The following is a 144,179-nucleotide window of genomic DNA, read 5'->3' as shown; positions in this document are numbered from 1 at the left end:
TTTTGTGTATGCATAGTTTAGGACCAAATGAGAATCCTAATGGAAACAACAAATGGGACCATTGTATGGAACTAATGACTGATAGGAAGCACAACAACAGAAGTCAGCTGTTTATAATTAAGAAGGGTCATGTGTTTAGCTTCACTCAAGAACTGACTTCCAGTTGATTGGTAGGCAGAGAAGTTCTTCCTTTCAGTTCATAGGTCAACAATATTGATCATCACTGAGCTATTCTTACTAGCAAAGTGAGGTGCTTTGCAATATATTTTCTGAATATGAAAATGATTTACATCCAGAGGCACCTAGGTGGCTCAGTGATTGAGCATCTGCCTTTGGTTCAGGTTGTGATCAGGGTCCTGGGATTGAGTCCCACATCAGACTCCCCAGAGGGAACCTGCTTCTCCTTCTCTCTCTGCCTATGTCTCTGCCTCTTTCTGTGTATCTCTCATTAATAAATAAATAAAATCATAAAAAATAATTTACATCCATATATTACATAGTTTATTTTTAATGAAAGCTGATTATCTTCTCAAAAAGGCTCAAAGCTCTAATTTCAGATATTTGTTTTCAATACTTTTTTGGTGCATTGTTATGTCTACTAATCTTGATTTGAAAACCATCTGTGTTTTATTATTTTCACAAATAACCTAACTTTTTACATTTTAATTACCCAAATTATTTCTTTCATTAGTTTCCCTAAATCAAAACAGATATCTATATGAATGGGAGATACCCGTTCTGGATATAGAATTTTCGTTGCTTACAAGGTTTTTATGATTTTGTTCCTACAATATTGACAATTATTTGCTCTATAATGCTGCATATTACCTTTCAGTTTGTATCTACCTATAAACTATTTTAAAATAACAGTTGCTTTAGAGATGCCTGGGTGGCTGTCAGTGAAGTGTCTGATTCATTTCAGCTCAGGGTATGATCTCAGGTCATAAAATGGAGTCCCTTTGTGCTCAGCATGGAGTCTGCTTAAGATTCTCCCCTCCCTCTGACCCCATCGCCCCCCCACACACACACTTGCACCCTCTCTCTCTCAAGTAAATAATCAAAAAATAAAATATATACCTTTTCTAAGAGTTTCAGTTGATACAACAAGGAAGCAAACAATCTTAAATGATGTCTTAATATTTTTCTAATATTAATAAAGGCAGAGTGAAATGGTCACTCTCAAACACAACTAGTCCTAAATGTAAATAGTTAATGCTTCCTGGAGAAAATTTACCAATAGAAAAAATTAACCAAAGCTTTAAAATTGTTCAGAGCATTTAATTCAGCAATTCCCCAACCTAAGGAAACAATTAAGTATGTTCATAGAACATAATAATAATATAACAATAATAGGGTACATTATTATGTAATAATCATAACAATAATAGGGTACAACAATATGATGGAATAATGGTTTGCAAGACAAAGTATGTAAAAATAAAGTGCACCATTTTTAATAAGGGATTATAAGTAACTCTTGCTTTTATTCCAAAATTGAAGAATCCTTCAGTATTTTTCAATTTGTTTTTCTACAGTTGATATGTAATATTTTTGCAACCAAGTTCAAGGATGATTTAATTTTGTGCATCATACTACTTTAATATAAAAAAATAAAATAAAATAACAAAGAAAAAGTGATGTTGACTATAAATAGTCTGTATGAAAATATAAATATTATACTATCAAGTGAAAAATCAGTGTTTAAACTCATAAATGGTAAATGATTCAAATTTTGTTTCATGAATTATAAGAATATGCATACATATGAATTCATTGAGAAAAATATAACAAAATACAAATAGAAGTTGTCCATTGATTTAGGACATATCACCAAAAAAATGTTACTCCATCACATCTGTTTACATTTTTATATGTGTATAATAAACATGTTTGATGGAATCAGCCTTATTCAATCAACCGAGACATGAAAATGGAGCCTAACTGCAGGTCATTTAGGTTATGTTCTGGAAAATCACATAAATACATACAATAAATCAATGAATTGATTTCACATAAGTTTTTAGTACTGTGGCCTTCTACAATATTGGTTGGGAAAAATTTATAGAATGCTTAAACCTAGGAGAGATTCATATATTTAAAATTTCCCTAAGGTGATTCCAGTGATTACTCAGGCACCAGAACCATTATTCTATACCATTCATTGAAGAATAAATTATTTCACAATTTTTTGAAGAATAAAATTAATCATTCTATTTTGAAACTCATTATGGCTCTGTGGACAGCATAATTCAGAAAGTTGGATTTCCAGTATTCTTATCATACTGAATTAATTCTAATACTTACTCCCAAGTAAGTAAAGATGCTAAAATATTTTATGGAATTATTGGATACCACCCAATTTATATGTGCAGATTTTTTTGCTACAGAGAATATTGTTTAACTTCAACATTGCAGTTTTTATTAAAATGATTTATTTGAAGCTATTAATTTTGAGAGGAATTTGCTAATGTCATTGTGAGTTTATGAAGAGACTATATCATGACTAGAGAGTAGTACATTTGCCCTGTGATGGGATTCACTATGTTATTACAAACGTTAAATAATTACAATGAACAGATGCCTACACTGCAATTTTATGAAAAATATTTCCCTGAATGATTTGCTGTATAGCATGGATCACATCCTTGTTCCTTAGACTATAAATCAATGGGTTCAACATTGGGCTTAAAAATGTATAAAAGACAGCAATTATTTTAGACTCCTCTATAGACTTCTCAGATGGACTCCTTAAGTACATGCAGAAGAGGGTGCCATAAAACAAGGTGACTGTTGTCAAGTGGGAAGCACAAGTAGAAAAGGCTTTGTGCCTGCCTTCAGCAGAACGGATCCTCAAGATGGCTACAATAATGAAAAGGTAGGATAGCACAATGATGAAGAGAGAGCTTGACAGAGTCAAGCCGGCTACTACAAGCATCGCCATCTTTTTGACATGGGTGTCAGAGCAGGCCAACAGGATAAGAGGAGGATCTGCACAGTAGAAGTGGTTGATTTCAAGGGAGTCACAGAAGGACAAGTGAAAAGTCAACAGTGTCTGGGAGAGTCCATTAAGGTAACCACAAGTATAAGAGATCACCACTAGGGAGATGCAAATGTTCTTGGACATTCTGGTACTGTAATGTAGAGGGCTACAGATGGCTACATAGCGATCCAATGCCATTGAAGCAAGGATGTAAAACTCAGTGATCACCAGGGCAATGAAGAGAAGACACTGCGTGAAGCATCCAGCATAGGAGATGGTCTTCTGGTCTGAGAGGAAATTGTACAGCATGTTTGGAGTGATATTGGAGGAATAGCAAATGTCTACAAAGGAGAGGTGGCTAAGGAAGAAGTACATGGGAGTTTGCAGGTGGGAATTGGTCCCAATCAGCACAATCATGCACAGATTCCCTGCCAGCGTGACTAGATAGATCACCAGAAACACCCCAAACAGGATCTTCTCTAGTACTGGGTCGTCTGTGAGTCCCAAGAGAATGAATCCCGTCACTGTAGTGTGGTTCGAGGAAGACATTTTCTTATTCCTTGAAAACTGAGAGTAGCAGAGAAGGTGAGGGATCCTGTCTAATCCAGATTCTGCATTTATTCCATCCATTTTTATCATTTACTCATGGATATACTCAGCTACTGAGACATTTCCCTATTCAAAAATCACATCAAAATATCTACATAAATATTTTTATTCTGTATCTCTTCATTATCTCTTATTTATATTGCAAACACACATACACACATATTTTCTCATATTTGTGTGTATACCTATATATTCATACATATGCATATTGTACATTAAGTAATAATATTACATATTTAATTTATATACATATTTATACATTTATACCTGTGTTCTTGAGGAACTACATATTTGATATTTTTTCACACCTTAAAAGAAGCCAAAGGAAAGAAATTCAGATATGAAAAGCCACAGACAATTGGCATCATCCAAGTGGACAAAAAAGTAATTTGGATATTTAGGGTCCCACTAACTAGGGTATGTTATTGTTTCAGATATATCATACAAGATAAATCTTCAGTACACTATTTTACTTGAAAACCATAGTAATCTGGCTTAATTTCATTCAGAAACATTTAGGGCAGCCCGCGTGGCTCAGCAGTTTAGCGCCGCCTTCAGCCCAGGGCGTGGTTTTGGAGACCCTGAATCGAGTCCCACGTTGGGCTCCCTGCGTGGAGCCTGCTTCTCCCTCTACCTGTGTCTCTGCCTCTCTTTCTCTGTGTCTCTCATGAATAAACAAATAAAATCTTTAAAAAAATAAACACTTATTTAGTGAAACTTACGTCTTGGCATTTAGGCTAAGAGGTCAGAAAAAAGAATTCTTTCTGCTCTGTAGATTCAAACATTTATTTATTCATTTACACTGAAAAGGCTGATTTTTTTTCTGTTCTACGTTCTGTGGTTACAGCAGTGAACAAACTATCCAACTCATGGAGCAGTAAGAGGCAGAACAGATTTAAACACATAGGGAAAGAAATATATTACTATGTCAGTTAGAAACAAGTGCTATGAAGAAAAATGAAGAGGAGATGCATTTAGATACAATATTTTCCACATCATTGGGATACTAATGTCCACAGAAAAGCCTATAATATATTTTTGGTGAACAAATGTAGAAAGTGACCTACCTGTAAAGAGTTGGTTTACCGTGTTTTGTAAAAGCAAGGTGGGAAGATATATAATGTATTTCTTAGATATATTCCATAGAGTATTTAAGAAATAATTCCAAAAAAAAAAAAAAAAACCAATTAAAAAAAGTCTTTGCTCCTCTGGGGCATAACCGTAATTTGATGGTCTGGGAACTGGATTCTCCTTTGAGGCAGGTATTCCCGTCTAACCTGTACATATATTACTTAGTCCTGTATGTGAAATCTTTAGCATGATTAAAAAATGTAGCTGTCAGTTTTAATACTATGAAAGATAAAATAAGGGAGATAAGTTTTGGGTTTTTTTAATGTAGTAAAGTGGGAATTCTAATTAGAAAGACTATTTTTCCATGTAAACACTGAGGTGGCATGATGTAATGAGAGTGCAGAAGAGGAAGATACAGTAGGTGAGAGATTTGAGGAGCACAAAGACCAGGCAAACCATAGATTAGGAGAAATATTCACATCAAGTAATTCTATTTTATTTTATTTTATTTTATTTTATTTTATTTTATTTTATTTTATTTTATTTTATTTATACATGCTTTTTTTTTAATTGGAGTACGATTGCCAAATATTTCTGACAAAGGATCTACTTTCAGAATTTGTGCACATCTTCCACAACTCAAGGATGAAAATATAACCAGCCCAATTAAAAAAAAAAATCTGAAGTGAACAGACATTTCATAAAAGATATATGAGCAGCCAATAATGACAGGAAAAGAATGTCAACATCTACGATTGTCAAATAAATGCAAATTATGAATACAGGTAGGTATCACTTCACACAACCTCAATGGCAGGAATTTAAAAGACCGGCGGTGACTTCCTGGGAAGATGATGCAGTAGGAGAGTCCTTGGCTCTCCTCAACCCATGGACACACCTAGATCATGGCCTTATCAGTGTGAATAACCCAGAAAATGACCCAAAGACTGGTAGAATCAACTCTCCACAGCTAAATGTAGAAAACAGGTCCCATCAGAGAGTCTAGGAAGGGTGGAAAATACAGTCCAGAGCTAAGTGGACCTGTTAAACCGGCCGTAGGATAGAGGAACATGGCAGACATGGAGAGGGGGGAGGAGCAGCCCACCATACCAGCCACCTCAGATACACGGGATCCACATGGGGAATATGAATCCCCATAACATTTGGCTTCAAAAATCTGAGGGGTCTCTCTTCATGACTTCTTACAGTCAGGGGCACTTACTCCTGGAACTTTAAAAATCAGTGGGTTCAGCTCTGGGAGGGTTGGAAGAAAAGAAGAAACTGAGTCCCCACCTTTAAAGAGACAGTAAAACAAACAGCTCTGCTGAGATACAGCATAGAAGCAGCAATATGAAAACTGCCTGGGTTATAAGGGAAGATTTATTTACTAATCTCAGAGCATTTGCTAGAGGAACAGGGATATTTGGGAGACTTCTCCACAAACAAAAGAGCTGGCAGGCATCACTTGTTCCCTAACACACCCAGCCTAGATACGTGAACACCTATGGGGACCAGTGCAGCAAGAACCTTCTCCATTAGCTTGCTAACAATGCCCCTACTCCCATACTCTGCTGCAGGTGAGCATCGGCATTCTGGCCTGGGCAGGAAGTTTCCCAGGTGCCTTCAGGTCCCCTCATGTAGTGGACTGGCTCAGACTTTGCTAGCCCCAACTACCCTACCCTCACATTCTCCTGTGAACTTCCCCACTCCAATATGCCTTTGGCCAGAGTCCATCCAAGGTGGTGCCACAAGCCTAGCAGTGTGCAAAAGGCCTGACAGGGGCCATCACCACTCCAAAATGACTCCTGCCCCTGGGAGAGGGCAAGATAATGATATATACCAGTCTGACTGCAGCTCCAGCAATGATCTGGGGATAGATATTGGGTCTAACCACAGGCTCTGCCCACCAATGAAAGCTTCTCAGAGGACAACACAGATAAAGTGCTACCCAAGTACATAAAGCAACTTGTAACAGACATAAAGGAAGTAATTGATAGTAACACAATAATAGTAGTACAATACAATTACCCCACTTACATTAATGAGTAGGTCGTCCAAACAGAAAATCAACAAGGAAATAATGGCTTTGAATTACACACTAAGACAGATGGATTTAACAGATATACTCAGATGTTTCCATCCAAAAACAGCAGAATACACAATCTTTTCAAGTGCACGTGGAACATTTTCCAGAATAGATCATATGTCAGGCCACAAAATAAGCTTCAATAAATTCAAAGAGATTGAAGTCATACCATGCATCTTGTCTGACCACATCTCTATGAAACTAGAAATCATCCACAAGAAAAAATCTGGAAAGAATACATACACATGAGGTGAAATAACATGCTACTAAACAGTGAATGAGTCAACCAAGAAATCAGAAGGGAAATCAAAAAATATATGGAGATAAATGAAAATGAAAACACAACAGTCCAAAATCTCTGAGATGCAGCAAATACTACTCTGAAGGAATTTTATAACAAAACAGGCCTATATAAAGAAGCAAGAGAAATCTCAAATAAACAACCTAAACTTACACCTAAAGGAGCTAGAAAAAGAAGAACAAATAAAACTCAAAACAAGTAGTAGGAAGGAAATAGTAAAGATCAAAGCAGAAATAAATGATATAGAAACTAAAAAAAAAAAAAAAGTAGATCTTCATTGAAAAGATAAACAAAATTGATAAGCCTTTTTAGCCAGACTCATTAAAAGAGAGAGACAGTGATAATTCAAATAAACAAAATCAGAAATAAAAGAGGAGAAACAGGGACTCCTGGGTAGCTCAGCAGTTGAACTAAGCAGTTGACCATCCAGTTCAATAACTTGTAGAATAGTTTGACCTCTGCCTTTTTCTACTTTTATTTCTACTTCTAACTACTAATAAACACAAATCCTTTAATTTTATATCCTGGGATCTGAATCATACTGGAAATATCCAGGTTTTTTGTTTGTTTTCTTGCTTATAAAAGAGATAATTGTTCATCATAGAAAACTGATACAAAGATATGCAAAGAACAAGGTTTACTTGTCCTTACTCCCAGTATAACAGTTATCATAATGTGTGTACCAATGCATGCTTTTTTCATAAAAATTATACAAAATCATTTGTCTTGTCCTTAACTAGTAACTTATTCATTTTAGTGCCTGTAGAACATTCTAATTTAAAAATCAGTCACGTGAGATTCAAACTCTCCTTTATGGCCACAGCCAACACTCTCTTGCAAAGGCTCTGGTTACAGCCAGCTCCTGCTCTGTCAGGAGCATTGGCTTGTGCCTGTTACAGAATGCAGACAGTAATGGCAACTGAGATTCATGCAAAGCAGAACACATTCAAATGCAGCACACGTTTCAATTAAAACAATCCCATGCCAAGTGAGGGCAACCTGCATCCCATAGACCACTCCTTTCTTTTTTCTCAGTTTAGCTGGAAGTCTGCTTCTCTCCATCTCCCTCTGCCCCTCACCTTCCTACCTCCCTGCCATGCTCTCTCTCAAATGGGTAAATAAAATCTTAAAAAAGAAAAAATAAATAAAATAAAATAAAATAAAATAAAATCTTAAAAAAAATAAATGCTCCTGAAATCATAATGTTAAATTGATTTCCAGAAAACTTATCATTTTCTTGACACCCATAATGTAGAACATGCTAATCTTTTTGAACTCAAATATAAATACACAAAAGTATCTTATTTCAAATATTTTTGTTTGAAATTATCACTATTTATTGGTGACTGATTTTTGCCTTAGGTTTACTTATAGTCATTTAGGACAAAGATCCCTTGAACTACAAACTATGTAAGGCTAACCTGATAAATACTGGAAGGATAAACCACTGGTATAATGGTAAGTTGGATGGAGTTCTGATAGTAGTATTTGCCAGTTTTATTCTTGTAAATACTGCCACCCTGGCCATATTGCAAACCTGAATATTTAAGAATTGGCTCTCTGGAGTCAGCTCCAACTCATCATAAAGAAAACCTATCTAAACAAAACTGATAAGTTTTCCAATTCTCCATGCTATTTGAATGGTAGAGTGCCTATAAAAAAAGGTAAACATCAGTTCCAGTACCTTAACGTATTGTTGCATTTTAGGTACAAAGTTGGAAAGTTGGCAACTGGAGCACTTATTTCATATTATTTTTACTCATTAATTTTAGAATTTTTATCAATTTTCTATAAATAGCCTTCAGTATTTATGTAGACTATGACAGTGTTTCAGTACTTTGAATCATATCTTGTTTACCACTTTTATCTGGGACAAATACTTTCCAAAATATAATATGCTCCTTAATTTTAGGTAGTTTTATCATCATATTCAAGTAACTCTTCCATTATGAATTCCTCTACTCCAAATGACCTCAGAAATATTTCCTTCTGATTATTTAAAAGCTTAATATTTATTTTAATTAAAATCAACATAGGTTTTTTTTCCTTTCAGCAGCATTTTATTTTTTTGTTTTTTAAGATTTTATTTATTTATTCATAGGGACAGAGAGAGAGAGAGAGAGAGGCAGAGACACAGGCAGAGGGAGAAGCAGGCACCATACAGAGAGCCTGATGGGGGACTCGATCTCGGGACTCCAGGATCGCACCCTGGGCCAAAGGCAGGCACTAAACCACTGAGCCACCCAGGGATCCCCCCTCCTTTCAGCATTTTAAATGACACACAATTGAGGATTATTGTGGGCACCTCAGTCTTTTGGAGGACAGTTGCTGACAAAGGACAATTTAGTTGGGAATAAAAGTCTGTATTTAGATATCTTTGCTGAAAAATAATCTTGCGTTATGGACACTGGTTTGGTGCAAAAATAAATGTGCAAAAATGTTAACAAATATGCCAAAGTTAAATGTTTTGTTCCTCATTTATAAGCTACACGATTTCTTTGCCTTTCTGGAAAAAAATTTTAACCTACCCATAGCCTTTCATCCAGAAACAGACCTCTCGATGGCCATGATTCCATCAGATGTGGGGACCAAGTTATAAAAATACTAAGACTAAAATATTTTTCAAATAATTTATAAGGAATATGTATTGTAAATATAACCATATTTGATTTTCATATGTACATGTCCCTCTGCTATTCAGATTGAGCTACAATATGCATAATTTCTGGGTTAAAAATTTTAGATAGTTAGAAGCATTTGATTTGCATTATTCTACTATAAATTTAAAGGATAGTAATGATGGGATTTATCAGAAATTAACAATTTCAAAAAGTCTATATTAATTATGTGAATTTGGTTTAAAACATATGTATAAACTGGTCAAAGGAGTAGAATTGGCCAGAAATAGATTCACTTAGTGTACAATAAAAGTGATGTCACAAAACAAGGAAAAACAAAGGGTAGTTTAACACCTAGTAGGAAAAACATGGTTTAAAAATGTAAGGAAAAGAGTTACAAACAATATTATAAAGTATAACAGAATTTTATCCAGAGTAATTCAAGATACTGCTATAAAATATGGTAATAAAAATATAATATAGATATCTCTTTATTTAATTTAAGGTGGAGAAAAGCCACAAAACCAAAAAATGAATAAATTTTTTCTAAATAAAAATGTAAATATTCTTCATGTGAGGAATCATCAGAAATAAAATAAAAGGAAACTGATGTATTCCCTTTACTTGCTAAATATATATTTCAAATACTCCTCTGTTAAAATAAAACAGATTCCTTTCCTAAGAATTTCTATTGAGATAGAAAGAAGGAAATACCCTTAATGGATATTTCCTAATATTAATAACAATGCAGTGGGATGTTTACTCTCAAACATGACTAGTAATAAATATAAATGGTATATGCTTTTATAGAGAAAAATTTATCTGTAAAAAACTTAGAGCTTTAAAAATGTTCAAAATATTTAATTCAACAATTACACGTCTAAGACTAATCCTAAAAAACAATCAGAGGATATGTACATAAAGATATCAGTCAGTCTAAAAAAAAAAAATCAGTCAGTCTTAAAAATAATCGGATTCATAGATATGATGGAATTATGGTTTGCAAGATAAACCAAATGGAAGAAAATACACTAAAATGTTGAAAGCAGCTATCTTTAGATAAAAGATCATAGGTAAATTTTGCTTTTATTCCATAGATATTTCAGTACTTTTTATTATTTATTTATTTTAGAGAAAGAAAGGAAGAGAGAGCACAAGCAGGAGGGGCAGAGGAAGAGGAAGAGAGACAGAGAATCTCAATCAGACTTCTGCAAAGCCTAACACTGGGCTCAATCTCATGACCCTGAGATCATGACCTGAGTTGAAAACAAGACCTGGACACTTAACTGACTGTGCCACTCAGATGCTCCAGATATTTCAGTATTTTCCAATTTGCTTTTATATGATCAACATGTTATTTACATAATTAAATTCAAGGATAATTTAATTATTATAAAGTATTAAAATTAATTAAAAATGTGTTCACCAAAATTAGTCTATATGAAACACAAACATTACATTATAACGTGAAAATCAACATTCATATTTGCATTTGGCATATGATTCCAATTTTGTTTTATGAATCATCATAATACACATGCATATAAAATCACTGAGAAGGGGATCCCTGGGCGGTTCAGCGGTTTCGCGCCTGCCCTGGCCCAGGGTGCGATCCTGGAGTCCCGGGATCGAGTCCCACATTGGGCTTCTGGCATGGAGCCTGCTTCTCTCTCTGCCTCTCTCTATGTCCATCATAAATAAATCTTAAAAAAAAAAATCACTGAGAAGAAATATGGAAAAACATAGACATAAATTATCCATTGGTTAAGATATCACAGATGCAAGCTATTTCTTAACATCTGTCTGTATTTTCCAGTTATTCATAATGAACATATGTGCTTTTTATAATCTAGAAAATATATTCAAAAAACACAGTCTAAATATATCTACCATATATCAAAATTGTCTGCTTTACATAAAACAGTAAGATAATTCTACTTTGCACACAAATTATCATGTTTACCTAAAATGTCAGAAGAATTCAACAGTTCATGTTACACCCTCTTCACAATCACCAACATTTCATGTGGAGCAGTAACCTCATCCCCTCATTATCCCCAACACAGTCCACCCCCAGCGCTAAGTTTAACCACAGTAAGTTGGAAAGAGAATTTGGATCCAAGGGATTTACCTTTTTGCTACTTAGTGGCTGAATAACTATAGAAAGTCATTTAATCTCTCTGTGTTTAAGACTCCAAATGTTATAAATGAAGATAATAAATTTCTCACAAATTTAAGTATGAGAATTAAAGTAAATATTGATGGGATGCCTCAATGGCTCAGTCAGTTAAGTGTCAAACTCTGGATTTCAGCTCAGGTCATGATCTCAGGTTTGTGGGATTAAGTCCCACATTGGGCTCCATGCTGGGCGTGGAACCTGAAGATTCTCTCTCTACCTCTGTCCTTCCCACTGTTCAAGCTCTCCTTCAATAAATAAATAAATAAATAAATAAATAAATAAATAAGATTTAAAAGTGACTATTAATTATACTTGAGTGACACAGGGCTTTTTGTGCATGTTTATTTGTGTTGTATCCTATCTCTAAAGAATTTCTGAAGTGGCCTTCACTATTTATTCAATCTAAATAAATAGATTAAAAAGAAAGACTACAAATAGGTCAACCATTTGGTTTAAAAGACTTGCCAAGATTGAGTTTAAAGATTGGTTCCTGGAAGCCACAGTAGTTGTCAGAACTATAAAATAAAAGGAAGCATATGATTATTGAGACAAAATACAAAGTGCTTTCACAATGAATCTCAAATACATTTTTCAATTAAGAATCTAAAACTGGATATCAGCACCTTTTGATTGCCAGATATGGGAATGCAACTCCTTGCTGAAAACAAGAAAGTTTATTATAACTTAAAGGAATGACCCACAAACTATATGATGATGATCTTAAAAAGAAATTGGAACAGGGCCTCTATTAGAGGTAGGACTTCTCTGTTATTTATTTCTAATCACCATGTTATTACAGACAACTAGTCATTTCAAATTAACAGAGACCCAAATTTCAATTGTATGAAAGAGATTTCCCTTAATCATTTGCTGCATAGCATGGATCACATCCTTGTTCCTTAGACTATAAATCAATGGGTTCAACATTGGGCTTAAAAATGTATAAAAGACAGCAATTATTTTGGACTCCTCTACAGACTTCTCAGATGGACTCCTTAAGTACATGCAGAAGAGGGTGCCATAAAATAAGGTGACTATTGTCAAGTGGGAAGCACAAGTAGAAAAGGCTTTGTGCCTGCCTTCAGCAGAACGGATCCTCAAGATGGCTACAATAATGAAAAGGTAGGATAGCACAATGATGAAGAGAGAGCTTGACAGAGTCAAGCCGGCTACTACAAGCATCGCCATCTTTTTGACATGGGTGTCAGAGCAGGCCAACAGGATAAGAGGAGGATCTGCACAGTAGAAGTGGTTGATTTCAAGGGAGTCACAGAAGGACAAGTGAAAAGTCAACAGTGTCTGGGAGAGTCCATTAAGGTAACCACAAGTATAAGAGATCACCACTAGGGAGATGCAAATGTTCTTGGACATTCTGGTACTGTAATGTAGAGGGCTACAGATGGCTACATAGCGATCCAATGCCATTGAAGCAAGGATGTAAAACTCAGTGATCACCAGGGCAATGAAGAGAAGACACTGCGTGAAGCATCCAGCATAGGAGATGGTCTTCTGGTCTGAGAGGAAATTGTACAGCATGTTTGGAGTGATATTGGAGGAATAGCAAATGTCTACAAAGGAGAGGTGGCTAAGGAAGAAGTACATGGGAGTTTGCAGGTGGGAATTGGTCCCAATCAGCACAATCATGCACAGATTCCCTGCCAGCGTGACTAGATAGATCACCAGAAACACCCCAAACAGGATCTTCTCTAGTACTGGGTCGTCTGTGAGTCCCAAGAGAATGAATCCCGTCACTGTAGTGTGGTTCGAGGAAGACATTTTCTTATTCCTTGAAAACTGAGAGTAGCAGAGAAGGTGAGGGATCCTGTCTAATCCAGATTCTGCATTTATTCCATCCATTTTTATCATTTACTCATTCATATATTACTAGGAAATCTCTCATCTCTTTTAACAAACTCATCATAACAACTACATAAATATTTTTGTCCTGTATCTCTGTAATCTCTTTCTCTTTATCTCTCTCTCACTCTTGCTCTTGTTCTCACTTGTGTGTGTGTGTGTGTGTGTGTGTGTGTGTGTGTAGAATCACATTTATTCTTGCCTTCTTGGAGGACTCCATATTTGGGTTTTGTTTTGTTTTTTTTCAAATTTTGTACAAAGAAAAGTATAGGAGCTTAAAGCAGATAGGAAAAGCAGCAGGTCATTGGTATAATTCAAATGGAAAAATAAAAGAAGTTGGATTTTGAGGGTCCCTCCAGATCTGGTATCTTTCAGATACAAAATAACAGAAATATTTAGTACAAAATTTTCACCTGATATCCATAGTGGTATATCTTAATTTTATTCAGAAACCATTGAATTAGTAAATTTACCTCTTGCTATGTGATTAAGTACTGAAGAATCATTCTCTCTGCTTAGTGAATTTACTCACTCATTCACATATACATATACATGTACAAGTACACTGAGAACATTTTTTTCTGTTCTAAGTTCTGGGTTTACAGCATTGAACAAATTCCCCATCCTCATGAATCATATATTGTAGGGGAAGGAACAGATATTACCACATAGACAAAGCTATAGAATGTGATGTCAGTTAGAAGCCAGTACTATGAAGAAAAATGAAGGTAGGATGCTTTTAGATAAACATTCGGAGAAGATTCTTTGAAGAAAGTACAATTTCAACAGTAAATAAAGAAACCAAGTAGGAGAAGATTATGGAGTTTTTTGTTTCCATTTTTTTAGCAACTAACACATATATGAACATATTTGTTTTGGAAAGCATAGATGATGTTTTAATGTGGCCTTAGCTTCCAGTTGGAGCCACCATCTCTCAATACTTTATGAAAATAAGGTATGACTGGAAGACAATGCACCCCAAGAACTATACCTAAGCTATTTTTATTTAGTTTTCACGTATTTCTTCAGAAGGGTCTGCATATAATTGATTTTTTTAGAGAAGCTATAAAATATTAACATATCAATAGAAAAATCAAGTACATTTGATGAAATTAATTTTGTCTACATTGATGGGATATTCATCTTCATACAAAAGAACAAATATATTCTTAGTGAATAAATGTAGAAAATGACCTACCTGTAAAAGTTGACTACTGTATTTTGTCAAAACAAGGTGGAAACATTTATAATGTATTTCTCCAGCACATTCTCTAGAGTATTTTAGAAATAATTCTGAATAACTCATCAAAATAGTCTTTGTTCCTCAAGGGCACAACCTTAATTTGATGCTTTGAGACCCTAGCTTCTCCTTTGAGGCCAAAAATCCACCTAATATCTATGTACCCCACTTGGTATTGAGTGCATGAGATCTTTAGCAACAATAGTGAAATTATCCATCATCTTTAATACCATGGCAGAAGGAAAATAAGAGTATATAAGTTTTGTATTTATACTGTATGTTGGCAAATCGAACTCAAATAACAAAATATACAAAAAAAAGTTTTGGGTTTTTTTTTTTTTTTTGTATAGTAAAATGAGAAAATTCTCATCAGAAGGCTTCAGTGTTTTTCTGTAGATACTGAGGTTAGGTCATCCGCTGAGAGTGAGGGGAAGAAAGGTGAAGTCAGTGAAAGATTTGAGGAGCAGAAAGAATGTACAAAGCAGAAGACCAATGAAAGGAAGTAGAAGTAGAAGTCAGGGATGAGGACCCTTTAACAGTTGACACCATGGATTTATATTGGAACCAATCTGCCCCACTGAGTTAATTTCATCAACATGCTAAAAATCAAAGATGAGTCTGAGAGCCAGGATCATTCATAAAATTGATGATTCATAAAACTGGTGATTTAGAAGGATGATCAAAAGTAGACTAAAGAATATTTGAACATTGGCACTGCATTTGTTAGAGAATGAAAGAATCTAGAGATGCTTTCACTAGTCTGTATCTTCTAGGAAGCAGATATTTCCAAGTCAAAGTGTAGGCTATTCAAGAAAAGAGAGACGTCTGATTCTGTTAGATGTCTAAATGGTGGTGTTAACCTTAAAAATAGATATTGCCAGTTATTTTGACAGCAAAAACAAAAATGAGTTTTGGGGGGAATAAAAGAGAATTACAATCCAGGACAAATTGTGGCAAAATTTTAGACAAATTGAAGGAACAAAGGAGAACTGCACTTTTTAAGGAGAAAAGGAGTATGTTGGGAAGGGTATTAGTACTAAAAGTCCATTGGAGGAAACGGAGTTCAGTGTGATGGCTTTTCATTGATGGAGCTGTTGCTGGGATGGGGATTGAGGGAGCTGTGGATGAAGACAGCCTCTATTCCTCAGGCTGTAGTAGTAGAGTAGTATCCATGTGCAAGGTCAAGTCTATGTAAGATCACACCTGACTCTTCCTGTTGGGTCTGCAACTGACTAGAGTATTAGAATGTGAGAGCTCTCCCTATGGAAACCTTCCAGCTCCGTTGTAGTGAAGTTTCCCATTAATAATTTTCATAGTGGGTTATGCTGTGAGAAATTAGACATGGAGTAAAAGCTGCATATCAACATCAAATTTAGATTGTTATCAACTCACCACATTTGAGATTTGAATGTGACCATATTATTTTCAGAATGAAGTGGAAAGATTTCTCTCAATTTCTCTCTCATTCTTATCCTGATTCTTTGCACAGATCACATAATAAAATTTAAAGAATGAAACCTACTGTTTATTCCCATGAAATAAGTTTCTTGTAGGATTATAAAGCTCATTGTAGGATGGTAGAGCCCTTACTTCCTGACCCTTTACTGTGGAGATTCCTTGTTTTACATAAAAAGAGTTGGGCAGCCTGGGTGGCTCAGGGGTTTAGCGCTGCCTTCAGCCCAGGGTGTGATCCTGGAGACCAGGATTGAGTCCCATGTCAGGTTCCCTGCATGGAGCCTGCTTCTCCCTCTGCCTGTGTCTCTGCCTCTGTGTGTGTGTGTGTGTGTGTGTGTGTGTGTGTCTCATGAATAAATAAATAAATAAAATCTTTAGAAAAAAAAAGGGTTGAAGATTTAAAGACACTTCTTTAAACATAATGCTAGCTTCTCATTTGAAGAAAACTTGTCCCAAAGTACCTGAACATGTATGTATTTAAGTATTTCCTAATATACTATAATATATGCATTGGAATAAGCATAGGATTTACAAAAAGACTTTTCCAATAGGACTAGCTCAATAGTAACCAAATAGGCAAAACGCAGTGAATTAGTTCTTTGAGCTCTGGAAGAGCAGTGTCTGGACTTTTCAGTATGGGATAGCTTCATCAGAAGTCCACACATAAGAAGTCAATATTCATAAGAACAAAAAAGTCTATATTCTTTTGTTTATATAGCAATGGATAAAGATTAGACTTTACCTAGATATATGATACTAATTCAAAGAAGAATTTTATGCGTTCTTATTTTCCCAGAAAGTCTTCAGAGGACTCTGCTTAAATTATACTTGAAGACCTGAATTCCTTAGTTAATATCACCCTGCTTCAATTGCAATAACCAATTGATCTGTCTGCTAAAAAGACACAGATACACAAATGTCACGATAGGTAGTAGAAAATATCATCCTGACATTGTTACTTACATTTTTGTGATTATTCAATTGGCTGTCTTTTTAAAAGTTACAGCAGGTCAAGGACACCTAGGTGGCTCAGTCTGTTGAGTGATCAACTCTTGGTTTTGGCCTGGGTCATGATCTTGTGACCTGACATCAAGCTCTGTGTGGGTCTCTGTGGGGAGTCTCCTTAAGATTCTCTACCTCTGCCCCTCCCCTCACTCTCTTTCTTTCTCTGGGATACATAAGTAAATCTTTTTTCAAAAAAATTTACAGCAAGTCCTACATTTTACTGGAAGTTCTAATCTATATCATAAAGTTATGCAGATATGACAGGAAAAAATAAAATTATGCTATTCACAGATCATAGGACAGTTTACATACGATCTCCTTTGGAAGGTCATATTACACATAATCATTTATATTATTATGCAAAAACCTATTGTAACCAAACTAACATGAATTACAGATAGAGATTATATCCGATGGAATTGTCATACACAAAAAAACTTTATTTGCAGCAAATAAGGAGATCGTGAAAAATAACTTCCAAAGACTCCCTGAACGGGGGTGACCTGGTTCTTTCCATTTAGGGCTTAGAGTGAATATTCAAAAAGAGGAACTTGAGATACCTGAGTGGCTCATTGGCTTAGATCAGGATTATCAATTTAAAAAAAAAAAAAAAAAAACAGAGGAACTTGCATTGCAGGTAAAGGCAGCCATACACTTGTGCTGGGAGGTTTAAAAAACATGCCTAGACACCATTGAATGTTATATTAGAAGCATGAGCTCTTCCTAGGGCAGAGACTTTAATATAATGAAGCAGAAGAAACTGCCTGACAAAGGGAAGGGCCATGTCCCTGCTCTAAGAGCAGGTATAACCAGGATGGAGTCTTGGGCTTGATATTTCAGCTAAGAAATTCAGAGCCTTGCTTATTCATGGACTGGAAGTGAAACCCCTATAGAAAGGTAAAGATGGATGAGAATGAAGATGAACATACTTGTCTTTCAGGAAAACTTGACTTTTTTTTTTTCTTTTTTTTTAAGGCTCCATGCACCGGGAGCCCGACGTGGGATTCGATTCCGGGTCTCCAGGATCTCGCCCTGGGCCAAAGGCAGGCACCAAACCGCTGCGCCACCCAGGGATCCCGAAAGCTTTACTTTAAACTGAAATTTTTCTTTTCCTCGTTCTTGAAGCCGGCCCTTCCCCTTCACTTGCTTTTCTGTAGAATCCTTTTTTTTTTTTTTAATTGGAGTTCAATTTGCCAACATATAGCATAACACCCAGGGCTCATCCCGTCAAGTGCCCCCCTCAGTGCCCGTCACCCAGTCACCCCCACCCCTCGCCCACCTCCCTTTCCACCACCCCTTGTTCGTTTTCCAGAGTTAGGAGTCTCTCATGTTCTGTCTCCCTTTCTGATATTACCCACTCATTTTTTCTCCTTTCCCCTTTATTCCCTTTCACTATTTTTTTATATTCCCCAAATGAATGAGACCATATAATGTTTGTCCTTCTCCGATTGACTTATTTCACTCAGCATAATACCCTCCAGTTCCATCCACGTCAAAGCAAATGGTGGGTATTTGTCGTTTCTAATGGCTGAGTAATATTCCATTGTATACATAAACCACATCTTCTTTATCCATTTATCTTTCGATGGACACCGAGGCTCCTTCCACAGTTTGGCTATTGTGGCCATTGCTGATAGAAACATCGGGGTGCAGGTGTCCCGACGTTTCATTGCATCTGAATCTTTGGGGTAAATCCCCAACAGTGCAATTGCTGGGTCGTAGGGCAGGTCTATTTTTAACTCTTTGAGGAACCTCCACACAGTTTTCCAGAGTGGCTGCACCAGTTCACATTCCCACCAACAGTGCAAGACGGTTTCCCTTTCTCCGCATCCTCTCCAACATTCGTTGTTTCCTGCCTTGTTAACTTTCCCCATTCTCACTGGTGTGAGGTGGTATCTCATTGTGGTTTTGATTTGTATTTCCCTGATGGCAAGTGATGCGGAGCATTTTCTCATGTGCATGTTGGCCATGTCCATGTCTTCTTCTGTGAGATTTCTCTTCATGTCTTTTGCTCATTTCATGATTGGATTGTTTGATTCTTGGGTATTGAGTTTAATAAGTTTTTTATAGATCTTGGATACTAGCCCTTTATCTGATACGTCATTTGCAGATATCTTCTCCCATTCTGTAGGTTGTCTTTTAGTTTTGTTGACTGTATCTTTTGCTGTGCAAAAGCTTCTTATCTTGATGAAGTCTCAATAGTTCATTTTTGCTTTGGTTTCTCTTGCCTTCATGGCAAGATATCTTCATGGATATATCTTGCAAGAAGTTACTGTGGCTGAGTTCAGAAAGGGTGTTGCCTGTGTTCTCCTCTAGGATTTTGATGGAATCTTGTCTCACATTTAGATCTTTCATCCATTTTGAGTTTATCTTTGTATATGGTGAAAGAGAGTGGTCTAGTTTCATTCTTTTGCATGTGGATGTCCAATTTTCCCAGCACCAATTATTGAAGACACTGTCTTTTTTCCAATGGATAGTCTTTCCTCCTTTATCGAATATTAGTTGACCATAGAGTTGAAGGTCCACTTCTGGGTTCTCTATTCTGTTCCATTGATCTATGTGTCTGTTTTTGTGCCAGTACCACACTGTCTTGATGACCACAGCTTTGTAGTACAACCTGAAATCTGGCATTGTGATGCCCCCGGCTATGGTTTTCTTTTTTAATATTCCCTGGCTATTTGGGGTCTTTTCTGATTCCACACAAATCTTAAGATGATTTGTTCCAACTCTCTGAAGAAAGTCCATGGTACTTTGATAGGGATTGCGTTGAATGTGTAAATTGCCCTGGGTAACATTGACATTTTCACAATATTAATTCTTCCAATCCATGAGCATGAAATATTTTTCCATCTCTTTGTGTTTTCCTCAATTTCTTTCAGAAGTGTTCTGTAGTTTTTAGGGTATAGATCCTTTACCTCTTTGGTTAGGTTTATTCCTAGGTACCTTATGCTTTTGGTTGCAATTGTAAATGAGATTGACTCCTTAATTTCTCTTTCTTCAGTCTCATTGTTAGTGTATAGAAATGCCACTGACCTCTGGGCATTGATTTTGTATCCTGCTACACTGCCAAATTGCTGTATGAGTTCTAGCAATCTTGGGGTGGAGTCTTTTGGGTTTTCTATGTACAGTATCATGTCATCTGCAAAAAGGGAGAGTTTGACTTCTTCTTTGCCAATTTGAATGCCTTTTATTTCTTCTTGTTGCCTGATTGCTGAGGCTAGGACTTCTAGTACTATGTTGAATAGCAGTGGTGAGAGTAGGAACTCGGTATGAATGTTGACACCTCGCTGACTTCAATGTACACTGAGTAACAACACCCACACGGCCTGTATTTTCCTATAAAACTCCTCAGCCTTTTACAGCCCCCTGCCCCCCACCCTACCCTTAACCCCCTGCTAGCTTGCAGTGTTGGGAGGCATTACCCTGCTGCAGCCTCCTTTGCTTGGCAAAATAATAAACTATCCTCCTTCTTTATCCCCAAAATGCTTTCTAGTTACATATTTTGGTTCCAGAACACAGAAGTTTTTGACAACAGAACCAAATGAATTCCCCGAGAAAACAAGCTTTAAATTTTCTACTGGTTTTAACCTCATTAACCCTATGGGGCATGTTTTCAGTTCTGCCAAAATAGCTCAAGAATGTACTTTAGGTCACTCTTGACCATTGACACAGCACTGGGAATTTTACCATTATTTATTTTGTCTGATGTAGTTAGGCTATTTCCTGGCTAGGTAGACATTATTAGTTTCTGCATTCCCTTTGCTTCCTTAAAATCCTTAACTATTGAGGTTTTTGCATTTCTTGGTAATTTTTTTAAGATTTTTATTTGTTTATTCATGAGAGACACACAGAGAGAGGCAGAGACATAGGCAGAGACAGAGGGAGAAGCAGGTTCTATGCAGGGAGTCCAATGGGGGGCTAGATCCCAGGACTCCAGGATCACACCCTAGGCTGAAGGCAGGCACTCAACAGCTGAGCCACCTTGGTGTCCCACATTTCTTTGTAATTCTATTACTTCCTTGGATGCCCTTGCAGAAGTCTGCTCCAGTTAGTAGACCCTTAGGGCACAGATCATGGAAAATAGCTGGGGACCTAAAATGGCTTCTCCTAAAATGACTATGTCTCATCTTTCATTTTCTGGAAGCTACTAACTCTTTCTGCTTACACTGCCATAACTGAAATTTTTTTTAAAAATAAGTATTATCGGGATCCCTGGGTGGCTCAGTGGTTTAACCCCTGCCTTTGGCCCAGGGCATGATCCTGGAGTCCTGGGATCAAATCCCACATCAGTCTCCTTACATGGAGTCTGCTTCTCCCTCTGCCTGTATCTATGCCTCCCTCTCTTTCTGTGTCTCTCGTGAATAAGTAAATAAAATCTTTTTAAAATTTAAGTATTATCTTAAGTATAATATTAAGTATAACATCAAATTCATACACTACTTAGAAATGAATATAATAAAACTATCCAAGAGATTGGATCTGAAAACCACAAAACATTGCAGAGAGAAATTAAAGACCTAAATAGTGAAGAGATTGAGATATATCACTTGTGGATTGGAATATTTGATATTGTTAAGTTGTCAATTCTTCCTGAATTGATCAATAATTTTAATGCCAGTCCACTCAACATTTCAGCAGGCTTATCTTTTCAAAAATTGAAAACTGATTCTAAAATACATAGATAAATATTTTTAAAAAGACTTGAATTAGCCAAAGAAAGCCATTTTGAGAGTGAAGAAAAATTATTAAATGATCTAGCCTACCTAATTTTAAGAGTTAATAGGAAGTGATAGTACTGAAAACAATGTATAGATCTGAGGATAACAAATAGATTAATTGTACAGAATAGAGAATCCAGAAGTATACTCACCCATATTGACTCAGTGGATCTTTAAACAAAGTTACAGAGTTATAGCGAAGGGGAATGCCACTGGAAAAATTAATCTCTAGAAAAATTTAACTTCAAGCTGTGTATCACATCTGTCATGAGCATGCTATGAAGGCACACACACGATTTGTGTCTTTCCACAATGTCAGGTTTATTTAATCATAAAGCAAAGTTAAGTAACAATTATAAAGCAGGTTCAGAGACCAAATTCAATAACATTTCCCCATGGTTACACTTGGCTTCTTACACAGCACACAGAACAGACAAACCACACAACATACAAGATAACAGAAGAGTGTAGGAATTTGGCTAGAACCAAACGTGAGATCAGTCTGTGAGTCTTAGTGTGGTCCGGGTCAGCTCTGGGCACTTCCTGACTATTCTGTTCAAGCAAGGGAGGATTTCAGATCTGTTTGGAGATCAGTTGGGCAGAACCTTCTGTAGTGGCTGCCTTTTTTAAGTGCTCAGACATAGAGAGGTCACGTCTGAAGATTCTGACAGTTAGCTGCCCAAATCCACTCTTTTTTAAAAGAATTTAATCAGCTTCAGGTCCCCACAGACCTCCTCTGGTTCTGCTCATTATCAGTTCTTGGGGTGTCAGCTGATGCTGGTCCAGGCTGTGTCATCTAGCTGCAGTACCTTTAGTTGCTTGCATCATTGTTTGACATAGGCCCCTGCTTTACAAAGGCTCCTGCTTCACATGAGAGTTTCCATTTTGCTCACTACAACATCATACCCCAAAATTCCAATACTAACATGTATGGATCACAGGACTAAATGTAAACACTAAATCTACAAGTCCTCTAGGGGCAAAAATAAAAGAATGTCTTCATGATTTTAAAAAATTGACCAAAAATTGACCAAAAGTTTCTCAGGGTGTACAGAAAAATCATTCATTGTGAAACAAATATAAACTTTATGTGAACAAATTTCTTTTTTTGTGTGTATGTGCGATCACAGGTATTAGTTTTTAATACTATTAACTGAACCACTTTCACCCCTAGTATGAAAGAGAAGTCCTTACATGACAATGTATCTGTAAAAATTATGTGACCAAATTTCAAAACATGCACTCTTCAAAAATAATGTTAAAATAATGAAAAGGTGAGTCACAGACTAGAAAAAATATTCATATAGAGTAATTCTGACAAAGACTTGCATTCAGAATACATAAAGATCTTCCATAACTTACTGATCAAAATGAAACAACAAAATGTAAGAGACACTTCATAAAAGAAGATACAAGAATGGCCAAAAACCACGTGAAAATCATTTCAATATCCGTAATTGTCAAAGAAATGTAAATTATAACTACCACAGGATAACACTTCATACCCAACCTCCACAGCAAGAACTTAGCCGATTGTGACAAAAGGAAACAACCAGAATTCTCATAATATACCACTTGATGGAATGTAAAATAGTTTTTAACGACTTTAGAAGTTTTATAAGTTTATAAAATTTTACAAATTTTATAAGAAATAACCAGTTTATATTTCTTATAAAATTTCCTAGAAAGTTATACCTTCTTACAAAACTATGACCCAGCAATTCTACTCTTAAGCATTTATCCAAGACAAAAGAAGACACATGTCCTTCAAGAAACTCAAATATATACAGGCAGATGCATAGATTGTGGTATGTCCATATTACGGAAATAAAAATGAACATACTAGTCGTACACATAAATGAATCTCAGAAACATTATGGGGGGAGGTATTAACTTCCTTAATGGTAGAGTAGTGACCTCCTCAAAACTGCTCCTCCAAGAACACTGGCAAAAGGTATCTAAGTCAACTTTTTCAGAAGTTTTAAGCAAAACTTAAATTAAGCAAAGCTTACAGCAATCCTGAGAGTGTTTATTCCATAAAAATGGCAGGGAATTCTGCTAAGAATGGTGAGCTTCGTGGCACATTCTACTTGCTCTATTCCCACATCCTCTCCTTAGTTACATAGTAATCTTGAAAACTGGAATTGAGATTACCTGGCTATGCACATTGGTCAGACTGCATTGAGCTTTACATTTAAAATTTCTGCACTTTATAAGGAGTAAATTTACCTTCCTAAATATGACTTAATGGTAAATTTTGCTTTCTTCAGAGTAAAACATATCAAATGATTTACTGTTATTTCTACGGTACTATGTTATAAGGGCTCTTTTATACTATAGATTATATACTATAGATTAACATGCAGAGCAAAAAGTTTAAGCACTGAGAGCTAAAGTTTCCCTCAAACCTGGTCTTTACTAGAAATTTTTTAAACAATGACATCAAGAGTAGAACCCAGAAAGCTCTCCGATTTATCTATTCATTCTTCTCTTGTCTTTATTTCTCTATTGTCACTGAAGCCTGGGAGGAAAAGGGGTGTGTGGGGATGAAAAGGAGAGAAGGAGGAGAAGTAGCCAAATGAAGAACTCTTAGTAGTGAATAAGGGTCGTCAAGGCAACTACTTCTGGGATTTCTCTACACAATAGAGGCCCAAAGAGTTTTTACACAGCCTGCTGGGACCATTTACTTCTCAAAATCCTGTCATCACAAATCCCATATTCTTAGAGAATCAAGTACATTGAATGATTAGTATAATAAAGAAAGATGATATTTATGTGTTGGGCAATCTAACAAAACCAGAAAGGAAAACACACATGAAACCCTCAAATCTAGGAACTATGGAAAAACCAAATGAGCAAGAGCTGCATTTTACAAGTGTTAGCCTAAAAGTCATACTTCTGTACTACCTTGTGGCTAGTAGTTGTTTTTTTTTTTTTTTCTTGATCCTGTACCCTAGAAGGAGAGCCTGGCTGCAAGTCTAATCCAAATATTTGTGTCTAACTATCATAAACATACTAAGAAGCCTCTGACTTCTGGTATCTATCTTTAAATATATTAGAATAAGTAGGCATGACAGGCTAGGAAAGCCAAAATGTAGCGACTTTAGTACTGTTATTGAGGGGACCCTGATCATTTCATTATGAGAAAAAGAAGCTCAAATCACTTTCAATATAACAATACTGTTCAGCATTGCAGTGCAGTGTGCTTTTAAAAACACTGCACACATTTGTATTTTTCTATAAGCAGAATTCTACATGCTGTGATAGGCAGGGTTGAAAATATGTAGGAATCCACAAATTGTATCATGTGAAAAAATCTAACCCATCTACTTATAAAGTTAGCACTGGTTTTAACATTCCTGTTGAGTTGTAAACAGCATAAAGTGCTAGTGTCTAAACTAAGAGTCCATAAGTGAGCAGTGAGTAGGCAAGGAATTTAATTTTACTAAGCAAATGTATAGTGGACTGCAGTAGCTATTATGAAGCAAGATTTCTTCTGGTATTTCATGACTCCACCCTCACCACCGACATACACCCAAATACACAAATACATACATACCCCACAACCATATACATGATGAATACCTGAGACTTTTTAGGTAATGCTGTCCTTTCTAAAGAGATGCAGACTTGCCTCTAATGCAATTGTCCCAAAAGTATGTAAAATTGAGGCTGCCAGGTGAAAAGTCTATGAAACAGAATGAGTGAATTTATAATATGAGAGAGGAAATGAAAGACAGAGAAAGAGAAAGAAAAAGAGACTGTGAAAGACTTCATGGCACTAAGAACTCCAAGCCTACGATGGTTTGAATTAACTTGTGTTCCTTCACTGGATATTCTATTGCTATATTGAAATCACATTTACTTTATGCAATATGAAAGATGCAGGATACTGAAATATCATGTTTATTAAAATGTTTAATTTCAAAGAAGGCAAGACAAATAAAACATTATCCAACAAAGCATCCAACCAGCTACCAAAGAACTTCCTTTCTAACATTAACTTTCTGAAATAATGATTCTTGACAACTTTTAGTTCCAGGTGCCAGAGGCAATATTTTGTCTTCCATCACCCTATGCCTTCAATTGGAATGATTTCTTTCTTAATTTTAAAACTTTTAGTAATGGCCTGCTTATAAAGGCATGAAGATGTCCAGGTTGACATAAAGAGGTTTCTTTTCTTAAGGATGTCTTAATCTATGTATTTTTTTAATATTTATTTATTTATTTGAGAGCAAGAGCAAATAGAAGGAGGGGCAGAGGGAGAGAGAAGCCTGATGTAGGTCTCAATTTCATGACCCTGAGATCATAACCTGAGCCAAAACCAAGAGTTGGTAGGTTAGCCAACTGAACTACCCAGGTGCCCCTAGTTTATGTATATTACACTGTATTTTTATAATTAGCTTCTCTAACAAACAACTTGATTAAATCTGCAATATTTATAGAATCACTGGAATAGGCATGTTTAAATATGTACCTTGGAAAGAAAGATGGAGGATCAGGGCAATCATAAAGGAGGTAATATTTATGCTGTCTTGAAATATGAAGAGCTCTCCAGGAAAAAGAATGATAAGAAGAAACCATTGAATAAGACAGAAAAATGTGTTTTTGATATGCAGCATCTGAAATGAAGAATAAAGGAAGATAAAATGATAAGATTTGGATTCAATTTCTTATCAAAAACTCTAAGCTATAATGAAAGCAAAATGAGTTTTTAGTCTCTTTTAAATGGCTACTTTTCTATTATTATGACAGTCTTTCCATGAAATATACTAGCGTCACACTTAGTATACTTTACCCAGTTCCAACCAGTTTAAAGCACTACCTGCTTACATGTCAATGGTCACTGTAAAGAAAATCCAGTCCTACTGGGGAGATATTCCATCAAGAAAATACCAGTCAAACCAACTTAAAGCTTTAAACATGTCCCAGTGAAATTGCAGCCAGCAGTAAAATAGATATGTACGGTTATTTGCTAAGGTATAAGGGAAAACCTACTTATCTTGCCCTGGCTCTTTAAGCTTAAACTTCTTACTCATTTAAAAATCAAACACATGATACTTTATCTACAGGAATTATAAAGAATACCTCTTTTCTAAGCTCAGAAACCTCCTTTCTATGGAGCCTTGGTGTTCTTGTTCTGTGATACCCCCTATATTTACCTTGTGGTTTGTTCCCATTATTCCCTCACATCAAGATTACTTGTCCAGATTAGAAATGTATGACTCTGAGGGGGCCTGGGTGGCTCAGTCAGTTAAGCATCCAACCCTTCGTTTCAGCTCAGGTTGTATTCACAGGGTCAGGTGATTGAGCCCTGCATCAGCTCCATGCTCAGTGTTGAGTCCCCTGAGATCCTCTCTCCCTGTCCCTTTGCCCCTCCCATTCATGTGCTTGCACTCATGGTGTCTCTCGCTCACTCTCTAAAAATAAATAATTCTTTAAAAAAAAAAGAAATATTTTATTCCAGCATCTCTGTCAGGATTAAGTTCTGATTTTTTTTCTGGTTCACTGGGGCTAAGAAGCAGTCTCTAAGCCTTTTGGGTCCTCAGGACAAGTTCTGACTCAGCCTACTCTTAATCACCTGTTCTCTGGCAGTTATATACACCACTATTCAATCATGAAACCATCAAATGGGGAAAAAAATGGAATCATTCCTCCTGCTCCAGTCTCTCTATCTCACCTACTTTTATACTTTTTATGCCTCTGAACAGGGAGTTGAAATGTGATATCTGATTATTTTCAAGCATATAGGTTCTGTGGAATTTATACAGAGTGACCATATTCTCTAGGATGCAGAGACCTTTAGTCTAATTCCACTATCAAAAACAACAACAAAACTCATGACATGAAAAAAACGGAGTCAGGGTGAATGAAGGTTGATTTGGTCATTTTTATGTTCCCTCAGAGTCCTAAAATCCCATACTTTGTTGATTCTAAGTACAGAGGTAAAAATAAGTTGTTTTAAAAATTTTACCTAAGGAAGCTTTGACCTCCTTGTTTCTCAGACTATAGATGAGAGGATTTAACATAGGGATGACCACTGTATAGAACACAGATACCACTTTGTCTTGGTCCATTGAGTAGCTGGAGCTGGGGCGCAGATACATAAACAGAATTGTACCAAAGAAGATGGTAACCACCATCAAGTGGGAAGCACAGGTGGAAAAGGCTTTGTGCCTCCCTTCAGCAGAATGGATCCTCAAAATGGCAATGAGTATGTACAGATAAGAAATGAGAATAATCAAGAGGCAGCTCAGTTCATTAAAACTGGCAAAAGCAAAAATGACAACTTCATTGATATGTGTATCAGAACAAGAGAGTTTCAGGAGGGGTGGAGTGTCGCAGAAAAAGTGGTTGATGACATTTGAACGGCAGAAAGACAGCCGAAAGGTGAAGCCAGTGTGAATGGCAGCATTCAGAAAGCCTGCAAGATACGTGGCCAACACCAGAAGGACATTAATATGGGGAGACATAATAACTGCATAAAGAAGAGGCTTGCAGATGGCCACATAACGGTCGTAAGCCATCACGGCCAACAGGAAGCCCTCAATGCCGGCAAAGGAACCAAAAAAGAAGAATTGAGTGGCACATCCATTAAATGAAATGACTGGGTTCTCCACCCAGAAATTCACTAGCATATTAGGGGCAATGACAGAAGAATAACAGAAATCAACAAGGGATAAATTACTGAGGAAAAAATACATTGGAGTATGGAGACGTGAGTCAATCTTGATTAATAGGATCATGCCAAGATTTCCAAATACAGTGATCATATAGACGACCAGAAACACCATAAAAAGAAGGCACAGTAGTTCTGGATGATCCCCGAATCCCACAAGAATAAATTCAGTCACTGTTGTATGGTTGCTCATATCTTTGTCTCAGAATAGATGATTCATTTGCTAGGATAAGAAAGAAACCAAGGAAATAAATTGTATAAAGAAAAAAAATACCAGGAAGATAAAATAGTTCATTCTCTGCTGTAAGTAAGATTAACTCTAAAATGCCCTGAGGATATGTGTATTAAACCTCTTTATTTTCCTATTGCAGTGAAAAAAAATTCATTAAGTAAACAGAGTAACCTATTTTATTTAAAACTAATGTGTGTGTGTATGTGGTACGTGTGTGAAGTCTTTGATGGTTGATCCTATTTACCCATAGTCTATCTTAACTCTCAACTTTTTTCTCCTCCTCCCTTGGTCTTACTGCCTTCACCTCCTATGATCCAATTCCTTGCATTCATCTTGGCAATAAAACATACAATACAGTTGAATACCTTTGCCTGTATACAGTTCTACTTTTCCTATTTTCTCTCAAGTCCACTCTGATCAGGTTTCCACCCCAGCACTCCATGGAAACATCTCTTAACTAAAGCATCATGGATCTTTACATTGTCAATTTCTGTGGTCAATTCTCATTCCTCATCCTTTTGACCTATCAATAACATTTGACAGAATTGACTTCTTACTACTCCTTGAAAGACTTTCTTATCTGATCTTCCAGAACTCCAGACTCCAAGTTTTCCTCCTACCATTGGGTTACTCCTTCAAGTCTCTGCTTACTCCTTCTTTTCTCTATGACTCTTAAGGTTGAAGTACCTCAGTCCTTGGTCTACCTCTTTTTCCTATTTATACTCTACTCTGGTGACTATTCAATTCTGTAAATTTAATTATCATCTATATACTTAAAACTCCTTAATTTATATCTCTAGCCCTGACATATTTTCCAAATTTCAGACTTATAATTTAACTGCTTACTCACAATCTCCACAATACTATCAAATAGCAACTCAGAATGACCCAATACCCTCCCCTAATTTGTACCAAACATAGCATTCCTTATCTCATGTTAATGACAACTCTATACTTTCATTTGCTTAGATGACATTAAATAAACAAATATTTAAGAAATTAATCTCTTCTCTTTCTTATATACTATATAACCAGTTAATCAGAAATTATGTTGGTTCTACCTTCAAAATATCCATATCAACTACTTCCTATCGTCTCTATTCCTACCAAGACCCAAGACGACGTTACCTTTCACCTAGATTACTGTAACAGTCTTTCACTGATCTATCTTTAAAGTCAGCTAAATTCCTACCCTATAAAAAAACTATTTTAAAATTTTTAAAGCTTTACTTTACACATACATATACAAACATACTTACATTATATATGGAATTCTTGCTACAAAAAAATTAATTAAATTTCCCTACTTTGCACATACACACACACACATATATACATGGATAAACATGTATATATACATTCATATATATAAGTGTCTGTATAAAATTCTCATTTGTTATTAGTCATCTTAAATCTCTGTTGCCTAAAAACAAAATCCAAATTAGTTTAGTTGGTAACATTAAATTTAGTATTTCAGACATATCCTAATTGAGATGTTTAATTACTTGATGCTTTTTGGGTCCTCTTGGAATCTTTCTATGTCTGAACACTTTAAGATCAACTAAATAATCTTACCTTTGTTCTTAAGAAATATTCGCGAATAGTGGTTATTAGTTTAGTTTTGCTTTACTGCTTTTTGGAGGAATACAAGTTTCCTGTCTTACAATGTGAAATTTATAGCTATGATGAAGATGGAAGTGGCATAAGAGATCCAGCTATGACAGCATTAAGACAGGATTAATTCAACAGAGTAGAAAATGCTGCTTCTGAACCTGAAGCAGTCAGCTTTATTCAGTGTGTGATGACTCTCTTGAGACTGCAAAACACTAAAAATCTAAAACTTGAAATGTGCTAATCCAGAATTAAAGCATGCACTTATTTTCCACTGAAATAATTGAACTACTTTCTCCCCAGTGAACCACTTATACACTGGAGGGTAACTTTGGCATTTAGAGAAGTACAAAAATTATTTCATGGAGTCTCAAGACCATGAAATAATGAGACTCCACTGAGCATAACATTGAATTAAATGGTACAGGATTGATGCCTCAAACTTCAGAATTCCACTTACAATGTGATCCCTATTCATTTCTACTAGAATATAGCTCTCAATGTATTAATTAATTAATTAATTTAACACATATTTAGTGGACTTGTATTATGGAGCATACAAGTATTCTTGATACTGGTAGAGTAGCCAAAAAAATTGATCTTATTCATTCCTTCATGCAGCTTGCATTCTGAAGTTAGGCTTGGATGGCTCTTGTAGAATGGTAGGAAAAAGTAAAGCCCAAAACTGATTTGTGAACTACCAGGCTTTTCTGATCAGTTACTTCTTCCCAAACACCCTCCTGATTGCAATTCATTTCCTTCTTTCATTTGCTCACATTGGTCCATATATATGTTGTTCCCTTATTATTCCTTGAAGAAACCAGGGAGAATCTTACCTCGGAGCCTTTATATTTATTGTAAGTATACCTGGAATGCTCTTCCACAGATAGTCAGATGGTATTATCTTTATTTAAGCCTTTCTCAAATGTTATTCCCATAGAAAGCTCTTCTCTGATGCCACTGTTCCCTATTCTATCTCCTGCTTTATTATTCTTCAAAACACCACTCATACCCAGGTCAAACACACACACATACACACACACACACACACACACACACACACACTTTACAATTCTATGCACTCATGCATGAACATTTGGAATAGACAATATAGTCTTCCTCATGTGAATATAAGTTAGAGAAGATCAAAAACTTATTTTCTTTACCTGCTAAATCTCCAGTACATGTTACATACTAGTTTTTCTCTTAACAGTTTACCAGTTTTATTGAGGTATTTGTATGCCCAAACTCAACAAATTATATACATTAGATGCATGCAGAGCTTTGCATATCTATAAATAATCATTGGATGGATTCTGAGTAAAGATATAAAGGGTATCTATTTTCTTATTCTAAGTATAAACTAAGAATATATAACAGAAGACACAATTTGTAGCTTAACATAGAAAAGGATATTTTAAGCTCAATGACACATAGGTGTGATGCTAAGATACAGATCCTCCTTATAGTACAAAAGGTGTGATCATTCTATAGATGTTTGAGTATGATAATTAAGTTGGAAAAGCTAATTTTATAATCCTTTCATGTGTTCAGAGTCCCTAGATGCCAGATTGTCAATTCAATGTATGAATCTGGAACTCAAGTGAGAGGTCAGGGGCAGACATGTGAATTTTGGAATCATTGCAGACTTCTTAGATCATGTAAGAAGTGGGTACAGATGGAGAACCAATGTATCACAAACTAATATAGAGGATTAAGTCTTTGGCTCCAAGATTTGGAGGTTAGCATGTGAAAGAGGAAAAGCTATCATAGTTACCTGGGAAGAAGTGGTAGTGGAAAAAGGAAAATCAGAAGATTGAAGTCATACAGAAACCTAAAAATATGTGGGTTCGGGGGTAAGTTGAAGGAATTATTGGTGGTAAATCCTCTTGATATACCAAGTACAAGTATGATAGAAGAACAATCTTTAGAGGCAATAATGTTAAGCACTCATGTGTCCATGACAAGATTGGGTTCAATGGAGAAGTGGCACAGAAATACAATTGGAACATGTAATGGGATCTGAGGAAGTAGGGACAAAGACCAGAGGTAGTTCTTTTGAAAAGATTCATTGTAAAGAGAGCAGAGACATAAGCTGGTGACTGACGGAACTTTCAGCCAAAGAAATTATTAAGAAGGTGATACTAGATGATGTTTATAAACAAATGAGAACACACCAGTAGTTTGAGAAACCAGTGCTTGGGTAGAGTACAGATACAATTTCTGAAGTGAAATTTATGGAAACCTCCAAAGATGTTTAGATGTAAACCTTGGTGGGGAGGGTGAGGTGGTCTTACTTGGAGCATGAGAAGCATTGATGTTCTCCCTCAGGGTCTGCAGTGGATAGTGGGATGGGAAGCAATAAGGAGTAGATATTTACCTGATTCCAAATAATGCTTCCTTTGACATGCCATCTCATTGAAGAAGGCCATTTCCCCATTGCTCCTACATTGACAATTCCCTGCCCCACCGCAGTGAATAACAGATAGATAATTTACTTTCAGTAAATGTTTATTAAAAACTACCCCTGGGAAGGGTAAATGTTAAAAGTTAAAGTACATTCACTACCCTCATAATATTCCAGTTAATTTACAAAATCAGTAAAATAATACCTCATTATTGCTGTGGTACCCATATTAGAAACCCTGATAAGATTCTTTCTTGTATCTTGTTTGGTATTCTTGACATCTGTGTGAGTAGAGTAGTGTTATTATTTATGACAGATGCTGTTCATACCACCCAGATTTGTTTTGTGGGGTCAAAGCATTTATTTTCTCAGCTTCCAAGTGCAATGGCAACTGACACTTCACAGCTGAGTTCCACTCTGGGAATTGGCCCTGATGAAAGGAATTACCATGTCCAATGGGTGAGCCATTTTCAAAACTGGTCATTATGAAAGTATAAACACTTGGTCTTTTTTTTTTTTTTCACAATCTGGGGAATCTCTGAAGGATCATCTTGGCCACAGAGCTCCAAGTGGAATCGCATGACTACTCTATTGTAACTTCATCGCTGTTCAACTTCTATCTACTCAGCTCTGCTTCCCTCATTCCTTTCCAGCCTTCTAGATATTGTTCCTGGGAATGTTCTCCACTACAATTCCTGGCATGTATACAAATATCTGTCTGAGTCTATTTACCCAGATCCAAGATGATAGATAGATGATAGGTAGATAGATAGATAAATGATAGATAGATGATAGATAGATAGATAGATAGATAGATAGATAGATGATAGATAGATAATATAAAATAGATAATAGAATATCAGATCAAGAAAAGATAAATATTGAAATTGGAACTTAAACCCAGTCAGTCATATCTAAATATTTTGATACTTTACTAACCACTAACCTCCCCTACTATGTTTTTTCATCATATAAGCCCATGGATAAACATTTAAGACACCAGAATATTTAGAGGGATGCCCCATTTTAACCAATTTGCTTTAATAAACACACACACACACACAAACACACAAAGAGCTAAAGCAACCAGATAGTAAAATTAATATGAAAACATTTTTTCTGCATAACAGGATGATATGTAACATGGTTTTACAGTATGTGTTTCTGTAAAATCTTCTTTAAGGCCCCTTTCACATCCTTATTTTTCAAACTGTAGATGAGGGGATTTAGCATAGGGATTACTACTGTATAAAAGACAGAGACAATCTTGTCCTGTTCCATTGAATAGCTAGATGTGGGGCGCAAGTACATGAAGAGAATTGTCCCAAAGAATATGGTGACAGCCATGAGGTGGGAGGCACAGGTGGAGAAGACTTTGTGTCTGCTTTCTAAAGAAGGCATCCTCAAGATGGCAATGAGGATACACAGGTAGGAAATGAGAACAATCATAACACAACTGATGACATTAAAACTGGAGAAAGCCATGATCACAATGCCATTGATGCGAGTGTCAGAGCAAGAGAGTTTGAGCAGGGGTGGAGTGTCACAGTAGAAATGGTTGATCCTATTAGAGCCACAAAAGGACAATCTGAAAGTCATTCCTGTGTGTATGGCTGCATTCCCAAAGCCTGCTAAGAAAGAGGTAGCTATTAGTAAGAAGCAAATTTTCTCAGACATGAGAACTGAGTATCGCAGAGGGTTCCAAATGGCTGCATAGCGGTCATATGCCATCATGGCCAACAGAAAGCATTCAGTCCCCAAGAAGGAGCCAAAGAAGTAGAACTGAGCAGCACATCCATTAAAAGAAATGGCTTTGTTCTTGGCCACGAGGTTCACCAGCATCTTAGGAGTGACAGAAGAAGAGTAAGATGCATCAACAAAAGACAGGCTACTGAGAAAGAAGTACATGGGGGTGTGGAGATAGGGGTCAATCTTAATTAACACAATCATCCCCAAATTACCCACCATGGTTGCCATATAGATAAACAGAAACAATCCAAAGAGGACAATTTGTAGATCTGAGTTGTCTGAGAGTCCTAAGAGGATAAATTCTGTCATTTCTGTTTGATTTCTGCCTTGGACTTCTTTCATGTATCTGATCATTTCAGCTGCAATAAGAAAGAGAATGGAACTGACATTTGGTCAGGTGAATACATGACAGAGCCATAAATATCTTTTCCTGAACATATATACATAAAAATTCCAGATGTGTTTTGGACATGATGTCAAGTCAAAAGACATCAAAAGACTATGCTAAGTTCTAGGTGTACTACTGCCTACTAACTAATGACCTTGAGAGGAGTGACTTAATATATCCATTAACTAAGAGTACTTCTAGCATTAACCATTTATTGGATAATTATAGTAACTTATCTCTCTTCATTATTTATGATAAATATATTAATTGATATATTAATATATACTCTCTGGCAAACTTCTGGAGAAAGATGGCAAATGAATTCAGTCCACTGCTTATTCTTGAGCAGTATCATAGAATGAGTTAAAAATAGTGAAAGTTAGTAAAATTAGTCAAAAGTATCAAACAGGGATCCCTGGGTGGCGCAGCGGTTTGGCGCCTGCCTTTGGCCCAGGGCGCGATCCTGGAGACCCCGGGATCGAATCCCACATCAGGCTCCCGGTGCATGGAGCCTGCTTCTCCCTCTGCCTGTGTCTCTGCCTCTCTCTCTCTCTCTCTCTCTCTCTCTCTCACTATCATATATAAATAATAAAAAAAAATTTTTAAAAAATTTTTAAAAAAAAGTATCAAACAACAAGAAAAGAGTTGTATCTTCTGGAGATGGGGGAACTTTAAAACTCAATATTCCAAGGAAAAAAAAAAACAGAGGAACATCACATGCAACTAGAATGGTTGCAAACCTGCTGGAATTTCCCAGTATCAGCATCTACAGGGGGCAGAAATCTGTTAAATATTGAGAACTTTGAATAATTCCCTCCAATATTTAGAGAATTTGATTTCAAGAATGAGGTGAAAGGAACAGAATAAGCCACAGCAGGGAGAACTTCTACCTAGCACTCAGATTTACAAGATCACACCAGACCTGAAAACAGCAGCAGCAACATATGGAATATTCCAGTCACAATACTGAATTGGGGGAACAACACATTGCCAGGTCATCTAAATGGAAATAAGATTCATCCCATGTAAAATATAAAAAAGCCAAATACAGGATAAAAGAAAGGAAGGAAGGAAAGAAGGAAAGGAGAGAAAGGAAAGGAAAGGAAAGGAAAGGAAAGGAAAGGAAAGGAAAGGAAAGGAAAGGAAAGGAAAGGAAAGGAAAGGAAAGGAAAGGAAAGGAAAGGAAAGGAAAGGAAAGGAAGGAAAGGAGGAAGGAAGGAGAGGGAGATGGAGCAAGAGAGGAAAGGAAAAATTAAAACCCAGTCTTGAGCTTTCAAGTAAATTTTAGGTAACAGCTTCAGTGGAATTCTTCCCCACTTGAAATCAAATCCTCTATCCCCTCTATGACCTCAGGTTATTGAACAATAAATAAGACTGACTTGGGCTAGCTGTCCAGTCATAGCTCAAAGTGTTAAATCTTGTATCATTCTCAGAAGGAAGTTATTTTATATTATCTAGAATTAAAATACAGGACCAAAGTAACTTAATATCTGTGCTAACACTGGAGATCATGGATCTCTTGAGCACAGTTGGAGACAGATGTACAGCCCCGGTCCTCTTCCTTGGAATAACCTTGTTATTTGAATTTCAAAGAACAGCATCTCCAGAAGGAAATAAAAAGAAGGAATGGATCTTTTTCTCTCATCTTCAATCAGAAACCTTCCCTGAGAAGATTATTCTATCAGCAATAGTGAAAAACAAATAAATAAAATGCAGTACACGTTGTGTAAGTGTGTGTATGTGTGTACTAGAGATACAAAGAAAGGTAACGATGAATTAAGTACTAAAATATGTTGAGGATCCTCTATGCTCTGCAGGCACTGTGTTAAGTATTTTTCCTGCAATATTTTATTTAAATTTTATGAGACAGACAGTATTATAATCTTCATTTTGCACATGACAAATATGAGGAACAAAAGATCTGTGACTCTTCCAGAGTTATAGAATTAACCTAATGGAATCTAATTTATACCCAGCTAATGCATTTCTCATTCTCTTTGCATTTGAGATTGAGAATGGACCCCTTGATAACAAATGTGAGCACTAATACACAGAATAATTGATATTGTAATTACCAGGGTTTCATCAATATGCTAGAATACATTTAGTTACATAAAGAAAAAAATCTATAGATCTCCTGGACAGAAAATATCATTGCAGTTGCTGAAAATTGTCTTTCTTAGAATTTCCATTCATTAATTTGCATTATTAGCAAAATACCATTTGTTTTACATCTGGTGCTATGAATAACATGCTACCATCTCCCCTCTACCCTGGAAAATGGACTCTCACTATAATCCCTTTGCTAAGATTTTGCAGTCATTAGTCCAGAGATTCTTAACAAAGGTTTTCAACTCCTAGGCATTTATGAAAACAATAGCAAGATTTCCTGAGAATTTCTGGCATTTAAATAGGCCTTCAAATCATATTATTTACTGCTGCTTATATTTCTCTTAATGGCTTACAAATCTTATAACAAGAAAAACGGACAATTTAACATACCTTCTTAGTCTCTCAGTGCTCTTAGAGCTTTGAGTATATGGTTATTTGAAGAAAGGTACAGCGTTGTGGATTTTTCTTCAGGTCGTTAAATTACTTGGGCAGAACCCTTTATATATTTTCCTGACCTTTCTTGACTGCTTGACTTCTATTTGGTCCTTTTGCTTGTTTTTGTATAATGCTTAAAATCACCCAAAACAAAACACACATCAAACTTTCTTCTCAGGGAAGGCATTCATCAATTCTCCTAGGTCAAGTAGTAGACATAGTTAGAATGGATTTAAGGCATCACCCATTACAGAGATAAGACAACTGAAACCCTTTATACCTTCCATATCAAAAGAGAGTTACTTTGCATTCTTTCTTACTTTTCCTTGAAAGTAAGAATCCTAATTTGTTATATGAAGGTAAAACAGATTTTAAAATATGCAGTATATCACTGCAGTGCAGCTTCTAATGTTTGCAATTATTTCCAATTGTAGAGTCTCTGGATCAGACTGTGGAGTAAGCATTCTGAATTATTTTAAATAGGATATTTTTCTTATTCTTTAGTGTCTGGGGATTGTATCCCTCATGTCATCTCATTTTAATCTACTTGTTTTTCCCCCCAAAGCTAAGGAAATCTCATGTCCTCTTCACATTTCTCTCCTTTGCCCTAGGGACACCTGGGCCCCGTGGAAAATGAATTTCCAGTTCCACATTTCTAGCCCCGACTAAATATCCCTCTTCTGTCTCTCCCAAATAGCTGGTGCTCTGGTTCCCTTGAGAGCATTGAAAGAATCCACAAAATAGCAGGTTGTCTCTATATCCACCTTCTGAAAAGACTTTTTATACATGTAAGAAGCTATGTTGCTTGAATCATGGTAAAAGGCTGATAGAAGGAAATACACAGAGGTAGCTATGGAGCAAGAAATCTCAAAGAGCTTCAGAATAAGAAGAAACTCATTTCTAATCTTAGCCTGAGTGTCATTCAAGGAGGTACTAGATGCTGCTCTATATCCCTGCCACCAGGATGGGGACCATCAGAAATTAGAATGTGATCACATCAGAAATGTGATCTCCATGGAGAACTGAGCACTTACACTGGATACTGGAATGTGAAGTTAGTGCCATAAAAGATAACCTACTGACAGGTTGCAATGAGCTTTTCATGAAGAACCATGATAACCCTAAAGCCCAGAAAGAAGGCAACAAGCATTAATGATCAACTGATAGAGACTATACCAACTTGTAAAGATGACCTCCTCTTTAGAAAAGCTTATATATTAATATGAATTGTGACCCAGCTAGTGATCTCCTCAGTCATAATTAGAAGAGAATAGGGCTAAACAATAATAACAACTAATATTAACTGAGCATATACCATCTCTGAGTGTCCTCCTAAACACATGCATTTTTGGATTCCTATTAAGCATCTCTATCACAGATAAGTAAACTAGGGCCTTGAGAAGTTACTTTTCCAAATAGTTAATGCATACCAAAACTGGGACTCGAACACAGTTTTTTCTTGCTCCAGAATGAGCATTGTTGACCATTTTGTGTTACCGCAGCCCAAAAGTAGCAAAGAGTTTGTGAAAAATATCCTTCTGTGTTAAATATAAATAACACATAAACCACAATAATGACTAATGACTTATTTGACATCCCCTGGATAAGATTGATTAATCAGGAGTAATGTTTATGGTATTTGTGATGGCTAATTTTAAATCCCAATTTGACTGAGCTAAGGGATGACCAAATAGCTTATAAAACATTATCTCTGGATGTGTCTGTGAGAGTGTCTAAAGAAGAGATTAGCATGTGAATCAGTAGAGTGAGTAAGGAAGACCTCCCTAACCAGTGTGGGTGGGCATCATCCAATTCCTTAGGGGCCTGAATTTTTGCTCTCTTTGCTTGAGCTGAGACATCCATCTTCTCCTGCCTGAAACATCAGTGTTCCTGGATTTCAGGCTTTCAGACTCAGACTAGAACCTTTACCCTACTCCACACTGCCACCTCATTTTCAGGCTTTTTGACTGAATGACATCACTGGCTTTCCTGGTTCTTCAGCTTGTAGATAGCTGCTCTTGGGACTTCTGAGCCTTCATATCCACATGAACCTATTCTCCTCTCATCTAGATCTACATATTCATCTCCTATTGGACCTGCTTCTCTGGAGAACCCTGCTTAATTCAGACATCTTGGTGGTGTTGATTGCTAAGAAAAGAGTGCATCAGAAGTATTAGGAGTGGAAAGGTGGAAGAGTTGGATGTCTAACTTAGTAAACTATACCAACCTTAATTGAGAATTATTATTTGGGATCCCTGGGTGGCGCAGCGGTTTGGCACCTGCCTTTGGCCCGGGCCCGATCCTGGAGACCCGGGATCGACTCCCATGTCAGGCTCCCTGCATGGAGCCTGCTTCTCCCTCTGCCTATGTCTCTTCCTCTCTCTCTGTCTCTCTGTGTGACTATCATGAATAAATAAAATCTTAAAAAAAAAAGAGAGAATTATTATTTAATATCAGAGGCCTAGATTTCAAAAAGGTCTCAATGGAGGTAGTGTTTTTCCTCTGGGGACATTACAAAAATTGATTGTTGTCACAGTGAAGAGGGTAAACTATAGAATCTAGTGGGTAAGGGGGCAAGGATGCTAAAAACCCGCAAAGTGCAGTACAATCCTAACAACAAAGCACTCTCCATGTTCCATGATATTCAAGTATATTTCAAGTATAAAATAAAGAATAAATGAATGAATGAATGCTAAATATTTTATTGTAAATGATTTTCTTTTCATTTCTCCTCTTTAAGTTATGTGTGTAGGTAAATTAAATTATCTCCGAATGCCATTTCAGGAACATAAAGGGGGCAATATAAAATACTTGCTATAAAAATATGTCATTTCAAAAAAAAATGTCATTTCGTTTCTGAAAAAATACCTATCCACTGTCCCAGGGGATGGTTACATACCACTCACTAGCCACCAAGAGTTTCATCCAAATAGATTCTACATCAACTGGCAAAACCAAGGGAAATTCTCTTGTTAAGCTTTGGGGCTCATTTCATTTTAACTAAAGATTTATTTGGACAGTATAAGATGCAGCCACATTCTGACACACTGTACATAAAAATATTACTTCTACTACGACTAGTACTACTACTACTATACTATCAATTTTAAAAATAGAAAATTTAGTAAATTAGTAAAATGTAAAATCAATCTGATAACTTCCTATAAACAAACAAATCTCCGATTAGAAAATGTATATGGAAGAGAAGATCCCCACTTTTGATTGCCAAACATAAAAGCTTTATGTATAAAGCAAGTAAGAAATGTTCAAAACTTCGGTGAAGAAAGGGAGTAACAGAAAGATACAGAATAGACTTGAACGGGTATAAGACATATACATTATCTGATAGCAAGACTTGATGGCATAAACCTGGCAATTCTTCCTAAGTTAACTTATAAATTTAATTTACTCCCAATAATAATATCCTCAGATTTGTTTCCCAAATAAGTAGACTCTACAGTTTATGTAGAAGATAAAAAATTCTGAGGTGCCTGGGTGGCTCAGTCAGTCAAGGGTCTGCCTTCAGATCAGGTCATAAGCCCCGGAGTCCTGGGATCAAGCCCCATGTTGGGCTCCCTGCTAAGCATGTTGGCCTCTGCCTCTGATGCTCCCCCTGCTTGTTCTCTCTGTCTCTCTCAAGTAAATAAATAAAATCATTTAAAATAAATAAAATTCTAATATAAGCATGAAAACCCTGGGAGAAAAAAACAAAAAAGAACAAATAGAGTTGGGGACTAGATTTGCTAGTGTAAAATATATAAGGGAGCTTATAATTGAAAACTGTATTATTGATGAATAAATTGTATAGAATGGTGAAGGAACAAGGGAATAGAATAGAAAAATACAAAAATAGACAATATAAAATGAAATGAACGTTCAATTCAAAACAGTGGGGAAAGGATAATTTTTTTGAATAAATGTTGAGACAAATGGATATCCCCAAGGTTATTTATTGCTGCATTTTTTTCTTCTTTTTTTTTTTTGCATTTTTTTCTTCTAATAGTAAAAGATCAGAATCAATTCAAATGTCTATCAATAGGATACTTGATAGGCAAAGGCACCTCCACACAATGGATTATTATGCAGTTGGAGAAAAGTTTGACTTGACAATAAATATTATAAATAAGTGAGTATGTCAATATTATTAGGAATTAACTATTCACCATAAAATAAGATTTAAGAATACAGATTTTTTTAAAAGTTAGGGGGATCCCTGGGTGGCTCAGCGGTTTAGCGCGTGCCTTTGGCCCAGGGCACAATCCCGGAGTCCCAGGATCGAGTCCCATGTCGGGCTCCCAGCAGGGAGCCTGCTTCTCCCTCTGCCTGTGTCTCTGCCTCTCTCTCCTCTCTCTGTGACTATCATGAATAAATAAATAAAATCTTAAAAAAATAAATTTAACTTAAAAAATAAAAACGTTAGATATAAAATATAAGTAAGTAAGTAAGTAAATAAATAAATAATAAAGTCCACTACCTGCTGCCTACAAGAACTCACTTCAGGTTTAAGGGCTAAAAAGTGAATGAATGGGCTGAAAAGTGAAAGAATGGGAAAAGATATTACAAAAGCATTTTTTAAAATTAGCTTTTTTGGTGTTATTTTTGCATCTCTTCTTTTAGGATGAAAATTTGTCTCAAGTCAAATAGCATTCCCAAATTAAGCAGCTTTTTAAAAAATACCATGTAGGTAGTGAGAATCTTACAACTCCTCATTTCCCTTTTTCTTCATGCGATGGGAAGCTAAAACAATTCATAGGTCATCTCTCATATGCATCTCATGTACTTGTATGCACCCCTTATGCCAGACTCTCTCAGATTCAAGTCTGGTTTGAAGATGGCTAATCCATATAATATGGAAGGTATCACCCTCTGTGAAAGGACTTTCAGGCATCAACAAACAGATCTTTCTACATTACCATCAAAATCACACCCAGCAGGGAGCTTTTAGAGGCTGGAAAAACAGTGCATGTGGTTCTTCTTCTTCTCAATCACCACCACTCTCTGGAGTGGCAGAAAAGAATTCCCTCGTGTTTCCCTCTTTTATCATTAAGGTTCAAGGAGGAGAGAGTGAAATTCCTTAGGGGTGACAGTTCCTCAGCTCTTCCAGTCTCCCATGAGTGCAGAAATCACTTCATCTCTTTTCCTCTGAGGATAACCTGTGACTCTGAAACTTGATAAAAACTTCCTGCACACAGGAGCAAAGGTGGGTGATCAAGGAGCTCAGGCACAGCTACCTGAGTGAGTCACCATCTTCGGATTCTACTCAGAATGTTTGTTCAATATAACTCATCAAGTGAAGAGGAGACAATCAACCTCTCACCAACAGGTAGAAAACCAAGTCCGGGCACAGGTCAGCCTTGGGACAGACAGAGAGAGATGATCCATTAAGAGTAGATCCTGCTCCCTGCTCCTTTGAGCAATGGCTTTGCTTGCCTTCAGGTCCATGCCATTTTCAAATTTCAAAAGAAGACATGGACTATGGATTTGGCTTTTACACGCCTCATGATTAGTAGGAACTCAGAATACGTCAGAATTGGAAAGTTACGTTGAGTTTGAACTCTTCACCTTATTCATTTCATAGATAAGGAAGCTGCATCTAATGCAGCAATTCATCAAGCTCAACAACTACTTAGTGGCAAAAACAGGACAATAACCAGGATTCCAGATTTTACTCCAGAATTCTTTTCAAATAAACATGCAAAAATAGCTGATGCATAGAAATCTAGACTACATTTGGTGTGTATTTGCTTCCATAAGACAATACTTTTGCTGGTCTTTTTAAATAAACATGCAAAAGTAGCTGATGCATGGAAATCTAAAATACATTTGGTCTATATTTGCTTCCATAAGACAATACTTTTGCTGGTTTTTTTAATATTAGGGTTTATTAACTATGGAATATACTTACTTATTCATTACACTACCATTTCTTCAAGAGTAAGATCAGCTGAAGTTTAGTTACATGAGACTAAAAATCTATATATAAAGGTTTTCTTTTATCTTAACTGTGATTTTGAATTAATAGCCTCATCTCTACTCAATTTATCATTTAATAGAAGTACCGTAGAATTAAAATCACACCTTCATTAAAGATTAAAGCAGTCCATGATAGATCACATGTATGGAATAAACATTTGAACTTTTTTTCTGGGAGTCATAAGCACACAATCATCTACTGAATTAAATCTTACACAATTACACTTGCACTGGCACAATTGCCAAATGCATTAAGCACTTAGCACATGACAGTCACTGAATTTAGCACCAGATGATAGATAGACAGATAGAATATACATCATATTCTAACCAATTTTTTGCAGAGATTTATTAAGATAGGCATTAATCCCATCCATAAATGAAAAGCTGAGACTCTAAAAAAAAAAATAAGTAGTATGCTAGAAATCAAAAGTAGTAGGTGGAAAAGCCTGGATTTGTCTATCCACTATAAGCAAGAATGAGCAGGGTGCTTTATAATTGGTAAAACCCCTTCTCACACACTTCCTCTTTTAACTGGAATCTTGAATCTATAAGGGAGGAAAGAATGATTTTCTGATCCCATTTTCTAGTTGACTGAAGTGAATTGGTCAGCACATGCCCAGCTGCAGGTCAGCCCTGAGCCCTGTGCTGTGTTCCAAGCAGGTGTCTCTCACTTCTGAAACTACTGCAGCCTGGCATCACCCTGCACTTGCAAGTGAATGTTTGGGTCTGTCTCCTACTCTACAAAATTGCGGTAAGACGAAATGAATCCTCCCAGTTGCAATAATAGAAATATTTTTCCTTTTGCTAAAGTGAAAGAACAAGCTAAGTGAGAGGACTGAGATAGACCTCTCATATTCTTTTTGTGATGGTTTATTTTCCTATTTTTATGTGAAGTAGTGAGAGAAAACAATGAACACAGTGCTATATTAAATCGGTAGTACCAGACTCAACTGCTAGTTCTGTACCCAACGCACTGTGTGACTTTACAGGTCCCCCCAGCCTGGTTTTATTTCCTCATTAATATAACCTGTGAAGTGACATATGCATTCACGTAGAGTGACCATGAGAGGAACCAAAGTAGAGACAAATACTTTGTTGTTGCTGTTTTTTAACAGCTTTATTAAGCTATAGCCGACATACAATAAATCAAATATATTTAAAGTAAAAAATTATATATATATATATATATATATATATATATATATATATATATATCCATGGAACTATCATCACAACCAATATAGGCAATGAATCTGTCACCTCAAAAACTTTCCTGATGCCCCTTGGTAATCCTTCCCTCCTGTACCTCCCCACACACACCTCCACCCAGGCAATCATTGATTGATTGTCACTATGGATTAGATTGCAGTTTCTAGATTTTTAGAAATGGAATCACATAAGGTATACTCTTTTATCTACATGTTTTCTCTCAACCTGGTTATTTTGTGATGCATCCATCATGTTGCCTGGATCAATAGTTTGTTTCTTTTCATTGTTGAGTAGTCATCTATTTTATGCACATACTAATATTTGTTTACCTTATTACTTATGGATGGGCTTTTGGGTTGTTCCCAGGTTCAGTCTTTTGGGGGAAGAATGACTGGATCATACAATAGATATGTGTATGTTTAATTTTGTACCTGTTGCAATATTTTCCAAAGTACTTGGACTATTTTACATTCCTAGCAGCAGTGATGAAATGTCCACTTCCTCCACTTCCTTGTCAACACTTAATATGGTTCATCTTTTTAAATTTTAATCATTCCAATAGATGTGTAGTAATATCCCATTGTGGCTTTAATTTGTGTATCCCTAATACAAATGATTTGAGCATTTTCATGCATTTATTTGCCATCCATCTATCTTCTTTGGTGAAGTGTCCCTTCAAGTCTGGCCCATTGTTTTCTCATTAATGAATTTTAAAGTTCTTTCATATTATAGTTACAAATTCTTTATGAGAAATATGTTTTTCAAACAATTTCTCCAAGATTTATCTTTTCATTCTGTTTCCTAATTTACTGAATGTATGAAATGATGCACACATTCACAACTTAGAATGAGTCAAAAAGTATTTTATAAACTATACACTCTCAGGCAAATACATGGTACTGATTATTCATTATTATTAAACCCCTCATTGATGCAGTTGATTATATTTTTTGCAGAAACTGAAAGATGAGGGCACTATTTTCAACCACCCCAGGATTTAAGATGGCCTGTTATGAATGTCCACATCCCCATGAAAGAGACATTATACTACTCTGCTTTCTTGTCTTTCTTAAGCAGTAAATCAGTTAGAGGAGATACAGTCTGACTTCTCCCTCAAATTTAATAGAGAAAGCTACCTCTTTCTAAATTATGCATGTTTTAGCTTGTTTGAGGTGGTGTGGTGTGGTTTTGCCCACTTCCTTGCTACAGCTCTTCAGTGGAGTGGATATGCATCCAATCACAAAGAAAAAAGCTAATAATGCATGCTGCTGTCTGACCACAGAGTTGGATAATGCTTTCTCTATTCCTCCTGAGTGAAGGATCCTGAATCTTAACTCTAACTGAGCTACACAACAACCTGTTGGCTAAGCAAAAGAATTGTCCAAAGACAGCTGTGTTTTCATCCCGATTATGCCTCATGCCAAATCCTGAGTACTTCTAAATATTAGGGAAGCCAAAGGACTAATTCTGGGTCCATGCATGTCAAGCAAGGCAGGAAAAAGAAAATTCAAGTGCAAAAATAAAGAGATGTAACCTTCATTAAATCACATATACACAGAAGACAATAAAGTGAAGTGAACCCTAGAGTTGGAAAGACCCAGCTCCACCGCTTGCTGGCTACTGACTTTATTGAAATTATTTAATATCTAGCCTTATTCTTTTCAAGTATAAAATAGAGATAACAGTGGTACTTATTTCACAAACTATTGTGAGGATGCAATTATGTATGTAGAAGCAAGTTCTGGCATATGATTAATAGTATCTCCTGGCTTTTTTTAAAAAGATTTATTTATTTATTCAGAGAGAGACAGAGAGGCAGAGACACAGGCAGAGGGAGAAGCAGGCTCCATGCAGGAAGCCCGACGTGGGACTCGATTCCGGGTCTCCAGGATCACACCCTGGGCTGCAGGAGGCGCTAAACCGCTGAGCCACCAGGGCTGCCCTATCTCCTGGCTTTTTAAAAATTATTATTACTCACTGCCTTTTCTAATATTGCTCACCTTCTGCTCCAGATATTTTGCTTTCCCTGTGTGAGTGTGTGTGTGTGTGTGTGTGTGTGTGTGTGTGTGTGTTATGGGTAATAATTTGAGATCCCTGGGTTTTTCAGTTTTCTTTTTGTGCCTACCTGCAAAGAAAGTTAATCCTTATTCATTATCTGTGTCCATATTTGCTTTGTTTTAGACAGAAGGAAGGGATGCTCAAAACTGTCCTTCATTAATAATAAATAAGGCAGATAATGGCACAGATCATGTCAAACATTTGGTAGCATGTGATAAATTACCTCAGAGCACCAAGGTCTACGGAGGAGCAAAATTTGCCATCCCCAAGATGCTAACATCTTCTATTTTGACTGGGCACCTGGAGAAGACATGCACCCATCACTTTCATTAAAGTCATTTGAGTTACCCTATGGGTCATAGAATCTGATTTCTGGGAAGATTTTTAAAACTCATTTCAAATAATAAACCAAATCCAGGCACACATAAAGTTCAAAAGATGGATAAAGAAAACCACTCAGTGGTGACGGAGTTTATCTTTATGGGCATCACTCAGGACCGTCAGCTGCAGATCATCTTCTTTGTCATTTTCCTCCTGGTCTACCTGGTCAATGTAGTGGGGAACATCGGTATGATCATCTTGATCATAGCAGATACTCAGCTTCACACGCCCATGTACTTTTTCCTCTGCAACCTCTCTTTTGTTGACCTGGGCTACTCCTCAGCCATTGCCCCCAGGATGCTGGCTGACTTCTTAACAGACCGCAAAGTCATCTCCTTCTCTAGCTGTGCCACCCAGTTTGCGTTCTTTGTAGGTTTTGTAGATGCTGAGTGCTATGTCCTGGCCGCCATGGCCTATGACCGTTTCGTGGCCATCTGCCGACCCCTCCACTATAGCACTCTCATGTCCAAGCGAGTCTGCCTGGCCCTCATGCTGGGCTCTTACCTGGTTGGCCTGGTGAGTTTAGTGGCCCATACTTCCCTCACCTTCAGTTTGAGCTACTGTGGTTCCAATATTATCAACCACTTCTTCTGTGAAATCCCACCACTCTTAGCCCTCTCTTGCTCAGATACCTACATCAGTGAGATCTTGCTGTTTAGTCTGTGTGGCTTCATTGAATTCAGCACCATTCTTATCATCTTCATCTCCTATGCTTTCATACTCATCGCAATCATCAGAATGCGCTCAGCAGAAGGCCGCCTTAAGGCTTTCTCCACCTGTGGGTCTCACCTCACTGGCGTCACCCTCTTTTATGGCACAGTCATGTTTATGTACCTGAGGCCAACATCCAGCTACTCCCTGGACCAAGACAAGTGGGCCTCTGTGTTCTACACTATTATCATCCCCATGTTGAATCCCTTGATCTACAGTTTACGGAACAAGGATGTGAAAGCTGCTTTCAAAAAACTAATTGGAAAAAAACCTCAAGAATAACAAAATATGAAGATTTCTTATCACTACAGGTAATTGATAGAGATAAAGGGGTGGTGGTAGGAGATAGGAAATGCAGATAACTTTCTAATAAACACTACTGAAGCTACTATCTACTTGTATCAATCTTTAATTCTGTAGGGTTGTCTATAAACCTTAATACTCTGAAATGAAGGAAATATAAATTACTATTTTTGAAAGCCATGCTGAGCAAGATGCATCTGTTTTTTATTTGACTTTGGCTCACTCATTGCTTAGAAATGGAGACACAACTTGAATAGGGGACTATTTATTTAATAGTCAATTACTCTAAAGCATATTTTTTCAGGGTTATGAGGAATTAACAGATCCAAACATTGAAAATTTCTCTACATTAAAAACAATTCGGAGAAAATGTAGTTAAATATGTGGGGAATGGAACTGGTATGAGAGATGGCTTAACTCAGCCTAGGAACTACCCATTCATATACTCAGCAAAAACTTCTAAGTGCCAGATATATGCCAGGTTCTGAAGGATACAAACATAAGAAGTGCATTTGCCAATGAAGAGTTTGTTGCTTCCAGTTACTGTATTATCTCTCTGATACTACTACCATCAATAACTAAATAATGGGCTATGAAAACCCCAAGAATAAGAGCTGCAGACTTAGGTTCTGCTGCTAACTGGGTATGTGAGTTTTGACAAGACCCTTCTCTTTGGTGTCCTCAGTTTTCCCTTCAGTCTAGTGGTTGGTTTCACCTGGATCTCTTGGGTCTCCTCTGCCTAATATTTACATATTGTTAACTTCACATATTGACATCATTTTAGCTTTCAGGGAAGCCCAGGGACTCTGGGATCCTAAGAGACATACAATTTCTGAGGCTAATTTTAGCAAGATTGTAATGTCTACAGGATTAGTATCCTATTCCCATCCCAAATCCCCTATGTCTTCTCTCTCTCTCTTCTGATATTAGTTTAGTTTAGCCCTAGCCTTTTCCTAGGGTTCTGGTAATCTTCATGATTTCCACCATCATCACTGGGCCCTTATCCAAGAATAGTTTCATTAACCCTGAGGTATCAATGACTGACAATAGAAGAGACCTAACTCCTCTCTGCACATCTCAAAGCTACAAATCTTGAATCAAAAAACAAGTGCATCAGGTATCAACAGCAGGTGAAGGGTGCAGACTGAGATCAGAGGATAGCTAAGTTTTTCTCAGATATGCTAAAATTCTATCAGACCATCAGTTTCTAACACTTCCAAACAATAATGTTCCTATCTCCCACAGCCACCCAAAGGGCAATATAATTAAAGATCATGGAAACACAGTAATTATCCTAAAGCATGTAGTATCCCCATTGATCATGAAAAGCACCAGAGTTTTAGGGATAAAAGACCCAGGATTTACTAGGCTTTTTAATGGGTATCATTATACATGAGTTAAAATTAGCCTGATGCAAATATACACAGCCATATCATGAACTTCTAAAAACATATTTCTGATGTCACATTATGAAGAAAGTACAGCAACTATGGACAGGTATAGAGCTGGCAGTCCAGAAAGAGCCCAGAGATTTAGCCTTCAGTTTCTTTTTAAAAATAATCTAATGTGAAAATCCACATGATGTGAGAAAAATAATAGATATTTTCTATCTCATTAACTACAAACCAAGTATACATTATAATTAAAAGACTAGCTGCCTTAGAATCAGGAAGAACTTTGAGTCCCATTTCTGCATTTCTACTCAGTGATGTCCCTGCTGGAGGATTACTTTTCTCTGAAGTGATTGTTGTATTCAGTCAAAGTTAATGATAGAACCAAAAACTGATCCAAGAGCTATGCTTTCTACTCTAATGGCAAATATTCAAAGAATCCCTCATGTAAGTTCTATTATTTTCTTGCTCTGACTAATGGCAAGTTACCTAATCTCTATCAGACTGTTTCTTCATCTATTAAATGAAAATAATAATGCTTACCTTCTAGCATTTTTCAAAGGATATGCTGTAATCTCTGTAAAGAATCTATCACATAAAAGATAATTAATAAACTTTAGTTGCTTCTATTTTTCCTTCATTTATATCTTAGATATCTATAATTCCGCTATTGATATGATGCAGTATAATGAGGAAATTGTTTTTTTCTCATGTAATTGATAGTGAAAGTACACATATCAATCCATAATAGTGAGAGGAAAATGGATAGAAGTTGGGTCAACTTAGTGTTCATCCTACTCCCAGCAATAATCATGTCAGATAAATCCCCTCGGGTCTCTGCAGCTCAATCTCTACATCAATAAAGTGAGAATGAGTATTTACACCTTCTCAATTCTATTAGTTTGCTCAAATAAGTAATAAATAAATGCCTTATGTTTGGAAAGGCCTGAATTATCTTCCATACATTAACTACTTTGCCCAGTGATAAAACCACAGCAAAGGTAAATATATCAATCATGTTCTCATGTTCTCTAGAATAGACTATAAAAGTCACATGAGTAGGTATTTTCTCTAACCAACAAAGACTTGGCACTCATTCTACTGGGAACTTTGAAAAGCAAAGATTGATGCAAAAGTGGTTAAGAGGGGAGATGTCAGAGTGAGATAAAGCTGAGATTAAATTCTTCTGCTGCTGCTTTCAAGCTATGTGACTTCAGTTGAGATTTTTTTTTTTAAAACAACCTGTGCTGGACAATATGTATATTACATATATATCCTGGCTTCATGGAATTGGCATACATAAGGAAATAAAATAAATGCAAATGTCTTGTGCTACAGGGGGAAAACTACCAAAAGAGAATTGCAGACAATATGCTATAGGGATTCACACTTGAAAAACAACATTTCTTCCTGGGAGATTAAGGAATTTTCATGGAGAAGGGAGCATGTGAGTTATTTTGGGAAGCAGGGCCCAGAAATTAAAGAAAGAAGCAAATGAAGTGGGGAATGGCAGAAAAAAAAAAATTCATAGTAAAGAAAGGCAAAGAGCTTGGAAACCAGGGGACATTTCCACAGGTTATTTTGCCTGGGTGTCTGTTAGGATTGGTGGTAAAGCTGAAATGTAGGTCAAGACCACACACTAATTTAGGAAATGGCAATTTATTGCTTGGAGAGTAGGAAGCTTATCATTTGTGATTCAAGAGAACGTTCTTCTTTGTTCCTTGAAATTCTGTCCCTTATCCATCAGCAGACCAACCTTTGGGGAAGTCAGTATAACAACATGGCCTTTATATTGGTAAATTCAAGTTGATTCTGGCAACTTCAGAAAGGTTTGGTGACATAAGATGGCATGCTCTTCTTAATGGAGCTTAGATGAAACTCATAGTTGGTTTTATAGCTGGTCTTCTCCCAGGGGAGGAATCCAAGCTGAAGTCTCTGCCTTCAATCTCCGCCTTAGAGAGAACACCTGGATCACAAGGATCTGAGATTTCTCATCTGCCCCATAATTATCCTTCTCCCTTAACTCAGGAGTTATGACATGACCAAAGTCCTTTGCTTAGCATTCCAGGCCCTCCCCCTTAAATCACCTCTCTGATATTCCTTCCTGCTATCTTTGAGCAACAGATTCTCCAGCAAAACCATTTCTTTAATGGTCCTCCAATTTTTCTACCTATGTATCCTTCTAAATCCCCCCTCCTCTCTCCTCTGTGCTTCCTTAATAGTCCCAGCTGCATATCTCAGAACATCCAAATTCTTCTCTTCCTTCAAGGACCAGCTCAAAACATTACTCCTTGAAATGCCCTGTATCTGAGCTATTAGACTGGGAAAGAAATACCACTCTTCTGAACAGCAGCCTTTAACTTATAATTTCCTTATGGATGTGTGTGTGGATATTATAGTTATGCACATGCATGTGCAAATGTGTCTAAGGCAGACACTATAAAAGATGTACCTGAATTGCCCCATACCAATAATGAGGTCAGGATGGACACTGAAGGAACAGCATGCTTATGAAAAGAAAGGTATGAACTGGAGGGTATTATGCTGAGTGAAATAAGTCAATCAGAGAAGGACAATCATCATATGGTTTCACTCATACGTGGAATAAAAGAAATAGTGAAAGGGATTGTAAGAGAAAGGAGGGGAACTGAATGGGAAAAATTAGAGAGGGAGACAAACCATGAGAGACTCCTAACTCTTGTAAACAAACAAAGGGTTGTGGAAGGGGAGGTGGGTGGCAGGGATGGGGTGACTGGGTGATGGGCACTGAACAGGGCACTTGATGAAATTAGCACTGGGTGTTATAATATATGTTGGCAAATTGAATTTAAATGTAAAAAATATTTTTAAAAAGGCATGAAATGAACCATTTGTTGACTAGACTGCTTCTAACAGCTATATGCCCTGTGAAAACGTGCAGCCACATGAGGGCTCTGGAAGCAGCTGTACTGGGATCTGTGTGTTTAACTCTGTTTGACTGAGTGTTAATGAGAAGAATAGGTTGCTGGAGTAAGGGTCCATGATAAAATCAACACTGTGAATGGCATCCACACATGACATCTGAAGATCTACATTTTTGGCTGCATCTTAGCCATCTCCTTCCACATCCCACCTCCCAGAAGAAGTTCAAATCACATTGAACTCAAGGATATTGTGAAATCTCTCCCTTTGTATACTTTTGCTAATGACAGTCCTATGCCTCAAAGGCCACTAATCCACCTAGAAAATATAGTTTTATGTCACAAATCAATCATCACTTCTGTAAATTATTCCTGGACTCACCCCTTCTAATCTGCAAAATGGCACCACTAATACCTACTTATGAAGTTGCAATGATAATGAAAGATAGTCTAAATGTGGCCAGTTATCCCTCCTGTGAAAGGCAGTTTTGTTTTTGCCTATTATCTTGGAGTAGGTATCAGTACTGCTACTTCTCACTCTTAAAAATGTCCTAGTTTAGATATTGAAATATAAGAAAAACGTAAGTAGTTTATTTAAGCACTTTGGGGCTTAATGCATGGTAACTTTCCTCTGTGCTAGGTACATACTCCTTTAATATAAAAACTTCCTTGGTAGACTGTGAAACATAAAGACAGTCTCATTTTTTTTTTGGCCTTAAGTCCTGGCATATCATAAGTGAGTAACAAATGCTCATTGAACAAATGAATAACCATGCCTTCCTGGACTAGAGAACTACCAGAACCTAGTCCCAACTCAGAGCCTCAGGAAACCTACCAAAAATACACATAAGATCTTGAAATTCATAGGACAAAATTATTGGTCCTATATTTTAAGATGATGAAACCAGAGTTATGAAAGTTTAAATGACATGCGAATGTGCTCTTGGTTTATAAGTCTAGAGCTGGGATTGAAACAAATTTTTCTAATTCTTAACCTGGTGTTCCATAAAATAGAAAAATGTGCAGCCTTAAAGAAAATGACAGGCATAATCAGAACTGGGGAACCTGAATAAACATCTGGTTTGCAGCTATATTCAGTGTTATGATTTGATTAGATTGATTATTAGGGATTTATGCAGGATTGTATTGTGAAGCATCTGTTGAAAGGTTCACATTTGCCTATGACCACAGTGAGCTGAATCTTTGCAAAATCACATGGGCTGGACTAGTCACTATAACCTGAAGAAGCAAGGGAAAGAGGCAAAATAGGAAATAATATCAAAGAAATAAGTGAACTTTCAGATCATACTTAAAGAATAGTATTGAAGAGGAATAATTAGTTTCACCATGACTTTCTTCCCATTCAGTATTTTACAATCCTCATACTTATTGACTGGAATTAATGTTTTTCATTTCAAGGGGAAAGATAACTCATTGAGAAACCTGGTAACATGATCTATGACAATAAAGTGCATTATATTCTGTATACCTGAAGTGACAACATTAAAACCTTTCAACCTCGCATTATTCTTAAAATAAATCAATCAAATCAAAAAAGTGAAACAATAAAAATATTTCAGAAGAAATTCTGACAGATTTATGATATATAAACTCAATAATAAGTTTATAATAAATCTATTCCAGAGAGGACAGAAGTAGCTAGATGTAGATAGAGACAAGATTTATTGATACTTAAAGATGATCTAATCCAACAATCTTATTTTGTAAATGAAAAAAGTGAGGTTTAAAAAAATGAAATGATTTCTTCATATTAATATAGCTAAATTAAAACCTGAAATTATAACTTCATTTTCCTCATTCCAAATATAGTCTCTTATACTGCACAATAATATTGATTAATCAAGCACTGAGAGAATGTAGCTCATGGCAGCAGTTCATTTTCTAATATTTTGTTTACTCTAGGCTTTAGTTTTATTTCAATATGAACAAAGTTAGTACATTTCCTAGATATGCTGCTATCTCGTTACTGTGATCCCAAAGAAATGTAGGAAGGAAATAATTCAATAAGACACTTGATGTTGTGAAGGACCAATAATTGCTGAGTTCACATTATCTGTGTTAATCTTAAAATTATTTGTTCTAGCAATGATTGTAACATATAGTACACAGAATTATCAGTTAGATGTCTTTAAGTGTTACATTTTCCTTTTCTGTCAAAAGAAGTAAGCCAAGGAAAAGAATAAAGCTTGCTTGAAAAGGTCTAGTTGGATGGGAAGCAAATGGAGGGTTACTGGGGGTGGGGGGAAGGAAGATGGGGTATCTGGGTGATAGGCATTAAGGAGGACATGTGATATGATGAGCAGTGGGTGTTATATGCAACTGATGAATCACTGAATTCTACCTCTGAAACTAGTAATACAGTATAGGTTAACTGAATTTAATTTAAATAAACATTTTTTTTAATTCTAGCTGGGTGCTAAGATAGGGTATTGCATTACTACTCTTCATTCACTCAACTCCAAGTTACTGATGAAAACAAACTAGTCATAATGAACTGATTAAGTCAAGTAACTGGTCTAAATAAATATTCTTAGAAAAAGACACAGAAAAATGTTCATTTCCATTTATTTACATGTTCTGGCTATGTGTCTTCCCTGTAAGAATGGTTTTGCAATTTTTTCTGCATTTTTAACTAGTTCACTCATTTATAGAGCTGAAAGGTAAGATAGATTAGTAATTTTTGTGAATCAAAAAATAAACTTTCCATTTGTTGTAACTTCAGGCATTTCATCCCCCTTTTTCAAAACTAATTTAATGTTTCTAAATCACAAATAGCCAACTAAATATGTGTTTATTTGATAATATCTGAGAGAATTTTAAATGTTACTTTTCACTTTAAATTGTCCAGAAGAAAGTTGATTAGAAGTATGTGTTTCAGGGACCCCTGGGTGGCTCAGCAGTTTAGAGCCTGCCTTCAGCCCAGGGTGTGATCCTGGAGTCCCAGGATCGAGTCCCACATCAGACTCCCTGCATGGAACCTGCTTCTCCCTCTGCCTGTGTCTGCCTTCTCTCTCTCTCTCTCTCTCTCTCTCTCTCTCTGTCTGTCTCTTGTGAATAAATAAATAAAATCTTAAAAAAAAAGAAGTATGTGTTTCTAATCCTCATTCACATATTAAGTAAATATATGATGTATAAAGTCATTCCTTTATCAAGGAAAATATGCAAGAAAAGCACCCCACTATGTAGTGAATTTGACTATCTGGTTAGTGATTTTGCTTTTTACTTTTTAAATCAATTTTAAACTCCTCTTTACCTATTTCATCAGAGATGCTTCACTTACTGATTGCATATGTCCTTCATATTTAGGTGGAAGAAATAGTTGCATTTTAGTTGTTGAATATCTGTGAAAGTGAGTTACACTCTTTTTATTTTAAATTGTAAAACAGCAAGTGAGAAAAATTTAGAAATAAGGTATCTAACTTAATAACATATTAATCAAGGCCATATTTAAGCTTATTAAGTATAATAATGCTAAATTATTTTTTCTATTCTTTTAATTCAAAAAAGTAATTCTTTTTAAAGATACCATTGGTGAAAAGCTTCAAAACACAGGAAATATTCATTTCCACAAATTTGTGAGATCATATATATATATAAATACACACACACACATATATATTAAGTATATATATATATATATATATTCTCTCTACACAGCAATCAGAAAACCTTTCAAAAAGTAAGTTGTGTCATATCACCCTCCTTCATAATACTTATATTTTACTAAGAATAAATCTTTACTCCTTACTCCTGAGATAACTGTATGGTCTGATTGCTGTATGAAAATTAAATGAAGTAATATTTTGTTACAATGCAGGGCTATTTGCAAAGGGGTCAAAATTGGTCTCAACCACAAAATAGATGCAGAGCTTGTTTCCTTGTAAACTACAAAATTGAGACAGATGTGAAATGTTACATCCAGAAACTTTTATCTGAAGTTCTTTGAGTTAAAAATTCAGAATGTTTCTCTATATGAAGATGCTTTACATCCTCCAGAGAGTAATAAGATATTTCGCCTTAGTCATAATTTCAAGCATTAATTTCAGATAGTCTATGATTTTAGAGAACCAAGATTTCTCAGGGAGTAAGAAAATAGTCACGCAATGAAGGGAGTTGTTTTGACACACTAAAGCCGTCATTTTGTCTTTGGGGCAGATATGTTTCCTGCTGAGTTTGCAGCTAGATTTATGTGTCCTTATGGATAGCAAGAGAAACATTGACTGTACAAGGTCTTATTTATTGTCTCACTTAATATTCAGAAGTCAATTATCTTAGACTAACAGCTTTAGGGTCCCATTAAGACCCCTCATGTCCTCCATTTTGCAATAGCTCTCCTTAAAGCTCCTTTCACATCCTGGTTCCTTAGGCTGTAGATCAAGGGGTTGAGCATGGGTGTGATCACAGTGTAGAACACTGCAATGATCTTTCCCCCAGCCCTGGAGGACTTAGACTGGGGTCTCATGTACATGAAGATGGCAGTTCCATAGAATAAGGCCACCACTGTCAGATGGGAGGCACAAGTGGACAGTGCTTTGTGCCTCCCGGAGGCTGACCCTATCCTGAGAACTGATAGAAGGATTCGGGCATAGGAAACAACAATGAGGAGAAAAGGGATGAAGACAATGATGATACTGAAGATAAAGACAACCAGCTCTGTAAATGAGGTGTCAGTGCAAGCTAACCTCAAGACAGAAGGAACTTCACAAAAAAAGTGATTCAGGACATTGGGCCCACAGTAGGGCAAACTCAAGGTGAGGACATTGATAACCATGGAACTCAGGAAGCTACTGGACCAAGAAATGGCTGCCAATTGGATACAGATGTTTTGGTTCATAATGACAGTATAATGGAGAGGATGACAAATGGCTACATATCTGTCATAAGCCATGACCCCAAGGAGAACACATTCAATCATTCCAAAGGAGAGGGAGAAGTACATCTGAGTAGCACAGCTAGAGAAGGGGATGGTCTTTTTTCCCATCATGTTGGACAGCATTTGTGGGACATTGGTGGATGTGTAGCAGATGTCCAGAAAGGATAAATTAGTAAGGAAGAAGTACATGGGGGTTTGGAGACGAGGTTCTATCTGGATAATAGTGATAATTATAATATTCCCCACAACTGTTAATAAATAGAAGAACAAGAACATAATAAAAAGAATGAGCTGCATCTTTGGCTGAGAAGACAGCCCCAAAAACACAAACTCAGTCACAGTGAAGTTTGTTTTTATCATATCCATTTTTCAGGCCATCTCCTTCTCACAGAACCATCCACCTGAAGACAAACATCAAATGTCCTATATCTATAAGCACAGTGTCAGAAAGTCAAGACATAAGTAAGAAAGCAAAGAGAAATCTTGATCTGAAATTGCATCTTGAGTATCTGAGGTGTACTACAAATGGAAAGCCTTTCTTCTACTTTTGGAGATCTCTTGATGAGATTAAGAATTTCACATTCAGGGATGCCTGGGTGGCTCAGCAGTTGAGTGTCTGCTTCCGGCTCAGGGCGTGATCCTGGGGTTCTGGGATTGAATCCCTCATGGGGCTCCCTGAGAGGAGCCTGCTTCTCCCTGTGCCTATGTCTCTGCCTCTCTCTTGGTACCTCGGATGAATAAATAAATAAAAACTTTTTTAAAAAAAGTAATTTCACATTCAAATTGAGTTAAGCAGATATTCTTAACTTTTCTCCAAGAATATGCTCTTTTGGCTATTCATAATCTTTCCAAAACCTATTTATTCTTCATTCTTCAAAGCTCTACTCATGGCTCAGCTCTTTAAAAAGATCAGATTATATCTTTGCTCCATCCCTAACAACTGAGCAGCATGATGTAGAAATTAATTAAAAATTAATGAAAGGCATTACTTCATGTGCTAACCTAAGAATAAAGGCAGGAACAGCAGCCTGTGCTTGTTTTCTATCACTGTGATGCAATCTTCCCATGCTTGGACATCCTGATACCCTAAAGAACAAAGACTGCATACACCAACAACAAAACCAGTCGCAGGCCACACTAATGGCCCGTTCCACCAGCTTCACCATTTCCATACTGTGGGGTCTTGGAGAATTTCATCATACATAAAATGGGAATAATTGTTAGATTAATAGGGATAAATTTTTTGCAGATTAAATAAATAATGTATATAAAGAATTTAGGACAATGTCTACATGGAGGAAATAATGCATATAAAACATCTATTATTAATAGTTCTATTAATGTACAGTGAAGCTACATTTATCTAAAATTTGCTTCTCTAATAAAAACTATTTCAGAGAAATATTAATAAAAAGAATCCAGACAAGTTAAAGTTACCAGGTCTATTCATTGAGAACCTCTTAGCCCCCTCCCTGTGTCTACTTTAATAAATTTATTTATGCACCGAGTTAGCATGTTCAGTTAACTGACTTGCAGCCATGAGCAGATTAAAAGCAGTGACTGAAGACTGATGTAAGGTAAGGAAGAGTCCTAGAGGTAGGCACCATTACAGCAGCCAGAGGAAGCTGCCAATCATTCATTTGCCCATTTGTTCATCCTTTTTTTTTTTTTTTTTTTTTTTGGTCTTCTTTCTTTCAAAAATCTCTTTATGATAATCTAGTATGTACCAGATGCTGGGTATATACTAGTAAACACAACAAGCATTTTCAATAGTCTCAGAGCTTATAATCCAGTGGAAAGTTGTGATGAAGGTAACAGTTCCATCCCTTGACAGCATGGAGGATGTTATCAGGAAGACATTTAAGAACCAAATAGTTGAAAAAAAAAAAAAAAAAGAACCAAATAGTTGCAGGTCATGAAAAAGACTACTTTATGCAACACATCCTTTCTCAAATAACATCAATTTGCATGTAATATCTTTTAGAGGGCTTTCTTATGGGGTACGTGGGTGGCTTAGTTAGTTAAGTATCTGCCTTTGACTCAGGTCATGATCCCAGGGCTGTGGGACAGAGCCTCTTGTAGGACTCCCTATGCAGTGGGGAGTCTGCTTCTCCCTCTTCCCCTGCCCCTTCCCACCCCAACTCTTAAACTCTTAAATAAATAAATAAAATATTTTTTAAAAAATAAGGTGTTATCTTATATTTTGATTTAATCAGGGATTTTCCAAATCTAATAATGCAGTGAAATGATACAATTAAATTATCGACAATCTGCGGTCCAGGGATAAAAGAGTGATGGGCCTGGAAAGAGAGGGGAGAGGTTAGGTCACAGTCTTATTTTCTCTAGGAGCATCAGGAAAGGGAGTGAACAGAAGGATATAGAGCTCCCGTCAAGCCCTTCAAACAGCACTAACCAAGTTCTGCTGCAAATAAGAAATGTTTTGGTGATTTTAGCAGTGATTATAATGACAATAAATGATATCCACAATGAGTTTTTCAGTTGACAAGGTGGCATATAATCAGGAGATCACACCATTGGTAGTGAAATACACAGAATCCATCACTGGAGAGCAAGAAGACATGTCTGGTTCCACTACGTGCCAGCAGGGCATACTTTGCACAATTCACAACACTAACCTGTGCCCAACCATCCTCATCTGTACAGGGCAGGCAGAGTGGCTTCATCAGAAGTGATACACAGGATAAATGAGATAATGCATGAAAAGTACCTAAAACAGAGTCAGACATATATAGTAAAGGCTCAATATATGTTAACTATTATCATTATGATCCATGTGATATGAAGTGAACAGATCATAAATTATTGGCATTCCTCACACACTCCCCTATAGGCCAGGGAGACTAAGTCTTTGAGACAGTAAACAACTTGTCCTAAATCACTGAATTACTGAAGCTATATGCAAGCACCTGCAGCATGTGTGTATATATAGCTATTTCTACAGTAATAAAACCACAAATGCAATAGTCTTGGTCCTCAAGACATGAATGTACGTGTAGAATTGTGTTCACATAAAGGAACGTAAATATATTGATTCAACATTTAAACACTCTCTATATTTCGAAGCCTCAATAAAGGAGGATATTCCCTTAGTTCCTGTAAATAAAAAGGTTGCCTGAAAGAACATTTTTAGTAACTTGATGGCTGCTGCTGCTGAAAGTGAGTTAGAACCCATTCTGTTGTCAGTTTCCAGGTTACAAATTTGTTTCTGTTCCTATCAGAACACAGAGTTGTAAATCCATTATAAGGATAAGAGGAATAAAGACACTTTTGTAGATAAATGTATCTCCCACAATAGGAAGCAAATTCACCAAATTAAATGCAAGTTGAAAAAGCCCTCAATGGTTTATAATTACCTGTAAATTCTATACAGCCATTTCAATCAAGCAACCAACACCTAGTTAGCTGCACACTCTCCATCTTACCTCACAAGGCAAAAGCTACCATTGCTATATGCCTCTTCCAACCCATCTGCCTGGAAAACTCATATGTGATCATTTAAATGTTCGAATTGTTTAATGTAAGCATGCAAGCATCCTATTAGAAACTATCCCTAATCTAATTCATCCAGACAGAATTAATCAGAATCCCTTCTGCTGAATCATTTCCATCCTTTGAACATACTCGATTACTGTACTTGTGTGTGTGTGTGTGTGTGTGTGTGTGTGTGTGTGTGTGAATGAAAAGTTATGAGTCTATCTCTTCAATTGACTTTGGCTTTCTAAGTATCCTGTCATGTTTATTTTTGTTGTCCCATTCCTTAGAACATAATAAGCACTGTTAAGCACTGATAAAAACTCAGATAAGCTGATTCTATGTCTTCTTTTTCTTGTCTTAAACTCAGATTAAAAATAATTTCAACCTCATGCTAGCCATAATTTCAGTCAAAGAATATGGTCCTGCAAAATCATTTACTCTCTAATCGCTTCTTTTTCTAAACTGCACTGTCTATGGCTCAAAAAGCCATCTAATTCAGTTTCGGCGGGGGGTGGGGGGTGGCCAGGGAAGAGGGGAAATGATTAATGTCACTTCATGCCAAGAAGGTACTACGTGTGCTAACAAATTTTACACAAGCTCAGGTTACTTTGGCATCATATAGACACAGCATATCAGGCATCTTATGTATTCACAGAAAAATGACTCCTTTTTCTGTCCTGCAAGTCACAGGAAACAATCTAATATATATTTTACACAAAACTAAAGAATTCTAATGTTCCTTCATAAATTCAGGATTTTAAAAAGCTAAACCTTTAATCTTTGTAATCTAAATAATTTGTAAACAACTGAATACGCTGTTTTCTCCAACTTGTAGTTAAATTGTTTATTAAGTTTGGTAAATAGATTTGCTATATAGCAACGATATTTCTGGTCTTTGGTAATACCTCCTTTTTCCAGGATAAGTTTGCAAGGCACCCTAATGTAGGCACAAAAATCAACCTGAATATGAATTATATCTCCACCAGCTCTCTGCTAGGTCAGTTGGGTAAGTTTCTAAACTTTTCCAAGACTCTTTATCGCCTAGATTAAGTGGGAACTATATTAGTACCTAAGATTAAAGATTATTTAATTGATTACATCAGAAAGTCCATCGAGCAGTTTTAGCATAGTATTTGATACATAGTGAGAACTTAGGAAATTATAGCTCACAATGTTATATAAACTTCAGGTTTATTCAGTTTGCTCTAAATATACTTGTACTCTGAGAGCAGAAAGACATAATTATATTGGAAGTTACTTACAACATCACTGTAGAAACATTTAGAGCCTACACAAACTCATACAATCCCTACGTGTGTGTCGTAATGCCATAATTTGTGATGTCTTTTCATTCATTATCAGTTCATCAATCAAAAATATTTATTGTTAAAAATTAATTTAAGGACTAAGAATTTTAAAAATTAAGAAGACTAAAGATAGCATCATAATCCTGTTTCCTACCTCGTTAAGGAAAAACATTAGGAAAAGCTACCAGGAAGACTCTAAATATTTTTCCTATGAATCCATTACTGACTTTTGAAAATTATCCTAGAAAAGGAGTGATCGTTTTTTTTATAAAAGCAGAACTTGCAGTGTTAACAAATTGCACTATAGTTGATAATTTACCACTTACTGTGAATTAGTTGCACAAAGCCTTTTAAACAAAAAGGGGGATTTACTTTTGATGCAGCATGGAAGAGAAGGAGGAAACTATGAAAGCAGGAACTCCTGGGAGGCCATGCTCTGAGAGGAGGCAAACTCCACACATGGGTAAGAATGCCATGATGGCAAATATCATAACACAGGTTAACAAATTGTGATATTCAGCACAGGCAATCAGAAAACCCCTCCACCCCACTGGCAAAATAAGCTTTCTCTATCAGAAAGAAAAAAATCCACAAAAAAAAAAAAAAAAAAACACTAACTGCTATATATTAAAATTCTCTATTATATGACTTTTTAGATCCTTTGCTAATAATAAATAACATTTTTACAACTCCAAAATATATTTTAAAGATCAGAGGAGCTATACAGGTTTCTCAGAGTATTTAACAGAACCATAATTTGCACTTTAGTCTACCTAATTCTAAATTATTTTGTTTAAATAACTGGTAGTTTTATTTTACTATTTTTTTACATCTCAGTAGACAATTGCAATCATAAGCACAGCAGATAAAACATACCCTAAGGTGAAAGCAATGTATGGAAATAATACCTGTCCTCACCACATACTCATGTACACAAAAACCCATAAAAGGCAGCAGACGTAATATCCATGAGCAAAAAATCTAATTCCATGGAGATAAAAATAAATCTCTTTTTTTATTATAACCACAAATGAGATAGTACTATGATCCAACTCAGCCCTTTTATAGACAAAAAATAAAGATAATGAATACATACACAGTGCAATCCCTAAGTCATCTGAGTTTTCTCACTTTAGGAGCTTCGGCTGAACTTTGTAGATTCTTGAGGGATAATGTCCCAGATCAGTAATTAAAACTTAATTATTTGTTCTGAGGGATTCCTGGTTGAGGCATTTGTTGGTTGCACTGCCTCTTCTCCCTCCCCTGCATATGACCTTGTACCATGGTTAAAGTGACCCTTCCAAGTGACCTGGGTGTCCTCATCCTTCAGAATTGTCTAATACTGGTAATCATGAATATGAGTGTATTCATCACAAGAAGAGAAAAACCTAAGAAGCAGAGTTCAGAGACCAAACACAGAGTCATTTCCCTGGAATCTATTGGAACTTAGAGATGATAATGAAGCTAGTATACTCTCAACTATCCACATAGCAAATTTGAACCCTACATTCCTTTCTCCCAGATCACAGCAAACTCTGGAACCATCTCCTATTGCATAGTAACAATACACAAACTATTTATAAGGGCACGGTAGAGCCAGCATGGGAACTTCCTAGATGTGACCTCAAACATACCACTTCATTTTCCTGCACCTCATCTTATTCATCTTTAAAATGGACATAAAAATATCAGGTGCCTGGGTGGCTGGCTCAATAACTTGACTCTTGATTTTAGCTCAGGGTCATGATCTCAGGGTCAGGAGATCAGGCCCCATGTGGGGCTCTGCACTGAGCATGGAATGTGCTTAAGATTCTTTCTGTCCCTCTCCCTCTCCTCCTCTCACACGGTGCTCTTCCTCTCTCAAACAAACAAACAAACATTAAAATATCTAGATCACTATATCACTCCCTTTTTATGGAACTACAGGGAGGAAATGAAGAAAAAGAGGAAGAAAACAAGGAAAGAAGACATAAAAGGAAGGAAGTAAAAAGTTAACATTAATTCAGTCCTCCCGGTGTATAGTCAGCTGAGTCAATTCATGCTTCCACATAACGATATCTCTTCATCTGATAATTCTCAAATCTTGAACGGTTGTTGTAGTTTGTTTGGTTTTAATATCAATGCCCAGACCTATCCTGAATCAATTAAATCATAATCCTTGCCAACAGGACTCTGGTATAGGTATTTTTAAAAGTTATCCAGGTGAACTCTTAAAGCCTGATTTTCCACTATTTTTACTGGAAAAAAAGATATGCTTGTGGATTTACACAAAACTAAGCCCAAAATATTCAACCTTTTAGGGAGTTCCATATTTTTACTTCTAATTTTTTCCCTACTATATTCAACTTTTAAGAACTGTTGGGTAAAAATAATGTAAAAAGTACTACATCCAAGATTTTTTGGAATGTCCAGTCCTACTTTGCTTTGATTAAACTGGAGACTCCCAGATTAGACCCTTACCAGGTGTCATCCCCTCAGAGTGCATTGACTCAGGAATTGTAATGGAAGCTACCCAGCACATGAAGGAAAAACAACACATGGAACATATCTGTTACCATATATTTTCTTATTTGAGCCTCACAACTCCAGGAAACAGAGAGGACTCTGCTGAATGAAGTTCAGAAAAAGAAACCACTTTTCTAGGTTTGTGTAGTACATAAGTGACAAGAAAAACACTTAAAGTTTTCTCACATTAATATGTACATTGTCTAGGGCCATGGTCAGCACAAAGACCTAATAAAAATTCTGGAGGTTTTTTGAAACCATATGGGATCCTATTGATGATATGTTGACTGTCTCTCTCGGGTCTCTATATGACCCAAAGACTCCATCAAAAACTTGTTAGAACTAATAAGAAAAATTTTCAGTAAAGCTCCAAGTTAAAAAATCAATATACAAAAATCAGTTACATTTCTATACACTAACAATGAACTATCTGAAAGGGAAATTAAGAAAGCAATCCCATTTACCATAGAATCAAAAAGAGTAAGATACTTAGGAATAAATTTAACAAGGAGGTGAAAGCTCTCTACTCCAAAATCTAAAAGACATTGATGAAAGAAATTGAAGAAGACACAAATAAATGAAAAGATAGCCACTGTTTATGGATCAGAAAGAATTATATTGTTAAAATGGTCCATATTACTGAAAGCAATCTTTAGGGATGGCTCAGTAGTCAAGCATCTATCTGTCTGGCTCAGGGCATGATCCCAAGGTCCTGGGATTGAGTCCCCAGCAGTCTCCCCAGAGGAAGCCTGCTTCTACCTCTGCCTATGTCTCTGCCTCTATCTCTGTGTCTCTCATGAATGAATAAATAAAATATTTTTTAAAAAAGCAATCTATAGATTCAGTGTAACATCTATCAAAACACTCATGGCATTTTCCCCAGAATTGTTTTTTAAAAATGTTTTTTAATGCATATGGAGCCATGAAAGACCATAAATAGCCAAAAAATAAACAAACAAATGAAAAACTTGAGCAAGAAGAGCAATGTTGGTGGCATCATACTTTCTGATTTTACAACATATTACAGAATACAATAATTGAAGAGTATGGTACTGGAATAAAAACAGACATATACACCAATAGAATAGAATACAGAGCCCAGAAATAAACCCACGCATATATAGTCAACTGATTATCAACAAAGGTACAAAAAAACACACACAGGGAAAGACAATCTCTTCAAAGGATGTTGAGAAAACTAAATATACACAGGCAGAGGAGTGAAATTAGACTTTTATCACACACCTTATACAAAAAATCAACTCAAAATGGATTAAAGACTTAAATATGTAAGGCCTGAAACTGTAAAGCTCTAGAAGAAAACATAGGGAAAGAGGCTTACCAACATTCTCCTTGCAGACTGGTTTCTGCAGTCAGTGCCCTCCAGTGGACATCTGTGATAGATAGAGCATGAGTATCTTCACGCTGTCCTTTCCAAGAATTGCATCCATGTACCTCTCTCAGACTTCCTTCTCACTAAATTTCCAGTCTTATTCTAAATCTCTGCTCAGTCAATCCACTAGTTACCATTCAAACAGTATAGTACCATCAAACAGATGCACTTCACTCCACCACTCTTTCTATGTTCAGAGGAGTCAACCCATTGTACCCTGTTGTTCCCACACTTCAGAACTTAATTTGTATCCTTAATACTACTACCCACTGAAGTATTTCTTAGAGGATAGCTCAGTCTATGTTTTAGACTGAGAAAATAAATAGTACCTGCCTGAAATATTCTGGAATATTCTAGGATACACAGATATGTCTACAAATAACAAAGACAGGAACAAAAGGAGCTAACTTAAAGGGTCCTGTGAAGTTGAAGTTGTGGAATTCTGAGCATCAAAGCAAAATTATGATAATAGCCAAAATAATATGGTTTATATTGCAATATGGTGAACCAATGAAAACCAAGAAGTTCAAGATAAGAGAGAGAGAGAGAGAAAGAAAGAAGTGCATGTAAAGAATATAAGATAGCAATAAAGCAAAAGAAGGGGAAATATAACAGCTTATTTCATTTTGACTGGATTTTCAAAGGAACCAATTTGATTAAATATTTAGCATAGAGAAATACATGAAGATTCAAATAAATACTGATATGTCCATGTTTTATTGGTTTAAACAGCAAATAATAATAAGTATAAAGAACGGTGTTTTCCAGACAATTCCAGTAAAATTAGGAGCTAAACAAAGATCAGAAAGGAATAATCAGTGCTGATGAATATGAATAATAATAATCAGTAGCAGATATCATACAAAATAAGCAAGTTGAGACAGAGGAGTTCTGATATTCTGAATTAGATAACAGATTTTATGTTTTTTTAATAATAAATTTATTTTTTATTGGTGTTCAATTTGCCAACATATAGAATAACACCCAGTGCTCATCCCGTCAAGTGCCCACCTCAGTGCCCATCACTCAGTCACCCCCAACCCCGGCCCACCTTCCCTTCCACCACCCCTCTTTCGTTTCCCAGAGTTAGGAGTCTTTCATGTTCTGTCTCCCTTAGTGACATTTCCCACCTTTTTTTCTTCTTAGATAACAGATTTTAAATGAATAGTTAACTATGCCTACTCAATCTCTGATTTAACAGATGAATATTGAGTACTCTTACTAATTAAAGCTATTATAAGGCTAAATTATTCTTAAATAATTCTCATGTATTAAATTAATATTATAATAATAACATAAAAGGAGTTATTTAATGTTGGCTGAAGATTTGAAAAAATAAGTTTTATTTTATTTTTTTATAAATTTATTTTTTATTGGTGTTCAATTTGCCAACATATAGAATAACACCCAGTGCTCATCCCAACAAGTGCCCCACTCAGTGCCCATCACCCAGTCACCCCCACCCCCCACCCACCTTCCCTTCCACCACCCCTAGTTCGTTTCCCAGAGTTAGGAGTCTCTCATGTTCTCTCATGTTCTCATGTTCCTTTTCTGATATTTTCCACTCATGAAAAAATTATTTTAGAAGATACCATTTGGCAAAAATCCCACAAAATTTCTGTTTGAAAAGTCATATTAAAAGTTAAACAATTAAAAAGGAAACTTGATCATGTGACACGTTGCTCCTGTTTTATTTACTTTAGGAAAACTTCTATTTTCCAAATAAGAAACCACTGCCATCCTGAGAAGATATTTTTATTCATTTTTATCTTGTAAAGTTAATTCAACTCGAGAAAGGTCCAAATAACGTCACTGAAACATGGGAAGATTATAAATAAACAAGTAATGCTCAGAAGTTAGCACACTAAATATAGACATCATGAAGAAATTAACTATGCCTATGGTATTGATATTAACCACATATTTTGTCATCACTGCATTGGGAATATTTTCTCTTCAGTAAGTAAACAGTTCAAAAAATCAATCCTATTGAGTATTTATAGCATAAATTCCTAGAGTTCTTGAGGAAACAGTGAATTCCTGAATTTTTCATGGGTGCACCTGTGATGATAAATTTGGCTTAATTAATCTTTACATTTCATTCTCCTTGGCTTTTCACTTTTAGAACCCATTCTCATACATGCTTCCCAGATTCATGATAAACAGATTGGTAAGATCCTATAAATTTCTTAGTGTATAATTGCTCTAAGAGAAAGTATTTGATTTCTTCATCTGGGTTAATGATATTTAACTTTCACTCAGAGTTGGTGAGTGTTGTGAGGTTGGGTGTTGAGAATTACATGAGCTCATAAGGCAACTTCTTAAGTGCAGTCATTGGAAAAGTTGTCCAGAGAAAAGCTATTTTCCTCAAGTAGGAGAAGTTAGGGATTACCTCTTCAAGCAGGGATTTTTATTTTTGGCTCTGTCCTTGTCTACCCAGTATCCCTACCCCTTTGCTATATGGTCCCAATTCTTCCCTCCATCAATTATTTTAGAGTGCCATAAAATCTCTGGCAATGTTTAGCATTTATGGTTGACCCTTGAACAACATGGGGGTTAGGGGCACTGACCCACACATAATTCAAAAGTCAGCATATAATTTCGGACTCCCCCAAAACTTACCTACTAATGGCCTACTGTTGACCAGAGCCTTAGTGATAGCATAAATAATAGATTAATACATATTTTATATGTTCTATGTATTCAATATTGTATTCTTATAATTAAGCTAGAGGGAAAAAAAAGGTTATAAAGAACGTCACAAGAAAAATACATTTCATTTATGGCACTTTTCTATATTTATTGAAAAAAATCTACATGTAAGTGGACCCACACAGTTCAACCCCATGTTATTCAAGGGTCAATGTTAGTAGTATTGCTTCTCTGCAATCCTCACAATCAGGCCCCAGCTTGGACCTCAACCATATCTTTCCTAAAGGATTGATGGAGAAGGGAAACTCCTTCACACCTACAGTTGAGGCTTTCCAAATGCCCTTCCTGTTCACAGTCTGATAATATCATTTTCAGTTCAAAAGATCTCATGATTTTTCCAAACAATATTATTGTGATCACGATCAATGCTACAACCAATTGATTGTTCAATGCTTTGCTCCTCAACTGCACTTCAAGCTGTGTCATTACTGGTGATGATTTAAATTATCATGATGCCATTACATTCCATGGCTTACCAGTGTCCCATTCTGGAGTATGTCATATATCTGCACATTTTTTTAATATGTGAGCAAATTAATCCCAGTGAGCCAGTTTAAAGATTTCATTCTAGGCTACTCCTAATATTAATTACTGTATCAGTCAGAATCCTGTCAGGAAACAGATGGCCCACTCAAATTGAAGAGAACTTAATAAAGGGACTATTTACAAAGATGTGAACAGAGCATTGAAAAGCCACAAAGGACAAACCAGTCCTCTGACAGAGCATCTTACTATACATGTAGATCTGAAGAGAGAAAAGGAGAGAGCAGTTATCAGAACCCAGAAAGAGAGGGAAAGGGAGAGATTTTGTGGTGAGGAAAATGGGATAAAAGCTGTGGCATTAATCTAAGGGTTAATGTGGCCTTGGTTGGCTGTGCAGGAACAGAGTCTAGGAATACATATTCTGTATCACCTTTTTCCTCCTTTTAGTTTCCTCCCCCAATGGCCAAGTTAACTGATACAATCTGTACAGGATGGTAGAAAGCAAGGTGGCAAAGGATGTAGAAGGGCTAATGGAAGGTATCTTAGTACCCTACAGAAATATTGTTACCCATCTTGGTGGGTGTGAAGCCAAAAGACACAAGCAAGCTGAAGAGTAGCAAAAGGAAGGGTTTTACTTACACCAAGTAAAGGAGAACTGGGATCTTTCATAGAGCATTGTCTCCTGGAACTAAAATGGAGTTTTAAGCTAAGGGTGTGTACATATTCACAAAGAGGCTTGTCCAGTGGGGAATTCAACACAACATTGGGTATTGGTGACTTAAGGTGACTGAGTCCAGGTCAAAGTCACAAGAGCTGGCAAAGATCAGTATCATCAATTTTCTGGCTCCAGTTGCTTCAGTATCTGAGTGCTTAGAGGGATTTAGATCCTGCAAAGACAATTCAAAAATATATATCAGGGCAATCTTCACTTTTCAATCAGCACTGGGAGTTTTACCACTGATTTATCGTCCTGGATGTGATTAGATTATCTCCTAGCCTGATAATGACTGTTGGTTCTTACAATCTTTCACAAGATGGCCAGGGGCCTAAAATGACTTTTCTTAAGTTAAGGGAGCTATGCCTGTCTTTCAGTTTCTGAGGACCTAACTCTTGTTGCTTACAAAGTCAGTACTTAGGTGTTTACCAGTAGTCAAATGTATATATGTGAACTGTAAATATATGAATTTATGTATATAACTCAATATAGAATGTGAAGGAATATTATAGTTAAATACATCTATCATTGGGGAATCACAGTCTGTAAACAAAACTGTTCTGAGTCTTTATTAAATAAGGTTGACCTGACTTTGTCAATGCATAGTGTTGTTTAATTGCCTTGTTTGCCATTCCCCAAAGCTACAAAACCATGAGGAATTCCATGGATATAAAACCCTTGGGATTGTTAAATAACAAAAAATTGAACTGAGTAATTTAAAAGATCAAATTGGCTTTATTAAGTGATTCATAAATTGGGTAGCATCCATCTAGCAAACAGAAAGGAGCTCTGTCAAGCTGTAGAAAAGGAAGAGTGTTTAAAGGTAGAAAGGGGGTGGCAAAAGGAAGTTATTAGCAAAGAATACATTGTTCTGGGCCAGGCGATGTTCCTAAGGGGAATGGAAGGAATCTCTCTGGAGGAATATCTCACGAGGTAATTCCATGTTGACTAGTTAAAGGTTACCTTCTGGGGTGGGAGAGTGCGGTTGAAACTTCAGTTAGGTTAGCTGACATGGGCCTTAATTAACAAGTGACTCCCATTTTGAGCCTGTGGTTTTCTTTTTAACAGGATCTACGAACAATTATAGAAGATTCTGGAATGAGCTGACTTGAATATTAGAATGTTGGAATGAAGTCTTGCACTGAATTTAAGTAAGTTATGGGATTTGGATATTACCGATGGCATAGAAATTCGTTTTTTTTCCCAGGACAGCTCAATAGCCATTTACATTCTGTATATAGCAGGATGTAAACAGAAAGATCAAGCTTCTGAATCCCTGTCATCAGCCCCAAGGCCCAGTGCTGTATCTGGATGGACAACCCTCCAGTTGTGGCCACTTTCATTTCAAAGATATGGCTCCTCATAGCTCTTCAACATGAAAGAATTTGCTGCTCACGTGGAAACAACCTCCCTCGCAAATATACTCTATTTCAAATACAATTATTACGCCTCTAACAGTGGTCAGGCTGTTTATTCTTTAACTATTTGTCCCTGGTTTCTCTTGCACAGGCCTGTGACTAGCACAGAATACGCAGAGATTTCTGTTATTGCAAGGAATATAGAATAGCAAAGACGTCTTTGAAGGGTTAAATGCCATCATTGGCGCAGACAAGTATGTGGATTTGATTGAAACACTTCTTGAGAATTAGGGCTGTCCATCTATTCATCTATTCAGCAAACATTATTCATGCCTACTCTATGGCAGATACTGTTTTAAGCCCTGGCATCCAGCAGTGAACAAGCAACAGAACATGCCCTTCTTGCATTCACATCCTACTGGGAGGAGACAGGAAATAACATAGTCAATTATATGGTAACCCAGATGATAAGTGCTCTGGAAAATAAAGCAAGGTAGGAGATAGAGAGTGCTAGGGGATGTGGAAGGGACACAACTTTGAAGAGGGTTATGGAAGAAGACCTACCTGAGAAGGTGATATATTTCGGACAACTAAAGGAGATAAAATAATATTCTAAACAGAATGAATAGCAAGTCCAAATACCTCACAAGTGAACATCCTCTGGTCTACAAATGAAGTGTGTGTGTGTGTATGTGTGTGTGTGTGTGTGTGTGTATACGTGAGAGTTCAGAGTTCCTGTGGAGACACATAGGCATCCCTAGGCAAAAGGTCCCCTGGGGTACAAATATTCCACTGCACTGTGAAGCTCTCCATTTTCCACCCGTGCCACCTCTCCCTAGGTTACCAATCATCTTTATGGGAGGATGGGTGAGTTAGGGCATGAGGTTTGGGAAGGTATGAGTCATTTGCCCCTTCTCTTCAAGATATCAGTAGCAGAAAAAAAAATGCCTAAAAAGATGAAAGATCTTTGTCATGGCAGGAAAATGTTTAGGAGGAATTTGCTGTTGTAGAAAAGAGCTCAAAAGGTAGAGTCAGAGTCACTGAGTTTAGACTCAGCCATACACACTGATTTGCTTTACAATCCCCAGTCACCACTTTCATCTTTAGGAGGCCGGCTCTCTTCTTATTTTTCTGATCTTGAATCAGGCGTGGAGTGGAGTGTCTATCATTCATTATTCAGACTTGGAGCACATATTGATTTGAGCAGTGCTAACTGCCTCCCTAATACCATCAAAGTTGTGCCAAAGCCATTGACATTTCAAGCATTTTTTAAGACTTATTTATTTTATAGAGAGAGAACGAGAACAGAGGGGGACAGCCAAGAGAGAGGGAGTTTTCAGCAGACTCCACGTTGAGCACAGAGCCCACTCAGGGCTTAATTTCAGGACCCTGAGATCATGACCTAAGCTGAAACCGAGTCAGAAGCCTAATGGACTGCACCACCCAGGCACCCTTAAAGTATTTTAATGTTGGTCAAGGTTAAACCATAGTCTTCAAGAACATTCTGAGTATGGCATTAAAGGCCCTGCACAATCTCATCTAACATCATTCCAACAAAAACACACTATATTCCAGATGCATCTGACAAACTTTGGACAGTTTTCTCACCCTCAATCCCATGTCTTGCCTCTATGCCTTGAGGGTTGTAGTTTCTTTTTCTTTGCCATAAACGTCTCTTCAAGCAGGATATGTATCTCTTCCTCCCATGTGAAATCTCCCATGGCACACATACAATGCTTCCCTCATTGCCCTTGGCAAGCTCTCCACTCTGGCCTGCTTCCCACCATCAGGGATGATAGGCAATTCTATCATAACCTGTGGTGCTTATTTGTTTATAAAGATTTGGTTTCCCCAAATAAACTACACCCTTCTTGAGATCAGACCCCATGCCTTAGTTCTCTCTCTTGTCTATAGTGCCTGGAAAAGCATCGAGAATATAGTAAATGCTAAATAGATATGTAGGTTTGGGAATAGATGATACACAATGGGAGAACTGGTTTTGAATTTTGGTTCTAGAAGCCTCAAATTTTGTGACCCTGAAGAATATATGTACAATTGTTTCTCTCAAATAGCTCATCTGTAAAATGGGACTAATAATCATACTTATTTCACAAGATTATTATGAAGGTTAAAATAAGGAGTCTTTTAAAGCATTCAGTAGAGTGCCTGGGACATACTAAGAATTCAGTAAATGTTATTAGGATAATCAGGCTGCCTTGAGTTTAAATTCTGACTGCATTTACTTCTGAGCTTGACTTAGGAAAGTTAATTAAGTACTCTGGATTTATTCTCTTGTCTGTGATAGGAATTGCAATACCTTTTCCTCAGAGTTGTTTGACAATCAAATACAGTTTCCAGGAAAGTCTTTGGGAAAGAGTAGTTTCTCAAAATATCACAATAATTATTACTTTTAAAATCATTCTCTTTTTTTTTTTTTTTTTTTTTTTTTGCTTTCAGCAAGAAGAATCTCTCAAAGTTAATATGCTTTTTGGTTAATTGCCTTTTAGGCACTTTAAAAGCGATGAACCCCTGAGGTACTTGAGGAATCAAATACACTGGGGATCCTGAACAAGTATAAGGTACTTGGATCCACAGTGTAGTCCTTTGTTGGCTGTGACTGTGAGTTTCAGGCAAGTGTCTTGGCCCTGGATGAGGTGAGTAGACCATTTCTGTGTTCATAATCAGGGTGGCCTATAAATGTGAGACACAGGACTCTGTTAGATGATTTGAGTACTTCTTAGAAGCATTTATCAGACCCCATTTGTATAAGGTACTTATCTATGACAGCATCTGAATCTGTCACCATTATTCTATTGGTTTTGAGTTAAGTTGTTATAACCAAAAAGAAAGAGACCCATGTATGGAGCCTAAAAGCAACTCTTAACCTAATATCAAATATGAAAGGACATGACTTAGTGGTTAAATACCAGATCTCTGGAGTAAGACAGCACCACTGCTAATTGTATACTTACTAGCTACTTATTAACACTGAATTTTGTCATCTGTAAAATTATTGCTATCAATCTTTCAGTATACCTGTCATGGAAGTTGTCAAGTGTTTCCCACAGGAAACCCTTCATAGTTCTCATGGATCTATTTTCAAAGATTTTGCTCAGTTGCACAATTGTTGTTATTGACTCGTTTAAAACAAACAGCCCACAAAATCTCATAATAACCTACACATTAACATGAGATAAACATTGAAATGATATGTGTTTTCCATCAAAAACAGGTGGGGAAGGGTATATTGCTGAGACACAAAATCCAGTCCAGTCCAACCAAAAGATCCAATTGGTTGGCTTTATCTAGTGATTCATGAATCAAGCAACAATCCATCAGGCAAATAGAAGGATTGGGAGCTGTACTGAATGAAACATTTTTGTAGGATGGACAGTGGAGCAAGGAAGTTATTAGCAAAAGAAAAGAGGGGATCCCTGGGTGGCTCAGAGGTTTGGTGCCTGCCTTTGGCCCAGGGTGTGATCCTAGAGGCCCAGGATCAAGTCTCACATTGGGCTCCCTGTGTGGGACCTGCTTTTCCCTCTGCCTGTGTCTCTGACTCTCTCTCTCTCTCCCTGTGTCTCTCATGAATAAATAAATAAAATCTTTGGGGAAAAGAAGAAAGAAAAAAAGAAGAAAAGTAAAGAAAAGAAAGAAAAGAAGTGATTGTTTCAAGCCAGAACATATTTTGAGGGAAAAGGAGGAAACAGTTTTTATAATGCAAATGACTTCACTAGTGCTGATCAGGAAATTTCAGATTGACTACTAAAAGGTCAAAATCCCTGGATATACTGAAACTGTAATTAAATCTTGATTTGTTGTCCCAGGAATCAAAGGACTCTGTAGGAGCATGTTGTTTATTTTATTTTCTTTTTAGCAATATTCTAGTGAAGAGAAAAGAAAATAAGTTAAATTAATGGGATGTTCATAGTATTAGATACTGAGTAGCCCTCAGGAGAATAATAAAGTAGAAAAAGGATATAAGAAATGCCAGGAAAGTAAATTACAAATAGTGATCAAAAACACCTGAAAAGGGGTAATATGTGGCAATTAAGACTTTAAAAAATGTCAGAGAGTTTGCTATAAAGATATGTGAGGGAGCAGCCCAGGTGGCTCAGCGGTTTAGCCAGAGTGTGATCTGGAGACCCGGGATCGAGTCCCACGTCAGGCTCCCTGCATGGAGCCTGCTTCTCCCTCTGCCTGTGTCTCTGGCTCTCTCTCTCTCCTCTCTGTCTGTGTCTCTCATGAATAAATAAACAAAATCTTAAAAAAAAAGATATGTGAGGAAGAGTATCCTGGTCATACGGAGAAGCAACTTCAAAGGCTCAGAGCATCCTCTGCTTATTCCAAGAATTGAAAGGAGGATGTCATGGATAGAATGGACAGTAGGAGTCAGAAGCAGAGAGGCAAAAAGCTTGCTCATCTTTGCGATGACTTTATTATGAATAAGTTGAGAAGTCACTGGAGCGTTTGAAGCAGAAAAGTAACATAATCTAACTGGTCTTTTCACAGAATCGCTCTGCCTGCCTTGTTCAGAGAACCGGCCTGGGTAAAGGATAGAAGGAGAGAGGTTGTGGGCAGACCATTAGAAGCTCTGTGATAACACGCACTGGAGATATCAAGGGTTTCAGTCTAGGGCAGAACCACCCACCAGAGCTGGAAAACACTGGTCAGGCTCTGGATATATTGTGAGGGTAGAATCAAGATGTTTCTGGTCAGTTAAAATGTAAAAGTCAGAGAGGAGTCAAGAATAGTAAATGATTTCCCCTAAACTAGGATACTGCCAATTACTGTAGTGGAGAAACTGAGAGAAAAGCAGGGTGAGGAGGAATTGTTGGAAATAAGTTTTTTTTTAATGCCTGTAGATGTCCTATAAGAGATGCTAAGTAGAGATTTGGTTTCATGAGTTAGAGTCCAGGGGAAAGAAAATGATCAGGAAATAAAAAATGAAAATAAAACTACCGTATATATAATTTTTAATTTAGCGTACTATCTATTTATTCAGCACAATGAGGCAAGCTGAAATCACATTTTTTCTCCTCTTAGGCAAGCCATGGAAAGAAGCAACAATACAGTGACTGAGTTCATCCTGGTGGGCTTCACGACAGACCCAGTCATGCAGCTGGTCCTGTTTGTGGTATTCCTTGGCGTGTACTCTCTGACTGTGGTAGCAAACGCCACCCTCATAGTGTTGATCTGTAATGACTCCCGGCTGCACACACCCATGTATTTTTTCATTGGGAATCTATCTTTTCTGGATCTCTGGTATTCCTCTGTCTACACCCCAAAGATTCTCTTGACCTGCATCTCTGAAGACAAAAGCATCTCCTTTGCTGGCTGTGTATGTCAGTTCTTCTTCTCTGCTGGACTGGCATACAGTGAGTGTTACCTGTTGGCTGCCATGGCTTATGACCGCTATATGGCCATCTCGAAGCCACTGCGCTATGCTCAGGCCATGTCTATAAAGCTGTGTGCTCTTTTGGTAGCATCCTCATATCTTGGTGGTTTTATTAACTCTTCTATCATCACCAAAAGAACTTTTGCCCTGAACTTCTGTAGTGGCAATATCATTGATGACTTTTTTTGTGATTTGTATCCCCTGGTGAAGTTGGCTTGTGGCAGGAAAGATGGCTACCAGACTGTGCTGTATTTGATCCTGTGCTCCAATGTCATCACCCCCACAGTGCTCATCCTAGCCTCCTACCAGTTCATCATTGCCACCATCTTGAGGATCCGCTCCACCCAGGGCCGACTCAAAGCCTTCTCTACGTGTTCCTCACACCTGGTCTCTGTCACCTTGTACTATGGCTCTATTCTCTACATCTACTCTCGTCCCCGATCTAGCTATTCTTTGGACACAGACAAAATAGTTTCTACATTTTATACTGTGGTGTTCCCCATGCTGAATCCCATGATCTACAGCCTGAGGAATAAGGATGTGAAAGAGGCTCTGAATAAACTCATTAAATAAATTAAGATTCTCTCCTTCTCAGGAGATGCAATGACAATTTTTGATCAGGTTACTATATTTCAAGAAGAGCTGCCATTGTGTTCCATCAGGATTAAGAATTCTGACAATGCGGGCAGCCTGAGTGGCTCATCTGTTTAGCTCCACCTTCAGCTCAGGGCCTGATCCTGGAGACCTGGGATGGAGTCTCATGTTGGGTTCCCTGCCTGGAGCCTGCTTCTCCCTTTGCCTGTGTCTCTGCCTCTCTCTCTCTCTCTCTCTCTCTCTCTCTCTCTATCTGTGTGTGTGTGTGTGTGTGTCATGAAAAAATAAATAAAACCTTAAAAAAAAAGAAATCTGACAATGCAAGTTAAAGACTTTGCACCCTTGATCCACGACAATTTAAGAGAAGACAAAATTAGAGCATTTTTAGGAGATAGAATTTAAATACAAAATTTAAGAATTTTTATTGAATTTCATGCTACTCTAGAAAAAAATGAATGAAAACTTAAAATTCTCCTTTACATTCAAAATATAGCAGAATACTTCACATCTTTAGCGTGAAAATATTTCTTATTGATTGATACACACAGAATAGGATCTATCCAGTTAGGTCCTTGAAAATAGGAACTAATATGCTGAGTCCATTTTAAATATTTTCCTATGAAAGTTAATTGGTTGAAATTATCCCTTTCTATTGCCTCACCAGGATTTCTTTTTTTTTTCTTTATCCATTCATCTTTTATTTATTTTTTAATAAATTAATTTTTATTGGTGTTCAATTTACCAACATACAGAAAAACACCCACTGCTCATCCCATCAAGTGTCCACCTCAGTGCCTGTAACCCATTCCCCCCCACCCCCCGCCCTCCTCCCCTTCCACCACCCCTAGTTCGTTTCCCAGAGTTAGAAGTCTTTATGTTCTGTCTCCCTTCCTGATATTTCCCACGCATTTCTTCTCCCTTCCCTTCTATTCCCTTTCACTATTATTTATATTCCCCCAAATGAATGAGAACATACACTGTTTGTCCTTTTCCGATTGACTTACTTCACTCAGCATTATACCCTCCAGTTCCATCCATGTTGAAGCAAATGGTGGGTATTCGTCGTTTCTAATGGCTGAGGAATATTCCATTGTATACATAAACCACATCTTCTTTATCCATTCATCTTTCGATGGACACCGAGGCTCCTTCCACAGTTTGGCTATTGTGGCCATTGCTGATAGAAACATCAGGGTGCAGGTGTCCCGGCGTTTCATTGCATCTGAGTCTTTGGGGTAAATCCCCAACAGTGCAATTGCTGGGTCGTAGGGCTGGTCTATTTTTAACTCTTTGAGGAACCTCCACACAGTTTTCCAGAGTGGCTGCACCAGTTCACATTCCCACCAACAGTGCAAGAGGGTTTCCCTTTCTCCGCATCCTCTCCAACATTCGTTGTTTCCTGCCTTGTTAATTTTCCCCATTCTCACTGGTGTGAGGTGGTATCTCATTGTGGTTTTGATTTGTACTTCCCTGATGGCAAGTGATGCAGAGCATTTTCTCATGTGCTTGTTGGCCATGTCCATGTCTTCCTCTGTGAGATTTCTCTTCATGTCTTTTGCCCATTTCATGATTGGATTGTTTGTTTCTTTGGTGTTGAGTTTAATAAGTTCTTTATAGATCTTGGAAACTAGCCCTTTATCTGATATGTCACTTGCAAATATCTTCTCCCATTCTGTAGGTTGTCTTTTAGTTTTGTTGACTGTATCCTTTGCTGTGCAAAAGCTTCTTATCTTGATGAAGTCCCTATAGTTCATATTTGCTTTTGTTTCTTTTGCCTTCGTGGATGTATCTTGCAAGAAATTACTGTGGCCAAGTTCAAAAAGGGTATTGCCTGTGTTCTCCTCTAGGATTTTGATGGAATCTTGTCTCACATTTAGATCTCTCATCCATTTTGAGTTTATCTTTGTATATGGTGAAAGAGAGTGGTCCAGTTTCATTCTTCTGCATGTGGATGTCCAATTTTCCCAGCACCATTTACTGAAGAGACTGTCTTTCTTACAATGGATAGTCTTTCCTCCTTTATCGAATATTAGTTGACCATAAAGTTCAGGGTCCACTTCTGGATTCTCTATTCTGTTCCATTGATCTGTGTCTGTTTTTGTGCCAGTACCACACTGTCTTGATGACCACAGCTTTGTAGTACAACCTGAAATCTGACATTGTGATGCCCCAAGCTATGGTTTTCTTTTTTAAAATTCCCCTGGCTATTCGGGGTCTTTTCTGATTCCACACAAATCTTAAAATAATTTGTTCTAACTCTCTGAAGAAAGTCCATGGTATTTTGATAGGGATTGCATTAAACGTGTAAATTGCCCTGGGTAACATTGACATTTTCACAATATTAATTCTGCCAATCCATGAGCATGAAATATTTTTCCATCTCTTTGTGTCTTCCTCAATTTCTTTCAGAAGTGTTCTATAGTTTTTAGGGTATAGATCCTTTACCTCTTTGGTTAGGTTTATTCCTAGGTATCTTATGCTTTTGGGTGCAATTGTAAATGGGATTGACTCCTTAATTTCTCTTTCTTCAGTCTCATTGTTAGTGTATAGAAATGCCATTGATTTCTGGGCATTGATTTTGTATCCTGCCACGCTACCAAATTGCTGTATGAGTTCTAGCAATCTTGGGGTGGAGGCTTTGGGCTTTTCTATGTAGAGTATCATGTCATCGAGGAAGAGGGAGAGTTTGACTTCTTCTTTGCCAATTTGAATGCCTTTAATGTCTTTTTGTTTTTTGATTGCTGAGGCGAGGACTTCCAGTACTATGTTGAATAGCAGTCTCACCAGGATTTCTTAAGTGTTTTTATTTACCTTTTGCCCCCAGAAGCAATAGCATGAAGACCCAGAGGTACCCATGAAATAATCTTCTATGATTAGACTCACCAAGCATCATCTCTCCAATCTATATTTCTTCCATATGTCCCTCATTAAGGAAAAATCTGTCAAGTTTCTATAGATATGACTTTTGTAAATCACTGTGTAACTACCAGAGTTCCTCTTTTATTTTACAAGGGTGAACTTGCAAGGTCTTCCACATCCACATGATGATATTCTGAGCATCAAAGCACAATTATGATGATAAAGAATAATAACTACAATGAGCTGAAACAATTTGAGAAATAAAAGTCTATGACTTCCCATTACTCAACAGAGAAAAATTCATATAGGTGATACAAACAGGTGGTGATAAAACAAAAGTGAAAACATGGTAAGTTGTGTTTAGTTTTGGTTTTTAAAAGTAGGGCAATGAAGATATTGTTTGTGTTCATACAACATGAATATGTTCTTGTTTCTAGTGGTAAAAGTAGTAGTAAACTAACAAACAAACACCCAAGAAAGTGAACATAAAGCAAGTAGTCCCCTAAACTGTAGGAGCTCCATACAGAGCAGGAAAGCCTGATCAGACCAGCAATAATACACATTACCTGTAAAGTAAATCCAAGGTGTGTAATCAGTACGAGTCTTAACACATAGTACCCCAGTAGAGACAGAACACAACAGTGTAACTCCAAGATGTTTGAATTACACAGAGCTCTAAAATGGAGAGCTATTCATGCTAATTCAGATTCTCATTTTCTTTCTTTTTTTTATTTTTAAAGACTTCATTTATTTATTCATGAGACACATAGAGAGAGAGAGGCAGAGACATAGGCAGAGGGAGATGCAGGCTCCTCACAGGGAGCCCAATGTGGGACTCCATCCCGGGACCGGGATCATGCCCTGAGCCGAGGCAGATGCTCAACCATCCAGCCACCCAGCGTCCCAGATTCCCATTTTGTTGAAGCTCTCTATGGCCCAACCAATAATATTAAAATTCATATAAATTATATTACTTTTAAGTCCTGTGAACAGATCTCAGTGTAGAGATCTGTTTAATGTTGGTGGTGAAACAAGAAAATCTATCATTGCAGAAGGAAATCGGAGCTACAAAGGTAAAACTGGTGTAATACCATCCCAATATTATAAATCCTGACTTTTAGTACAATAAAGATGTTCAAAGTACTTATCAAGAACTATTATTTTAATCCTTTTAAGAGAAGCATTCAAGTCCTATTCTCCAAATAATTATTAATCTACCAAATATTGTAACTTTCATTGGCCCAAGTGTAGAGTCATATTATTTTGTGTATGGAAAAGTTATCTCAAGGCCAAAATCAAGCCTACATAACATTACTAAAACCCCACTGAAAAGATTAAATACAGCTATGAACACTCTTTGAAGATGTAAATATATGTAAGTATATAACACGAATGAAATTAAATATGTCGTACTAAAGTTTTAGAAAAAGTTTTAGAATATGTTTAAGTATCTGTTTGGCAGTAAGGTTGTTAAGCACACTTGGGAATGCTTCACCTGCAGTTATGGTTGTGAAGGATTCAAAAGAATCTCCCATATTAACTTATAATTAACTACACCATAAATTCCTAAGGGAATTTTGCTACTCAGATCACAAGTGAAATTTGAAGCCTAAAAAAAAGTAGTTTCTTAGTTGTATTATTTATATATACGAGTTTTACCAAATTAAACATTTTTTTTCAAGTCCACTCTCTACCTTGTTTCTTGTATTACTCTGGTTCATTCATTCTTTCTCAACACCTTGGTTGGATCAGAATTATCTGATAAGCTGTCCATAATTTCTTATTATAAGGTCTGTGTCTTTGATCACCTTGTTTTTATTTGGTTGTGGTACTTTTCATCTCAAAGAGAAGGCCAAGAGCATACTATGAAATATGGTGCTTGAGACGCCTGACTGGCTCAGCAGCTAAACACCTGCCTTCGACTCAGGGCCTGATCCCCAACTCCTAAGATGGAGTCCTACATCGGGCTCCCTGCATGGAGTCTGCTTCTCACTCTGTCTGCGTCTCTCTCTCTCTCTTTCTCTCTCTGTCTTCCACAAATAAATAAATAAGATCCTTTTTTAAAAAAGAAATATGATGCCCTATCCCAATGGTTCCAAACAATTCTTCTTCAACTCATTCTGTACCACTAACTAATTTTTCCCAGGTCATTGAGATCAATCACTATGCCCACTGGAGTGACACCTCTTAGATCAATGCATGAGGAGTCGAACAGGGCCAGAGTACAGTCCCAAATTCCAAATAAACAGAGCGCTGAGGCTTTTCCTTTGGGTCATTAGGGACATTATACTCTTATACATACAGACTCCAAATATACTCACTATATGGTTATGGGTAAGGAAATTAAATTTGAGTGGGGCATTTTATGCAATAATAAAAGAGGCCACAGTAGTCAGAGTTCTACAAGAGGAAGACACTAAGGTTGACTTAAAATTGCAAGGACTTTGTTAGGGGAAACAGTTGTGTCTGTGTAAGAGAAAAGAGAGAGGCAGCCAGAAGAACAAGAAATGCCACTACAACATAGGCAAGTATAGGCACACGTGAAGAAGAGAGGGAAGGAAGATGGGCAAAAGCATCCTAGACCATTGTCCAGTTTATGGTAAGCTCAGCAAGGTAAGTACTTGAGCCAAAATTAGCCATCAAGCCAGTGCCTAAGAGGGATAGTCCTGCATTGCTATCCTTGCTGTGCTCAGTCATTAGGTAGCAGCAGTCTCTGGGCAGCATAACATTGGTACAAATGGGGAAATGTGTTTCAAAGCTCAGCAGCTATGACTTGTGCTAATTATACTCAGTGTACCTGGAGCTTTGAAAGGCTCACATTCCTGGTCACCACAGGTACACCATGCCAGCTTTATCCCCTCAGTTTGTAGACATGTATGTTCTTCAAACAGACCTTCAAACAGAAGGTCTTCAAACAGACCTTCAAACAGAAGATGGAGCCATATATTGGGTATAAGGGCATGTTGAGCATGAACAGGAGAAAGAGGAGAAGGAGGCTGCGTGTGTGGAGAAAGAGACTGACTGACATTCACAGAGCATGTCATTTCAATGACCTGATAAGTGACAACCTCCCAGTATATGCATGTGTGGAAGAATCGGGCACATGTTGATGTACACGAACGGTTTAGGATATCTTCTAAACCAAGTATATGACTCTGCAAATAAAATGAAATATACTTGTCTCTCTGCCTCCCCCACAAAGTGACCTTAAAACACAATGTTTATTCCTCAAAAGCTACAGTTGCTTCATGCCGGTGTATGTCTGTTGACTTTGAGGATACAATATGGTTTCCAACACAAACTAACCCACTCCATTTATTTCTCAAGATAAAAGTTATTATTCCTGACACCCTTCTTTAATCTATCTATAAAACGTGTTCTCTCATGACCGCCACCTTGCAGATCCGAAATTCTTTTGCCTCCAAAGAAAGGATTAAAGGTGATGATTTGGAATCCCCACTCTTGTATCCTCCATGTTTTTGAGGGAAATGCTAACCTTCGCCCTTACCTCAGGTTGAGTTTTGTTTGCTTTTTTACTGTCTTTTCAGAGCAATTCAGTTCCTACTTGAACCATAAACCTTGAAACTAATAACCCTCATTCTAAGGGTCAAAAATGGAATTAATATGAGGATCCCATTTCACTCTGTGTATATGTCTACATATCAATAACTATATTATATCTGGGTCTATATTGTATCTTTTCTGGGTGGCTGTTAATTGGGTGTTTAACTGACTAAGCCACAAGGGCACCCCTCAGTTATATTATTCTTATTCTTTGTCACAGAAGCTGGTAGGAGCTATGATCTAGGTCCTGGATGAAGCCAGCTGTGGCATTTCTTTGCAAGAAAGGAAAATGGAAAAAACCACTCAGACCTCCATCTTTTCCCCACCAATGACAACTACTGGCTAAACCTATTAAGGACACAGAGACCAATGGAGTCCACTCATGCAGTTAATACAGCGGAGTATCATGGAGCACAAAGGAGGTCAAAAAGTGGAGAATGGATTTTGGACAAAAGAAAGGTACTCGACATTTAACACAAGTATCAGTATTGTTGAACAAACAATACTTTAATATGCACATAATATATGAATATTTTTCTATACATGATATACATGCACATATATGGCTTAGTTTAGCTTCTACACAAGTCAAGAAAAAGAGAATACAAATTATAAATGACTATACTGTCACCGGGAAATCATAGTCTCAAAAAAGAATTCTCCATTATTAAACAATACGCACAATTCTCTTTAATTGTCTGGTTAGGCATTTCCTAAGCTTATGAAATCCCGAGGGTGTTGAAGGAATCTGCCACTCTGGGGATCCGGAAGCTACTATAAAGATATGTGATGGAAGCATATTTGAATTCTGTTGAGGTGATGGCATTGCTGAGAACTTTAGGTAAGTTTTCTGATCCAGATGTTAGAGGTAGATGGAAATTTTTACTTGTTCCTCACAACCGGGATGAAGGTCATGTATATACTATGATATCTTAAGTGCTAAACAAAGGACTTCTTTTGAAATATCTTCACCACCCTCCTACTACAATTTCTGAAACTGTCGAGTTTACAAGGAGAAAGAGCACATCTTACTCTTAGATTCCAAAAAAGGCAGTTAATATCACAGAAAAAGACAAAGGAGAAAAAAACAACTAGGTACACAGACAATCAAGCAATACAGGAACCATTTACAACAAAAACAGTGTCCTTAGATCTAGACAGCATCTGGGCAACAGGATGAAGTAGCCTCAGCTACTTACCAGAGATTATTAAAGGCCAAAGACATCCTGAAAAGCTAAAATCCCTTTCAGTTTGATACACTGTAAGAGAGTATCATATCATATGGTCTACGGGTAGCAAACAGGGCCAGACTACCCCCGCCAGATTAACCAAACAGACGTCTATTCTTTAAGCCACTCTCTATCCAAGGAAACGTATGCCCTACTTGTTTCTGTGCCTGCAGAGCATTCAAAGTAGATCTGTTCATAGCTCATCTCGTTAAAGGTAAAACCTTAGGCAACTCCTCTTTAACTCTTCCAGTCTTTACAACATTGTAATGGCAGGCAGACTTCTGTGACAAAGAATAAGAATAATATAACTGAGGGGTGCCCTTGTGGCTTAGTCAGTTAAACACCCAATTAGCAGCCACCCAGAAAATCAATCTATTGCTTTGTTTCTTTTCCAGATAGGGATGCTCATTGCTTCATTCATGTATTCATTCAATATTATGTGTCTAGTATATGCCAGATATTATTTAGACACTAAGCATATAATAATGAATGGAACAGACAAAACTTCCTGCTCTCGTGGAATTTACATCCTAGTGGACTCCTATCTCCTCTTGGCCTCAGTGACCCCGAAGGCCCATGAAAAGTAGAAATTTACCACTCAAAGATATTCTCCAGGTATTTTCTATTTCTTCACATAATTCCCAGAAGAACCCTATCGTAAGTCCAAGGTAAAATACAAAGCTGTGGAGTGGAGTTTATTCACCGACTGATAACATCCTTTAAAGAACATTTTTGAAATGTGTCGCTGGATCTATGCCTGCCACATAGATCAAGGGCCCATTTAGTAAGCAGCACACAAGAATTAAAGGTTTTACACTTAGGGGCTACTCTCATCCAAAGAAAAAAATTCCCCACCCTGCACAGCCAGTGTCTTAATGGACATTTGTGCATTGAAAAAGATCTTTGTAATTGTGTGAGTTTGAAGTCTACTCTGCTTTACAAATAAACACTACATTTTGCAAGATTTTACTATAAATCAACTCACACATTAATTCAAAATGGAAATAAGAGGCTCATTTATTTTGTTTGGAACTTTATCAAAAACTATTCACCTTGTCGGAAAAATCCTATCACCGATGGAAATGCCACTCCTGATATTGGAATCACTAATACTTTTGTGATGACTCTACATATATGTATAACCATTTCATCAAGTGTGGCAGGATTTACATATGAAAATTCATGTTATTTTAGAATACATCCTGTAATTATTACCATGGAATAGTTACATTATGAGCTACTTTTCTTTTTTATCATCTTTGCAATTAGAATTAGATGTTTTAAGTATATCTACAAATATGTTTGTAAGTAGGTTGTATTAACCATAGAACCATTTCAGCTCGATAAAGTAAGTATCTTAAATGTTTGTTATAAAGTGGACGTTTTTTAATGTGATAAAATTGGGGACTATTACAACAAACACTATCCAGTTGGGATAAGGGTCTTTTTAAAGATAATAGGTGAAGAGCTATAAAACCTGAAGAATAATATTAAGTCCCAGGCTTTAGACCCAAAAGATTTACAATGACATCACATATTTTGTTACTTGGCATAACCAGATGGATTATATTTTTGGTCTCCACTCTGAAGTTTCTCTGATTCTCTATTTCTCTCCCTGAGACTTTGATAAATATGCCAGAGGGCTTCTTCACAATAAGTGAGGGGAGAGGTTGTTTGGTGATTGTGGAGTGAAACTGTATTGGAGACATAAAATTTACCTTAGTGTTCAGGGCTGGGCTTGAGAATTAAATTAGTGGGAGAGAGATTGACAGGAGAAAAGCACACAAATGTATGTAACATAAATGTTATATGGTATGGAACATTCACAAGGAAATTAAGACCCCAAAATGTGACAAGACCTAAATGTTCTTTTGCAAGGTTGAACAAAGAGGGGCAACCTTGGAAGGGTTACTAAAATATATGGAGAGGCTAAAGGAAAATAATTACTTTAAAGAGAAAAACCAAAAAAAAAAAATTTTTTTTTAAAAAGTGAAGAGCCAAAAGCAATTTCAAACCTTACTCAAAGGGACAGTAATTCAGACCTTGGGGTATTAGCATAAACATGGACATATCGATCAGTGGAATAGACTGGAGAATCCTGAAACAAATACTTACACTTATGGTTTGGATAGGTAGGATAATGTCCGCCAAAACTGCCTATGTTCTAACCCCCTGGAAGCCATGAATATGTTAGAATACAAAGGAAGTGGAAGTTAAAGTTGCCAATTACCTGACTTTAAAATAGATTGTCCTGGATTAGAAGTGACAAATACCCACCATTTGCTTCAACATGGATAGAACTGGAGGGTATTATGCTGAGTGAGGTAAGTCAATCGGAGAAGGACAAACAGTATATTTTCTCATTCATTTGGGGAATATAAATAAACAGTTTGGTAATTTCTCAGGATGTTACTTAGAGGTACATCATGTGAATCAACAATTCTACTCCTAGGTATCTTCTCAAGACAAATGAAAACATACATCTATACAAGGTTTGTACAAGAATGCTCATAGCAGCATTGTTCATAACTGGCAAAAGTAGAAAATATAAAACATGTGTCAGTTGATGAGTGAGTAAACAAAATATGGTGTGTTCATATAAAGGAATATTACTTGGCAATAAAAACAAAGTAATGATACATGCTACAACATCAATGAAAAAGAAAAATACGACAAAATGGCCTATTTGGGGGTGGCATATTTTACCACCTTTCAAATGTCACCACCTTCTCAACCACGGGGACTTTCCCATCTCTTGTGGACTTGAAAATTTTGTGTATTTGTACCTCACAAACAAGAAAAGACTTTTCCCTCTCGGGGTCTAAGTTTAATTTCCCTTTCCCTTAGTTCACTTTCACTGAATCATTCAGTTTTATTTTCTTAATATCTCTAACATTAACTGAAAATATTTCTACATGTATGTGTTTATTTAGTATGTAGTCACTCTTCTAAATAGAGTCTCCATAGAATAAGGGTCAGCCTTGTTGTCCTCACTGCTGTATCCCAATGCCTACTTGACACCTGGAACTCAAATAATATTTTCTTAAAAAAGTGTATAAGCCCCCAAAAGCACTCAAGCTTTCCTGTTTTAAATGCATCTCATTGAAATGAATATGTTGACATTCAGAAAGCTCTTCTCACCTGTACTAGTCAGGCAAGATTCCTGCTCTGATCTCCCTTGCCCTGACATCCATAGCCTTGACCACATGTCGCAGGCCTAACACTGAGAATGTTCTGTAGTATTGACTCAGGCAATTAAACTTTTCACTCTTTCACTTCTAGGTGAGATCTCTTTAAGCCATGGAGAGAGGCAATCATACAGTGACTGAGTTCATCCTGCTGGGGTTCACGACAGACCCAATGATGCAGCTGGTCCTGTTTGTGGTATTCCTTGGCGTGTACTCTCTGACTGTGGTAGCAAATGCCACCCTCATAGTTTTGATCTGTAATGACTCCCAGCTGCACACCCCTATGTATTTTTTCATTGGGAATCTATCTTTTCTGGATCTCTGGTATTCCTCTGTCTACACCCCAAAGATTCTCATGACCTGCATCTCAGAAGACAAAAGCATCTCCTTTGCTGGCTGTGTATGTCAGTTCTTCTTCTCTGCAGGGCTGGCATATACTGAGTGTTGCCTGTTGGCTGCCATGGCTTATGACCGCTATATGGCCATCTCAAAGCCACTGCACTATGCTCAGGCCATGTCTATAAAGCTGTGTGCTCTTTTGGTAGCATCCTCATACCTTGGTGGTTTTTTTAACTCTTCTATCATCACCAAAAGAACTTTTGCCTTGGACTTCTGTAGTGGCAATATCATTGATGACTTTTTTTGTGATTTGTATCCCCTGGTGAAGTTGGCTTGTGGCAAGAAAGATGGCTACCAGGCTGTGCTGTACTTCCTCCTGGCCTCCAATGTCATCACTCCCATAGTGCTCATCCTAGCCTCCTACCAGTTCATTATTGCCACCATCTTGAGGATCCGCTCCACCCAGGGCCGACTCAAAGCCTTCTCTACGTGTTCCTCACACCTGGTCTCTGTCACCTTGTACTATGGCTCTATTCTCTACATCTACTCTCGTCCCCGATCTAGCTATTCTTTGGACACAGACAAAATAGTTTCTACATTTTATACTGTGGTGTTCCCCATGCTGAATCCCATGATCTATAGCCTGAGGAATAAGGATGTGAAAGAGGCTCTGAATAAACTCATTAAATAAATCAAGATTCTCTCCTTCTCAGGAGATGCAATGACAATATTTGATCAGGTTACTATATTTCAAGAAGAGCTGCCATTGTGTTCCATCAGGATTAAGAATTCTGATAATGCGGGTAGCCCGGGTGGCTCAGGGGTTTAGCACCACCTTTGGTCAGGGTCTCATCCTGGAGATCCAGGATTGAGTCCCACCGTTGGGTTCCCTGCATGGAACTTGCCTCTCCCTCTGCTTGTGTGTGTGTGTGTGTGTGTGTGTGTGTGTGTGTGTGTGTGTGTGACTCATGAATAAATAAATAAAATATTTAAAAAAAAGAAATCTGACAATGTAAGTTAAAGACTTTGCACATTTAATACATGACAATTTAAGAGTAGACAAAATTAGAGCATTTTAGGAGATAGAAGTTAAATACAAAATTTAAGAATTTTTATTGAATTTCATGCTACTCTAGACTAAAGATAAAAAAAAAACTTAAAAATTCTCCTTTACCTTCAAAATATAACAGAACACCTCACTTCTTTAGTGTGAGAATATTTCTTATTGATTGATATACACAGAATAGGATCTATCTAGTTATTTCCTTGAAAATAGGAACTAATATGCTGAGTTCATTTTAAATATTTTCCAATGAAAATTATTTGGTTGAAATTATACCTTTCTATTGCCTCACCAGGATTTCTTAAGTGTTTTTATCTACCTTTTGCCCCCAGAAGCAATAGCATGAAGACCCAGAGGTACCCATGAAATAATCTGGTACGACTAGACTCAGCAAGCATCATCTCTCCAATTTATATTTCTTCCATATGTCCCTCATTAAGGAAAAATCTGTCAAGTTTCTATAGATATGACTTTTGTAAATCACTGTGTAACTACCACAGTTCCTCTTTTATTTTACAAGGGTGAACTTGCAAGGTCTTCCACATCCACATGATGATATTCTGAGCATCAAAGCACAATTATGATGATAAAGAATAATAACTACAATGAGCTGAAACAATTTGAGAAATAAAAGTCTATGACTTCCCATTACTCAACAGAGAAAAATTCATATAGGTGATACAAACAGGTGGTGATAAAACAAAAGTGAAAACATGGTAAGTTGTATTTAGTTTTGGTTTTTAAAAGTAGGGCAATGAAGATATTGTTTGTGTTCATACAACATGAATATGTTCTTGTTTCTAGTGGTAAAAGTAGTAGTAAACTAACAAAAAAACACACAAGAAAGTGAACATAAAGCAAGTAGTCCCCTAAACTGTAGGAGCTCCATACAGAGCAGGAAAGCCTGATCAGACCAGCAATAATACACATTACCTATAAAGTAAATCCAAGGTGTGTAATCAGTACGAGTCTTAACACATAATACCCCAGTAGAGACAGAACACAACAGTGTAACTCCAAGATGTTTGAATTACACAGAGCTCTAAAATGGAGAGCTATTCATGCTAATTCAGATTCTCATTTTCTTTCTTTTTTTTATTTTTAAAGACTTCATTTATTTATTCATGAGACACATAGAGAGAGAGAGAGGCAGAGACATAGACAGAGGGAGATGCAGGCTCCTCACAGGGAGCCCGATGTGGGACTCCATCCCGGGACCGGGATCATGCCCTGAGCCGAGACAGATGCTCAACCATCCAGCCACCCAGCCACCCAGCGTCCCAGATTCTCATTTTCTTAAAGCTCTCTATTGCCCAACTAATAATATTAAAATCCATATAAATTATATTACTTTTAAGTCCTGTGAACAGATCTCATTGGTGGCCACAGTGTAGAATATCAGCTGTTTAATGGTGGTGAAACAAGAATTCTATCATTGCAGAAGGAAATCGGAGCTACAAAGGTAAAACTGGTGTAATACCATGCCAATATTATAAATCTTGACTTTTACTACAATAAATATGTTCAAAGTACTTGTCAAGAACTATTATTTTAATCCTTCTAAGAGAAGCAATCAAGTCCTATTCTCAAAATAATTATTAATATCTACCAGATACTGTAACTTTCATTGGCCCAAGTGTAGAGTCATATTATTTTGTGTATGGAAAAGTTATTTCAAGTCCAAATCAAGCCTAAATAACATTACTAAGACCCCACTAAAAATATCAAGTACAGCTATGAATACTCTTTGAAGACGTAAATATATATAAGTATATAACATGAATGAAAGTAAATATGTCGTACTAAGGTTTTAGAAAAAGTTTTAGAATACGTAAGTGTATGTTTGGCAGTAAGGTTGTTAAGCACACTTGGGAATGCTTCACCTGCAGTTATGGTTGTGAAGGATTCAAAAGAATCTCCCGTATTAACTTATAACTAACTACACCATAAATTCCTAAAGGAATTTTGCTACTCAGATCACAAGTGAAATTTGAAGCTTAAAAAAAGTAGTTTCTTAGTTGTATTATTTATATATACGAGTTTTACCAAATTAAACATTTTTTTAAGTCCACTCTCTACCTTGTTTCTTGTATTACTCTGGTTCATTCATTCTTTCTCAACACCTTGGTTGGATCAGAATTATCTGATAAGCTGTCCATAATTTCTTATTATAAGGTCTGTGTCTTTGATCACCTTGTTTTTATTTGATTGTGGTATTTTTCATCTCAAAGAGAAGGCCAAGAGCATACTATGAAATATGGTGCTTGAGACGCCTAATTGGCTCAGCAGCTAAACACCTGCCTTCAACTCAGGGCGTGATCCTGGACCCCCGGGATCGAGTCCTACATCAGGCCCCTATATGGAGTCTGCTTCTCCCTCTCCCTGCATTTTACCTCTCTCTCTTTGTCTCTCATGAATAAATAAATAAGATCCTTTTAAAAAAAAAAAGAAAGAAAGAAATATGATGCTCACTTGGGCTCCCTGCATGGAGTCTCTTTCCCCTCTGCCAGTGTCTCTACCTCTCTTTCTCTCTTTGTCTCTCATGAATAAATATATAAGATCCTTTAAAAAAAAAAAAGAAATATGATGCCCAATCCCAATGGTTCCAAACAATTCTTCTTCAACTCATTCTGTACCACTAACTAATTTTTCCCAGGTCATTGAGATCAATCACCATGCCCACTGGAGTGACACCTCTTAGATCAATGCATAAGGAGTTGAACAGGGCCAGAGTACAGTCCCAAATTCCAAATAATCATAGCACTGAGGTTTTCCTTTGAGACATTATACTCTTATACATACAGACTCCAAAAATACTGAGTATATGCTTATGGGTAGGGAAATTAAATTTGAGTGGGCCATTTTATGCAATGATAAAAGAGGCCACAGTAGTCAGAATCCTACAAGAAGAAGACACTAATGTAGAATTAAAACTGCAAGGATTTCATTAGGGGAAACAGTTCTGTCTGTGTAAGAGAAAATAGAGAGGCGGCCAGAAAAACAACAAATGCCACTACACCATAAGTAAGTATAGCCACATGTGAAGAAGAGAAGGGAGGAAGATGGGCAAAAGCATCCTAAACCTTTGTCCAGTTTATGGTAAGCTCAGCAAGGTAGGTACTTGAGCCAAAATTAGCCATAACACCAGTGCCTAAGAGGGATAGTCCTGCATTGCTATCCTTGCTGTGCTCAGTCACTAGGTAGCAGCAGTCTCTGGGCAGCGTAACATTGATACAAATGTGGAAATGTGTTTCAAAGCTCAGCAGCTAAGACCTATGCCAATTATACTCGCTATACCTGGAGCTTTGAAAGGCTCACATTCCTGGCCACCACGGGTACCATGCCAGCCTCATCCACTCAGTTCACAGGCATGTACATTCTTCATAAGGGAAGGTGGAGCCATTTATTGGCTGCCCACACAGCATACTTAGAGGATACCTCAACAACCATGACTGAGCTTTCATATAGCCCTTCTACAATTTGATCATCCTAATCAGTTCTGAATGGTTAGACAAAAAGTAAAACCAATTATTTCTGTAGATCAGAGGAGAATATTACTATTTTTGCCATCCAATGTATTTCTTGGTAGAGATAATGTTCAGTGGGATACTGTGTGGACAAAAAAAGGCATTTTGTAAGTCTACACCTGCAAGTTCCAGCAGGAAAACGATAGGAAAAAGGGAATGTAAACCAAATATAACACCTAAAAGTGATTATTTGTGGAAAGAAAGTCATTAGGTCTGTAATCTTGAATTAGTAAGAAGTTGTGCAATCTAATCACCTTGCTAGCCAAGGGGTTCACCAATCCTCCCAGAAAATGATGGCATATCATAGCACAGTTGTGACCTCTGTTGTTGGCATTTGGGATACCTAACAGTGGAAGAAGAGAAATTAGGCATGGTGAAGAAAACCATGATGTTGAGCCCATTCCAGCTGCAATAGCCGTTTGTACAAGGGCATGTCGAGCATGAACAGGAGAAAGAGGAGAAGGAGGCTGTGTCTGTGGAGAAAGAGACCAACTGACATTCACAGAGCATGTCACTTCAACTACCTGATTAGTGACAACCTCCCAGTATATGCATGTGTGGAAGAATCGGGCACGAATGGTTTAGGATAGCTTCTAAACAAAGTATATGACTGTGCACATACAATAAAATATACTCGTCTCTCAGCCTCCTCCACAAAGTGATCTTAAAACGTATTGTTTATTCCTCAAAAGCTACAATTGCTTCATACCAGTGTATGTCTGTTGAACAGTATGGACTTTGAGGATACAAAACTGTTTCAAACACAAATTGACCCACTCCATTATTTCTCAAGATAGAAGTTATTATTCCTGCCTCCCTTCTTTATCTGTAAAACGTGTTCTTTCATGACCGCCACCTTGCAGATCCGAAATTCTTTTGCCTCCAAAGAAAGGATTAAAGGTGATGAATTGGGATCCCCACTCTTGTATCCTCCATATTTTTGAGGGAAACACTAATCTTCGCTCTTCCTCTCAGGTTAAGGGTGTTTTACTGTCTTTTCAGAGCAATTCACTTCCACTTGAACCCTGAACCTTGAAACCAATAACCCTCATTTCAAGGGTCAGAAATGGAATTAATATGAGGATCCCATTTCACTCTGTGTATAAGTCTACATATCGATAACAATATTATATCTGGGTCCGGGTATATAGTGATCGGCTCTATACCTGGTCCCAGAAACCCACTGAAAGATGCACTCAGGCCAAAGTTATCTTTTACATTGTTTCCATTACCCTCACTGACCAGTATATTCCTCTAGCGTTTTCCGTCTCTGTAAGTTAGAGTCAGTTCAAGACCAATGACTAATAACCCAGAGAAGATCAGGGCACTTCTGCTTTCCTAATGGGATTACCCTCATGATGGGCAGCCAGACATTCCCAAGAAGACTTCAAGGAAGATGTACAGTGTATATTTGGCTAACTTTCAGGATACCTCTTCAAAGGGATCTTACCTCACCATAAGTTTATGTTTTCATTGGCTGTGAACAGGCAATAACATAGGTCAGATAATTTTATAAGAAGTCATAATTTCCTACGAGAACATCGTGAGCTATTTTTTATCCAAGTAAAAATGAAATTCTTTACTTTACAGGAAAATATCACTTTGGTTGGTTTCCCATTGATGTCACTCCTTAAGAAGCACCTAATCCATGAGACATTGCCACAAGTTCCTGAACAAAATAACTTGGTTACCACCCACCTTTGACCTACTGGGCAATTCTTTCCATCCTGTCTCTGAGAGTTATTCACTGCCATATGGCGCTCTGGCTGCCTGGTTGTTTAAGCCAATAGTCCGGCTTTAAACTGCAGCAGAAGCCAAATCACCACATGATATTTATGGCATGCCTCTGTGCCACAGAAAAATAATGCCTTGCTCTCTACCTGTCCTTCATTCCGTGAGCCACTGGTGATCGTTTAAGTAAGTGTGATGCTACTGGATGCGATACATTACCATTGTTCTATTTCTCACCATGATGGATTTAAATATTTAACCTTTGAATATATGAAGGATCCATCCCATTTGGATTATATCCTGGCAATACTTCTAGGATTGGTATCTGATAAGGATCAGATAGCCAGCTAAACTGATTAATTTGAAGAGGGTTTAAAAAGGATTATTGCAAAGAATTGTGTGTGGTATAGAGAACTCCTAAGAAATAGTGTAGTAACTCTAGAACAAATAACTTCTGAGAGCTCTAACTTTCTCTATTTTTGAAAGTTCATGAAGTCATAGAGGTCATGAGCAATGGAGGAGAGCTTTGAAATGGGTCACCTGGTAGCAGTTATGATCTAGGTCCAGGGATGAAGCCAGCTGTGGCATCTTTGAAAGAAAGGAAAATGGAGAAAACCACTCAGACCTCTATCTCTTCCCCACCAATGACAACTACAGGCTAAACCGATTAAGGACATAGAGGCCAATGGAGCCCACTCATGTAGTTAATACAGTTGAATATCATGGAGCACAGAGGAGGTTCAAAAGATGGAGAATGAATTTTGAAGGACAGAAGAAAGGTATACAACATTTAGCACAAGTATCAGTATTGTTGAACAAACAATACTTTAATATGCAGATAAAATATGAATACATATTTCTATAAATGATATACATGCACATATATGGCTTAGTTTAGCTTCTACACAAGTCAAGAGAAAAGAGAATACAAATTATGAATGACTATATTATCACCAGGAAATCATAGTCTCAAAAAAAATAATTCTCCATTATTAAACAATACGCACAATTCTCTTTAATTGTCTGGTTAGGCATTTCCTAAGCTTATGAAATCCTGAGGGTGTTGCAGGAATCTGCCACTCTGGGGAGCCGGAAACTACTATAAAGATATGTGATGGAAGCATATTTGAATTCTGTTGAGGTGATGGCATTGCTGAGAACTTTAGGTAAGTTTTCTGATCCAGATGTTAGAGGTAGATGGAATTTTTACTTGTTCCTCACAACCAGGATGAAGGTCATGTATATACTATGATATCTTAAGTGCTAAACAAAGGACTTCTTTTAAAATATCTTCACCACCCTCCTACTACAATTTCTGAAACTGTCGAGTTCCCAAGGAGAAAGAGCACATCTTACTCTTAGATTCCAAAAAAGGCAGTTAATATCACAGAAAAAGACAAGGGAGAAAACAACTAGGTACACAGACAATCAAGTAATACAGGAACCATTTACAACAAAAACAGTGTCCTTAGATCTAGACAGCATCTGGGCAACAGGATGAAGTAGCTGAGATTACCAGAGATTATTAAAGGCCAAAGACATCCTGAAAAGCTAAAATCCCTTTCAGTTTGATACACTGAAAGAGAGTATCATATAATATGGTCTACGGGTAGCAAACAGGGCCAGACTACCTCAGTCAGATTAACCAAACAGAAGTCAATTCTTTAACCCACTCCCTTTTATTCCTTTTTTTTTTTTTGAAGGGAAATGCATTTTATTTTTCTAATAATAAATTTATTTTTATTGGTGTTCAATTTGCCAACATACAGAATAACACCCAGTGCTCATCCCATCAAGTGCCCCCCTCAGTGCCCGTGACCCATTCACCCACACCCCACGCCCTCCTCCCCTTCCACCACGCCTAGTTCGTTTCCCAGAGTTAGGAGTCTTCATGTTCTGTCTCCCTTTCTGATATTTCCACCAATTTCTTCTCCCTTCCCTTCTATTCCCTTTCACTATTATTTTTATTCCCCAAATGAATGGGAACATATAATGTTTGTCCTTCTCCAATTGACTTTTTTCACTCAGCATAATACCCTCCGGTTCTATCCACGTCGAAGCAAATGGTGGGTATTTGTCATTTCTAATGGCTGAGTATACAATATTCCATTGTATACATAAACCACATCTTCTTTATCCATTCATCTTTCAATGGACACCGAGGCTCCTTCCACAGTCTGGCTATTGTGGACATTGCTGCTATAAACATCAGGGTGCAGGTGTCCCGGCGTTTCATTGCATCTGAATCTTTGGGGTAAATCCACTCTCTATCCAAGGAAACGTATGCCCTACTTGTTTCTGTGCCTGCAGAGCATTCAAAGTAGATCTGTTCATAGCTCATCTCGTTAAAGGTAAAACCCTAGGCAACTCCTCTTTAACTCTTCCAGTCTTTACAACATTGTAATGGCAGGCAGACTTCTGTGATAAAGAATAAGAATAATATAACTGAGCGGAGCCCTTGTGGCTTCGTCAGTTAAACACCCAACTGGATCTCCACTCAGGTCTTGATCTCAGGGCTGTGAGTTCAAGCCCCATGTTAGGCCTCACACTGGGGATGGAGTCTACATAAAGAAAAAAAAGAATATAAATGATACTTATTTCAGCATTTGTCAGACTTGATCTATGGACAATATGTGTACAAGCCCTTGGGCTGCTTTACTGAAAATAGGCTCATAGGCCCTTTTCACAGCCTGCTAAAGTAGAAATTCTGGAGCATGGCCACATGACCTTACAATCACAGAATTTAGGAAGCACCTGGGGGTTTACGACGTGCCAGGCCACTATGCCCACTCCTTACTCGAGTTATCTTCTTTACAACAGCCTACAGAGATACGTTATCCCTGCCTGACACATGAAGAAATTAAGGCTTTATACTGTTGACTAGTGATGGCCAACCTGAATCACTGTTAATCTCCTAAAAGTCAAATGCTTTTCCATGATATCTTAGGTATCTCTGATTGAGAGCACTCAGCTCTGATTTTAGACTCATGCTCCCTATGCATCATGACACATGAGGATGGAAAATCTGTTGTTGATGTGAAAAAAAGGATCTTCACAGACTCCATTTAGGCTAAGAAATATTGGGTAAGCCTTTTGCATAGGCAGATGCCTTTGTTTCTTCCTATTTCTGTTTGCAAAGTCAAGGAAAGGATTACTAGTGACAGAAAATGCATGTGGGATATCATACAATTCTGCTATTGGTTTAAGAGTAAAATGACAAAATTAGCAGTCACCCAGAAAATCAATTCTATTGCTTTGTTTCTTTTTCCAAATAGGGATGCTCATTGCTTCATTCATGTATTCATTCAATATTTATTATATGTCTACTATATGCCAGATATTGTTCTAGGCACTAAGCATATAATAATGAATGAAACAGACAAAACTTCCTGCTCTCGTGGAATTTACATCCTACTGGGCTCTTATCTCCCCTTGGCCCCAGTAACCCTGTAACCCAAAGTAGAAGTTTCCACTCAAAGATATTCTCCAGGTATTTTCTATTTCTTCACATAATTCCCAGAAGAACCTTATCATAAATCCAAAGTAAAATACAAACCTGTGGAGTGGAGTTTATTCACAGACTGATAACATCCTTTAAGGAACATTTTTAAATGTGTCCTTGAATTTTTGCCTGCCACATGGATCAAGGGCCCATTTAGTAAGCAGTACACAGGATGAAAAGGTTTTAGACTTAGGGACTACTCTCATCAAAAGAAAAAAAAAAATGCCCCATCCTGCACAGCCAGTGTCTTAATGGACATTTGTGCATTGAAAAAGATCTTTGTTATTGTGTGAGTTTGGAGTCTACTCTGCTTTACAAATAAACACTACATTTTGCAAGATTTTACTATAAATCAACTCACATAGGAATTCAAAATGGAAGGAAGAGGCTCATTTATTTTGTTTGCAACTTTATCAAGAACTATTCACCTTGTCAGAAAAATCCTATCACCGATGGAAATGCCACTCCTGATATTGGAATTACTAATACATTTGTGATGACTCTACATATATGTATAATCATTTGACCAAATGTTGCAGGATTTACATATGAAAATTCATGTTACTTTAGAATACATCCTGTAATTATTACCATGGAATAGTTACATTATGAGCTACTTTTCTTTTTTATCATCTTTGCAATTAGAATTAGATGTTTTACATATATATGCAAACATGTTTGTAAGTAGGTTGTATTCACCATAAAACCATTTCAGCTTGATAAAGGAAGTATCTTAAATGTTTGTTATAAAGTGGAAATTTTTGAATGTGATAAAATTGAGGACTATTACTATAAATAATATCCAGTTGGGATAAGTGTCTTTTTAAAGATTATATATGACCAGCTATAACCTGAAGAATAATATTAAGTCCCAGGCTTTAGACCCAAAAGATTTACAATGACATCACATATTTTGTTATTTGACATAACCAGATGGATTAATTGTTTTGGGCTCCACTCTAAAGTTTCTCTGATTTTCAATTTATTTCTCTTCCTGAGAATTTGATAAATGTGCCAGAGGCTTCTTCACAATAAGATAAGTGAGGGGAGAGCTTGTTTGGTGATTGTGGAGTGAAACTGTATTGAAGACATACAATTTTACCTTAGGGTTTGGGGCTGGGCTTGAGGATTAAATTGGCAGGAGACAGATTGACAGGAGAAAAGCACACAGATGTATGTAACATAAATGTTACATGGGATAAAACCTTCACAAGGAAATGAACGCCCCAAAATGTGACAAAAACCTAAATGTTTTTTGCAAGGTTGAACAAAGAGGGGCAACTTTGGAAGACTTACTAAAATATGGGGAGGCTAAAGGAAGGGAATTATTTTAAAGAGAAGAGCCAAAAGCAATTTCAAACCTTACTCCAAGGGACAGTAATTCAGACATTGGGGTATTAGCATAAAGATGGACATAATGATCAGTGGAATAGAATGGAGAACCCTGAAATAAATCCTTGCACTTATGGTTTGGGTAGGTAAGATAATGTTTACCAAAAATGCCTAAGTTCTAACCCCTGAAATCCATGAATATGTTAGAATACAAAGGAAATGGAAGTTAAAGTTGCCAATTACCTGACTTTAAAATAGATTGTCCTGGATGGCTCAGTCAGTAGAACATGCAATAAAATCCTTATATGATCCACATCTTAGGAATAAATGAACACTTACATCTTATTATAAATTAATTAATTTAAAAAATGGATTGTCTTGGATTACCACATAGGCTGAATATAATGACAAGAATCCTTAAAAGTGAAAAGAGATACAAAAGACTTAAGAGTCAAAAAAAGGTGTGGCCATAGAGATACAATGATGCTGACTTTGAAGATGGAGAAGACGGACCATGAACCAAAGAATGTGAGCAACCTATAGAAGCTGGAAGAGGCAAGGAAATGAATCTTCCCTAGAGCCTCCAGAAAGGAACACAGTCCTGTCAACATTTTTTTTAAGATTTTGTTTATTTATTCATGAGAGACACACAGAGAGAGAGACAGAGACACAGGCAGAGGGAGAAGGAGGCTCCTCGCAGGAAGCCTGATGAAGGACTCAGTCCCAGGACCCTTGGGTCAAACCTGAGCTGAAGAAAGATGCTCAAGCACTGAGCCCCAGGAGTCTCTCTCAGTGTCTAAGTTTAATTAGCCTTTCCCCTAGTACATTTTCACACCGTCATCCAGTTTCATTTTCTTAATATGTCTAACATTAACTGAAAATATTTCTACATGTATTTGTTTATTATGTAGTCCACCTTCTAAATAAAGTCTCCATAGAATGGGGGTCAGCCCTCTTGTCCTCACTGCTGTATCCCAAAGCCTAGAGGATACCTGACACTCAATAAATAGTTTCATGGGATGCTTGGGTGTCTCAGCAGTTGAGCATCTGCCTTTGACTCAGGGGGTGATGGCAGAGTCCTGTGGAGTCTCAGATCAGGCTTCTTGCAGGGAGCCTGCTTAACCCTCAGCTTATGTCTCTGCCTTTCTGGTCTCTCATGAATAAATAAATCTTTAAAATATATTTTTTCATAAAATTTTGATAAACCCCAAACATTCAAGCTTTCCTGTTTTAAATGCATTTCATTGAAATGAATATGTGACACTCAGAAAGCTCCCTTCATCTGCCCTACTTAAGCAAGATTCCTGCTCTGATCTCCCTTGCCCTGACATCCATAGTCTTGACCACATGTCACAGGCCTAACACAGAGAATGTTCTGTAGTATTGGCTCAGGCAATTAAACTCTTCACTCTTTCACTTCTAGGTGAGATCTCTTTAAGCCATGGAGAGAGGCAATCATACAGTGACTGAATTCATCCTGGTGGGGTTCACGACAGACCCAGTGATGCAGCTGGTCCTGTTTGTGGTATTCCTTGGCGTGTACTCTCTGACTGTGGTAGCAAACGCCACCCTCATAGTTTTGATCTGTAATGACTCCCGGCTGCACACACCCATGTATTTTTTCATTGGGAATCTATCTTTTCTGGATCTCTGGTATTCCTCTGTCTACACTCCGAAAATCCTCATGACCTGCATCTCAGAAGACAAAAGCATCTCCTTTGCTGGCTGTGTATGTCAGTTCTTCTTCTCTGCAGGGCTGGCATATACTGAGTGTTACCTGTTGGCTGCCATGGCTTATGACCGCTATATGGCCATCTCAAAGCCACTGCGCTATGCTCAGGCCATGTCTATAAAGCTGTGTGCTCTTTTGGTAGCATCCTCATATCTTGGTGCTTTTATTAACTCTTCTATCATCACCAAAAGAACTTTTGCCTTGGACTTCTGTAGTGGCAATGTTATTGATGACTTTTTTTGTGATTTGCTGCCTCTAGTGAAGTTGGCTTGTGGCAGAAAAGATGGCTACCAGGCTATACTGTACTTCCTCCTGGCCTCCAATGTCATCACCCCCACAGTGCTCATCCTAGCCTCCTACCTGTTCATCATTGGTGCCATCTTGAGGATCCGCTCCACCCAGGGCCGACTCAAAGCCTTCTCTACGTGTTCCTCACACCTGGTCTCTGTCACCTTGTACTATGGCTCTATTCTCTACATCTACTCTCGTCCCCGATCTAGCTATTCTTTGGACACAGACAAAATAGTTTCTACATTTTATACTGTGGTGTTCCCCATGCTGAATCCCATGATCTATAGCCTGAGGAATAAGGATGTGAAAGAGGCTCTGAATAAACTCATTAAATAAATCAAGATTCTCTCCTTCTCAGAAGATGCAATGACAATTTTTGATCAGGTTACTTACTATATTTCAAGAAGAGCTGCCATTGTGTTCCATCAGGATTAAGAATTCTTACAATGCAAGTTAAAGACTTTGCACCCTTGATCCATGACAATTTAAGAGAAATAAGACAAAATTAGAGCAGTTTAGGAGATAGAATTTAAATGCAAAATTTAAGAATTTTTTTTGAATTTCATGTTATTCTAGACTAAAACTAAATGAAACATTTTAAATTCTCCTTTACATTCAAAATATAACAGAACACCTCACTTTATAGTGAGAATATTTATGACTGATTGATATACACAGAATAGGATCTATCCAGTTAGGTCCTGAAAATAGGAGCAAATACGCTGAGTTAATTTTAAATATTTTGCTATGAAAGTTAATTGGTTGAAATTATCCCTTTCTATTGCCTCACCTGGATTTCTTAAGCGTTTTTATCTACCTTTTGCCCTCAGAAGCATTTGCATGAAGACCCAGAGGTACCCATGAAATAATTTGGTACGATTAGACTCACCAAGCATCATTTCTCCAATCTATATTTCTTACATATGTCCCTCAAGGAAAAATCTATCGCGTTTCTATAGATATGATGTTTGTAAATCACAGTGTAAGTACCAGAGTTCCTCTTTTATTTTACAAGGGTGAACTTGCAAGGTCTTCCACATCCAAATGGTGACATTCTGAGCATCAAAGCACAATTATGATGATAAAGAATGATAACTACAGTGAGCTGAAACAATTTGAGAAATAAAAGTCTATGACTTCCCATTACTCAACAGAGAAAAATTCTTATATGTTATACACACAGGTGGTGATAAATTAAAAATATGGTAACGTACATTTAATTTTGGTTTTTAAAGGTACAGCAATGAAGATATCATTTGCGTTGATACAACATGAATATGTTCTTGTTCTAGTGGTAAAATAACTTGTAAACTAACAAACACCACAAGAAAGTGAAAGTAAAGCAAGTAGTCCCCCAAACAGTACGAGCTCCACACGGAGCAAGAAAGACTAATCACCATCAGCAATAATACATATTAAAGTGTAAAGCAAATCCAAGGTATGTAATCAGTATGAGTCTTAACACATATACCCCAGTAGAGACAGAGCACAACCGTGTAACTCCTAGATGTTTGATTCACACAGTGCTCTAAAATGGAGAGCTATTCATGCTAATTCAGATTCTCATTTTCTAAAAACATTTTCTAAATAATAAGAGTAAAATTCATATAAAATATATCCTTTGTAAGTAGTGTGAACAGGTCTAATCAGGTATTTAATGTTGGTAATGAAACTAGAAAACCAATCATTGCATAGGGAAACATCATTACAAAAGGCAAAACTGGTATAATAATACCCAATTATCACAAATCATGACTTTTACTACTATAAAGATGTTCAAAGTACTAATCAAGAGCTATTATCTTAATTTTTTAGAGAAGCAATCAAGTCCTATTTTCCAAATTATTATTATTATTATTATTATTATTATTATTATTAGTGCTGCTGGATTCTTTTATTAGCCAAGAAGGACAAAGAACAGGTAACATCACAGGAAGTCAGACGGACAGACGGATCACAGGACAGAGTCTCATGCTGCACTACGCAGGAGGCAGGGCAGGGAGGGGGGAATCTGAGTCTTGATTTTTTTCAATTAACAGAATGAATAAATAAGGTACACAGTGTTTTTGCCACGGCCTGGCACGACCTCTAAGCACAAATGGTCAAGAAACAGCTGGTTTGGAAAGCAGTCTGTACAGCCCGCCAGCTGCGGAGTCGGGGTAGGGGCCTGGGCCCTTGGACCATGCTCTGGGGGAGGGGGGTGAAGCAATAGCGAGATGGAGACCTCCGATAAGAGGGAGAGGTGGGGCCTGAGGATTTCCTGGAAGGGACAGCCAGAGACAGAGCCTCTTGAGCCTGCAGTCCTGGAGGGGCCCACCCCAAGCCCGTGCCCTGCGACGCCCTCCTGTGGCTCTCTAGCCGCCTGCAGTAACACTTGCTTCTAATGTTTTAGAATATGTTTAAGTTTGGCAGTGTGGTCGTTAAGAACACTTGGGAATGCTTCACCTGCAGTTTATGGTTGGGAAGCCTTCAAAAGAATCTCCCATATTAACTTTTAATTAATTACACTACGGATTCCTAAGGGAATTTCATTACTCAAATACCAAATGAGGTTTGAAGCTTAAAGAAAGTAGTTTCTCCTTCTCCCATTGACTTTTCACTCAGCATAATACCCTCCAGTTCCATCCACATAGAAGCAAATGGTGGGTATTTGTCATTTCTAATGGCTGAGTAATATTCCATTGTATACATAAACCACATCTTCTTTATCCATTCATCTTTCGATGGACACCGAGGCTCCTTCCACAGTTTGGCTATTGTGGACATTGCTGCTAGAAACATCGGGGTGCAGGTGCCCCGGCGTTTCATTGCACCTGAATCTTTGGGGTAAATCCCCAGCAGTGCAATTGCTGGGTCGTAGGGCAGGTCTATTTTTAACTCTTTGAGGAACCTCCACACAGTTTTCCAGAGTGGCTGTACCAGTTCACATTCCCACCAACAGTGTAAGAGGTTCCCTTTTCTCCACACCCTCTCCAACATTTGTTGTTTCCTGCCTTGTTAATTTTCCCCATTCTCACTGGTGTGAGGTGGTATCTCATTGTGGTTTTTTTTTTTCATTGTGGTTTTGATTTGTATTTCCCTAATGGCAAGTGATGAGGACATTATATGGTCTCATTCATCTGGGGAATATAAAAAATAGTGAAAGGGAATAAAGGGGAAAGGAGAAAAATGAATGGGAAATATCAAAAAGGGAGACAGAACATAAGAGACTCCTAACTCTGGGAAACGAACTGGGGTGGTGTAAAGGGAGGTGGGCGGGGGTGGAGGGTGGGAGTGACTGGGTGACGGGCACTGAGGGAGGCATTGATGGGATGAGCACTAGGTGTTATTATATATGTTGGCAAATTGAACACCAACAAAAAATAAATTTATAAAAAAGTAGTTTCTCAGTTGCATTAGTTAGATATACAAGTTTTACCAAATTAAACACTGTTCAAAGTCCACTCCCTACCTTGCTTTTTGTCTTACTCTGGATAATTCACTCTTTCTCAACACCTCAGTTGGATCAGAATTCCTTGACAAGCTGTCCATAATTTCTTATTACAAGGTCTGATCTTTCATCATCTTGTTTTTATTTGGTTGCAGTACTTTTCATCTCAAGGAAGCCAAGAAGATACTATGAAATGTAGTGCTCAATCCCGTGGGTTCCAAACAATTCTTGATCTCAACCTGGACCACTAATTTTTCCCAGGTGATTGAAATCAATCACCATGCCCAGTGAGAGCCCTCTTGGATCAATGCATGAGGAGGCCTATATGGCCAGAGTACAGTCCCTGATTCTAAATAATCAGAGCATTGAAGGTGCTCCTTTAAGACATTCTACCCTTGTGCACATAGACTGCAACATACTAAGGATATTGTGATGTGTAGGGAAATTAAATTCAAGTGGGCCATTTCATGTAATTGTAATAGAGGCCACAGAGGTCAGAGTTCTACAAAAGGAAGACACTAAGGTGGACTTAGAACTTCAAGGATTTCGTTAGGGGAAACAGTTGTGTCTGTGTAAGAGAAAAGAGAGAGGCAGCCAGAAGAACAACAAATGCCACTACACCATAGGCAAGTATAGGCACACATGAAGAAGATAGGGAAGGAAGATGGGCAAAAGCATCCTAGACCATTGTCCAGTTTATGGTAAGCTCAGCAAGGTAAGTACTTGAGCCAAAATTAGCCATCAAGCCAGTGCCTAAGAGGGATAGTCCTGCATTGCTATCCTTGCTGTGCTCAGTCATTAGGTAGCAGCAGTCTCTGGGCAGCATAACATTGGTACAAATGGGGAAATGTGTTTCAAAGCTCAGCAGCTAAGACCTGTGCACAATTATACTCGGTGTACCTGGAGCTTTGAAAGGCTCACATTCCTGGCCACCACAGGTACCATGCCAGCCTTATCCCCTCAGTTCGTAGACATGTACATTCTTCAAACAGAAGATGGAGCCATATATTGGCTGCCGTTTTAGAGCATGCAGCATACTTAGCAGATATCTCAACAACCATGACTAAGTGTTCATATACCTTTCCGCGATTTGTCCAGGCTAATCAGTTCTCAATTAGACATAAAGTAAAACCAACTATTTCTGTGGATTGGGGGGGGGGGGTGGAGATTGTTACTATTCTTTTCCATCTAATGTATTTCTCAGTAGAGACAATATTTGATGGGATACCATGTTCGCAAAAAAAAGGCATTATGTAAGTCTACATCTGCAGGTGCCAGCAGGAAAACAACTGGTAGGAAAGTGGGTACTGTAACCCAAATAAATCTCCTAAAAATGTGATTATTGTGGAAAGAAAGTCATTAGCTCTGTAATCTTGAATTAGTAAGAAGTTGTGCAATCTAATCACCCTGCTAGCCAAGGGGTTCACCAATCCTCCCAGAAAATGATGGCATATCAAGGCACAGTTGTGACCTCTGTTGTTGGCGTTTGGGATACCTAACAGTGGAAGAAGAGAAATTAGGCATGGTGAAGAAAACCATGATGTTGAGCCCGTTCCAGCTGCAATAGCCGTTTGTACAAGGGCATGTTGAGCATGAACAGGAGAAAGAAGAGAAGGAAGCTGTGTGGAGAAAGAGACTGACATTCACAGAGCCTGTCACTTCAACTACCTGATTAGTGACAACCTCCCAGTATATGCATGTGTGGAAGAATCGGGCACATATGGGTGAACACAAATGGTTTAGGATATCTTCTAAACAAAGTATATGACTCTGCACATACAATAAAATATACTCGTCTCTCAGCCTCCTCCACAGTGACCTTAAAACGCATTGTTTATTTCTTAAAAGGTACAACTGCTTCATATTAGTGTATGTCTGTTGAACAGTATGGACTTTGAGGATACAGTACTGTTTCCAACACAAATTGACCCACTCCATTTATTTCTCAAGATAAAAGCTATTATTCCTGACTCCCTTCTTTAATCTATCTGTAAAATGTGTTCTCTCATGACTTCCACCTTGCAGATCCGAAATTCTTTTGCCTCCAAAGAAAGGAGTTAAAGGTGACAGATTGGGATCCCCACTCATATCCTCCATTTCTTTGATAGAAACACTAATCTTCGCCCTTCCTCTCAGGTTTAGATTTGTTTGTTAGTTTTTTTACTGTCGTTTCAGAGCAATTCAACTTCTACTTGAACCAAAGACCTTGAAACTAATAACCCTCATTCCAAGGGTCAAAAATGGAATTGATATGAGGATCCCATTTCACTCTGTGTATATGTCTACATATCGATAACAATATTATATCTGAGTCTGGGTACATAATGATCAGTTATATACCTGGTCCCATTAGACCCATTGAAAGATGCACTCAGGCCATTTTTCCATTACCCTCACAGGCGAGTATATACCTCTAGTGTTTTCCTCCTCAGTAAATTAAAGTCAGTTCAGGACCAATAACTAATAACCCACAGAAGATCAGGGCACTTCTGCTTTCCTAAGGGATTACCCTCATGAAGGGCAGCCAGCCATCCCCAAGATGGCTTCAAGGAAGATGTACAGTGTATGTCTTGGCTAATTTTCAGGATCTCTCTCCAAAGAGATCTTACTTCACTGTAAGTTTGTGTTTTCAATACTGTAAAAAGGCCATTGAAACAGGTCAGAGAATTGTATAAGAGGTTGTAATTACCTACTAGAACATCCTGAGCTATTTTTTATCCAATTAAAAATGAAATTCTTTACTTTACAAGAAAATATCCTGAGCTATTTTTTATCCAAGTAAAAATGAAATTCTTTACTTTACAAGAAAATATCACTTTGGTTGGTTTCCCATTGACGTCACTCCTTAAGAAGCACCTAATCTGTGAGACATTACCACAAGTTCCTGAACAAAATACTCGGTTACCACCCACCTTTGACCTACTGGGCAATTCTTTCCATCCTGTCTCTGAGAGTTATTCACTGCCATATGGCTTCCTGGCTGCCTGGTTGTTTAAGTCAATAGTCCAGCTTTAAATGGCAGCAGAAGCCAAATCACTACGTGATATTTATGGCATGCCTCTGTCCCACAGAAAAATAATGCCTTGCTCTCTACCTGTCCTTCATTCCATGAAGCCACTGGTGATAATTTAAGTAAGTTTGATGCTACCGGATGCAATACGTGACCATTGTCCAACTTCCCACCATGACGATTTATATGCTTACCCTTCGAATACATGAAGGATCCAATCCCATTTGGATTATCTCCTGGCAATACTTCTAGGAATGGTATCTGGTAAGGATCAGATAGCCAGTAAACTGATTAATTTGAGGAGGGTTTAAAAAGGATTATTACAAAGAATTGTGTGTGGTATAGAGAACTCCTAAGGAATAGCGTAGTAACTCTACAAATAACTGTAACAAATAATAGTAACAAATAACTTCTGAGAGCTCTAACTTTCTCTATTTTTGAAGGTGCATGAAGACATAGAGGTCATGAGATATGGAGGAGAGCTTTGAATGGGTCAAAAGCTAGTAGGAGCTATAACCTAGGTCCAGAGATGAAGTCAGCTGTGGCATCTTTGAAAGAAAGGAAAATGGAGAAAACCACTCAGACCTCCATCTCTTCCCCACCAATGACAACTACTGGATAAACCCATTAAGGACACAGAGACCAAAGGAGCCCACTCATGCAGTTAATACAGCTGAATATCATGGAACACAGAGGAGGTTCAAAAGGTGTAAAATGGATTTTGAAGGATAAAAGAAGGTATTCAACATTTAACACAAGTATCAGTATTGTTGAACAAACAATACTTTAATATGCAGATAAAATATGAATACATATTTCTATACATGATATACATGAACATATATGGCTTAGTTTAGCTTCTAACAAGTCAAGAGAAAAGAGAATACAAATTATAAATGACTATATTATCACCAGGGAATCATAATCTAAAAAAAAGAACTCTCCATTATTAGACAATACATACAATTTTCTTTAATTGACTGGTTAGGCATTTCCTAAGCTTATGAAATCCCGAGGGGTTGCAGGAATCTACCACTCTGGGGATCCGGAAGCTACTATAAAGATATGTGAAGCATATTTGAATTCTGTTGAGGTGATGGCATTGCTGAGAATTTTAGGTAAGTTTTATGATCCAGATGTTAGAGGTAAATGGAAATTTTTACTTGTTCCTCACAACCAGGATGAAGGTCATGTACATGCTATGATATCTTAAGTGCTAAACAAAGGACTTCTTATGAAATATCTTCACCACCCTACTACTATAATTCCTGAAACTGTCAAGTTCACAAGGAGAAAGAGCACATCTTACTATTAGATTCCCAAAAAGGTAGGTAATATCACAGAAAAAGACAAGGGAGAAAAAAACAACTAGGTACACAGACAATCAAGTAATACAGGAACCATTTACAACAAAAACAGCGTTCTTAAAATCTAGAGAGCATCTGGGCAACAGGATGCCTCAGAGCCTCAGCTACTTACCGGAGATTATTAAAGGCCAAAGACATCCCATAAAGCTCAAATTCCATTCAGTTTGATATACTGTAAGAGAGTATCATATCATATGATCTCCAGGTACCAAACAGGGACAGACTACCTCAGTCAGATTAACAAAACAGAAGTCAATTCTTTAAGCCACTCTCTATCCAAGGAAACGTATGCCCTACTTGTTTCTGTGCCTGCAGAGCATTCAAAGTAGATCTGTTCATAGCTCATCTCGTTAAAGGTAAAACCTTAGGCAACTCCTCTTTAACTCCTCCAGGCTTTACAACATTGTAATGGCAGGCAGACTTCTGTGATAAAGCATAAGAATAATATAACTGAGGGGTGCCCTTGTGACTTAGTCAGTTAAGCACCCAACTGGATCTCCACTCAGGTCTTGATCTCAGGGCTGTGAGTTCAAGCCCCATGTTGGGCTCCACACTTGGTATGGAGTCTACTTTAAAAAAAAAGAGGATAAATGATACTTATTTCAGCATTTATCAGACTTGATCTATGGACAATCTATATATAAGCCCTTGGGCTGCTTTACTGAAAATAGGTTCCTAGGACCTATTCACAGCCTGCTAAAGTAGAAATTCTGGAGCATGGCCACATGACCTTACAATCACAGAATTTAGGAAGCACCTGAGTGTTTACGATGTGACAGGCCACTATGCCCAATCGTTACTCACGTTATCTTCTTTACAGCAACCTACAGAGATACGTTATCCCTGCCTGACACATGAAGAAATTAAGGCTTTACACTGTTGACTAGTGGTGGCCAACCTGAATCACTGTTAATCTCCTGAAAGTCAAATGCTTTTTCCATGATACCCTAGGTATCTCTGGTTTAGAGCACTCAGCTCTGATTTTAGACTCATGCTTCCCAATGCATCATGACATATGAGGATGGAAAATCTGTTGTTGATGTGAAAAAAAGAATCTTCACAGACTCCATTTAGGCTAAGAAATATTGGGTAAGCCTTTTGCATAGGCAGATGCCTTTGTTTCTTCCTATTTCTGTTTGCAAAGTCAAGGCAAGGATTAGTAGTGACAGAAAATGCATGTGGGATATCATACAATTGTATGAGTAAAGAGTAAAATGACAAAATTAGCAGCCACCCAGAAAATCAATCTATTGCTTTGTTTCTTTTCCAAATAGGGATGCTCATTGCTTCATTCATGTATTCATTCAATATTTATTATTTGTCTACTATATGCCAGATATTATTCTAGGCACTAAGCATATAATAATGAATGAAACAGACAAAACTTCCTGCTCTCGTGGAATTTACATCCTAGTGGACTCCTATCTCCTCTTGGCCCCAGTGACCCCATAGGCCCATGCAAAGTAGAAGTTTACCACTAAAAGATATTTTCCAGGTATTTTCTTTTCTTCACATAATTCCCAGAGGAACCCTATCATAAGTCCAAGGTTAAATACAAAGCTGTGGAGTGGAGTTTATTCACCAACTGATAACATCCTTTAAGGAACATTTTTGAAATGTGTCCTTCTATTTTTGTCTGCCACATGGATCAAGGGTCCATTTAGTAAGCAGTACACAGCATGAAAAGGTTTCACACCTGGGGGCTACTCTCACCCAAAGAAAAAAATATCTCATCCTGCATAGCCAGTTCTTGATGACATTTGTGCATTGAAAAAAATTCTTTGTAATTGTGTGAGTTTGGAGTCTACTCTGCTTTACAAATAAACACTACATTTTGCAAGATTTTACTATAAATCAACTCACGTAGAAATTCAAAATGGAAGGAAGAGGCTCATTTATTTTGTTTCGAACTTTATGAAGAATTATTCACCTTGTCAGAAGTATCCTATCACTGATAGAAATGCCACTCCTGATATTGGAATCACTAATACATTTGTGATGACTCTACACATATGTATAGCCATTTCACCAAATGTTGCAGGATTTACATATGAAAATTCATGTTATTTTAGAATACATCCTGTAATTATTACCATGGAATAGTTACATTATGAGCTACTTTTCTTTTTTATCATCTTTGCAATTAGAATTAGATGTTTTACGTATATATACATGTTGTGGAAACGACAAAGTGATGGTAGATTGAAATAATCTTTTATTTTTATTTTATATGTTTTTTCACTAGGGCCATATCTCCTCAATCCCCAAAAAAAAGAGAAAAAAATTTTTTTAAATGAGAGTAACGTACAAGTTTTTGTACACATAAAGTCATGCTCTATCTCACAAGAGCAGCTGATCACAATTTGTTTCAAGAATCAAGGTGTCGATATGATCGCATATGGATAAATCTAAACAACACTTACCCTAGAAAGAAAAAAATGAAAAAAATGCAACTAAAAAGAAAAAGCAACATCAAAGATTTTTTAGTGGTGAGAATCCTCACTTATATTACAAGTTAATGTAGTTTTTTAAATAAAGGGAAAAACTGGGCATAAATTCCTCCTTTCCTTTGGCTTAGTGAAATCATTTATTCAGTATAAAATCCTGATATGTTCCACATATTAGGGATAAATGTACATTATATCTTGTTATAAATTAATTAATTTTAAAAACGCATTGTCCTGGATTATCACCTAGGCTGAATATAATGACAAGAGTCCTTAAAAGTGAAAAGAGAGGCAAAATTGTTGAAAGTCAGAAGAAGATGTGGCCATAGAGATACGATGGTGCTGACTTTGAAGATGGAGAAGACAGACCATGAACCAAAGAATGTGAGCAACCTGTAGCAGCTGGAAGAGGCATGGAAATGGATCCTCCTTGGAAGCTTCCAGTAAGGAACACAGTCCTGCCAACATCTTGATTTCATCCCAACTGGACCCACTTTGGACTGCTTTTTAATCTACAAAACTGTAAGATAATATATTTCCATTGTTGAAAGCCATTCCGTGTGAAGTAATTTGTTACCAGGGTGATAGGAAACATATAATGGTGAACTGATTTTGGACAAGGGTGCCAAGACAATCCAGTAGGGAAAAAATAGTCTTTTCAACAAATGCTGTTGGAATGAGATATCCGCAATCAAAAGAAAGACGTTGTACCTCCACTTCACACCATATACAGAAGTTAATTCAAAATGGATCGTTAACATACATGTAAGAACTAAAACTAGAACCCTTGGATAAAACAGAGCAAAGTCTTGTGAACTTGGGTTAGTCAATGGTCTCTTAAATAAGAAACCAAGAGCAAGCAAAAATAAAAATCTAAGTTGGACTTTCTGATATTTCAAAACTATTGTACATCAAAGGAGAACTTCAAGAGTGTAAAAAGAAAACAGAGAATAGGAGAATATATTTGCATGTCTTATATCTGATCATAAAAGGCTTATACATCTAGAAAATTTAAGAAGTACTACAATTCAACGATGAAAAGACAAAAGAAACTCATAAAAAGATAAGCAAAGGAGATAAAACTAATAAAAAGATAAGCAAAGAGGATAAATAGCCATTAAACACTTGGAAAGACATTTAACATCATTAGTTATTAAGAAGATGTAAATCAAGGGGTGCCTGGTGGCTTAGTTCAGCATCTGGCTCCTGATTTTGGCTAAGGTCATGACATCAGACTTGTAGAATAAAGCCCATGTCCAGCTCCTCGCTAAGCGGGGAGTCTGGGATTCTCCCTTTCTCTCTGCCTTTCACCCCTCCTTTCTTTCTCTCTCCTTCTCTGTTGCCGTCTCTCTCTCTCTCTCTCTCTCTCTCTCTCTCTCTTTTGTCTCTCTCTCTCTTTCTCTCAAGTAAATAAATAAATTCTTAAGAAAAGAAACTGTAAATCAAAACCACAATTATATACCACCTCACATCCAAGTATCTAAAAGATAATTACTTGTATAAGGATGAGGAAAAGCTGGAACCCACATACTTTACTGATGTGATTGAAAACTTGCAGGGTTAATTTGGAAGACAGTTTGGTAATTTCTCAGGATGTTACTTAAAGGTACATCATGTGAATCAGCAATTCTACTCCTAGGTATCTTCTCAAGACAAATGAAAATATATGTCCATACAAAGTTTGTACGAGAATGCTCATAGCAGCATTTTTCATAACTGGCAAAAGTAGAAAATATAAAACATGTGTCAGTTGATGAGTGAGTAAACAAAATACGGTGTGTTCATATAAAGGAATATTACTTGGCAATAAAAACAAAGTAATGATACATGCTACAACATCAATGAAAAAGAAAAATACGACAAAATGGCCTATTTGGGGGTGGCATATTTTACCACCTTTCAAATGTCACCACCTTCTCAACCACGGGGACTTTCCCATCTCTTGTGGACTTGAAAATTTTGTGTATTTGTACCTCACAAACAAGAAAAGACTTTTCCCTCTCAGAGTCTAAGTTTAATTTCCCTTTCCCTTAGTTCATTTTCACCCAATCATCCAGTTTCATTTTCTTAAAATCTCTAACATTAACTGAAAATATTTCTACATGTATGTGTTTATTTAGTATGTAGTCACTCTTCTAAATAGAGTCTCCATAGAATAAGGGTCAGCCTTGTCCTCACTGCTGTATCTCAATGCCTAGTTGACACCTGGAACTCAAGAAATATTTTCTTGAAAAAAAATGAATAAGCCCCCAAAAGCACTCAAGCTTTCCTGTTTTAAATGCATTTCATTGAAATGAATATGTTGACACTCAGAAAGCTCTTCTCACCTGCACTAGTCAGGCAAGATTCCTGCTCTGATCTCCCTTGCCCTGACGTCCATAGCCTTGACCACATGTCACAGGCCTAACACTGAGAATGTTTTGTAGTATTGGCTCAGGCAATTAAACTCTTCACTCTTTCACTTCTAGGTGAGATCTCTTTAAGCCATGGAGAGAGGCAATCACACAGTGACTGAATTCATCCTGGTGGGCTTCACGACAGACCCAATGATGCAGGTGGTCCTGTTTGTGGTATTCCTTGGCGTGTACTCTCTGACTGTGGTAGCAAATGCCACCCTCATAGTGTTGATCTGTAATGACTCCCGGCTGCACACACCCATGTATTTTTTCATTGGGAATCTATCTTTTCTGGATGTCTGGTATTCCTCCGTCTACACACCAAAGATCCTCATGACCTGCATCTCTGAAGACAAAAGCATCTCCTTTGCTGGCTGTGTATGTCAGTTCTTCTTCTCTGCTGGGTTGGCATATAGTGAGTGTTACCTGTTGGCCGCCATGGCTTATGACCGCTATGCAGCCATTTCCAACCCCCTGCTGTATGCTCAGACCATGTCAAGTAGACTGTGCATCTGTTTGGTTGTATACTCCTATACTGGAGGTTTTGTCAATGCAATAATACTTACCAGTAACACATTCACATTGGATTTTTGTGGTGACAATGTCATAGACGATTTTTTCTGTGATGTCCCACCACTGGTGAAATTGGCATGTGATGTGAAGGAAAGCTATCAGGCTGTGTTGTACTTCCTCCTGGCCTCCAATGTCATCACTCCCACGGCGCTCATCCTTGCTTCCTACATGTTCATCATTGCTGCCATCTTGAGGATCCGCTCCACCCAGGGCCGTCGCAAGGCCTTCTCCACATGCTCCTCCCACCTGGTCTCAGTCACTTTGTACTATGGCTCCATTCTCTACATCTACTCTCGCCCAAGTTCCAGCTATTCCCTTGAGAGGGACAAAATGGTATCAACATTTTATACTGTGCTATTCCCCATGTTGAATCCCATGATCTATAGTCTAAGGAATAAGGATGTGAAAGAAGCTCTGAAAAAGCTCATCTGGTTAACACAATCAGATGTCTAAGTTGATATGTTTCTCAAATCAGTGCTCAGGAAAAAAGGGCTGCTTCAGGAGAAGTTTAGGGAACTGACTTTTTTAAACAACACCCCTTTTTTCTAGTCAAATCCAGTGTCAAAAATTTTGTGTGTATTAGTTTGATTTGCTTTAGTGATCAGACTATAATTTATACTATAACATATTGATTCAATTCAATATTAATATAGTTTTTAAAAAGCAACATTAGGGTTTAATGCAAAATAAAACTATATATATTGTTTCTACAATCCCAAAAGATTAAATTGACTTTGCTATCTCCCCTAGGATTGGCCTATTTTTTCCCCTACATACTGAGCTTTCTGAAAATGTGAAGAAATTCTGGAGACTTATGTAATATACCCCAAATCCTTCTCATCCAGTACTTACAGTTATTCTGTGATAGAAGAATTAAAAAATGTTGGGGCACCTGAGTGGCTCAGTTGATTGAGCATCTGACTCTTGATTCAGGGTTGTGGGATCGAGCCCCACATTAGGCTCTATGCTCAGTGGAGAGTCTGCTTGAGATTCTCTCCCTCTCCCTCTAGCTCTCTCTCTCTCAAATAAGTTAAATTAAATTAATAAATAAATAAAAATCTTTTTTAAAAAGAATAAGAAAATATTAAGAATATTGTGATGAAAAGAGAAGGTGCTATTTGATGAATGCAGAGGAATAGAAAGACTGGAAGTGTCAGAAGAAATGCTGAAGTGACTCCATCTAGTTCTAAAATTTTAATTGTATTTTATAACTGTGTCCATTACAGTAATAGCTATTGTCTTTCAATAATAAAGTACTAACTGGTGAGGCACAAGGTACTCATTTGTCACATGTAACTAATAATCCTTAATATTCACTGTGTTTGTAAGTATTGAAAAAATATCAACTAAATCTGTCATGTACTGGTTATTGAGCCATAAGTTTCTTCATGTATAAGACGTTCTGGTGGGGGAGAAAAAAGAAGTATTGAGTCTAGAAGACAGTGGCGTTTTGTTAGTTGGTTTGTTTCAGTTCTTTCCTGATCTTTTTCTCCATGAGGAGACTATGTGATGTTATGAGGTGAGAGAGTATAAAGTAGAAAACTCATTCTGTTCTCCATGGAGAAATCACTGTTTTGAGATGATATAAAATTTCAGAGATACATATCTCTCCATGGAATTAGAAAGGTACTTTGGTTGTTTGTTTATTTGCTCGTCCTAAAAAACTATTAAACATGTTGCCTAACATTAAATTGATGTAGAAGATACAAGATTTACAAAGATATTTTCTATATACTCAATTAGAACTTTATGAAGAAATATGGAGAGAATGCCTTACTAAAAATAAATATTTGTAAAATCTTGAGTAAATTTCCAGAAGTTTAGCCAGTCTAGATATTTTCCCCACACAATAAAATTGGCTTGCCAAGGTTCAAAGACAAACTGGATGCACAAAAACTATCCAGTTACTTTTTTCTTTCCAAGATCCCCCAAAGATAATCAAGAAAATGAGCTTTGTGTAAATGTAGCACTACTAAAAACAAAAGACAATATTGTAAAACATCAAACAACCCGATGTTATAAGGTTTAAAATAGTTTAATCACAAAATAATAATAAACAATTAAAGAGTGATGTGTCATCTTTTCCTCAATGTGTCATTCCTTTAAGTATGGGTTATGTTTACTTGAGAATTTCAATGATTACCAACATACATATAAGCCAATAATTTGGAAAATTATGCAATAAGAACATTCTGCAAAAAGATAACCTTCATCTCTGCAGCCTTATGGTTTGTGTTGCTTTCCAGAAGGCCTCTTTGACGTCTTTGTTTCTCAGGCTATAGATGAGAGGGTTGAGCAATGGGTTGACCACAGTGTAGAACAGAGCAGCCACTTTGTCTCTCTCCAGGGAGTAGGTGGAACTTGGCCTTGAATACATGAAGAGCAAGGATCCATAGAAGAGCATGACCGAAATGAGGTGTGAAGCACAGGTGGAAAAGGCTTTGCGCCTTCCTGAAGCCGAGCGGATCCTCAGGATAGCCAGAAGGATGTTGCAATAGGAAACCAGGATGGCAAGAATGCTGGAAAGGACTGTGAAGCCCACCACACCCAGGAGGACTTTTTCATAGACGTGAGTATCTGTACAAGACATTTTTACCAATGGTGGTGCATCACAGAAGAAGTGGTCAATGATATTTTTACCACAGAAACTCAAGCGGAAAGTGTTAGCAGTATGGGCTATGGCATTCAAAAGTCCTCCTAAGTAGGAGCCAGCAACAAGCCCAGTACAGAGAGAATTGGACATCATACTTGAATAAAGCAATGGGTTACAGATTGCTGCATACCGGTCATATGCCATGGCTGCTAGGAGATAGCATTCAGTGTAGGCTACAACACAGGAAAAGAACAACTGGGCTCCACATCCAGCCAAGGAAATACGTTTATCTTCTGAGACACAATTAGCCAAGATTTTGGGAGTATACACAGAAGTGTACCAAAAATCCAAAAAGGACAAATTGCCAATGAAGAAGTACATAGGGGTGTGCAAGCGGGAATCAATTCGGATTAGGATAACCAGGGTCATGTTCCCTGACAAAGTCATCAAATAGAGCATCAGAAATATTCCAAATAGAATCAGCTGCCACCGTGGGTCTGCTGAGAAGCCCACCAAGATGAATTCAGTCAGAATGGTACGGTTTCCTACTTCCATGTCCACAGAGGAGAAAGCCTGACAAAGGTTTTGAGGGGAAAATAATCATTTTGTGATTTTTCTATTAAAATAAACAAAGGTATAAGTTAAATCAGTAATTACTAGGGCATTTATGGACTTTTATCTATGATTAACTAGAATGATAGAACTTCAGTCTGTGACTTGGAAGACCACAGGAATTGCTATTCAAATCTGATTGTGAAATTAGGGCTTTCACTTATTAATTTTTTAATGCAGGGTAAGTCCCTTAGTCCCACCAAACAGAGAAAAAAAATGAAGCCCTCAACAGTTTGTTTGATTAAGTGAAGAAGACATGCATGAAAATATCCAACCCAATGTCAAGTACATAGTAAGTGCTGAAAAAATTTTAGTATCCTTCATGCATTGTTGAGAATTTATGTGTCAGGCTTTATGCTGATAATTATACAGATACCAATATACTATACCACTCCTGTGACTATCAATACAACATTTACATATAATATGATATAATATAATATATATATGTTACTCGCTGTACCAGTTAATATCCTAAATCCTAACCCTGAACCACACAATCCTTTCCACAACTTTATAAAGTAGATACTATTATGATTCTCATGGAGTTTAAGAAAAAATCCACAGTCACAGAATAGGTCACCAGCAGAGCTGGTATTTGAACCCAGAATTTTCCTTACCAAGAGTATGTGCTTGGGATGCCTGGGTGGCTCAGTGGTTGAGCATCTACCTTACACTGAGGTCGTGATCCCAGGATCCTGGGATCCAGTTCCATATCAGGCTCCCCGCAGGAGCCTGCTTCGTCCTCTGCCTGTGTCTCTGCCTCTCTCTGTGTGTCTCATGAATAAATAAATAACATCTTTAAAACAAAAAAGAGTATGTGCTCTCAATTGTTAAGCCATTTATGTCTTTTAGAAGTAAACTTTTTTCTCTTGCTTGGCTGGCTAAGACAATATATAATCCTTTGATAACCTGAATTTCTTTAATTAACAAAAAGATCTTTTAAAAAGCCTTTTTTTTAGAGAGGCGGGGCAAGATGGCAGAGGAGTAGGGTCCCCATCTCACCTGACCCCACCAACTTACCTAGGTAACCTTCAAATCATCCTGAACACCTACAAATCTGACTTGAGATTTAAAGAGAGAACATCCTGAATGTTACAGAGAGAAAGGTTCTGGATTCTAACAACGTAGCAAAGTGGGAAAAAAATAAAATAAAATAAAAAAGAGTCCAGTGGGGGAGGGGCCCCGCGAGGAGCCAGGCTAAGGGGGGCAGCAGGAGCCTCGGGGACAGGAAAGCCCCGCCCCAGAGAAGCGGGAACCTTAAAAAATCCACACTGGATTCTTCCCGGAGGGAAAGGCGCTCAGCAGGGAGCTCGCGCAGGATACCAGGAGGGGTATGGAGCCCCCAGATCCCCGGGGTCACTAACAGAGGAGGTGCCCCCGGGGGGAGAGCCACCGCACACCGTGGGCTGAGCTCCCTAAAGGGCTGGAGAGCGCCGGGGGGGCCTTGGGGAAAGCTCTGACGGCTCAGCTGGGAGCGGGGCTGCTCAGCTCCAGGAGCAGGAACCCAGCAGTGCAGGTCCCGAATCCCAGGGCATTGGGGGACACAGCCCAGGATCCTGCACTTCTCTGGGACAGACGGAGGCAGGGAGGGCCCAGGACAGCAAGGAGCTCCTGCTGCAGGGTGCCCTGAGCTGTGCAGGTCATTGCCCCCTGCCCCCAGAGCATCCAGGCCCCTGCAGACGGGGGCTACGGGAGTTACTGCAGGATCTGACTCCAGAGCTGGAGAGCTGGATGCCGCCAGGGTGGCTGTTCCTCCTCGTGTCACCCTGTGCCTGGGACTGAGTGGGGCCACCAGGGAGCAGGGGCCTCACGTGGAAAACAGCTCCCACTGAGCCCGCAACCTGGCGGGGGCGGGGCATCTCTTCCAGGTGCACACACCTGAGAATCAGCACAGCAGGCCCCTCCCCCAGAAGACCAGCTGGGAAGACAGGGGAAAAGCAAGTTCTTGACCCAGCAACACTGGAAAGTTCCAGGGGAAGTCGAGAGATTTACAGTATATAGAACTGGAGGGAACCCCTCCTTTTTTTCTTTTTTCCTTTTTCCAGTACAACTCGTTTTTATATCAGACTAAAAATTCCCAATATTTTTTCTCTTTTCCCATCTTAACTACAATATTTTACCAACTCTTGATTTTTAACTTTCTTCCATTTTGGCTTTCATATTTCTACAATTACAGGTCTTAGATATATTTTCCACTTCTAGATTCCTTTCAACATACTCAACTTAATTTTGGGAGATATACAAGATAGGTTTTTGTTTGTTTGTTTTCCCTGCCTCATATTGTTCTACAAAGGCGGAAGTTAATACCTTCTAAAAGATGATCAGCATGCACCCAGAACCAAGTGGTATACCGAGCTGGTTCATTCTGTGAGATTCCTCATTCCCATTTTGCCCCCCTCTTTTATCTCATTTATGCTTTGGTGGTCAATGTTGGGGCTTTCTACAAATATTTCTGGTTTATATAAATTTGGGACTGAGCATCTTCTATCATACAGAAATTAATATACTCAGAACCAAGAGGATCACACTCTAGGAACCCTCAGATAGGCTACATTCTCCCTCTACTACAACTTCGTCATGACCATCTCCCAGTCCCCGCCCCTTTTCTCTCTTTTTTTTTTTCTTTTTTCTTTTTTTCTTACCTCTTTAATTTTGCTTTTTTCTCTTCTTTTTTTTCTTCTTCTTTGGGATTCTTGGCCTTTTATTTTTACTACTTTGTTTTAAAATTTGTTTTTCACTTTAGTGGTCCTTTTGTTTTATTTTGTTCTGATCTTTGTTTTCAATTTCTGGTCTCTGACCTCATCAGAATCATCTAGAGTGAAATTTACTTAGGTTGTGCTTGATTTTCTTGATGCAGCCCGCTCATACAGCCATCTGCACTAAGCGAAATGACTAGAATGAAGAACTCACCACAAAAGAAAGAATCAGAAACAGTCCTCTCTCCTACAGAGTTACAAAATTTGGATTACAATTCAATGTCAGAAAGCCAGTTCAGAAGCACAATTATAAAGCTACTGGTGGCTCTGGAAAAAAAGCATTAAGGACTCAAGAGACTTCATTACTGCAGAATTTAGTCCTAATCAGGCCAAAATCAAAAATCAATTAAATGAGATGCAACCCAAACTGCAAGTCCTAACGATGAGGGTTAATGAGGTAGAAGAAAGAGTGAGTGACATTGAAGACTAGCTGATGGCAAGGAAGGATGCTGAGGAAAAAAAGAGAAAAACAATTAAAAGACCATGAGGAAAGGTTAAGGGAAATAAATGATAGCCTCAGAAAGAAAAATCTACATATAATTAGGGTTCCAGAGGGCACCGAGAGGGACAGAGGGACAGAAAGCATATTTGAACAAATCATATCTGAGAACTTCCCCAATTTGGGGAGGGAAACAGGCATTCAGATCCAGGAGATAGAGAGGTCCCTCCCAAAATCAATAAAAACCATTCAACACCTCAACATTTAATAGTGAAACTTGCAAATTCCAAAGAGAAATTCCTTAAAGCAGCAAGAGACAAGAGATCCCTAACTTATATGGGAAGAAATATTAGATTAACAGCAGACCTCTCCACAGAGACCCGGCAGCCCAGAAAGGGCTGGCAGGATATATGCAAGGCTCTCATTCAGAATAGAAGGAGAGATAAAGAGCTTCCAAGATAGGCAGAAACTGAATGAATATGTGACCACCAAACCATCTCTGCAAGAAATAGTAAGGGGGACTCTGTAAAAGAAAGAGGAAGCACAAAGAAATAATCCACAAAAAAAGGGACTGAAAGGTATTATGATACTAAATTCATATCTTTCAGTAGTAACTCTGAACGTGAATGGGCTAAATAATCCCATCAAAAGGCGCAGGGTTTCATACTGAATAAAAAAGCAAGACCCATCTATTTTCTATCTACAAGAGACTCATTTGAGACGTAAGGACACCTCCAGCCTCAAAATGAAAGGTTGGAAAACCATTTGCCATTCAAATGGTCCTCAAAAGAAAGCAGGGGTAGTAATCCTCATATCAGATAAATTAAACTTTATCCCAAAGACTGTACTAAGAGATGAAAAGGGACACTATATCATACTTAAAGGGTCTATCCAACAAGAGGACCTAACAATAATGAATATTTAAGCCCCTAATATGGGAGCTTCCAAGTATATCAATCAATTAATGACCAAAGTAAATACATATTTAGATAATAATACACTAATACTGGGAGACCTCAACATGGTGCTTTCTGCAAATGACAGATATTCTAAGCACAGCATCACCAAAGAAACAAGATCTTTAAATGATACACTGGACCAGATCGATTTCACAGATATATACAGAACTTTGCGTCTGAACCCAACTGAATACACATTTTTCTCAAGTGCACATGGAACTTTCTACAGAATAGACCACATACTAGGTCTCAAATCAGGTCTCAACCAATACCAAAAGATTGGGATTGTCCCCCGCATATTTTCAGACCACAATACTTTGAAACTAGAACTCAATCACAGGAAGAAATTTAGAAGAATCTCAAACACATGGAAGTTAAAGAGCATCCTGCTAAAAGAGGAATGAGTCAACCAGGAAATTAGAGAAGAATTAAAAAGATTCATGGAAACTAATGAAAATGAAGAAACAACCATTCAAAATCTGTGGGATACAGCAAAAGCAGTCCTGAGAGAGAAAAAAATCTCAATACAAGCATCCCTCAAAAAATTGGAAAAAAAACCTCAAATACACAAGCTAACTTCGCACCTATAAGACCTGGAGAAAGAACAGCAAATCAAACCTAAACCAAGCAGAAGAAGAGAGTTAATAAAGATTTGAGCAGAACTCAATGAAATAGAGACCAGAAGAACTGTAGAACAGATCAACAAAATCAGGAGTTGGTTCTTTGAAAGAATAAATAAGATAGATAAACCATTCGCCAGCCTTATTATAAAGAAAAAAGACTCAAATTAATAAAATCATGAATGAGAAAGGAGAGATCACCACCAATACCAAGGAAATACAAACAATTTTAAAAACATAATATGAGCAGCTATACGCCAATAAATTAGACAATCTAGAAGCAATGGACACATTTCTGGAAAACCACAAACTACCAAAATTGGAACAGGAAGAAATAGAAAACCTGAACAGGCCAATAACCAGGGAGGAAACTGAAGCAATCATCAAAAACCTCCCAAGGCACAAAAGCCCAGGGTCAGATGGCTTCCCAGGGGAATTCTATCAAACATTTAAAGAAGAAAGAATACCTATTCTACTAAAGCTGTTCAGAAAGATAGAAAGGGGTGGAATACTTTCAAACTCATTCTATGAGGCCAGCATCACCTTAATTCCAAAACCAGACAAAGACCCCACCAAAAAGGAGAATTTTAGACCAATATCTCTGATGAACACAGATGCAAAAATTCTCAACAAGATACTAGCCAGTAGGATCCAACTGTACATTAAGAAGATTATTCATCATGACCAAGTGGGATTTATCCCCGGGATGCAAGGCTGGTTCAACACTCTTAAAGCAATCAATGTGATTGATCATATCAGCAAGAGAAAAAAACAAGAACCATATGATCCTCTCAATAGATGCAGAGAAACCATTTGACAAAATACAGCATCCATTCTTGATCGAAACTCTTCAGAGTGTAGGGATAGAGGGAACATTCCTCAGCATCTTAAAAGCCATCTATAAAAAGCCTACAGAAAATATTATTCTCAATAAGGATCACTGAGAGCCTTTCCTCTAAGATCAAGAACACAACAAGCATGTCCACTCTCACCACTGCTATTCAACATAGTACTAGAAGTCCTAGCCTCAGCAATCAGGCAACAAAAAGAAATAAAAGGCATTCAAATTGGCAAAGAAGTCAAACTCTCCCTCTTCGCCGATGACATGATACTCTACATAGAAAATCCCAAAGACTCCACCCCAAGATTGCTAGAACTCATACAGCAATTTGGCAGTGTGGCAGGATACAAAATCAATTCCCAGAAGCATTTCTATCCACTAACAATGACACTAAAGAAAGAGAAATTAAGGAGTCAATCCCATTTACGATTGCACCCAAAAGCATAAGATACCTAGGAATAAACCTAACCAAAGAGGTAAAGGATTGGGCAGCCCAGGTGGCTCAGTGGTTTAGTGCCGACTTCGGTCCAGGGTGTGATCCTGAAGACCTGGGATTGAGTCCCACATCGGACTCCCTGCATGGAACCAGCTTCTCCCTCTGCCTGTGTCTCTGCCTCTGTGTGTGTGTGTGTGTGTGTGTGTGTGTGTGTGTGTCATGAATAAATTAATAAAATCTTTAAAAAAACAAAGAGATAAAGAATCTATATCCTAAAAACTACAGAACACTTCTGAAAGAAATTGAGGAAAACACAAAAGAGATGGAAAAATATTCCAGGCTCATGGATTAGAAGAATTAATATCGTGAATCCGGGGCAATTTACATGTTCAATGCAATCACTATCAAAATACCATGGGCTTTCTTCAGAGTTATAACCAATCATCTTAAGATTTGTGTGGAATCAGAAAAGACCCAGAATAGCCAAGGGAATATTAAAAAAGAAAACCAGAGCTGGGGGCATCACAATTTCATATTTCAGGTTGTACTACAAACCTGTTATCATCAAGATAGTGTGGTATTGGCACAAAAACAGAAACATAGATCAGTAGAACAGAATAGAGAACCCAGAAATGGGCCCTCACTCAACTCTATGGTCAACTAATAATTGACAAAGCCAGGAAGACTATCCTTTGGAAAAAGGACAATCTCTTCAATAAATGGTGCTGGGAAAATTGAATAGCCACATGCAGAAGAATGAAACTAGACCACTCTCTTACACCAGACACAAAGATAAACTCAAAATGGATTGAAAGATCTAAATGTGAGAGAAGAATCCATCAAAATCCTAGAGAACACAGGCAACACCCTTTTTGAACTTGGCCACAGTAACTTCTTGCAAGAAAACTCTATGAAAGCAAGAGAAACAAAAGCAAAAATGAACTATTAGGACTTCATCAAGATAAAAAGCTTCTGCACAGCAAGAGAAACAGTCAACATAACTAAAAGACAACCTACAGAATGGGAGAAGATATTTGCAAATGACCTAGCAGATAAAGGTCTAGTATCCAAGATCTATAAAGAACTTATTAAATTCAACAGCAAAGAAACATACAATCCAATCATGAAATGGGAAAAAGACATGAACAGAAATCTCACAGAGGAAGACATAGACATGGCCAACAAGCCCATGAGAAAATGCTCCGCATCACTTGCCATCAGGAAAATACAAATCAAAACCACAATGAGATACCACCTCACACCAGTGAGAATGGGGAAAATTAACAAGACAAGAAACAACGAATGTTGGAGAGGATGTGGAGAAGGGGGAACCCTCTTGCACGGTTGGTGGGAATGTGAACTGGTGCAGCCACTCTGGAAAACTGTGTGGAGGGTCCTCAAAGACTTAAAAATAGATCTGCCCTATGACCTAGCAATTGCACTGCTGGGTATTTACCCCAAAGATACAGATGCAATGAAAGACCGAGACACCTGCCCCGCAATGTTTATAATAGTAATGTCCACAATAGCCAAACTGGAAGGATCCTCAGTGTCCATCAACAGATGAATGGATAAAGAAGATGTGGCCTATGTGTACAATGGAATATTACTCAGCCATTAGAAATGACAAATACCCACCATTTGCTTCGACGTGGATGGAACTGGAGGGTATTATGCTGAGTGAAGTGAGTCAATAGGAGAAGGACAAACATTATATGGTCTCATTCATACGGGAAATATAATAAATAGTGAAAGGGAATAAAGGGTTAAGGAGAAAAGGTGAGTGAAAATATCAGTGAGGGTGACAAAACATGAACCTAGGTCTGGGAAATGAACAAGGGGTGGTGGAAGGGGAGATGTGTGGGAGGATGGAGTGACTGGGTGATGGACACTGAGGGGGGCACTTGGCAGGATGAGCACTGGGTGTTATGCCATATGTTGGCAAAGCAAACTCCAATAAAAAAAACATACCAGGGCAGCCCAGGTGACTCAGCGGTTTAGTGCTGCCTTTGGCCTAGAGACCCGGGATCAAGTCCCATGTCAGGCTCCCTGCATGGAGCCTGCTTTTCCCTCTGCCTATGTCTCTGCCTCCCTCTCTCTCTCTGTCTGTCTCTCATGAATAAATAAGTAAACTCTTTAGAAAAAAAGCCTTCTTTAAAAACATTTTCCCCACCTTCTCTTGTTGATATGAGATTCATATACAGAGCTATTTTTTGATATAGTAAATGCTGAACATTAGGAAGAGCCCAAATTTTGGCGTCAAGGATTCATTGAGAAGCTGTGAATACTTCCAACTTATCTTTAACTTTAAAACTCTGAGGGACGCTCAGCTGTTTAAACTTCTGCCTTCAGCCCAGGGCATGATCCTGGAGTCCCGGAATCGAGTCCCACATGGGGATCCCTGCGTGGTGGTTGCTTCTCCCTCTGTCTATGTCTCTGCCTCTCTCTCTCTCTCTGTATGTGTCTCTCATGAATAAATAAATAAAATCTTTTTTTAAGAAAACACTTCTGATGGAGAAGCTAAAAAGAGGAATCTAATTTAAAATATACAGAATTGGGGCTGATGCCCCAGTAACCAGCTGACTGTCCCTTAGCGAAAAAAAATAGTGGGAGAAAGCCAATACTGAGAGAGGATTGTGATTTATTTCCATGTTTGAAACATTTTCCTTTGAGCTAAGACAGAATCAGTTTGTAACTAGGATGTAAATGTGAATTTTCTACCCCAGGGTCTACTATTGCTGCTTGTTAGGAAGGCAGGTATCTTAATCTTTAAATATTAAGAGTCCTGGAATGCCTGGGTGGCTCAGCAGTTGAACGTCTGCCTTTGGCTCAGGGCATGATCCCAGGGTCCAGGATCAAGTCCTGCATTGGGCTCCTTGCAAGTACCCTGCTTCTCCCTCTGCCTGTCTCTGCCTCTTTGTGTGTGTGTGTGTGTGTGTGTGTGTGTGTGTGTGTGTGTGTGTCTCATGAATAAATAAATAAAATCTTTTTAAAAAATATTAAGTGTCCTTATGTTTCAAATGTAGCTGATAATGTTCAGAGAAAACATGACTTGATCAGTGACATTGTGGTAGGTAAAGCTTGGAATCCTGAACATCATTCATTTATCCATTATCTTATAATGGATCTCATCTCTTTAGCACACAAACCACACATGCTTTAGTCTTACACCCCCCTTCCATAAGTAGGCTTTAACCTATCTTTACAACTCTCTCTCACTACTTGTCTTCATCTATTTAGGACTTCAGCGAAACTAAATTACTCACATAATCGATTTCACCTTAAAAATCTTACAACTCAAGAGCTTCACATTTATAGTGCTATGCTGGTGTTCATTTGTACACTATAATTTTTTCTGAATTTGCTCATGCTTGAGCAATTGTTACGTTGACAAGGATTTATGGTCATTATATTGATAATGTACAAACTGGTGGGTGATAGCCATCATCTCAATAGTTACTATGAACTTCCTCTGCTGTGTTATCGCTTATCTATATAATGAAAAATACCTGTGCCTTATTAAGTTTACCTTTAATATGATATAACTTGGGGGGAAATGGAAATATCTGACAGTGGCTATATTGCTACTTGTCTACTCTTATCCTCTGGAGTGGCAAATAACTGAAAAAAATTAATAATTTTTTGGTCTACTTCACAAAAGAAGATATACTGAAAGATATACTGAAATGAGACCTGAGAAATGACTCCAGTGCTAGCCCACTGTAGGAGTAAGGAGGAAAAGACAGCAGTTCCATGAGAAGAAAGAACATATATCAGAGTCCTCACATGAGAGAGTCTGGTGGGCTCAAAAGGCTGAAAGAGGTTAAGTAAAGATGTTGCAGGGAGGAACCAGTGAGTGAACCACAGGAGTGATCAGCTCACAAAGCCTATTGAAAGCCACATTAAGGATTTTGGATCTTGGGGAAAATAGAGCAGAGTTTGAACAAAACAAGAGGATGGGGATTGCTGGTGTTAAGAGGACCTAGTATTTTAATAGAGTGATGAGAACAGACCTTTGCCAGACATTTGAATGGGATTTTCAGGAGATGAGGGTATGAGCACAGACTCTGCTCTAGTTTCCCCAAGACATACTGTCATCTTCTAACTCCTGAATATGGTTTATTGTCCATTTTTGTCCATCAGCATGCAATGACACAATAAGATCTCTCTTTTTTGTTTACTGCTGTATCTAGCGCATAAAGAACTGCCCCCCCCCCAAAAAAAACTGTTCCCATCAACTAATTGTCAATAAATATTTCTAGAATGAATAAATGGGTAATTATCTTTATATCTTGAAGCTGTTTTCCCCAAAAGTACCATCTACTTCTAAACTAGCATAGACTACTTAGGACAAATTTACCTTCAAATGGACTTTCCTGATTCAGTGTACTTTATCACTTTAGAAGGAAGATTATTAAAGGAAGGACTCATAACCATCACACTCATAACCATCCAGATGTCCCAAAATCCACCTTGAATTTGAAATAAATTGCAATTATAGTGTTGTGAAATAAAAGACACAGAAAAAGTCTGAGCCAATAATGCTAAAGCATCCCTTTCAAGTTTTTCAAGATGTGTGTTCCCCTCTTCCCTGCTCCTTCCACTGGAGCACTAAACATTCGGGGGAAGAATATGTCCCTCTAACACCTGAAAACTAGTGGCAAGATGTGATAATATCACACACTAGTAGTTTGGACAGCACAGAGCACCAGAACCAATACAGTCCAAAAGCATGTCAACTTTATTCCCCTCTTGTTTACCCTACTGAGTAAGTGAATATATGATGACACAGTGTAACTACCAGACTGAATTTAAAATTCTAGATGAAGGCTAGGTATATCATTAGTGAACTCCTTATTTAGAAACTTGTGTGTCTGTGTGTAGATGTGTGTGCATTTGGCATAACAATGATCCTTTGAGATCATGCCTGACACTGTATCCCAATTCTAACTGAGCTAAGGCCAAAGAGAGACCAAACCACTTAACTACTGCTGGTTCCAGTTGCTTACCCTTGACCAGAAAGGACAGATGCTACAAGCGACCGGCTTTTCCCTTTCCTCTGATATTTTGGCAGGCTTTGTTGGACTCAATATATGTGTTTTCTCAACAGACCTTTGAGACCTCTTCCACAGAGTAGCCCAGTCTCTACACCTCAGTCTCTAAAGAATTAATTAGAGTGCATTTAGAATATGGGGATGATATACTAATTAGGATATGATGAGATGAAAAATATTTCACTAAAATTTTACACTCTTACCATTAATCACAATATAATCATAAATGTGTCTGAGAATAGAAACTCTCCAAATTATTTGAATTAAACTGTTTTTAGAGTGTGTCATTTGTGGTCGATAATTTTTTTTTTACTACCAGAAAATATTCTACACTTCCTTGTCTACACTACACTTCCAGGGTACATTTCCTTCTCTCATTTATTAAGAAATTCCTATTAAACCCTGATGCTATGGGTCGAATGGAAATTCTCTAATTCATATGTTGACTGATAATGACTTAGAATGTGTATTTGGATATAGGGTCTCTATAGAAGTGATTAAGTTAAGAGGCACCTGGGTGGTTCAGTAGGCTAAGCGTCTAACTATTGATTTCAGCTCAAGTCATGATCTTAGGGTCCTGGAATCAAGTCCCAAGTCTCCATGCACAGTGTAGAGTCAGCTTGAGGATTCTCTCTCTCCCTCTCCCTCTGCCCCTCCCATTCATGATTTCTCTCTCTCTCTCTCTCTCTAATAAATAAATAAATCTTTTAAAAAATAATTAAATTAAAATGAGATGGTTAGGATGAGCTCTAATCCAATCTGACCCAAGTCTTCACAAAAAGAAGAGATGGAAATTTGGACACACAAAGATGTACTTGTGCACAGAAAAGACCATGTGAGGAGAAAGCAAGAGGGTGGCTGCCTGCAAGCAAAGGAAAGAAGCCTCAGAACAAATAAACCTTAATGGCACCTTCATCTTGGCCTTTTAGTCTCCAGAACTATAAGAAAATAAATTTCTGTTGTTTCAGCCACCCAGTCAGTCTGTGGCATTCTGTTATGGAAACATTAGCAACTGAATATACTTGGTCACCGACACTAGGGCTCTTTTGTGTGGTATAGTTTCATGTTTTATATTTATTTTATTTTATTATTATTATTATTTATTCATTCATGAGAGATACAGAGAGAGAGAGGCAGAGATACAAGCAGAGGAAGAAGCAGGCTCCTGCTCCCTGCAGGAACCCTGATGTGGGACTTGATCCCGAAACTCTGGAATCACGCTCTGAGCCAAGGGCAGATGCTCAACTGCTGAGCCACCCAGGCATCCCGCTTCATGTTTTATACATAAAAAGACTTAAAATTAGGAAATGTGACACATCGTGATGAAACACTCTCTAAGTTGCTATGAATTTCATATATAAAACTGAACCAGCAAAGAAACCCAAACATTTGTAGATCTTTAATGGCTGTCAATTATTGATTCACCTAATAGAGATTTTCACAATTAATCTTCTCATTGGGTATAAAACTTTTTAAAATCTGTCTAGTTACTATTTCTTTCTACATCTCCATTTCTATCTTCATACAGCTCCTATTCTTTTTTCCTTGATTATTCTAATTGTTAGGAAACATTCCTTCACTGGAAGCTCACTGTGACTCTGGGTTATTTGTTCTATCTGCCAAAAAAAAAAAAAAATCTTTGCATAATGGCAAGCAAAAAAACAGAATAGAACAAAACAAAACAAAAACTACTCCCTTTCACCCTTCTCAGAATTCTAAGAATTTTAGACTCTGTTCCCAGCTGGCAGGCATAGCAGTTTTTCCAAACATACCCACTTATTTATTTTAAGCACATATTCAAATACATTAGCACCAACTTAAAAAGACTATTGTAGTTAAGGGTTTCCACATTCTCCAATAATTTTATTTTTTGCTTTTTTCATTATGTCTGAGAGTCTTGGCTAATGTGAAGATCACCAAAAACACCTATATAGCCATGTTTCCCAAGTACTTTCATTTAAGAAAATGGTGCCTTATCTAACATTTTCTTCAGAGCCTCTTTAACATCCTTATTTCTTAAGCTATAGATCAAAGGATTCAACAATGGTATCACCACAGTATAGAACACTGACACCACTTTATCCCTTTCCAGAGCATAACTGGTACTTGGTCGGGAGTAAATAAAGAGAATAGAGCCATAGTACAAGGTGACAGCTGTCAGATGAGAGCCACAGGTGGAGACAGCTTTGAGGCGGCCCTGAGTGGAGCGGATCTTCAAGATAGCAGCAATGATGAAGAGGTAAGAGGCCAGATCAGCACAGTGGGAGCAATGACATTGGAGGCCAGTATGAAATAGAGCACAGACTGGTAGCTCTCCTTCACATCGCAGGCCAGCTTTACAAGGGGTGGCAGGTCACAGAAATAATCATCAATGACATTGCTCCCACAGAAGCTCAGGGTAAATGTCTCGCTGGTAATGATGGTTGAGTTAAGAAAGCCACCAAGGTATGAAGCTGCAACGAGACTGGCACATAACCTTGAGGACATTGTCTGGGAATAAAGCAAAGGGTTGGAGATGGCCACATAGCGGTCATAAGCCATGGCAGCCAACAGGTAACACTCACTGTATGCCAGACCAGCAGAGAAGAAGAACTGAGCTAGGCAGCCAGCAAAAGATATGCTTTTGTCTTCAGCCATACAAGTCCTAAGAATTTGGGGAGCATAGACAGAAGAGTACCAGAGATCAAGGAATGAAAGATTCCCAATGAAGAAATACATGGCTGTGTGGAGCCGAGAATCAGCACAGATCAGAGAAATCAGAGTCATGTTCCCTGAAAGACTGGTGACATAGATGAAGAGGAAAATAACAAAGAGTACTTTCTGTAACCACAAGTCTGCTGTGAACCCTAGAAGTATAAATTCTTTCACTTCAGTGAAATTTTTCTCATCCATTGATCTTGGGTTTCGATGGTCCTTTCCTGTGAAAAGATTAATAAATATGTCAGTAGATCAGTATATCAACCTCCCTCATCATTTGCCATTTTAGATCACTGAAATACCCAACTGATGCATGTATGTTGTTCATCGTGAGACATGAACACCATGCCATAAGTATCAGGCATTTTAGATGATGAGAAATCAGTCCTATGCTGCCAGAGGAGATCAGTTATCATGCACATAACATAACGTGAGTCACCATATTCTTTTCTTTGAGTATAGTTGACACACAATGTTACATTAGTTTCAGGTGTGCAACATAGTGATCCAACAGGTTTATACATTATGCTGTGTCACCACAAATGTAGCCATCATCTGTCACCATACAAAGCTATTAAAATTCCATTTTTTCAACAGTTCATAATATTTTTGTATATTTTTATTGGAGCTCGATTTGCTAATATATAGTATAACACCCAATGCCCAACCCATCAAGTGCTGCCCTCAGTGTCCATCACCCAGTAACCCCATCCCCCTGCCCACCTCCCCTTCCACTACCCCTTGTTCATTAGAATACTCATTATGCTGTACCTTTTCCTCCCTGTCACCATATATCTTTCAACTAATTTTCCCTCCTTTTCGGGAGAGGGTGATTGAGTTATCTTTTCTCTTTGCATTTAATGGAGCACCTTGTGAAAGATATAAAAAAGAAGTTCCGGTTTCTGTGCTGGTCATTGACTCCTTTTGTCTTTACTAGGGAATTCCATGAAGAAGCATGCTTTTATTCTAATAGTGTTTTAGAATATCATCAGAAATGCATTTATTATAATTTCCTTGAAAGCAATAACTACATTTTATTCAACTTTTATCCTCAAAACCAATTTTATGCATAGATGCATAAAGTATGTAACTTGAATAATAGAATAGTTTTCCTTTGACAGTAGGAATGTGAGCTCTAGCTACTTGTATGACGCTCAAATGGATGCTGAAAAGAAGCAACTTATTCATCAACAGATAATTGTGTTCATAATGTGGTTGAATTTCCTATAAAGAGTTAAAACAAACAAAATACTTGAACTGGCCAAACTGAATGGTTTAGAGCAATACCACAAGCTGAATATGGCCCATAAAGGTATCTAGGTTCTAGTTCCTGGAACCTGGGAATATTACCTTATATGAGGAAAGACTCATTAAGTTCAAAATTAAGAATCTTGAGATGGGAAGATTATCGGAGTAGGCCCTTAATGCAATCACAAATACCCTTATAGGAAAGGGGCAGAGGGAAATTTGACTACAGACACAGGAGGAGGAGGCAGTGTGGCCATAGAAGCAGAGACTGGAATGATAGAACCACAGGGAATACCAGCACTACCAGGCCTTTGAGGCAAAGATTGGATTCTCCAATGGAGCCTCTGGGTGGACAGTAGCCCTGCCAACACCTTGATTTTGACCCAGTGATATTGAGTTTGGACTTATGACCTCCAGAACTTTGAGAAAATAAATTTTTCTTGTTTTATGCCACCAAGTGGATGGTGATTTGTTAATACAAAAAGTTATGGAATTGAACGTTTGACAGTTTTTTTCTTCTTCTGGGGCAGACACAGGAGGCGGGAGTATTGCCAGCAGTGCAGGAAGCACCATTTCCACTTGTCTGTGTTAAACCCCCAGAGCATCTACTACTCCAGCACAGCACAAAGAAAAAAGAGCTAAATTATCACTGTCAGAGTTCTGAGCTAATATTTCTGCTTTAAATCCAAGGCTTTAAATTCTCTTATGTTTGAGAAAAAAAACTTAGTTTTGCTCATGTGCTACATGATGAACTTAAAATCAAGGGAGAAAAAGTAAGAATTGCTCTCTTGGAATTGTATCTATTTGATTGTAAGAATCTATACTTTTTAACTTTAAAATAGATAAATAAAAAAATGCATGTATACATACATACTAATGCTATATTGATTGCCAAGGTAGAAATTCTTCATAATAAGCAAAAGAAGGTTGGAATAAGTGCTATTTTAATACTCTTAGAATTCAAGGTGGTCATTTTCACAAAGCATATTCCTAAAAGAGTCTTAAGCCCAAGAACCAAAAGACCTGAGTTCTGATCTTGATGCTGCCAATTTTATTTTATTATTTTTAAGATGTTATTTACTTATTCATGAGAGACACACAGAGAGAGAAGCAGAGACATAGACATAGAGTCACGCACAGATGCGGGACTCAATCCCAGAATCCCAGGATCATGCCCTGAGCCAAAGGCAGACGCTCAACCATTGAACTACACAGGTGTGCCAGCTGCTGCAATTTTAAATGAACTTAAAAGCTCAAAACTCTACTGTCTCACCTACCTTCCTTAGTTGGGTGGACCTCCAAGAGATCACAAATGTGATTAAGCACTTTGAAAACTAGAAGTTAAAAGTACAGATTGCATTCTCTATGACTTCGCAATTTCTTCACCTCAGTCATCTGTCCTTCAGATATATTTGCTTTACCTTCCAAGGACTTCCAACTGTAGCTATGCTATGACTCCTTACAATTTCACGTGTTGTCATGCAGAAACCTCCCCTTTTCAACATGTGGCTTTTACACAAGGTGGGAAATTGCTGGGCTTGACTGAAGAATCATATTAGGAATGAAAATTGCAAGACATTCCTTCCCCAATCTCTCCTATTTGCCTCTCCAGTTATTAAAATATAGAATATACATACATGTCAATATATACATATGTGAATATGTATGTCAATGCTTTTACATATTAACAAAGGGTTGCAGGTGTTTAGGGTGAGACATGAGACACAGGTAAGTAGCATAAATAAGAAAATGTTAAAAAAGAAAAACAAGATCAGGACAAAAAAATAAATGCAAGAATAAAACCTGTTGCACATGAGGAAGTCTTACCCACTACTTTGTGCAGACCAGAGATTTCCCGCAAAAGGCTTTAGAAAAAAAAAAAAAAACTTTTAGCAGCCCATATATACAATTAGTAGCATCCAAAAGACAAGTAAATCAGCCAGGAATTTAGGCAAAACATTACCATTCTTGTTACCAACTTTGAAATCATGTATTCCAAAAACCCTTATGAAGAGAATGAGTTTAATATGATGCATGATATATTGAATGGTGTTCTTATATGTGGAGACACACAAAATAGAGCTTTTTTGAACTACTTTTACTTGTCATTCATTTGTTGACTTAAAGCTCCACTGCATGCCTTGTTAGAGTCAAGGAATGCTCAGAAACTTTCTCCCCATAAAACATCTCTCCTCTCCATATCTCAAACACCTCCTTGTAGGAGACGTTTCTAAAAGGTAGATGCTTCTAAAAATGGTCATCCACAAGTAACTGAGTTCTTAGTTCATCCTCTCCAGGCCACATGTACCTGCCATCATTTTATCTATTATCTACATTTCTATATATAGATCTTAGATATCTAAAAAAGTGAAAAAATAGAGGCAAATAGATACAGATATAGGTACAGATAGATGTATAGAAAGAAATTGATATAGCTGGATTACATGTAAATAGGGGTAGAGATGATGATGATGATAGATAGATAGATAGATAGATAATAGACAGATAGATGATAGATAAAAATTGTACTCCTAAAAAAAAAAAAATTGTACTCCTCTTGAGCTCTTCTTCCATGTACTACCTAACATAGAAAAAGAAATGTTTTAAGGTCATGAAAATAATGACTCAAGTTGATATTTCTATAATTTGACCTACTTTACGGGCTAATAAGTTTCCTGCAAGATATAAGGAGAGACAATAGTGGGCAATACACAATTACATAGAGCTATAGAGGATTCATGAAGATGAAGATATCTATCACATGCACATCTAATTGCCTGCTTCACTGAAAAAGATAGGAACTGAACTATGACCCAGCAATTAAACTACTGGGGATTTACCCCAAAGATACAGATGCAATGAAACGTCGGGACACCTGCACCCCGATGTTTATAGCAGCAATGTCCACAATAGCCAAACTGTGGAAGGAGCCTCAGTGTCCATTGAAAGATGAATGGATAAAGAAGCTGTGGTCTATGTATACAATGGAATATTCCTCAGCCATTAGAAACGATGAATACCCACCATTTGCTTTGACGTGGATGGAACTGGAGGGTATTATGCTGAGTGAAATAAGTCAATCGGAGAAGGACAAACATTATATGGTCTCATTCATTTGGGGAATGTTAAAAATAGTGAAAGGGATTATAGGGGAAAAGAGAGAAAATAAGTGGGAAAAACTAGAGAGGGAGACAGAACATGAGAGACTCCTAACTCTGGGAAATGAACAAGGGGAGGTGGAAGGGGAGGTGGGCAGGAGGATGGGGTGACTGGGTGACAGGCACTGAGGGGGGCCCTTGATGGAATGAACACTGGGTGTTATTCTATATGTTGGCAAATCAAACTCCAATAAAAAATATATACAAAAAAAAAAAGAAGTCACGGGAATAAAAGGCACAAAATAGGGAATATACTCAGTGGTATTGCGATAGCATTGTATGGTGGCAGATAGTAGGTACACTTGTGGTGACCACAGTATGATGAATAAACATATTGAGCTCTAAAAAAAAGGAACTGAACACAAGACATTTGTAGACATTTCAGCTATTTTCATCAAATATGTTAATAAGAAAGAAAACCTTAATTGTATTTCACAAAGTCAAATGATGTTATGGTTTGATTACAGGAAGAATGGGGGGGGGGGTGTTGTCCATATAGTGATTTACCGAGCATTTTCATCTGGTTAAACACAACTTACTTTATGAATGTAACGACTTCATTCGATTTTCAACTCAATTCCACAATTTTTCACATTACCTTAGGAAAAAAAAAGTGCCTTCAATTCACGCCACAGGAATCCTCCTTCTAGTGGTAACAATGCCAGGAGAAAATATAAGCCTGAGCATCCCTTTGGGATATGCCACTAAAAGCAAAATGGATCTTCATGTGCTCTTCTGGTGCCAAGTGAACAATTATAATGCTCAGTTATCTTTCTAGAATGAAGTGAGAGATCATTTATGATGAATATAATTGGTCCAATTAACATGCAAAGTCCATTTCCTTTGTGAGTATCATTTATGTATTTGAGATAAAACAGAATCTGGGAGAAAGGAATAACCAATAGAATTATTTTCACACAATAGATTCTCAAGAATTATTTGTAGTCCATAATGATAATGGTAATAATGAAGATAATGCAAAGACTAAAGAATTTTAGCTCTGAACCATATTGAGTGCCACTTAACCATTTTGTAAGCAATCAAATTGAGAGACGGTATTTGAGAAATTGAAACTGAGAGACAGCAAAGCCACATGGTTAGGGCAAACTTTATCTCTACATCAAACTTTATATTTATACATTCAAAATATATTTATCAAGCAACTCCCAGATATCCGATACTGAGTCAGATGTTGGGATAGATATAACCATGAGTCAAGGTAAGGTCTTAGGTGAGTTTGTAACAGTTAAGAAGCAAGCCAGGACTGAGACTGCCCAAGTGTGACCCCCAAATCTAGAACTCACTACCTGTGTGACCAGGAGCAGTGCAAGTAAACTCACCAAGCCTCAGTTTTCCTATCTATAAAATGGAAATAACTTGTCTTCCCCCATAGAATTGTTATAAGGGTGAAATGAGATAACATATATAAAGGTTTTAATAAATGTCACTTAAAATCAAAAAACAAGTAAAAATTAAAATAAAGATACAGTGCTTTTTGGAACCTACTGCCGTATGGGGGAAGAAATCAAATAATTATATAACATATTTATGCATTATGACTAGTGTCATGGAAGCATCACAATAAAGTGTCCACAATTGTATTACAAGACACGACATAGGGTGTAACCTTAGGGAAGATTTATCTGAGGAGCTAATATTAAACTTAGAAATGAAGGATAACAGAACAGGAGTTTTCTGGGTAAAGTGGTGACAAAGATGGGGTGGCAGTGCCAGGAGGCTACAGAGAGCAGTCTTACAGTGGTGATAGACATGCAAACCTCTGAGTTGAGAAAAAGCAATGTGGATTCAAGGAAATGAAGTTCAGGGTGGCTGGACCCTGGAGAGATAACTAGAGCAGCACTGAATTAAGCAAGAGCGGTGGGCAAGACCAGATTGCACAGGACTGGGAAGTCCATGTTAATGACTGTGGGGTATATCCTGTGGACCATGTGGAAGAATTTTAAGAAACAATACTATGTCAGACAAAGGGCTATATCTTTGAGTCTCTGTAAAACCTACAGGTCACCCCTATACCGTGACTTAGGAAGGTTGTATCACCATTCCAGGTGGGATTGGGAGAGCACTTCTTCCATTCAGTGCAACCCGCACAATGCACATCCACACATGACCAATCTCAAAGCACAAAATGGAGGGGCGACTAATGTAAGGCGAGAGATGGAACACATTATAGAGCACCTAGAGTTGCTAGGAACCACACAGAGATTGCAGAAGGACAGAGCTGCTTGGTGCAACTGTGTCAAGAAAGAGGCGCCAGAGGCCATTTTTTTTGGAAGGATAGAAAGAAGGAATAGATTCATACTCACTGACTGTGTTTTTCGACTTTAGGAAGAGACTCTTGCATGATGGGGGAGACTCTCCCCCAAAAATATGACTGTACAGATTAGAGTGGGTCATTAGAACTTCTATAAGTAGAACATAAATCAGAAAAACAATGTTACTGTTGTTGTTTATGACCCTATTATAAATCGCCTGTCCATCTCAATAACCTCCAGAACACTATGGCAACTTGACAAGATAATGTGTCAAGGTCCTCTGCAAGACACAAAGGCTCATCAGTTACAGCCTTCCTCTTCAGCCACTTCTGCTACTCACCACCACCATGCCCTTGATGGTGCAGGTCCTCAGGACTCAAGCTGTGTTGCCTGAAAAAGCCTCCAGTGTTACCACCTATCCTTGATTTGAGCATGCTGCTGCTTAGAATGTCCTGACATGGTACTATATCTGGCATTGCTTCCTACTCAAGCCCCATGCTTCTAGCCAGAAGTTAACCAAATATATTTGGTTTTCCCCATGCTCCCCGCACCAACAAAATTAATTATTCCCTGTGCTTCGTACTAGGTGATCACCAGCCCAATGCATTCTGTACAAACTACAGTGTGTAATATCCAGAAGTCAGGGTCCCCTCCATTCTTGCCCCCATTCTCAAATATTAATAAGAGGAATAAGCTATAATTCTAAGTATTTGTGAGATGCCAGGCACAAGGTGGAGCATTTTATGGACATTATCTCCTTCAAACCTTAAGCAATTCAAAGAGAGAAACCTGTGTAGGGCAGCGAAGAACATTCCTAAACAGCATACAACAGAAAAATGAGAAATGTATGAAACAACAATTCTTTAAGACAATTGCTTTGGGACTCCTGGGTGGCTCAGTCAGTTGAGCCTCTGCTCTCTGCTCAGGTCATGATCCTAGGGTCCTGGAATTGAGCCCTGTGTCAGGCTTCCTGCTCAGTGGGGAACTTGCTTCCGTCTCCCCTGCTCCCTCTTCCTGCCACTCCCCCTGCTTGTGAGCTCTCTATCTCTCTCTCTCTCTCTCTCTGTGTCAAATAAATAAATAAAATATATTTTAAAAAAATAAAGAAAACAAAATTGTTTTTTAAAAAACAGAAAATGTCAGCAACTGCATTTAAGCCTGTGAATCATTTGATCGGTTAATACACTTAAAGTGTTTAGAACCTTATTTAGAATGCACAATAATGATATATAAATTTAGGATATTAATATTGCTCCTGAAGTTTCACTTATCTGTTTTGAACATTGCAGTGCATTTTGCATCTGTCTTGAGGAGGTGAAGGACTAAAATTTCAGAAATTACAGTTTTTCTGCTAATGTGAAATTGCTATCTACTTTTATTGTAGGGGATCCCTGGGTGGCGCAGCGGTTTAGCGCCTGCCTTTGGCCCAGGGCGCGATCCTGGAGACCCGGGATCCAATCCCACGTCGGGCTCCTGGTGCATGGAGCCTGCTTCCCCTCTGCCTGTGTCTCTGCCTCTCTCTCTCTCTCTCTGTGACTATCATAAATAATAAAAATAAATAAAAAAATAGTTTTATTGTAAAATTCTACCCTTCAGCACCCTGAGGAGAGTACAATAATGGGACAGTGGGGAGACAAAATGACAATAGCATCAGCCAGAAAAAGAAAGCTCTATTAGGATATTCCCAAATGCAAGAGACACTGAGCCTAGAGGAATAAGAAATGGAATACACACAGAGATTCTGTGGTATGTATTTATGACCCAAATCCCAATCATTACGTGGTGATATTAAGAAGCAGAAGGCCTAATGCACACATGTGCACACACATGCACACACACACACACACGCACATACACACACACACACACAAATATTCAAAGAAAGAAACACTTAGGAAATGCCAAATACTCAAACATACCTCTCTGCTTCATAATAGCTAACTTACCCAACCAAAAAGTCAACATATTTGAAGGTCTGAGTTTACCTTTTCATGTTATCTTCTAAGGATACAATGCAAACACAATGAAAGCTGATAACAGGAGGAAGTTGCTGTGTTAGATACGTTAGTTGCAGATACATCTCTGAGCTCTGAGGATCTGACATATAGCCAGCTAACACTTAAATAAAGGAAGACCAATATGGATGGTTTGAAGCATCCATAGAGCTTCAAAGAGAATGAGATACACAAATTAAGAGAAACCTCTGAGGAAATCGATGACGTTCTTCAATGGGTTTTGCAAAACTAACACCCTTCATGTATGAATAAGCAATAAAAACCATTATGGAATGCTGAAAATAATATGCTCTTCTCAGTATTTAATTTTATTAGTTTTTTTGTATAAATTTCATAATTGAAATTTGGTATAGCATTTCATAGTTTTTGTTCTGTTTTTCAAGATCCATTCCATCAAACACTTCATTGCAATATAATAGAAAATGTTGGTTTTGTTTTCCATGTTGGTGTATTTCATGAACATTTGCCTGATATCTGTTTACATCAGATAATAAGGACCTTCTGGGGGCACAGTTGGTTACCTAAGTGTCTGACTCTTGATCTCAGCCCAGGTCTTCACCAAACTGTCGTGAGTTCAAGCCCTATATTGGACTTGACGCTGGGCATGAAGCCTACTTAAAAATTAAATAAATGAACAAATAAATAAATAAATAAATAAATAAATAGGACCTTCTGTATTTGTGAATGGTTAATTCTTCTGTACAATGTACTTATAAAATAGCTTCCTTATTCAGGGCCGGAAACTGGAGCAGGAGGGTGACAAGTCCCCTCAATTCGTTTAGAAAGCCTGTATCTCTCTTGTCCCTTGAGCCCAGCGTTCCATGAACAATGTGTGTGTGTCCAAGGCCACACTTCTAAATACCTGATTCTGTCTTTTGCCAGGAGCTAGTTCCTCAAGTCCAGTGTAGTGGTAGAAGGAGGACTTTCTCGGTGTTCATAGATAAATAAATGAATAAAATTATTTTTGGCCAACTTTCTTTTTTTCATGAAATTGATTTTATATCAAATCAGAGACAGAGTCAAATAGCAATAATTTAGGTCCCATGTAGCCATAGGCCAAATATTTATTGAACAGTGCCTACGGACCATTTATCCAATTATGTACTAAACACTAGAGATAAAGCCATGAACAAATCAGAGGTTTCTTGCCCTTGTGGTGCTTTTAGTTCAGGTTGTCACAACTACAGAGGAAAACAATTGTTTAGTGTGATTATGAGAACTTCTATGTTTGCCCAGGATCATGAAGAGAGTTAATGGCAGAGTCAGTATAATCAGAACTCATCCCAATGCATCTTGTATATTAGGAGCTCTAGCACTTAGTTTTCCATCCTCTTTTTCTTCTTCTTCTTCTTCTTCTTCTTCTTCTTCTTCTTCTTCTTCTTCTTCTTCTTCTTCTTCTTCTTCTTCTTCTCCTTCTCCTTCTCCTTCTTCTTCCTTCTCCTTCTCCTTCTCCTTCTCCTCCTCCTCCTCCTCCTCCTCCTCCTCCTCCTCCTCCTTCTCCTTCCTCTTCCTCTTCCTCTTCCTCTTCCTCTTCTTCTTCTTCTTCTTCTTCTTCTTCTTCTTCTTCTTCTTCTTCTTCTTCACCTGAATGGTTTTCTCTGCCTCTGCTAGAGCAGGAGTTCTAAAATTAGGTCCATTGTTCATTAGGAAGAACACAGGTGAGTTTCAAAGGGTCCAAGATTCTCCCTGAAAATGTTCAGTAGAAATCTTGTTTGTGTGCTTACTTGTTCAAGAGGGTCTATTAGATTCTCAGTAGAAGTCAGTGGTTCACAGCCTTTCGGCTAGAGGTTTCAGATTTTCATTCCTCAAAATGAAAGCCTTCCAGAGTGATGTTGACACTTCTTGAAATGGATTGTCAAAGGAATTTGGGAAAAAAAAAAAAGTTAATTCGGTAAAATTTCCTTGAAAGTGCCTTAAAATGCTGACCTGCCAACTTGATTGTTGAAAATATTTGTCAAACACTAAAATGATTTCGCATTCTGTCATTTTGTACATATTCAGAAAAAGAAGAAACCTAGGCTAAATGAAACTTTGTCAAGAGGAGGAAATAAATGTATGCTGATATTTCACATAGATCTTGTCGAGAAAAATAAAGAGAAGACATCCTAATGAAGAATTACTGGTTTCCTAAGAATGATTTTCAAATCAGAGCAATGATTGGGAATTTTAAGTGTTTAAAATAGCATCAGTGTAGGCAAACATTGGTAAGGAATGCTTGTTCTTCCACTTAATTTATCTTAAAAGGAAAAAAGATGTCCAAGTTCTCAAAGAGCTTCCCCTTTGCTAATATAGACAGGCTAGATGCTCACTGAGCCCATCTCCTCTTTCTGGGTACACAGGACAACCACATATCTCAGCCTATTTTGTACCTGTCAGGATCACACGATTACATTCTTAACAATGGGATACAAAAAAAAAAAGTGAGGTACACTATTTCTATTTCTGGCTATAAAACCTCATACACATGATCCAATCTATCTCTTCTCCTTCTGCCAAATCATGGTGGCCACGTATTGGTGATAGTGACACCAAAAGAGGGAAGGAAACTGGCTTATTGAAGTCATCAATTAGTAAAAAGACGATATGTCTCATGGACTTGAAATATAATGTAATCTAGCTTATCCTGACTAAAATAGTCTTGATCATTCATTTAAATATTAAACAAATATATTCTGTGTCAACCTCAATATTTTTTTTAAATCACACAAATAGGTTTTTAAAACCTGCCCTTACAATTGCTAAAAGTCAAAGACAAATAAAAATGCAGTCCCTACCTCCAAGTAAGAAAATTTAATTGTGGAAAATGTAATTGCAAGCAGATTTTTTTTAGAAAGAGAAAGAATGCATGTATGCATGGGAGGGGAGAGAGGGGCAGAAGGAGAGGGAGAAAGAATCTTAAGCAGGCTCATGAGTAGGTTGCTACTTCATGAGAAGAAACTTGAATTTCAGCAGGGTGAATATGAGGTGGAAAGTTGAGTGGGTTTTCAATTTTCTTCTGTCTACTTCAATATTGGATTCTTTTTAGTAACAGGCACACTTTAATATACTACCTATATCATGGAAATAAAAGGTAATTAAAGATTATTTTCCAGGACTAACAAATATATTAAATGTAATCAATGATATTTTAATAAATATCTAAAATTATTGCCTTTTTATATGATTATTTACCCATACATGGACAGCCAAAAAAATATATTCCAACTTCTGCTTAGCAGGGAGAATTTTGACACCTTTTGCTGAATAATAGCAATACCACATATTTAGTGTATCCATACTTCTGTTCAGCAATATACATCTTTCATTAGCCAGGCTCTGCTGCTTTAAACACTTTTGTAGAATCTACACCTTTCAAGGTATCCATGACCAAGAATCCTTACTTT

At 37.6% G+C, this 144,179-nt stretch overlaps 11 protein-coding genes and 1 pseudogene across 11 annotated transcripts; 5 read left to right on the top strand and 7 right to left on the bottom strand.

The window, feature by feature from the left end:
- Positions 1-2,581: 2,581 nt before the first annotated feature.
- On the bottom strand, positions 2,582-3,529 carry LOC121472132 (olfactory receptor 5M10). The gene has a single exon (XM_041723203.1). The coding sequence runs from the start codon at positions 3,527-3,529 to the stop codon at positions 2,582-2,584; it is 948 nt and encodes a 315-aa protein (XP_041579137.1).
- Positions 3,530-12,651: 9,122 nt separating this feature from the next.
- Positions 12,652-13,620, bottom strand: LOC121471597 (olfactory receptor 5M10-like). Its single transcript, XM_041722389.1, has one exon. The coding sequence runs from the start codon at positions 13,618-13,620 to the stop codon at positions 12,652-12,654; it is 969 nt and encodes a 322-aa protein (XP_041578323.1).
- A 14,044-nt stretch (positions 13,621-27,664) lies between these two features.
- Positions 27,665-28,991, bottom strand: LOC121471596 (olfactory receptor 1020-like). Its single transcript, XM_041722388.1, has 2 exons — positions 28,094-28,991; positions 27,665-27,705 (listed from the first exon to the last, which is right to left on the bottom strand). The coding sequence occupies exons 1-2, from the start codon at positions 28,989-28,991 to the stop codon at positions 27,665-27,667; spliced, it is 939 nt and encodes a 312-aa protein (XP_041578322.1).
- A 5,206-nt stretch (positions 28,992-34,197) lies between these two features.
- Positions 34,198-35,151, bottom strand: LOC121501449 (olfactory receptor 5AP2). Its single transcript, XM_041773483.1, has one exon. The coding sequence runs from the start codon at positions 35,149-35,151 to the stop codon at positions 34,198-34,200; it is 954 nt and encodes a 317-aa protein (XP_041629417.1).
- A 12,262-nt stretch (positions 35,152-47,413) lies between these two features.
- Positions 47,414-48,349, top strand: LOC121471595 (olfactory receptor 1019). Its single transcript, XM_041722387.1, has one exon. It carries the CDS (start codon positions 47,414-47,416, stop codon positions 48,347-48,349), a length of 936 nt encoding a protein of 311 aa, XP_041578321.1.
- An 8,639-nt stretch (positions 48,350-56,988) lies between these two features.
- Positions 56,989-57,921, bottom strand: LOC121501682 (olfactory receptor 2G3-like). Its single transcript, XM_041773985.1, has one exon. It carries the CDS (start codon positions 57,919-57,921, stop codon positions 56,989-56,991), a length of 933 nt encoding a protein of 310 aa, XP_041629919.1.
- An 18,652-nt stretch (positions 57,922-76,573) lies between these two features.
- On the top strand, positions 76,574-77,491 carry LOC121472185 (olfactory receptor 9G1-like). Its single transcript, XM_041723312.1, has one exon. It carries the CDS (start codon positions 76,574-76,576, stop codon positions 77,489-77,491), a length of 918 nt encoding a protein of 305 aa, XP_041579246.1.
- A 10,973-nt stretch (positions 77,492-88,464) lies between these two features.
- Positions 88,465-89,382, top strand: LOC121472183 (olfactory receptor 9G9-like). The gene has a single exon (XM_041723310.1). The coding sequence runs from the start codon at positions 88,465-88,467 to the stop codon at positions 89,380-89,382; it is 918 nt and encodes a 305-aa protein (XP_041579244.1).
- Positions 89,383-101,287: 11,905 nt separating this feature from the next.
- LOC121472184 (olfactory receptor 9G1-like) lies at positions 101,288-102,205 on the top strand. The gene has a single exon (XM_041723311.1). It carries the CDS (start codon positions 101,288-101,290, stop codon positions 102,203-102,205), a length of 918 nt encoding a protein of 305 aa, XP_041579245.1.
- A 12,404-nt stretch (positions 102,206-114,609) lies between these two features.
- On the top strand, positions 114,610-115,545 carry LOC121472182 (olfactory receptor 1013-like). The gene has a single exon (XM_041723309.1). It carries the CDS (start codon positions 114,610-114,612, stop codon positions 115,543-115,545), a length of 936 nt encoding a protein of 311 aa, XP_041579243.1.
- Positions 115,546-117,301: 1,756 nt separating this feature from the next.
- Positions 117,302-118,255, bottom strand: LOC121471594 (olfactory receptor 9G4). Its single transcript, XM_041722386.1, has one exon. It carries the CDS (start codon positions 118,238-118,240, stop codon positions 117,302-117,304), a length of 939 nt encoding a protein of 312 aa, XP_041578320.1. The 5' UTR covers positions 118,241-118,255.
- A 13,107-nt stretch (positions 118,256-131,362) lies between these two features.
- Positions 131,363-132,297, bottom strand: LOC121471593 (annotated as a pseudogene).
- Positions 132,298-144,179: the final 11,882 nt, after the last annotated feature.

The sequence above is a fragment of the Vulpes lagopus genome, chromosome 11 (genome assembly GCF_018345385.1).
Source record: "Vulpes lagopus strain Blue_001 chromosome 11, ASM1834538v1, whole genome shotgun sequence".
Lineage (NCBI taxonomy): Eukaryota > Metazoa > Chordata > Mammalia > Carnivora > Canidae > Vulpes > Vulpes lagopus.
Note: the sequence above shows the minus strand (reverse complement) of the source record. Positions and strands in the feature narration are given on the sequence as shown.

Coding starts and splice junctions, on each gene's coding strand:
- LOC121472185 (XM_041723312.1), top strand. CDS start 76,574: ATGGAAAGAAGCAACAATACAGTGACTGAGTTCATCCTGGTGGGCTTC.
- LOC121501682 (XM_041773985.1), bottom strand. CDS start 57,921: ATGGATATGATAAAAACAAACTTCACTGTGACTGAGTTTGTGTTTTTG.
- LOC121471594 (XM_041722386.1), bottom strand. CDS start 118,240: ATGGAAGTAGGAAACCGTACCATTCTGACTGAATTCATCTTGGTGGGC.
- LOC121471595 (XM_041722387.1), top strand. CDS start 47,414: ATGGATAAAGAAAACCACTCAGTGGTGACGGAGTTTATCTTTATGGGC.
- LOC121472182 (XM_041723309.1), top strand. CDS start 114,610: ATGGAGAGAGGCAATCACACAGTGACTGAATTCATCCTGGTGGGCTTC.
- LOC121472184 (XM_041723311.1), top strand. CDS start 101,288: ATGGAGAGAGGCAATCATACAGTGACTGAATTCATCCTGGTGGGGTTC.
- LOC121472183 (XM_041723310.1), top strand. CDS start 88,465: ATGGAGAGAGGCAATCATACAGTGACTGAGTTCATCCTGCTGGGGTTC.
- LOC121471596 (XM_041722388.1), bottom strand. CDS start 28,991: ATGAGCAACCATACAACAGTGACTGAATTTATTCTTGTGGGATTCGGG. Junction 27,706..28,093: donor GGAGGTCAAAGCTTCCTTAG/GTAAAATTTTTA, acceptor TAACTGCCAGAG/AACAGGTGATTAAGAGTAGG.
- LOC121501449 (XM_041773483.1), bottom strand. CDS start 35,151: ATGATCAGATACATGAAAGAAGTCCAAGGCAGAAATCAAACAGAAATG.
- LOC121471597 (XM_041722389.1), bottom strand. CDS start 13,620: ATGTCTTCCTCGAACCACACTACAGTGACGGGATTCATTCTCTTGGGA.
- LOC121472132 (XM_041723203.1), bottom strand. CDS start 3,529: ATGTCTTCCTCGAACCACACTACAGTGACGGGATTCATTCTCTTGGGA.